Source organism: Globicephala melas, chromosome 14 (assembly GCF_963455315.2).
Source record: "Globicephala melas chromosome 14, mGloMel1.2, whole genome shotgun sequence".
NCBI lineage: Eukaryota > Metazoa > Chordata > Mammalia > Artiodactyla > Delphinidae > Globicephala > Globicephala melas.
In genome coordinates this window covers 27,419,931-27,564,109 of record NC_083327.1, presented here as the reverse complement: position 1 = coordinate 27,564,109, position 144,179 = coordinate 27,419,931, and the positions used below count along the sequence as shown (strand labels likewise).

Below are 144,179 nucleotides of genomic sequence, written 5' to 3'. Positions count from 1 at the left end.
ATTTTTAAATTACAAATTACTATTTACATATAAAAGTTGCCATTCTTCTTCTTTTTCTTATTACTGCTGCTGCTGCTATTACTACTCCTACTCCTACTCTTACTCCTACTACTACTATTCCTACCACCACAGTTAATATTTGGATTTTGTAAAGCCTTAAACGTTCTTCTGTCCATGACAGGAGGGTTAGTAAATCGTCCTTGTGTTACAGAGATTAATACTGAATTCTGGCTCTACATTCAATATCTGTGTAATTTAGGGCAAATTATTTTAATTATCTTTGCCTCAGGTTCTTCATCTGTGAAATGGGAATAAAAATTTTATCTGAGTAAATTCCACTTCTGGTCATGATGGAGTAACTGGTACCACACTTTCCTTCCGATGTAAAGAACTAGATAAATGTGTATGAACAACCTCCATGAGACAACTGTTTTCAGATATTAGGCAATAGCCGGAGTGGAATGGTTTGCGCTTAAAGAAGGGGAAAACCCTGCTGAGCCCTATAGTTGTCTCAGTTTTCTGCCTGGATGCGTGTTCCAGACTATGGAACAGGGGGAGGGAATCTATGTAAGGATGGCATTTTTGCTCAGTTGATGAGTTTGCAAGCAGAGATCGAGGAAGCTAAGGTAGCTGGAATTTGCAGTGTAGAACTGTAGGAGAGGGAGCAGCACAGAGTGCCAGAATTTACAGAGGGAGTTCCACTGAGTCTTTGTGAAACTGTCACATGTGATAAGATTCCGTGAGGATATGCAAAGGACAATTACTGGGACAGGACAGCTTCCAGGAACTATTCACTGAAAAATTACCACATGAAATTTTTCAAGGGTGAAATATATAGAGGTATTTTGTTGAACATTCTCAGTATTCAGTAGAGAATTTACTATATAGTAGATAGTCTTTAAGCAATCTAGCCCACATCCCTCCCTTCTTCCTTCTTGTTCCCTTTTTGTTTTCTAAAATTGGATATGGGATAAGGATAAACTTTTGCAGAAATGAAGTGGGGTTGTGACCCTCCTCTTACATGAGGAATAAATACAAAAAAGATACACCCTTACACGTACACATACATACACAAAGGGAAAGAAACACATTTTATAAAAGCAAGAGCTCTGAATCACTTTCATACTCACTGCAAAAGCTCCTACCCTTTAGCACCATGGTCTATTAATGTTCTCAACTGTGACCCCCATCAGTGCTTCTTTTCCTTGGAAGGAGAATACAGAGGACTTGAATTCAGTGTGAGAGATCAAAGTTTTCCATTAATAACCATGACCTAAACTCCAGTGATGGCACATGGAAAGGGAAGGAAATGAACTGAGAGATGCCACAGAGGAATAAATAAAGAATGGAGAGGCAAGGATTAAAAAGAAAGAAAATGACGACATCATTAATAGGACATGGGACATGGATATAATATGCAGGGATACAAAAAGGCAATAATTTGAACATGTGGAGGCAAGTCTAATTTTGTATTTGCTGAATCGGAAGTGCTGGTATAGGACTGAGGTGGAGCTGTGCAGATGATCACAGAAAAAAGAGACATGTTTCATGTGAGCTGCAACATGATTTTATATCTATATATATAATTTAAATATGTAGATATCTGCTTGGAGGTGCCTGTAGACACCTTAGGAAGTAATTAATGAAGATGTCAATATTGAAGGAAATACAAAGTTTAGGATAAAATTGTGAGGCAAATCTAACATCTCATTTGAGTGAAATGGATGAAGAGCCAGCAAAAAAAAATGAAGAGTGGTCAGAGAGCAGTGAGATTCCCAGGGTTCAGTGGGTATATTAGCTTGCTAGGGCTATGTGATACTGTGATTTATAGTAAGAAATGTGTATTTGGTCTTTGACCCATTCCTGGCACAGAGCCCCCAAAATCCTTGTAATTTCCTAAGTGGTGATAGAGATAAAGGTGTCTTTTGGTATGATAATGAGGTGACTTTGGAATACACCTAAGGAAGGGGGTAAGTGATTAGAGGATTGGAACTTTCAGCTCCACCCTCTGACCTGGGGATGGGGTGGGGTGCGGGGTGCTGCTGGAGATTGAGTTTAATCATCAATGGCCAATGATTTCATGACTATTTCCTATGTAATGAACCTTCATAAAATCCCCACAGGAGAGATTTTGGAGAGCTAGCTGCTTGGTGAACACATGGAGCTTCAGAGAGTGGCGCCCTTAGAGAGGGTATGAAAGTTCAGGCCCTCTTCCTGTACGTTGCCCTCTGCATCTCTTCCATCTGGCTGTTCGTGAGTTACATCCTTTCGTAATAAACTGATGACCTAGTAAGTAAAATGTTTCTCTGAGTCCTGTGAGCCACTCCAGCAGATTAATCAAACACCAGGGGGAGGTCCCGGAAATCTCCAGTCTCTAAGTGGATCAGAAGTAACAAGCTGGGTTTGCCTCTGGCATCTGAAGTGAGGAGGGAGGCAATCTTGTAGGCCTGAGCCCTTAACCTGTAGAATATGGTGCTATCTCTGGGTAGAGAGTGTCAGAATTAAGTTGAGTCGTACACCCTGCTGGTGTCAGAGAATTGGTGGTGGTGTGGGGAAACCCCTCCACACTGCAATTGGATGCAGCATTCTTAGAATGCCATAACAAAATACATAGGCTGAGTGGCTTAAACAACAGAAACTTATTTTCTCACTGTTCTGGAGGCTGGAAGTCCAAGATCATGACGTCAGCAGGTTTGGATTCTTCTGAGGCCTCTCTCTTGGTTTGCAGGTGGCTGCCTTTTTACTGTGTCCCTCAGGGTCGTTTCTCTGGGCACAAGGATCTCTAGGGTCTCTTTGTGTGTCCTCATATCTTCTTCTTATAAGGACATTGGTTGAATTGGATTAGGACTACCCTAATAGCCTCATTTTAACTTAATCACCTCTTTAATGGTACCTATCTCCAAATATAGCCACATATTGAGGTACTTGGGGTTTAGGGCTCAATATATGAATTTTGAGGGGACACAATTTGACATAACGGGAGAAAGAAAAACATTTAAAGCAAAGCATAATGGAACATATCTACAATTAATTTTAGAGCAATCAAAGAGAAAGGGATTTTAAAACATAAGCTATGGAATTCATAAACAAAATTGTTTATTAGTGTGACAGAGCAGACTGAATGTGAAAGGTTTAGATTGAGTAGTTGAATGGGAGAAGAAGGCATGTATGAAGTCATTTGATAGTATTACAAGACTGAAAGGGATTATTATTTTCTTTTTGAGTGCAAAGGTCAGAGTGTTCTAAGTTGAGTGGGAGAAGGTGCTAATGCAAAGACAAAATAGATATGGCTGATAGAAAAATCTGTGAAGGGCATTTTAAGGAAAAGGCTTAGGAAGAAAAGGGGATAAGGAGACTTAGTTTGCAGGGTTGTTTCTTTTTTTAAGTTGTGGGGAGGAGAAATTGAGTAAGATCATGCCAGTTGCTCTCAGCATTTATTGTACAGGAGGTTGCTAGGCCATTTTCAAAAAATGAAAAGAGTTTGTCCTTCTGTGACTGGCTTATTTCACTTAGCAACTTGTAGGAGGTATCTAAAATGGTCAAACACATAGATGAGAGTAGAATGGTGGTGTCAGTGGCTGGAGAGAGCCGGAAACTGGGAGTTGCTTTCAGTGGGTACAAAGTTTCAGTTTTGTAAGATGATTACTCTAGAGACCTGCTGTACCTGCTGTACACTGTGCCTATGGTTACAACAGTGTATTGTACACTTAAAATTTTAAGAGGGTAGATCTGGTGGTAACTGTTCTTACTACAAAAAACAAGCAGTGCAGTTCCAGCTAAGTGGTAAAGCAAATGAATGAGAAGAGGAGTGATGCGGGGAACAAAAAAGAGGTAAAAGTAATGCTGATGTGGAGAAGGTTAAATAGGAAGAAATGAATGGGAGGTTGAAAACAGGAAAATTGTATTCAGAGCAGCGTTGGGTGGAATGCTGGAAAAATAATAGGGATAGAATGTTCTTGTGTTTCAGAAGAAACAATGCTAATAACATTACAAATTTCAAAGATTTTATTTTTTATAAATTTATTTAATTTAGTTTTGGCTGTGTTGGGTCTTCCGTTGCTGCGCACGAGCTTTCTCTAGTTGCGGCGAGCGGGGGCTACTCTTCGTTTCTGTACGGGGGATTCTCATTGTGGTGGCTTCTCTTGTTGCAGAGCACAGGCTCTAGGCACGCGGGCTTCAGTAGTTGCAGCACGCAGGCTCAGTAGTTAGGGCTTGCAGGCTCTAGAGCGCAGGCTCAGTAGTTGTGGTGCAGGGGCTTAGTTGCTACGTGGCATGTGGGATCTTCCCGGATCAGGGCTCGAACCCGTGTCCCCCACATTGGCAGGCAGATTCTTAACCACCGTGCCATCAGGGAAGCTCCCTCAAAGATTTGGTAAATAAAAGAAAGTATATTAATTTCACTGAAAAACGAGTGAGAGAGGAACCAATATCAAGCAGCTGACATTAATAGACGTAATCACCTATTTTTTTTCCTGTCTCTCTAGTGCCCCTGCTCACATAATAAACAATAGTAGGAACTAAGGGGTTATTTTAATTCTATAACAATGCCTCATCTTTGAATGATCTGAGTGGTTTTCATTATAAACTTTTGATGTAAATTTTAATAGGCTGAACATACACAGCCTTAGGAAAGTTAATTTGTTTCTAAGGAATCCTTTAATAGCTATTACAAAAACTAAGAAAAAACGGACCTAAAGGAAAAGATTAAAGCTGATTTAACTATGTCTCAGAAAATGCAAGCTAACTGAAAATACAAAATGCCTCAATGCATGGAAATTGTCATAAAATTAAATTATTTTAGGGGATATGCATTCAGAGAGTGGTAAATAATGCTATTCACTCATAAGAATATACTTTAAACTGGAAAAAAAATTACAGACACCTCCCATTAAGAGAGATAGCCTCTTTGTTCCTGCAATATAGACACACTAAACGATAGAAAATCACAATACAGTCAGCAAGTCTGAAAACTCACAAGGTCATGTCTACATAATGATAGTAGTAGGATCTAGGTTCAAAAATTATATTGTGCCCATGTTGTCTATTCTCACTCTATTACAAAACAATGTAACTGAAACAGATAAACAGATTTTTATCTGTGGTTTCCTGGAATTAGAAGAGTTTGGTACCTTATCACACTCACAAGTAGATAAATTCAGCAGAAACACATGTTCACTTCCACTGCACTTCAGAGGCATAAAGAGCATGTCAACCCTGATTTCTCTCTCTGTGATCTGTTTTCCCTCAGAGGCCTCTACTCCCACGAGGCAGCTGAAAGAAAGAAAACTCAATTTACCCAATTCAGTATTCTTAACTTGAGTTAATAATGTTAAACCACTCTTTAAGTAATTCATGTCTTCGGAATACAAATATTTTTTTCCAGATTTCTATCTCTTCCCTTTCGAGAGAGGGCAATGACTTAGGCAATCTCTTGTCAGCAAAAGAGATTCAGGCTGAGACCCACATGGAATCCTTTGTGTCCTCCAGGATCTTGGCTGTGTAGGGCCTTGAACTCGTCAGCTCTCTGGTCTGGTGAGGTGTGACTGACAGTATTTCGCTCTCTGTGTGTCATGTGCTGGCAGCCACTGCTGAAGACTCTGGCTGCAGATATTTGTCCTGGGTCTTCACTTTCCTATCTGCAGTAGCTCCATCATGGACTTGCAGGTTTTACAAACTACCTACTGTCCCTCTTATCACATCTGCCTCCCTCACAGGGGATGCAGGGACTCCCAGAGCCTCTGACAAGTAAAGGCCTAGAGGAATGAACATGAATGTCTACCTGCCTCTGGCCACCACCTCGGAGCCACGTTTATACCACATTGGATCCAGAGAATTTTCCCAGGGGTTTGCAGCCTCAATGACACAGTTCCCATGGAATTATGCCACTTGCCACAGTGTTTCCCAGCTCTAACCTACAAGTATGGATGTTTCTCAAAACCCTCAGCTTAAAGTTTTGGTACTGAGTGGGAATAGAAGAAAGAAGTTTTGACCCTGAAACTACTTTATCTTGTCTACCTTAGGAGAATAAGACTTATGACCTAATCATCATAGGCAGATGGAATGTCTTCTCTGCAATATGAAAGGAAATCTATGGCTGGAGTCTATAAGGTTTATTTCTTCATGTACTAAAAGAATTTAGAAGATTCATATCTCTTTAAAAAAAAGCTTAGATATCTAGATAATTGTTTTTCATCAAAATACTATTTTAAACATCACAAACTGAGTACAGCCATTAATTCTTTTATTCTCTTTGCATTCCTGCTATGTCAACTCTTAGTCTCCACATACAAATCCAAAGGGACACCTTGCTTCTGACAGACTAGAGAGACAATCCTGAACACATTACAGAAAAAGAAAAAGAAATGCCTTAAAATATGTCAAAATATTAGATTCATTACATTGAAAAAGGAAATTGTAGGATTAGGGTGGAATTTATTTGAATTTGGAATCTATTATCTACCAATTTCTTCTGGACTTTCCACTAACTTCTTTTGAATTAAGAAAACCAAGCAAGCAGGGCTCACATCTTATCACTTCCCTATTATCTAGGCATTTCTCAGGCCAAATCTGGAATTGAGTCTCTATGTAACATGAGTTATTCTTGAGAACATGTGACTCTGGGATGATACACTAACGATACAGTGAAAATAAACAAATTTTAACACTTAGTTTTTTGATGTGCAGAAGGATTTTATTAAAGTCCATCTATTAATTGTCTACATTTCTTTGATACTGTTCTTATAGAAATCTAGTCTCCTTAGTTTCTCATATGTCTATATTTTCTTTATCCATCATCTTCACCCTAAATTTGTCCCTTGTAACCTATACTGGTCATACATGTTTTTCAGTCTGTTCAGTATGATTTCTGTATTAGTTATCAATAGCTCTATCACTTTCACCACATGCTGTTTGTCAGAAGCAGATTATTAAGTCCAGCCCACACTTAAGGGGGAAGGGAAGATTAAACTCTACCTCTTGAAGGGAAGAAAATCACATAATTTGTGGTTATATTGTAAACCACAACACCTTCCTACAGGGAACTACTCTTCTGCCATAATAATGCATCTGACTTTCATAGTCCTGTCCTGGACCCAGGGGTTAACATGTGATTGGACTAAGCCAATGACCTTCATGCACTGGACAATGGTGGTCCATTCCAGGGTCGACTACTGAAGATCTTTCGCTCTTCAACCCAAGAGATACATCCACTCTTATCTGTCATAATCCCTTTATAAGTACACTCTCTGCTCTCCCGAATCTGTATATTTGTTCACCAGATTTTCTTTGCCTGAAATACATTTTTAAATTATTTCCCCATCTTACTACATCTTCTTAATCTTTGTATATAAAATCCTGATACATCTTTGAGTTCTAGCTCAAAGCCTACCTCATGTGAAAGTTTTCTGTACTAAGAATATCTTGCTCCATTTTCCCATACTCTTAGCCTACCTTTTACTTCAGTCATTGCCTTAGCAACCAGCTTCACACAGGTATGACCTGATAGCACATTCCCTTAGCTGTAACAGTTATTTTTTACTTTCTGTCCCAAGCTTCTCTGATAAAGGACATCTATGGGAACCAATCTGGCCACTTCCTCATGTGTAATCTGGAAGTATTAGGGAGTTAATGTCCCAATGGACAACTATTGATCAGTGGAGAGAGGATAGTTGTTATTAAGTTCTGATCTTTTTTGTCCCTCAGGCAGGCAGTTCTGGGGCACAACCTTCATGGCTCCACAAAAGGTCCAGGTAGAATCAAGCCAAGTTTTTACCAGTGGTGACCAATTCAAGAATGTAGTCTAGATTTAGCTTTTCCTCAACTATTTCACTCTGCCTCATCTGCTGCTCCTCTTCCCTGGGATTATTTCTGCCTACTTGCGACAGTTGCAGCCTCTGTTTCCGGGTGGATACCTTGAGTATGACATTCTCCCTGACAATCGATAGAAAACAATCACTTCTTTCTTCTCTATCAGAGTAGGCCTTTTATGTTGCTCTTATTATGTCTCCTTGTACTTGTCTGTAAGATTCTTTAAAGTGGAAACTATGTGCAATTCATCTGCATAGCCGTGATGCCTACCCCAGGGTTTTCCACATCATAGGCTTTCAAACATTTCTTGAATGAAGACATAACTTTTAAATTTCTTAAAAGTAGATGATATAGCGGAATACATATGCCTGTTGTCTGCAAAACCAGATAAGTATCTTCCTTGTGAAATGTGCCCATAAACATTTGGTCAATGATACAAATCAAATTCAGATTTAAAATTAAATTCTCAAAGGAGATGCAAACTGTGCCAATTTGAGTTTTTGGAGGCCTCTCATCTGGAAGATTAGAGCCATAGATTTATGGGTAACTTTCAGGAACTTTATGGACTTATGAAGCCCAGAGCATCTTGGGAGGATCACCTGAGGCTGTATCTATATGACATCAGGAAAATAATAACTTAGCAAATAATCAGATTAATATAAAATGAAAAATATTATGTTAAAATAGAAAGCAGTCCCATCATTTCCCTTTGTCTTTACTTTATAATGTTCTGTAGTAGCGAGGGAGACTTCCTTGTAAAACATCCTGTTTATCTATTGGTTGATCTTTCCCTAAATTTCCACAAATTTAGCAGTTTTCATTTTAAAGGATTATAAGGTATAGTTCTCCCTGTTCCCACTTGACTTTGTTAAAATTAATTTCCCACACATAGCAACCAAAATATTTCTAAATGTACATCAAATCATATCATCACCCTGCTTAAAGCAGGGGATGTTAGAACAAATCCACCTTCTTGTCTTGACCTAAACAACCCTGCATGTTCTGACCCTTACTTGCCTATCCCACTTTCATACCATACTCGGTCTTGGTTACTGTGCTAGTCACAAGTCCTTTGCTCTCTAACATTCCACCTGTTTCTCATTTAGGGGTCTCCACCCTACTTCCCTCTATCTGGAGTGCTCTTTTATCTTTTTGTATGTCTGCGTCCTTATCATCTTCAGTTTCAGCTCAGTGTTACCTCCTTAGAATAATTCTTCCCTGACAACCACATCTAAAGAAACCAGACTTGACCACTTTTTTCACAGCACGTTTTACATGCTGACATTAAATTATATGTTCATTTGTTTATTATCAGCTTTTCTTGTCTCTCTCTGCCCCGACCAGGTCCATGTGAGCTAGGATCTGTCTTCTGCATGCATTACTATATCCCTAGTGACCTGACCATAGAAGGTCGTATTCAATAAACCTCTGTTGAATGAATGAATGAGAAGAAGTCTAGCATGGTAGGAAAAGCATGGGGCTTTGGAGACAGACTGACTCACTTTGAATATCAGCCTGACTGCCCACTAGCTATCTACCATGGGCAACTTACTTGACCTCGCTGTGCCTCAGTAAAATGCAAATGATAAAAGGACCAGTCTCATAAAATTGTTATGTTAAATGCTAAAAAAAAAAAAAAAAAAGATTAAATGCTTAGAACACAGTCCAGCATAATAAGCACTCAATAAGCATTAGTTATTATCAGGCAGGATGATTTTTCAAAAATGGAAAAAGAGCAGCATAGTCTTATTTAATGAGATGAAAGCTGCCTGAATCTCTACCACTCATTTTTAAAGTGAGGGACTCTAGTATTTGGAGGGGAGAGAGGAGGAGAGTCACAGTAGATATTCTTTGCTTTCTTATGTAGAAAGAGAAATTTTAAAACTTCTCCTTCATTTTGGTCCCTGAAAAAACTGGCCATGATCATGTGGTGACTTAGAAATGGCTAAGAAAAATGTCTAGGAGGCAGTGATTGACCTTCATGGAATACGGCACCATAATGACGTGAAAGATTCTCCGAAAGAAAGGGCAAGGTGGATAAATGCTAGAATTTCCTAACATTAACTCATGGAAAGATTGGGCAGTTTTTCAAAAGAGGCTCTGTACAGATGAAAAACACAATTTTAAACCAGAAACAATGGATAAGCTAAACAGCAAGTGTTGAACAGCAAGATGAAATGAGTACTAGAAAATGACAGATTCTATGAATCTGAGTTGTAGTGTATACATTTTGAAATTATACACACACACATACATACTCATTTAAAATGGTTGTGAATAGCATTTAAAAAAAAATACTGTGAAGAAATTCACCAAGTTATGCCATGTCTGATAGCAAGGAAGTGGTCCTTAAACTTGTGTGGACAAAAGAATTACATGGTGATATTACACAATTACAGACCTGGAGACTTTAAAGCCAAAGAGTCTGATTCAGTAGGGTTGAGTGGGCCTAGAATCTGCATTTTAAAATCTTGTTCGATGATTAATTATATGACAAGCTGTATGAGGACTAAATTTAAATAACACTCTATGTCCTAAAGATTTGTCAAACTGGTAGTTACGACAAATCAAGAAGGAGCCTTCATAGGGTCATTCCACAGGAGAGTAAGACTCCTAGATTTCAGACTGCATGGAAAGAAGGGAGTGAATCATTGAAAATACAAGTGCCATTAGTTATGATCTGAAAACCTGGTAAGCAACATTTGTTGTATTAACTGTTAACCAGAAAAAGTTGAAACATTTTAGAGAATGCAAGCTCTGTATAATCAAAAAGTTTAGGGAAAAGGAATCTTACAAAGAAAAGAAGACAACATTTCATATATTTTATTCTTCCATTCTCCCTAATTAATTCATTTCCAAATAGCTTAAATTATATCAAGTCAAATACCAGACTGTCCGAACTGCTGACAAGCACCTTAATTTTATACCGATAAATGCACATAATCAAGGGAAATACGTTCCTATAGGAGCCTCAAGTGGCTTGAGCCAATTTGACTTTTAAAAAAGAATCTTCTTCCTATTGTGTGATTCCATCTACATGTTAAGTTCAGTGCCGAGCACAACAAATCTATGTTTTAGAGCTCAGGATTGTCCTTGCCCTTGGTGGAGGGGCAATAGTGCCTGAGGATGGGGGTCTGGGGAGGATGAGGGGGCTTTGGTGGCACTGATAGTGATCTGGGAGCTGGATGTACAAAAGTTTAAATTCACTGAGCTATGTACTTAGGACATGTACTTTCTAAAATAATTTTTTGAAATTTTAGAATAGCTTTAGATTTACAGAAAGACTGTGGAGGTCATACAGAGATTTCCCACATACTTCACATCCAGTTTCCCCTATTATTAAGACCTTACATTTGCCACAGTTTACTCAGATTTCCTTAGTTTTTGCTTATTGCCCTTTTTCTGTTCCAGGACTACATCTAGGATTCCACATTACATTTAGATGTCATGTCTCCTTAGTGGTGACCGTTTCTCAGAGTTTTCTGAGTTTTGATAACCTTGACAGTTTTGAAGAATACTGGTCAGGTATTTTGCAGAATGTCTGTCAACTAGGATTTGTCTGATATTTTTCTCATGATTAGACTGGGTCATGGGTTATAGGGAGGGAGTGCCAGCATCACATCATATCAAGAGTATATACCATCAACATGACATGTCACTAGATGTTGACCTTCATCACCTGCCTAAGATAGTGATTGTCAGATTTCTCCTCTGAAAAGTTCCTTTTTTTCTCTCCCTTTCTATACTGTGCTCTATGAAAGGAGGTCACTGTGTGCAGCTCATACTTAATAAGTGGGAAGTTATTCACTACCTATCTGAGGTTGAAATACCTGAATAAAATATTTAGAATTCTTCTGCACAGGAGATTTGTCCATGTTCCTCTTTTTATTCTATCATTTAGTTATATCAACAAGAACTCGTAAATATACTTTGAATTAAACATAATATTACTTTATTATGTTGCTCAAATTCTTCCAACTTCAGCCTTTGCAAGCCATTTTAGTTGGTTTCTGTGCCTTTTTGGCACACTCTTACATTGTCTTTTTGCTGCATTTGTTCATTTGCTTGTTTGTTTTGGTAAGCATTTCCTTCCTTTCTGGCACTGCAAAATGCCCCAGGCTAATCTTATCTATTTTCTGCCCTTAGCCCAGAATCAGACATTCTGTTAAGGAGCAACTGGTTCTTTGTATAGGACAATGGTAACACCAAGGTCTGGGCGATGTGGTTATAGCTACTAGCATGTTGTAGATTCTAAGCCCTCTCAGCTGACAGACCAAGAAAATACATGGATGTGTATACTAAGCCCATGTATGTACATATATCTGTGCTTCTGTATGTCATCACCTATATCTATATTAAGCTGAATATGAATTAACACAGATGTAGCAAACTTGCATCCATTACTCCATGGATTCTTCTAGCATCTTCCCCTTGCTTATCTGTTATCTCCCACTCGAACAATGAGAAACCTGGTTCCCACGTATGCCATTCATTAATTTAAATGTTCAATTCCAGTAGACAGTTGGCCCTCCATATCCACGGGATTCACACCCATGAATTCAAAATATTTCTCAGGTGAAAATACTTGAAAAAAGATTCCAGAAAGTTCCAAAAACCCAAAACTTGAAATTGCCATGTGCCAGCAACTATTTATATAGTATTTACATTGTATTTATACCTATTTACATAGTGTTTACATTGTATTAAGTATTACAAGTAATACAAGATGATTTAAAGTATACAGGAGGTTGTCCATAGGTTATATGCAAATACTATGCCATTTTATATAAGGGACTAAAGCATTCACAGATTTTGGTATCCATAGGGGTTCTTGGAACCAAGTCCCCCATGGACAGGGAGGGACAACTGTACATGTAAAGCATTATGAGGATTGTTAACAAGTTCTGCTGTGTGAAACAATTTTATCAACTAGGGAACAGTGCTTATAAGCAATTTCTTTTGCCTTTAGTCATACAGACTCCCCCCATTTCCAGAATTACTTCAGTCAGCACCTTCTACTCCAACCCCTTCAGTGAGGTTGTTTGATAGATTTAGATAATTTTGGCCACACTCTGCATTCTATCCTGTGGTATCCTTTGAAATGATTTTTTTTTAAATTTGCATACATAAAGGTTCACTCTGTGCTGTAAATTTCTGTGAGTTCTAACAAATACATAGCTTCATTTGTCCATCATTGCAGTATCATAGTGAACAGTTTTGCCTTCTCAAAATTCCCATCCTCTGTACTTCAAAGATTCATCCTTCCCCTGCTACCACTGAACCCCCTGGAAGTCACTGATCTGCTTATTGTCTCTATAGTTTTGCCCTTTCCAGAATGTCCTATAATGGGAAGCATATGTATGTAGAGTTTTCAGACTGGCTTCTTTCATTTAGCAATATGCATTTGAGATGAATCCATGTGTTTGTATGGCTTGGTCCTTCATTGCTTTTTTAAATTGTTGTATAGTACTCCATTGTATGGATGTAAAACAGCTTGTCTAACCATTTACCTATTAAGGGACATCTTGGTTACTTCCAATCTTTGGTAATTGTGATTGAAGCTGCTATAAAAAATGTGTGTGTGGGCTTTTGTGTGGACATATGTTTTTAAGTCATTTGGGTAAATATCTAAGAGCTTGATGGCTGACTCACATGTTAAGATTATGTTCAGCTTTGTAAGAAACTGCCAAACTGTTTTCCAAAGTAGCTGTATCATTTTGCATTCCCTCCAGTAATGAATAAGAGTTCTTGTTGTTTAACATTCTCACCAGCATTTGTGAATGTCTCTGTTTGGATTTTAACGATTCTCATATGTATATAGTGGTATCTCATTGTAGTTTTAATTTGCATTTCCCTAATGACATATGATATTGAGCATCTTTTCATATACTTACTTGCTATCACTATATCTTCTCTGATGAGGTATTTGTTCAGCTCTTGTGCCCATTATTTACTGATTTAACTTCTTTTTGTATTTTAACAATTCTCTGTGTATTTTGGATATGTCCTTTATCATATATGTGTTTTGCAAATATTTTCTTACAGACTGTGTCTTGTTTTTCATTTTCTTAATATTATGTTTTGTGGAAAAGTTTTTAATTTTATTAAAGACCAACTTACCAATTTTTTTCTTTTATAGGTTAAGTTTTTTTTGTGAGAATGTATAATGGAGAGGAAAGGCAGAAGTTGGGGGTAGGTTGCACATGGCATACTCTCCAATTCTTAGGTGCCATAATGTTTGAGGCTCAATCCTGTAACATGGATTTTATGCTAAAGGAAAGACAAAGTAACTTGATTTGATTATATAAACTAAAGTTACTTTGTTCTTATGCAAATTTTACTTCAGCAATTGATACCAGGAGATTGCTGATGGCCAGATTCATAGATGGCTCCTTGGAAACCATAGCACAGTTATAAGCAAGGCAGACGGGTGGGCATGGCTGACATTTTAAAAACTAAATTCATTATACAGCTAATTCTAAAGTTGAAGTACTCTCCCTTGGGCTGGACTTCAGTTTTTGTTAATTAAAAACCCATTTATCTAAACTGTATTAGGTTTCCCTCAAACCTGAAACGTGAACACCAGCAAGTGATATTGATATGGTTCTAAAGCCCAGGCTGCATAGGAATTGGCGAGTTATTTTTCATTGTCAGAAATGCCCTTAATCCAGATCTCTCTATGAAGAAAATAAGTACATAATAGAGTAAAAAATAAAGCCCAACATTGTTCTCTGAGCATATGGATACTTTTTAGAGGCAATGAAACATCACTGTATTGATAAATCCTTATCGTAAATTATTTTGCAGTAGATATCTGGAAGCAGTAAAATAATATGATAAACGAAAGTTCTGATGCTAGAGTACATGGGCTTCTATCCCAGCTCCAAAACTAACTGGATAGCGATCTTGCACAAGTTATTTAATCTCAGTTTCTTAACCTGTATGTAATCATAGTGGGTCTAATGTCAGCTATGCTCACAAGGACATACCTCACTGGTTTAATTTAGCACTGCTTTGGCCAGTAGTGAGGTTTTTTTCTTCAGCCATATTTCTATCAGGATGCTCAAATTTCCTACCATGTCTTCAAGGGGGAGCTTATAAACTTCGAACTGTGGAACACCAGGTTGGTGGGGGATTCATGATCCACTGCAGTTCCATCTTGGATGACTCTCCAAACCACCCAGTCTCTCCTTTAGGTTTTAGATGTCATATCATTTTTTCCTCTCATTTCGACAGGTCTATTTTATTTATTTATTGTTTAATTTAATTTTTATTTTATATTATAGTTGATTTACAATGTTGTGTTAGTTTCAGGTGTATAGCAAAGTGATTCAGTTATACATATACATATATCCATTCTTTTTCAGATTCTTTTCCCATATAGGTTATTATAGAATATTGAGTAGAGTACCCTGTGCTATATAATAGGTCCTTGCTGATTTTCTATTTTATATATAGTAGTGTGTATATGTTAATCCCAAACTCCTAATTTATCAACACATTTCCCTTTTGGTAACCATAAGTTTGTTTTCAAAGTCTGTGAGTCTGTTTCTGTTTTGTAAATAAGTTCATTTGTATCATTTTTTTTAGATTCCACATATAAGTGATAATATGATATTTGTCTGACTTACTTCACTTAGTATGATCATCTCTAGGCCCATCCATGTTGCTACAAACGGCATTATTTCATTTTTTATGGCTGAGTAATATTCCATTGTATATATATACCACATCTTCTTTATCCATTCATCAATTGATGGACATTTAGGTTGCTTCCATGTCTTGGCTATTGCAAACAGTGCTGCAGTGAACATTGGGGTGCATGTACTTTTCAAATTATGGTTTTCTCTGGATATATGCCCAGTAGTGGGATTGCTGGATAATATGGTAGTTCTATTTTTAGTTTTTTAAGGAACCTCCATACTGTTCTCCATAGTGGCTACCAATTTACATTCCCACCAACAGTATAGAAGGGTTCCCTTTTCTCTACATGCTCTCTAGAATTTATTGTTTATAGAATTTCGATGATGGCCATTCTGACTGGTGTGAGGTGATGCTCATTTAGTTTTTTTTTTTTTTGCAGTACGTGGGCTTCTCACTGCCGTGGCCTCTCCCGTTGCGGAGCACAGGCTCCGGACGCACAGGCTCAGCGGCCATGGCTCACGGGCCCAGCCACTCCGCGGCATGTGGGATCTTCCCGGACCGGGGCACGAACCCGTGTCCCCTGCATCGGCAGGCGGACTCTCAACCACTGCGCCACCGGGGAAGCCCTCATTGTAGTTTTGATTTGCATTTCTCTAATAATTAGCAGTGTTGAGCATTTTTTCATGTGCTTTTTGGCCATCTGTATGTCTTCTTTGGAGAAATGTCTATTTCTATCTTCTGCCCATTTTTTGATTGGATTGTTTGTTTTTCTGATATTGAGCTGCACGAGCTATTTGTATATTTTGCAGCTTAATCCTTTGTCATTGCTTTGGTTGAAAATATTTTCTCCCATCCTGCGTCTTTTCATTTTGTTTATGGTTTCCTTTGCTGTGCAAAAGCTTTTAATTAGGTCCCATTTGTTCATTTTTGTTTTTATTTTCATTACTGTAGAAGCTGGATCAAAAAAGATATTGCTGCATTGTATGTCAAAGAGTGTTCTGCCTGTGTTTTCTTCTAAGAGTTTTTGTTTGCTGTTTGTTTTTGTGGTACGCGGGCCTCTCACTGCTGTGGCCTCTCCCGTCGTGGAGCACAGGCTCCAGACGCGCAGGGTCAGCAGCCATGGCTCACGGGCCCAGCTGCTCCACGGCATGTGGGATCTTACCGGACCGGGGCATGAACCTGTGTCCCCTGCATCGGCAGGCAGACTCTCAACCACTGCGCCATCAGGGAAGCCCCACCTCTAAGAGTTTTATAGTGTCTGGTCTTACATTTAGGTCTCTAATCTATCTTGAGTTTATTTTGTGTATGGTGTTAGAGAATGTTCTAATTTCTTTCTTTGACATGTAGTTGTCCAGTTTTCCCAGCACCACTTATTGATGACACTGTCTTTTCTCCATTGTACATTCTTGCCTCCTTTGTCATAGATTAATTGACCATAGGTTCATGGGTTTATGGTTCATAGGTTGCCTCCTTTGTCATAGATTAATTGACCATAGGTTCATTGGCTTTCTATCATGTTCCATTGATCTATGTTTCTGTTTCCGTACCAGTACCATAATGTTTTGCTTACTGTAGCTTTGTAGTGTAGTCTGAAGTTAGGGAGCCTGATTTCTCCAACTTTGTTTTTGTTTCTCAGGATTGCTTTGGCTATTCAGGGTCTTTTGTGTTTCCATACAAATTTTAAGATTTAAAGCCTGTCTCTGAAAAGAAAATCATTTTCTTCCCCTTAGGTTGGCTGTTTCTTTCAATTTTTTTTTTCCTTTAGTGTAAGATAGATGGAGGGAAAATAGCCCTTGGGGTACAAGTACAAGAAAAGAGCGATAGAGAATTAGAGAATTAACTAGATTAATTAATACTTCAGGATATAATTCCATCATACATATAATACCATAAGCCCAGTGCCTGGCATTAGTAAGAGGGTAGAAACAGACTTATGTTATTTTCTAATCATAATCACCAGTATTATGATGACTGTCTTAGTTCAAGCTGCTACAACAAAATATCACAGATTGGGTAGCTTATAAACAACAGAAGTTTATTTCTAGAGTTCTGGAAACTGGAAGTTGGAGATAAAAGAGCCAGCATGGTTGGTGAGGGCTCTCTTTTGGATCACAGACTCTCATGTGTCCTCACATGGCAGAAGTAGCAAGGGAGCTCGCTGAGAATTCTTATGAGAGCATTATCCCCTTCACAAGAGTTTCACCTGCATGACCCAAGCACCTCCCAAAGACCCCATCTCCTAATACCCTCATCTTTGGGCATTAGGTTTTCAACATATGAATTTGGGGAGACACAAACATTCAGACCATAGAAATGACTCAGAAAGTTTCACTAATTTGGAGTTTAGAAAAGATTACAAATAAGAATTTCTGACTAGAGAGACAAGAACAAAGTAAAAGGGAAAGCCATTTTGACCACTTGAAATAGCAACAAATAATAGAGACCTGAAGAAAGAGTGAACCAAGAGGTGAAGAAAAGGAATCAGAATTTTCCTGAATGCTTTCTTTGACTGGCTCGTACTTCACTCTCAATAGCAGCATCTTGATCTCAGATCAGATCAGTCCTGCTCAGGTACCAATATATTTTTTGGCAAGTGCCAACAGAATGTTTTTTAATGAACAGCACGATAGGTAACACACATCTCTCTTGCATCAGTCTCGACTCTACGTGTTGATCTCTTCACAGCCTCAGTGCTCCAGATGGGGCCAAGACAAGGGCTACCGCAGGAACCAGGCTGGGTGACCTCAAACTTGTTTCCTTTTCTGTTCAGCAGAAATGATTACCAAGTGACCTGGGGTAAACAAATTTAATAAATAGGCAGGAAACTCTCACACTATTAGCTAATGTTTATTAACCAGAAGAATAATGTATTTAAGATATTGATTTCAACTTAAGGATTTAATCAATTTGAGAAGTCGCTTTCTATTTCTTAAGCCATACTTGGGTCAGTTTTACATGTTGCATCCAGAAGCTAGAGTTTTCCTTTTATTAAAACAAGCCGTCAAGCCCACTCCTTTTCCTTCCATTTCTTTGAAATTCTAGGATATTTTCTGAAGCACTCTGAGGCTACAGTGACCTAATTATAATTTTTTAAATTTGTTTTCACTAAACATGCAGATGTTTAGCACTGAACCTTAGCTTGATTTTTTACATAATAGTCTGTTTGCATATGCTTCACATGTTAAGTATTGTACTGCTATTCTCTTTGCTATAATTAAAGTTAGCACTTCATTATAAAATCCTAGTTTTTAAGTTTTATAGCATGACAGTAAATATTCCATGAAGCTAATACTAACCTACCCAATTATTTGCATTTCCTTTTTATATATCGAGATATACATGTGTATGTGTTTCTGTATTTGCGTGTGTGTGTGTGTGTATTTTCGCTAAGCTTGGGAATGGTAAAAAGTTTGGAAAGTTCTGTATTTTGGTTTTGTTTTCATTTCTTAGCCTCAAGTTGAAGTTTACTCCAGTTTTACAATGATTGAACAGTTTCATTAACACTTGTTTTGTCATTGCTACAAGCAGTTTGGGTTACATATATTTGAAGCTACATTTTCTGTATCAAAACCTTTGATGTTAAATCATCTCTACTATCTCATGATTTGTGTGAGTTCTGAATAATCCAACTATTTCTGAGTGGTCTTCTTGCAATGGAAATGAACCTTACCAGAACTTTGCTAAGGGCTAACACCAGTATTGACTCAACCAATCTTACTAACTTTAGAGACTCAAGGGGAACTCCAAAGCACAGATACCATTTACTTTCTAAAACATAAACCATGTCTAGTTTCTCTTCCAAATCCATCTTTACTAACTTTGAAGAAAATATTCTAAAAAGCAGTTGTGACAATATGGATTGGTTGTCAAGAGACCCGAGTTCTACCTGGCAGTCTGTCCAGGTATAAGTCTCTTAGCTTTTCTGGTATTTGGTTTATAATGTAAGAGTTTGCATGAGATCATTTATAGGGTCTTCTTTTAAAATTATGAGATTCTGAGAGCTGAAATTTCAATGTCAAAAGACCCATGTCCAAATCCCAAATCTACTCTGACAGACTACCTACTGGCTATTAACCTCCTTCGGGTTAGGCTTTCCATCTGTGAAACAAGGGAGAGTATCTGATATCCATAGGCTTTTCCAGGTCACGTTAAGGATTATAGATTACTAGATTCATATATAGTAGCAGCAAAATAAAGAATAAAACCGCACATGATGACACATTGAATATATGCATTATGTTCTGCTCCTTCCTAAAATCCCATTAAATGACACCAAAATGATGTTTATAAGGTAGAAAATTACAGAAACAATGAGAACGGGCAACAAAATTTGGAAGCTGGAAAGCAGAGGCACAAGGAGGGACTGACTTGGTACACCCAAGAAAACTGAACCCAAAGCTAACAGTGGGGAAAGCAGAGGAACAATTATATTTATACCACGGAAACTTAAAAAGGCTCCAGAATTTAATAGTTGGCTCTGGGAATAGGGTGAAAATAGGGCTATCCAAGGCTGACTGAAAATCTCTTCAGGTACTGGTAGACCTCTGCATACCTTCCCACTCTTGCAACCGGGCAATGACTCTTCCTTTATCCAGATAGTGATTGAAGTTTTAAGTTTTTGGATTGGGTCAAACTGAGGGTTTCTGGACTGGGGGACAGCAGACCAAGGTGAAAGTTGGGATCCATATAGAAAAGAGGGAGGAAGTAAAAATGTACACACTGATCGTTGAGTCCTCCAACTTTCTTCACACTTGGCCCCTAGAATGCTAGCAGCTAGGCAGGTGGTTGAAAGAATCTTTTCCAAGTAGCCTGGATCATAGGAAAATCCAAATCATACTGACAGGAAGTTTCTCAATAAATGGTCCAGATGAACATCTCACATTAAAAATACACTCAATATGTCCTACTCAGATGTTCCTATCAGATTTTTATTGCCCATCTGTGATATGAGTGGACAGCCAAGGGTAATCTGACATTTGAGGAGTGCATTTAATATGAAAGACAAGGCCAAAAAGGAACACAAAAACTGAGTGAAAAAATAGCTTGGAGAAAACAGAGACTAGACAATGAGGAAAAAAATCAAGATAACTTCTTCATGCTCAACTCTATAAACATTAAAAAAATAAAATAAAACCAAATTAAAAAAAAAGCAAGGTGACAAAGAATGACCAAAAAGATTTGGAAAGATAAGGAGGAAGTGTAGGGATGGAAGAATGTGAAGGAGGAGAAGGAGGGGCATAGGGGAAGGAGAGAGGAGACTACTCTCTGGGTAACATAGTAAACGGAGCCAAATTTCAATCAACCAATGCCCAGAAAGAAAATTTTCTATGTTAATTGACCATTTCACTTCTTTCATTAATGCGAAGAAATCAAAAAACAGTATAACCAAGTAGGTACATTTCAGGCTCAAGGAATATTCAGAGAAACTCCTAAAGTAAGAACTGATAACGAACTTTTATTTAAAGACCTGTTTTTGTCATGGTTATTTGGACTCATGGTCTCAATTTGCCACTCAATTTTGCTAGCAGAATTCTGGCTACAGTGACACAATCATGCTGAATTCTTTCTTCTTTGCTTGTTTTGGAACTGATCCAGAAGAAGACCCCAAACAACCCTTTTGTATATCTAGAGGTCCTCTGGGGGACTTGCAGCAGAAATCCTAGAGGCTAGAGCTACACCTACGTTGGGGAAACCACCGATTTACCCCTTGTCCTTTCTAGAACTCTGTGGTGAAGGGCGTGTTGGAGGTGTGAAGCAGCATCTGATCTTGGCAGATCTGTCTGAGACAACAGTACGGTCATCAGATGGAGAGAAGAGGCTCACTCTGTGGTCTGGGACCCCATTGGGGAGCTTCTGACTGTGCTCCTGAAAGGAAATTCATGCGTACATGGATCCACGTGTTTGATCTTCCTCCTTGGGGCATCATTATCCAGGAGAAACAGGAGCCAGGCCCAGCTCATCACTTTCTGTCCTTTCTACAGAACAGGGCCCTGCTCAGTGTGTGCCATCCGCAGGCCCAGTTGCCCACTTTTCTCTCTGCTTTGTCAATGACCAGTTTCCATGTTTTAGCCCAGTGCTTGACCAGACTCAGGAGCCCCCAACTGGGGGAGGAGACCATGCTGTGTAAAGTAGCCCCTCTGCTTTGTGAAGTAGATTCGACAGCCAGTAGAAGAGGCAGGACACAGCTCTGCTAATATATTTTGTGGAAAAAGAAATCAATATGCTTCCTGTGTTTGTTTCTCTGGTACTGCTTTTTGACGAGTATGCAGGAGAGTAATTATTCATTTTTAGAACACCAGTTTTAATTGATGAGATTTTATCTTCTATTTTTAGTTGTGGAAATACTATTTAATCGTATAGTCGTCCCTAATATCCCTTCTTGTTCCAGTATTCCCTACTTACTTGACAAAGGTGGAAGAGATTGTCACACTTCAATGGAGGATCCTTCATAAGCTGAAAGTGCTAGTTTGAGAAAGCTGACAGTTGAGAAACCATGCTGCGTTTCCATGGAAATGACTTGCAGTTTTAAGAAAAACTCTTAGGTTTTAACCTCAAATTCAAGAAGCACAGCATTACACATTCTAAATGGAGAAGAGGAATGGAAGAAATGCTAATTTGAAGGCACAGAGTGATTGTTTTCTGCAAATTTAAAACTTTATCCTAAAGTTATATTTGTGTGTGTATAGTTTACCAATAGTGTGCACAAATTTGATTTTGTCAGCGGTCCAGGCGCATTGAAAATGAAGCATTTTTAGTAAGAGGCTCTCATCTTCATTTTTAGGGGGAATTTGAGAAAGCCATTTAAAAGGGAGAGTACAATGAAGCGATAGTTTTGTGATTATGTACAATGGGTTATGAAAGTTTGGCATAGACTCATCTCTGTGGAAGCATGACACTATTCCTAGGTACTAAATGGCAAATTGTGTGTTAAACCTATGAGGATGGGCAGGTGTGTGAGAAGTATGTTAAACAAAGACTCAGAATAAGTGAGTAGAAGTCTTTTGTAATATTTACAATGAAAAATAAATGAGAGGCAAAGGAAAAGCTTTGTGACAATTTCAAAAACATTCATGGGTACATTGGCACATATAAAGAGGAAATTGGAAGGAGGTAAGAGGTATTGCCAGTCAGGACAAAGAAAAAGTCTTTAAAAAGTTTTGAAAAATCTTTTTGATCTTTTCACCTTCTGGGGAAGGTCAAAGCTAACTAGAGGATTACTGATTAGGGAATGAATCTTACAAAATGTTCTAACCAATTATTTTGCCTCAGTGAAAATCCTGGAGAAGGAAAGGATCAATTGATGAGAATTTCTTAAACGCCTGGATAAATCGTGCTATGAAATTTAAATGAAGGGTTATTTTAAATGAATCATGGTAGTCAGGGACAAGGAGAATGGAGACAAAACCCCCTATTGCCCAGAAGGAAAGAAATGAACCTATCAGATATGTGATAAGGTCATTTATACATAAATAGCTACAAATAAATTATAGCACATAGGTGATGAATCTATTGTATAACAGCAAATTCTTCATCAAGATACAAACATTTTAATGGAAAACTGCCTTTTCTATAACTCAACCAGTGGTGATATTTTGATATTTTCATTTTCATGATTTGCTGATGTGCTCATGCTTCATTTCTCCCCGGTGAACCTGTCTGCATTGTGAAACAGCACTGAGTAAACAAAGGACCCACTAGGACACGGAACTTACATTCCAGAAAGGATGACAGACTCTAAATACAGCTACGGAACCTTGTCTCTTGTGAAAGAGCCTTGAAGAAAAATGAAGCCGTGCAAGGGAGGAGAAAGAGATATGGCTGCTATTTTACATAGTATTCTCGGGGAAGGAATTTTGAGGAATTTCTAAGGAAACTCCATACTTTTCTCCATGGCGGCTCTACCAACTTACACCACCCCACCCCCCAATACTGTAAGAGGTTCCCTTTTCTCCACGTTCCCTCTAGCATGTGTTGTTTGTAGACTTTAAATGATGGCCATTGTGACTGTTGGGAGGTGATAGATAACCTCGTTGTAGCTGTGATTGGCATTTCTCTAATAATTAGCGATGTTTTTATGTTCCTTTTTGGACAGAGGGGGCCCATGAAATGTACCTGTGGAAATTGGTGTCTTGAAAGTCGGCCCTCTTTTGAGTTCGTTTGCGATTACCCACCCCAGGACATTTCTTGAGGCCTTGTGAATATGAAGTGTCCATAAGCACCGTTTTTTGTTGTTTTTGTTTTGTTTTTCCATGCCCGTCTCTGGGGTACGCGCTGTTAGCCACGGCTCGCGCCCGTCTCTGGAGCTCCTTTTTTTTTTACATCTTTATTGGAGTATAATTGCTTTACAATGGTGTGTTAGTTTCTGTTTTATAACAAAGTGAATCAGTTATACATATACATATGTTCCCATATCTCCTCTTGTCATTATGGGATGTGGCCACAGGGCAGCAGCATTTCTTCATGCCCAGATTTGGTTCCTGGAGCAACCAGAGCCTTAGCCGAAGTGGTGTTCCTGGGTTGGAAATTAGGGTGGAATATGCCAGCACAGACATCCAAACGTTTGTGTCTCATTACTTCTCCCCCGTTACACTTCACCACCCCCAGACGCATCCCAACACCTGCAACACCTCGATCCTGAGGGTCCTGTCGGACATAGGTGGGGCGGCGACTCTAAGGAAAAAGGCTGCAGGTGGGAAGCCCACCATCAGGAGACGGGGACCCCAGGGGACTTTTCAGAGCTCTTCCAGCCCAGGGGGTCCACCATCCTTGGGTGTACTCGGCCTGCTTTAGCCATAGGAGGGCCCGCCTGGATCTGGAGATCGTGGTGCCCTCCACAGGGGACGAGGCACTCCAGGTCCAAGGGGGGTCTCGTGTGCTGGCACATCCTCCCCAGCTCCCTCAGCCCCACGACGGTCCAGCCTTGGGACCCAGCCTGCTCAGGCTCCAGGGATGTGACCACAGCCTAGGTCCCCGAGGCCTGAGGAGAACATAGAAGGCATTTCTTTTCTGTTTTTTTTTTTAATTCTATTTTCATTTTATATGGGAGTATAGTTTATTTTCAATGTTGTGTTTGTTTTAGGTGTACAGCAATGTGATTCGTTTACACATATACATATATCCATTCTTTTTCGGATTCCTTTCCCATATAGGTTATGACAGTGTTGAGTCGAGTTTCCTGTGCTCTACAGTGGGTCCTGGTTGATTATCTGTTATATGTATATATATATATATATATATATATACATACACACATACACATACACATATGTTAGTGTGTATATGTTAATCCCAAACTCCTAATTTACCCCTCCCCACCACATTTCCCGTTTGGTAACCATAAGTGTGTTTTCTATGTCTGTAGGTCTATTTCGGTTTTGGAAATACATTCATGTGCATCCATTTTTAAACTTTACACATCCGTGGTATCAGATGATATTTGTCTTTTAAAATGAGCGTAGCAGTGAGCCTTGCAGATGTCTTGTGGAGGCATCATTCAAGGAAGGGGAAAGAGCAGGGACCAAGGAAGGAGGAACCTGAGGCATGCACCAACTTACATTCCCACCAACAGTGTACAGAGTGCTCCAGAGACAGCGAGAGGTCTGTGTGCCTGGGGTGGAGTGCACAAGGGAAGAGTGAGGGAAGAATGCAGGGCAGAAGGGAGGGCTAGATCATGCAGGCTTACATGCCTACCGTGTATACTTCGGATTTTATTCCTAGTGTTGAAAGGAGCTACTGGATGGTTTTAAGAAATAAAATATCATAATGTACTTTAACATGTTATAGAGGATCACTCAGTCAGCTACAAAGGGGTGGATAAGCTGTAAGGTTCCAAAAATAAAAAAAAGGGTGTGAGAAGGTACTGCCAGGGAAGAAAAAGATGGTGGCTAGAGCCAAAGTGGTCTTAGTGAATGGAATGAGAAAGTTTCGTATTGAGAACACATTTTGAAGATAGAATTGGCAGATTCTCTGCAAAGGAATGAGTGTGGTATGGGAAATAAAGAGAGGAATCAAGATTGATTCCAAGGATTTTGGCATGAGGAACAGGAAGCATGCTGATTTCACTTCCTGGGAAAGCAAATGTTTGCAGGATGCAAGAAAGTAAGAGTTCAATTTTTTAAAAGTTAAACTTGAGTTACCTGTTAGAAATCCAAGTGCAGATTAGATATATGAGCCTAGAGTTCAGATGAAAAGTCAGGGCTATAGATATAGTTTGGGAAGTGATACACATGTCCATGAGACTTAGAGCCATGGAACTAGACAAGGTTGCCTAGGAAGGGGATGTGGATAGAGAAGAGAAGATGTGCAAGGACAAAGCTCAGAGAATTGTAAGATTTAGTGGTTAAGAAAGGCAGAAGGATACAGCAAGGTGTTGAAAAGGAACAGTCATTGTTAGAAGGAAAACCGGAAGTGGGGGATATCACCAAAACTAGAAGAAAGTGCTTCAAGGAGGAGGAAAATCAACTGGGTCACTGCAGAGGGTTTGAATAAGATGGAGACTGGGAATTACATCTGAAATTTGTCAATTTGGAGGTCATTGGGAACCCAAATAGGAGCACTTTTAGTGGAGTGGGAGAAAAGAAAGACTAATTGGATCCAAAAGAGAATAGCAGAAGAAGTAGGTAAGAGAGTATACACAACTCTTCTGAAATATTTTCTGTATCAGGGAACAAGGGTCTGTAACTAATGAGAGATGAAGTCCAGGGAAGTTTTTGTTGTGGTTTTATGATGGGAGTATCATACATGGACTTCTTTGCAAATGTGAACTATCCAGTAGAAAGGGGAAAAAATTAATGATGGTGAGGGGAAAATAATTAGAGGAGAAAAGTCTTTGAGATGGAGAGAGGGAATTGAATTAAATGCACGAGTCAGAAGATCTTAGGAGCATGGTAAGTTCATCCATTTTAATAGGAGAGTCAGCTGAATAATCAAGAAAGAAAGGTAGGTAGATTGGAATACTTGCTGATGGATGTAGAAATTCTCTTCTGATGGCCTCTATTTCCTCAGTGAATTCCAGAGGCCACAGACAAAGAGTTGGGAATTCAAGCATGTATTAGCGGCATATTGTTGGATAACATCACAATGTAGCAGCTTAAAGCAGTGATTTGTCATCTCCCAATTTCTGTGGGTCAGGAATCTAAACATGGTTAATCTGGCCCTCTGAAAGGTTGCAATCAAGCTGTCAGCCAAAGCTGTGTTCTTAAGACTTGACCGGGGAAGGATTCCCTTCCAAACTCATGTGATTGTTGGCAGAATTCAGACTTACAGACTGATGGATTCAGAGCCTTAGTTTCTTGCTGGCTGTTAGCTGGAGGTCACCCTCAGTTTTTTGCTACATATTCCAAATGAGGCAGCTTGCTTCATCAAAACCAGCAAGAGAGAGCGTCTTCTAGCAAAACAGACACTACAGTCTTGTATATCATAAGCACAGATGTGATGTCTAGGTCTAGTTGTTTTTGTAGTATTCTATTGGTTAGAATCAAGTCACAGTCCCCACCCACACTCAAGGGGAACAGATTACACAAGAACTTGAGTACCAGGAGGCTAGGAAAACTAGGGTTGTCTTAGAGTCTGCCAACTACAGGAAAGAATGGGAGCTTGAATAACAAAAGTTCAGTGCCATATGGAGCTAAATTGAGAAAGGATATGGGGTTTGGACTTCTTATCAGGGGGACCAACATAAACAGGAATATAGGACACAGTGTTAGTGGTAATGATGTTATCTTATGGAGAGATGGATGATTAAGTTGAAATGTAGACCCTTCTTGGATTTGGTTTAACGTAAAGTGGGGTGATTGGAGCACGGGAAGTCATAGTCATAGTGAAAGTAAGCCAAGCTCTGTCATCCTCCTCACAGTTCAGTTGAGAGGGAGCAGTACAGGAGCTAGGGGAAGGTGTTCTTTTCAGCAGCAGTTAGCTTTCAGTATGGCATTATAGCACAATTAAATACACAAGGTCTAAAGTTATACAGGTCTGGGTTGAAATCCTGGTCCTATTCCTAGTTAGCTTTGCAACCCTAAGTAGGTTACTGTGTATCACTTATTTCAACTAATAGCATATAACTCCAGGAGGTATGTGCTACTATTATTTGCATTTTATGGATGAGGAAACTAAAAATGGAGTTAAAGATAGCTCCCTTACCCCACAGGATGTTCTGAAGGTTAATGAGACAACAAAGTTAAAGTACAACCATAGATACTCAGAAAATTTTAGCTGGAAATGCTGTCCTTATCTATGATAAACTGACATGCTTTAATCAAAATATATGTAGGGAGTGATGCAATTTCAACTATTATCTTATTTAGAGTTTGTAATTCATGAAAATATGTAATAGACCATTCATAGCCCATAAAGTTCAAGGCAGATTATAAACTATAAAATGTAAAAATTATTTTGGTGTTTACAATTTAAGAATTGAAAAGAAAATTTTAAAAGATATGTCATCCTACTTTTTTATTGAAGCATAGTTGATTTACAGTGTTGTGTTAATATCTGCTGTGCAGCAAAGTGATTTAGTTATACACATATATACATTATTTTTTATATTCTTTTCCATTATGGTTTATCACAGGATATTGAATATAGTTCCCTGTGCTCTACAGTGGGACCTTGTTGTTCATCCATTCTGTATATAATAGTTTGCATCTGCTAATCCCAAACTCCCAATCCATCCCTCCCCTCCTCCCCCTCCCCCGTGGCAACCACAACTCTGTTCTGTCTGTGAGTCTGTTTCTGTTTTGTAGATAAGCTCATTTTATTTTATTTTTTTTAGATTCCACATATAAGTGATATCATATGATATTTGTCTTCCTCTTGCTGACTTAACTTCACTCAGTATGATAATCTCTAGGTCTATGCATGTTGCTGTAAATGGCATTATTACATTCTTTTTTATGGCTGAGTAGTATTCCATTGTATATGTACCACATCTTCTTTAACCATTCATATGTCAATAGACATTTAGGTTGCTTCCACGTCTTGGCTATTGTGAATAGTGCTGCTATGAACATAGGGGTGCAGGTATATTTTTGAATTATAGTTTTGTCCAGATATATGCCTGGGAGTGGTACTGCTAGATCATATGGCAACTCTGTTTTTAGTTTTTTGAGGAACCTCCATACTGTTTTCCATAGTAGCTGCACCAACTTAAATTCCCACCAACAGTATAGGAGGGTTCCCTTTTCTCCACAACCTCTGCAGCATTTGTTATTTGTAGACTTTTTAATGATGGCCATTCTAACCTGTGTGAGGTTGTACCTCACTGTAGTTCTGACGGCATCCTACTTTGGATCCTTATAGTTCTGTCTGTAAGAAATCTGATCTGGAGAAATGTCATTTGTAACACTAAGCTTTTTTTTTTTTTTTCCCTTTAATAAAGGAAGGAAGGAAACTAGGAAGGGAAGCAGAGGAAAGAAGGGGAAAAAGCAGAAAGCAAGGAAAGAATGAAGAGAAATAAAGTAAAAGATAAAAAGAGAAAGTTTTTAGAGTTTGAAAATGCATTTAAGCTTATTTCCAAAGTGCTTATCAATTTTTTTCGTGAAAGTGCCACTAACGAATTGTTAGCTCACTTGAAGCTAGTTGGGTAAAATAGGTTTTTCATATTCATAGTAGATAATAACTTATTTCCTAGAGCACAGTAATTACCATTAAGAAGGCATGATGCTTCTAAATGGTGAATAAAAACATATTTTCTAGACTTCTTGGAAATCTGTGCACAATAAAGAAGAAATATCTCAGCTTATAAATGCTTGGATTTATGCCTACAGAAGTTAAAAATTCAAAAAGACTGAAGTGTTACAGGGCATCATTAAAGAAAATCAGTATTTTCTCAGCTATCTTAATAAAGTATGATGCCAAAATGCTAAGCAACAAAAGAACGGTGTCAATTAGTGAGAGATATCTTAATTAAAGAAAAATTTTGGGTGTTTCATTAATGATAAAGAGATGACTGAGATCCATCTACATGGCACTATAATCACGTCTGCAGAAAAGCAGATATTATTTGAATAAAATGAATATTTTATAAGGGGTATTTATGAGGGGGAAAGTTTAAGAAGCTGTAGCATATAGAAAAAATCTATATCAATTGGTGTTAGATGTTACTAGATTTTGTGAGCAAATAAATCTGAAGTTCTCTTAAAACTGTCAGTTCATATAGGACTATTCATCCATCCTCAAAAATATTTACTTTCCCCCATAGAAATTAATATATATATATTTTTTGTAAAAATACCCTACTTCTACTCAGAAATAAAGCATTTGAAAAGCATCACACTAATGTGACTCAAAATTTTTTTTCTTTGCCTAAGTTGTATTCATGGAGAGGCCATCCACTAACCCATCCAAGAAGTTGTCACCAATACTATCTGATTCAATGTTTCAGCCACAGTAGGGGAAATACTTGATTCCCAGAAGAAATTGTACATAACTGTACGTACTCAGCAATCACTGCTCCACTCAGGAGTTAGCAGCCCACAGGTAGTAGACTTACAGTCTTATAAAATAAGATTTTATAAAAATAAACTCAGAGTTATTTTTATCTTCTTAAGCCACATTTCTGTTTTACCCATTGGTCTCTAGTATATTGTTAATCTTAACCAAAGTTAGATGATTTCAGGCCTCAAATTATACCCCTTTGTAAGGAAATCCAATCCACAATAAATAAATTGTGTATTAGTTTGAGTTCTCAGAACACATGGCAAACATTTCAAAACCTACATATAATGAAACTTGTTTTCCTAAAAAAAAAATGAAGAAAGGCATAGTGTGGAATTCAGCTGATGATTCAGTTATCAGATGTAAACTTGGGCAAGGTATTGATTTCTTCCTCTATTAGGAAACTGGTGACAATTTCATAATGTATGTAATGTATTTAAGATAATGCTTGGCACACAGTGAGAACTCAGATATTCAGTGAGGTGTTTCCCTTGTTTGCCCGTATGTTGAGCCCTTAGACTTTAAACCTTAAGAGTGACTCCTCTGTAAATGTTTCTGTAACCCTTCAGAGACGATTGACTTTTTCTTCCTAATGCCTTCTTCATATCTACCTCAATTTTGAAACTTATAACACTATATGCAGTTGTATTAAGCAGGACTCTCTCAGTTCCATGAAATAAATCCAACTAAAATTAACTTTATTCAAAAGGTTTACTGGCTAATGGAGTGGAGCCAAAAGGCTGGCATGGTTCAGGGTAGAATTTGAAGGTTCGAAATACACCATCAAGGCTCTGTTTCTTAACCTCTTGCTGTTTCCTTCCACGTGTTGCCTTTTTTTTTTTTTTTGTCAGAAGCTTTCCATGTTAGACAAAATATATCTATGAAGTGTTCCAAGTCTATATTATTAGAGCTCAGCTGAGCTTGGTTCACATGCCTAGCCCTGGAGCAAAGGGAGGAAAGTCATTTGCCGGTTGATACCATATGTCCAACCCCAAAATACAGAGATTAATAATGCCATGAGGGCCATACAGGGCGGATCTTTAAAGCATGGAATTTTTATCAGTGAGAGTTAAGGGACACTGGGCAATCAGAAACAACCGATATCTTGTGAAGAAATTATTCCTTTGCTTTTAATCTGTGAACTCCTTGTACATGGATATATTGCATTTAAATAATTTCCTCATTATCTAAAAGTAAGCATACTATATGTGTCTGTTAAATGGAAATAGGGAGTGTAATCTAAAATAAAATAGAGTAGTCAAAGAAGGCCTCACTGGGAAGATGATATTTGAGTAAAGACCTCAAGAAGGTGAGGAACCACCATGGTATATGTATTAAAGCTAAGAAGTAACATGGATTACTTCTGACTTCATTCAGATTTCAGCAGTTGTTCCCGTGATGTCCTTTTACCGTTCCAGGATCCAATCCCAGATACCATTTGCATTTCGTTTCTATGTTGTCTTAGTCTCCCCTGGTCTATGACAGTTTCTCAGTCTTCCCTTGTTTCATGTCCTTGACAGTTTTGTGGAGTTTTGGTTAGGTATTTTTCAGAATGCCCCTCAATTAGAGTGCATCTGATGTGTTTCCTCATGACTAGACTGGGGTTATATAGTTGGAAAGAATACCACAAAGGGAGCATGCTTTTGGAAGTCGGAAGAAAACAGATACTGTTTGCTGATAGGAATGATTCACTAGAAAGGGGTAGATTTAATGATGTAGGAGTGAAAGAGGACCATTGTCAGAGGAATGTCTTTGAGCAAACAAGAGGAAATAGGGTTTAGAACCCAGAGGGAGAGATTAGCCTTAGATGAAAACAAGGACAGTTTACACATAGTTAAAAGAAGGGCTGACAGAGCTTATGAGCACAGATGATACATGCAAGAGAGTGCAGTGTTAGAAGATTGGGCATGTTTTCTTTTGATTGTGTATTAGTTTTCTATTGTTGTGTAACAGATGATCACAAATTTAGCAACTTAAGACAACATATATTTTATTATCTCACAGTTTTCATGAGTTAGGATACCTGGCATGGCTTAACCTGCTTCTCTGCTCAGGGTCTCACAGGGCTATAATCGAGGTGTCAGCTGGTGCTGAAGACACATAAAGTTCAGAGTCTGCTTCTCAGCTCACTTGGTTGTTGGGGAATTTCATTTCCTAGAAGCTTTAGACTTACAGTGGTTTGCTTCTTCAGGCCAGCAAGAAAATATCTCTGTCTTCTATCTCTAACCTCTTGACCTCTCTTAAAGGGCTCACCTGAATAGGTCAGTCCACTGAGGATTGCCACCTTTCGATTAACTTAAAGTCAACTGATTAGGATTCTCAATTACATCCTCAAAATCCCTTCACCTTTGCCATTTAATAATCACAGGAATGATAGCCCATTAACTTTGCCTTATTCTGTTAGAGGTAAATTATAGATCTTGCCCATACACAAGGGAAAGGGATTTTATAAGGGCATGGCTCAGTGGGCATCGTCTTCAATGGCTCCTACTTTCTTAGTTAAGTAGGAAGCAAAATAACAAATTGTTTGGACAGAAGAGAAGGTAGTGGAAGTTTGAGGAAATGGGAAAGGATGAAATGTATCTAAGAATGAGTGTACATTTTGACTCTGAACAATCTCTTCAAAATTTGTAGGGTTTCTCCAGCATGTGGTCTCCTAGGAGAACTGCTAAACCCAATTCTCACACTGTAGACAATTACTAGATATTCCAAAAGATATTTGTGGGGCTTTGTCACAAATAGTAAGAATTAATTCTGCTGTCCTTCTTAAGATTTTTTGATCTATGAGGAATTATGATTAATGAAGAAATGAGGTTAATAGTCAACTCATGATCTTCTAAATCTGAATATTGATTGAAAAGCATGTCGATATTTTTAAAAATTTGTGGTTCATGCTCTGTTTTAATAGCTGTGTTAAATTTAGCAAAACATTTAGTGGAAAAAGCACAGGGATTATGCAAATAACTTAGAAGTTATGACTCACGCATTATACTGTGAGAATAAATGACTGATTAAAAGTCTGTTAAACTGGGACACGTCTAGAATTTCTGCCACTAATATGTTAAATCAACACAAGAGTCTATTATGTAAGCAATGGAGGGTTTTTTTTGTTTGTTTAGCGTTTTTGTTTGCTTTACAGAACTTCCCTAAACTTGACTTTGTATAAAAGGCTCATTAAAAATAACTTATGAAATAGAGCTACAGCTGTATTTTTTTTAACATCTTCATTGCAGTATAATTGCTTTACAATGGTGTGTTAATTTCTGCTGTATAACAAAGTGAATCAGCTATACAGATACGTACATCCCCATATCTCCTCCCTCTTGCGATTCCCTCCCACCCCTCTAGGTGGACACAAAGCATCGAGGTGATCTCCCTATCTGCTTCCCAATAGCTACCTATTTTACTTTTTAACCCATTCTTTTTTTTTTGTCTTACTGGAGAGTCTTTTTTTTTTTCATTTTATTCTTATTTTTTTAAACATCTTTATTGGAGTATAATTGCTTTACAATGGTGTGTTAGTTTCTGCTTTATAACAAAGTGAATCAGCTATACATATATCCCCATTATTGCCTCCCTCTTCCGTCTGCCTCCCACCCTCCCTATCCCACCCCTCTAGGTGGGATAGGGAGGGTGGGAGCACTGAGCTGATCTCCATGTGCTATGTGGTTGCTTCCCACTAGCTATCTATTTTATATTATTTAGTTATATATAAGTCCATGCCACTCTCTCACTTTGCCCCAGCTTACCCTTCCCCCTCCCCGTGCCCTCAAGTCCATTCTCTACATCTGCGTCTTTATTCCTATCCTGCCCCTAGGTTTTTCAGAACCTTTTTTTTTTAAATTCCATATATATGTGTTAGCATACAGTATTTTTCTCTTTCTGACTTACTTCACATTGTATGACAGTCTCTAGGTCCATACACCTCACTACAAATAACTCAATTTCTTTCTATGGCTGAGTAATATTCCATTGTATATATGTGCCACATCTTCTTTATCCATTGATCTGTCGATGGACACTTAGGTTGCTTCCATGTCCTGGCTTTTGTAAATAGAGCTGCAATGAACATTGCAGTACATGACTCTTTTCGAATTCTGATTTTCTCAGGGTATATGCCCAGTAGTGGGATTGCTGGATCATATGGTATTTCTATTTTTAGATTTTTAAGGAACCTCCATACTGTTCTCCATAGTGGCTGTATCAATTTACATTCCCACCAACAGTGCAAGAGGGTTCCCTTTTCTCCACACCCTCTCCAGCATTTATTGTTTGTAGACTGATGATGGCCATTCTGACCGACGGATGTGAGGTGATGCCTCATTGTAGTTTTGATTTGAATTTCTCTAATGATTAGTGATGTTGAGCATCCTTTCATGTGTTTGTTGGCAATCTGTATATCTTCTTTGGAGAAATGTCTATTTAGGTCTTCTGCCCATTTTTGGATTGGGCTGTTTGTTTTTTTGATATTGAGCTGCATGAGCTGCTTGTAAATTTTAGAGATTAATCCTTTGTCAGTTGCTTCATTTGCAAATATTTTCTCCCAGTATGAGGGTTGTCTTTTGGTCTTGTTTATGGTTTCCTTTCTGTGCAAAAGCTTTAAACTTTCATTAGGTCCCATTTGTTTATTATTGTTTTTATTTACATTTAAGAGGTGGGTCTATAAGGATCTTGCTGTGATTTATGTCATAGAGTGTTCTGCCTATGTTTTCCTCTAAGAGTTTTATAGTGTCTGGCCTTACATTTAGGTGTTTAATCCATGTTGAGTTTATTTTTGTGTATGGAGTTAGGGAGTGTTCTAATTTCATTCTTTTACAGGTAGCTATCCAGTTCTCCCAGCACCACTTATTGAAGAGGCTGTCATTTCTCTATTGTATATTCTTGCCTCCTTTATCAAAAATAAGGTGACCATATGTGCGTGGGTTTATCTCTGGGCTTTCTATTCTGTTCCATTGATCTATATTCTGTTTTTGTGCCAGTACCATACTGTCTTGATTACTGTAGCTTTGAGGTATAGTCTGAAGTCTGGGAGCCTGATTCCTCCAGCTCCGTTTTTCTTTGTCAAGATTGCTTTGGCTATTCGGGGTCTTTTGTGTTTCCATACAAATTGTGAAAAGTTTTGTACTAGTTCTGTGAAAAATGCCAGTGGTAGTTTGATAGGGATTGCATTGAATCTGTAGATTGCTTTGGGTAGTATAGTCATTTTCACAATGTTGATTCTTCCAATCTAAGAACATGGTATATCTTTCCATCTGTTTGTATCACCTTTAATTTCTTTCATCAGTGTCTTATAGTTTTCTGGATACAGGTCTATTGTCTCCTTAGGTAGGTTTATTCCTAGGTATTTTATTCTTTTTGTTGCAATGGTAAATGGGAGTGTTTCCTTAATTTCCCTTTCAGATTTTTTGGCATAGGTGTATAGGAATGCAAGAGATTTCTGTGAATTAATTTTGTATCCTGCTACTTTACCAAATTCATTGATTAGTTCTAGTCATTTTCTGGTGGCATCTTTAGGATTCTCTATGTATAATATGATGTTATCTGCAAACAGTGACAGCTTTACTTCTTTTCTGATTTGGATTCCTTTTATTTCTTTTTTTTCTCTGATTGCTGTGGCTAAAACTCCTGCAACTATGTTGAATAATACTGGTGAGAGAGGACATCATTGTCTTGTTCTTGATCTTAGAGAAAATGGTTTCAATTTTTCACCATTGAGAACAATGTTGGCTGTGGGTTTGTCATATATGGCTTTTATTATGTTGAGGTAAGTTCCCTCTTTGCCTACTTTCTGGAAGGTTTTTATCAGAAATGGGTGTTCAGTTTTGTCAAAAGTTTTTTCTGCATTTATTGAGATGATCATGTTTTTTCTCCTTCAGTTTGTTAATATGGTGTATCACATTGATTGATTTGAATATACTGAAGAATTCTTGCATTCCTGGGATAAACGCCACTTGAACATGGGGTATGATCCTTTTAATGTGCTGTTGGATTCTGTTTGCTAGTGTTTTTTTTGAGGATTTTTGCATCTATGTTCATCAGTGATATTGGGCTGTAATTTTCTTTCTTTGTGACATCTTTGGCTGGTTTTGGTATCATGGTGATGGTGGCCTCGTAGAATAAGTTTGGGAGTGTTCCTCCCTCTGCTATATCTTGGAAGAGTTTGAGAAGGATAGGTGTTATCTCTTCTCTAAATGTTTGTCTTTTCTAAATGTTTGATAGAATCGCCTTTGAAGCCATCTAGGCCTGGGCTTTTGTTTGTTGGAAGATTTTTAATCACAGTCTCAATTTTGGTGCTTGTGATTGGTCTGTTTATATTTTCTATTTCTTCCTGATTCAGTCTCAGAAGGTTGTGCTTTTCTAAGAATTTTTCCATTTCTTCCAGGTTGTCCATTTTATTGGCATATAGTTGCTTTTAGTAATCTCTCATGATCCTTTGTATTTCTGCAGTGTCAGTTGTTACTTCTCCTTTTTCATTTCTAATTCTATTGATTTGAGTCTTCTCCCTTTTTTTCTTGATGAGTCTGGCTAATGGTTTGTCAACTTTGTTTATCTTCTCAAAGAACCAGCTTTTAGTTTAATTGATTTTTTCTATTGTTTCCTTCATTTCTTTTCCCTTTATTTCTTATCTGTTCTTTATGATTTCTTTCCTTCTGCTAACTTTGGGGTTTTTTTGTTCTTTCTCTAATTGCTTTAAGTGTAAGGTTAGGTGGTTTATTTGAGATTTTTCTTGTTTCTTGAGGTAGGATTGTATTGCTATAAATTTCCCTCTTAGAACTGCTTTTGCTGCATCCCATAGGTTTTGGGTCATCGTGGTTTCATTGTTATTTGTTTCTAGGTATTTTTTGATTTCCTCTTTGATTTCTTCAATGATCTCTTGGTTATTAAGTAGTGTATTGTTTAGCCTCCATGTGTTTGTATTTTTTAGTTTTTTTCCTGTAATTGATATCTAGTCTCATAGCATGGTGGTCAGAAAATATACTTGATATGATTTGTTTGCTTAAATTTACCAGGACTTGATTTGTGACCCAAGATATGACCTATCCTGGAGAATGTTCCATGAGCACTTGAGAAGAAAGTGTATTCTGTTGTTTTTGGATGGAATGTCCTATAAATATCAATTAAGTCCGTCTTGTTTAATGTGTCATTTAAAGCTTGTGTTTCCTTATTTATTTTCATTTTGGATAATCTGTCCTTTGGTGAAAGTGGAGTGTTAACGTCCCCGACTATGATTGTGTTACTGTCAATTTCCCCTTTTATGCCTGTTAGCATTTGCCTTATGTATTGAGGTGCTCATATGTTGGGTGCAAATATATTTACAATTGTTATATCTTCTTCTTGGATTGATCCCTTGATCATTATGGAGTGTCTTTCTTTGTCTCTTGTAATAGTCTTTATTTTAAAGTCTATTTTGTCTGATATGAGAATTGCTACTCCAGCTTTCATTTGATTTCCATTTGCATGGAATATCCTTTTCCATCCCTCACTTTCAGTCTGTATGTGTGCCTAGGTCTGAAGTGGGTCTCTTGTAGACAGCATATATATGGATCTTATTTTTGTATACATTCAGCCAGTCTGTGTCTTTTGGTGGGAGCATTTCATCCATTTACATTTAAGGTAATTATTGATATGTATGTTCCTATTACAATTTTCTTAATTTTGAGGGATTTGTTATTGTAGGTCTTTTCCTTCTCCTATGCTTTCTTTCTAGAGAAGTTCCTTTAGCATTTGTTGTAAAGCTGTTTTGGTGTTGCTGAATTCTTTTAGCTTTTGCTTGTCTGTAAAGGTTTTAATTTCTCCGTCGAATCTCAATGAGATCCTCGCTGGGTAGAGTAATCTTGGTTGTAGGTTTTTCCCTTTCATCACTTTCAATATGTCCTGCCACTCCCTTCTGGCTTGCAGAGTTTCTGCTGAAAGATCAGCTGTTAACCTTATGGGGATTCCCTTGTATATTATTTGCTGCTTTTCCCTTGCTGCTTTTTCTTTGTATTTAATTTTTGATAGCTTGATTAGCATGTGTCTTTGTGTTTTTCTCCTTGGATTTATCTTGTATGGGACTCTGCACTTGCTGGACTTGACTATTTTCTTTCCCATATTATGGAAATTTTCAACTATAATCTCTTCAAATATTTTCTCAGTCCGTTTCTTTTTCTCTTCTTCTCTGACCCCTATAATTCGAATGTTGGTGTGTTTAATGTCTCAGAAGTCGCTAAGACTGTCTTCTATTGTTTTCATTCTTTTTTCTTTATTCTGCTCTGCAGTTGTTATTTCCACTATTTTATCTTCCAGGTCACTTATCTGTTCTTCTGCCTCATTCTGCTATTGATCCCTTCTAGAGTATTTTTAATTTCATTTATTGTGTTGTTCATCATTGTTTGTTTGCTCTTTAGTTCTTCTAGGTCCTTGTTAAAAGTTTCTTGTATTTTCTTCATTCTATTTCTAAGATTTTGGATCATCTTTACTACCATTATTCTGAATTCTTTTTCAGGTAGACTACCTATTTCCTCTTCATATTTTTGGTCTGGTGGGTTTTTACCTTGCTCCTTTATCTGCTGTGTATTTCTCTGTCTTCTCATTTTGCTTAACTTACTGTGTTTGTGGTCTCCTTTTCACAGGCTGCAGGTTCGTAGTTCCCATTATTTTTGTTGTCTGTCCCCAGTGAGTAAGTTTGGTTCAGTGGGTTGTGTAGGCTTCCTGGTGGAGGGGATTGGTGCCTGTGTTCTGGTGGATGAGGCTGGATGTTGTCTTTCTGTTGGGTAGGACCACATCCGGTGGTGTGTTTTGGGATGTCTGTGAACTTACTATGATTTTAGGCAGCCTTTCTGCTAATGGGTGTGGTTGTGTTCCTGTCTTGCTAGTTGTTTGGCATAGGGTGTCCATCACTGTAGCTTGCTGGTCATTGAGTGGAGCTGGGTCTTAGCGTTGAGATGGAGATCTCTGGGAGATCTTTCACCGTTTGATATTACGTGGAGCCAGGTGGTCTCTTGTGGACCAATGTCCTGAACTCACTCTCTCACCTCAGAGGCTCAGGCCTGACACCTGGCTGGAGCACCAAGACCCTGTCAGCCACACGGCCAGGTACATGGGGAGTTTCTTGACTTTTGGGAAGTCTGAGGTCTTCTGCCAGGGTTCAGAAGGTGTTCTGTAGGAGTTGTTCTGCATGTAGATGTATTTCTGATGTGTTTATGGGGAGGAAGGTCATCTCCACGTCTTACTCCTCCACCATCTTAAAAGTCTCCTACAGCTGCATTTTTAATGTTAGTTAATGCAGATAAAATGAAATTATATATGCCAATATTATTTGGCTACAACCATGAAATCATGGAAGACGTCTACAGTTTTCTTGCAAGTAGCCCAAGGGTAACAGAATAACAATAAGAAATGTTCATGAACAGAAATCTTGTGTAACACATTGTTTTATATATGCAAAGCTTCATATGAATCTATCTACAGTTCAACAAATGTTTAATTCACACCTGCTCTGTGCCGGGCACTGTGAATATAAAGGTGGAAAAGACACACTCACTAATTAGGGCCAGGCTTCAAAGTTCCAGGGAATGCTGCATTTCATTAAATTTAGTGTTGGATCTATGACTGTATTTTTTAAAGAAACTTCTATATTGTTCTCTTTTCTATTTGTATTTTATATTCTTAAAAGAAATTAAAACAAAGATGTTTCCTACCCTCAATGTGCTTATAGTAGAAAGAAAGATACTCATGTATGAAACTTATCTCAAAACAAAGTAGCAGGTGCTAGAATAGAAGTGTACTTTGCCTAACCTGTATGAGTGTAGGAAAAACCTTGGGTGTAGGGAAATATTACCACATAAGTTGACACTATAGTAGAATGGCATAGTTTTCTCAGCTCTATGTCTACTCAACTGTGGGACACTGGCAATTTTGGTACATATAGTTTTCTTAAGTATAAAATAAAAGCTACCTCAGAATGTTGGATGAGTATTGCGTGAAATAACATGGACAGCACTTAACAGTGTTTGATACACATTAGATTCTTGTTAGAAATATTTATATTTCCTTTTTTTCCTTTACCTTTCTGTCCCATTCTCATCCTCTTTCCAGTAGGAGTAAACTAAGTGAGGAACAATGGGAAAGACATCGCTTGAAAAAAAAAAAACCCACAAGAACCCAAGTCTTCATGAGGTTATAAGTCTTGGTTATCCCTCTGAAGTATAATCTGAGGGATAATATTACTGTAGCAGAAATTCTGAGGAAAAAAAAGAGGAGAGAAGACTGTTGTTGTAGGTATAGGACAGTAATGGGGCGTCTTGTATACCTTGTGAAGAAGTTTGTGCTTTCTTCTGTAGGCAGGCAATTTGGAGTCACTTACATAATTTGAAGCAAGAGAATGGCCTAGACTCTGAGTCTAGAGGTTGATTTGAGTTAGACAATACTGTAGGTATATAAACTAATTGAGAATATATAATAGGCCAAGTAAAAAATGATGATGTCCTGGATATGATCAGAAACAGTACACACAGAATAGCAAACGTATTTAGGAAATAGCTAGGGAAAAAAAGGAAGTAGTACTTAATGGTTGATGGGATTTAGAGCATGAGAAAGTGTGATAAGGCAAAGAATGACCTTAGGTTTCTGGTTGTGTGGCATGAATGACAGTGTCATGAATGGAGAGAATGAGGAGGGAAGATAAGAAAGTCTACTACTAGTGGAAGAGGAATTGTTGGTCATATGGTAAAGATAATGATTAACTTAACAAGAAAATGCCAAATGGTTTTTGAAAGTAGGTGAAGTGTTTTATACTAACACCAGAAAAGTATGAGAGCTTTAGCATTGTCAGTCCTTTTAATTTTAGCCATTTGTATCAGTGTGTAGTAATACCATATTGTGGGTTTTAAAAAATATTAATATACAAAAAGTTCATTTGTTGTTTTGGGTATGCTGGTGGGGGAGTTGTATAGCTTTGAATTTTGGCAGATGTACAGACTCAGGTAATCACTACCTCAGTCAGGATATAGAATAGTTCCCTCACTCCTAAACCTTAGTGGCTACTAATCTGTCTGTAGTTCTGTCTTTTCCAGAATGTCATATAAATAGAATCATAAAGTACATAATCCTTGGAGGCTGATTTCTTTTACTTAACATAATGCATTTGAGATTCATCCATGTGGTTGTATGTATCAGTGTTTTGTTACTTATTATTACCAAGCAATACTGTATGAATGTACCAGGTTAATTTATCCTTTTACCCACTGAAGGACATTTGGGTTGTTCCTCTTTTGAGTATAAAAATGACAGTAATGGCCAACATTTGTTGAACATTACCATGTTCCAGGGCTGTTTTAGGCACTTTATTTGTATTAACATATTTAATATTCACAACAATGTGATCTGAAAGGAAGATATTAGAGTAATAAAATATAGAGTGGATGACAAATGTTAATTTTAAGGTTGGTATAATCTTATAGAATTCTTCCCCCGACCCCTGGCAGATTTTTGTCTTAATTATAGAAATGCGGACTTTTTTTTTCTTTTGATGCTGTTAATAACATTAATATAAAAATAATTTTAGTGCTGATTAGCAATCTGAGCCATCATCCAATCCAATCCCCTCCTTTTAAAGATACGGAAACTGGACAGATCAATTTATAGTAAACGTTTTGGTTTATTTTTTGTTAATGAATGGTGAGCTATGGTTAATATACTACCAATTCAGCAAATGTAAATCTTTTTCTATATAAAATTCTGAGCTATATAGTTAATTTCATTTTCCTTTCTGGAACTATTTGACTCAGTTGCCTTTCATTTTGATTATTTATGAGAAAAGCTCTGTCATGGATATAGCTGATTAGACATAAGGAATCCAAAAAATGTAAACTGTATCACCTAAAACATAATGCTTTGTAAGTTAAAAAATGTAAGTATCTTAAAAGAAGCTAGCACCTGAGTTAAATGTATATCCCCTTCACCACTACACTCATTATTAAGATATATACAATGGAATATTACTCAGCCATAAAAAGATTAATATAATCTTTATTGCATTATATTATTAGTATCCTCTTTATGAGACTCCTCAGAAGAAATTCCTCTCTTAATAGCAAAGCAGCTATACTTTTCTTGAGAAATTAATTTCTATCTTATACTATGGACAATGCACAATGTGTACATGATGGGATGTTATTTTTCATACTGACTACTCAAAGCTTGGATTTTAAATTTGTGACCACCAGTATAGCAGTGTATTTACCACATTATTCAGTTTTTATTTAATGCTGGGCTCAATAAGTGTATTTTTATTCTTGCTCTCCTTTTAAGACGATATTGTTACATGTTATGTATTCTAACAAATCACTAACATCCTTTTTGAAACAGAGTAGATAAGAAAGGCAGGGGAGTTGAGACTAAGAAAGATAGGAAGGCTGAATAGTGGGTAGGTAGGCAGAGGCAGGCAGGCAGGCAGCAAAAGGACAGAAAGTAGGTTGCAGAAGTGGAGACTAGAATTAAACACAATTACCTACAGTTTTTTTCCTACCTACTTGCCAGGCTTCAACAATGGATCCATATCTAAAAAGCAACAGAATAAAAAGCATTCCAAGTCCCTCTCAGTGAGTATTAATTCAAATCAGCTATTCAAAAGTCAAATTAGGAGGAATAATAGAGAAGATTGGCTGAGAGATATGCACCTAACTCACTTTTTTGGTGCTTTATTTTCTGATATCTGATTCTGAGATAAGACCTGGGGAAAGCTATCACATCATCAGAGCCACATGGATTTACTTTCACTGACTTGTGTTTTATTGTTTTATACTTGGAATATATCCAATAATCATCACAATAACTAGTCATATGAAATCCCCTTGAGTATTATAAAACGTTCAGGACATTTTTCATAATCCAGTTTTACATTCTTTACATCAGCAGTCACAAACTAATGACCAATGAACTGAGCCAACCAGCGAGTATTTAAAAAATCTTTTGCAGTATCTGCCAGCATGTTATAATTAGAAAAATTTACAAACACACAGGCATACATACTTCCTCATTTTAGGGACCCACAGCTACAGAAGGGGCAACACTGACAGGAGCTGTTAGCAACTACTCTTATTAGAAGACAGTTGTCCACAGTCGCTATAACTCTATAGGGTTTAAACCTGATGCATTTACTTATATTGCCTGACAGTCTCCTACAGGTTTCTGCATTTTTGACCCTAGGTATAACACCTATTTGAGAAATGTATTTTAAAATGTATTGACAAGGTAAAGTTTGCCTTGCATAGGAAAGGAGGTGCTTCTTTTCTGGCAACAAGAGCCATATAACATCTTGCATTAGCTACTCAGAAGCTCTCAATACCGAATGTGTAGTCAACCATATATGCTAGTATCATATATGTATGTTCCTTTTTAAAATTCTGTCATTTGTTTATATATATTAATTTTGTAACAGTTTCTTATGAAAAATATGTCAAATCCTTTTTGCAAAGAATCAGCATGCACATGTTCTTATAGGAGGAAACACTACCTAAATTTTATTTAAGAATGACTCAAGTAAAAAAATGAAATGAGAAAATGTGCATTAATGGAATATTTTATTTGAGGATTAAATTAAGCCTTTAGCTACAAACACTCATGAGGAAAAATAAAACAGAATTTCAGGGCTTCCCTGGTGGCGCAGTGGTTGAGAATCTGCCTGCTAATGCAGGGGACACGGGTTCGAGCCCTGGTCTGGGAGGATCCCACATGCCGCGGAGCAACTAGGCCCGTGAGCTACAACTACTGAGCCTGCGCGTCTGTGCTCCGCAACAAGAGAGGCCGCGATAGTGAGAGGCCCGCGCACCACGATGAAGAATGGCCCCCTGCTTGCCACACTAGAGAAAGCCCTCGCACAGAAACTCAGACCCAACACAGCAAAAATAAATAAATTAATTAATAAACTCCTACCCTCCAACATCTAAAAAAAAAAAAAAAAAGAGTTCTCAGGCAACAAATGGCGGGTGAGAGAGGAGTGCTAAATTTGCTAGCCCCCTCCTTTCCTCTCACCCCATCCCCAGGCAAAAAAAAAACACAAAAAATTAAAAAAAAAAAAAAAAAACAGAATTTCAGCTCAACTACTGTTCATATAATGACTGTCACTAGATATTGTTCTTAAAAGATACCTAAAAAGCCAAGAGCATAATTTTCAAGAATGTACTTTAAATATAACAATGCAGCAAATTTTCAAGTAAGAATTTAGCTATCAGATTTGCAGTTGACTTTTTACATGAAGCCAGACTGGACTGCACAATTTTAATAGTAATGGCTTAATAGTCTGCCATATGGATAATATGTTTGGGTAATTAACGGCAGTACTCAAATATAAATTTAGTGTGTATAAACTAAAAAAAAGTGTGGTTGCTATTCTTAGGTGACTGTGTTCAAACATATACATTTCTAAAAGGTACTGCATGTATTACAAATGAATTTCTTCTAAGTATTTTTCTCTTTTGCATATGATATTTTCAAGATCCGTATAAAAGTCACATTGTTAGATACTATAATCAAATTAACATGGTGATATATACTGCTTTGAAAATGGCTTTTACAAAATGGACTGAAAAATACTTTTATGCATGGACATAATTAATGTATTTTAAATGCTACTGAGTAGCAGAAGACTGCCACTTTGTGTTGTTTATAATGATTGTTGTTTTGACTTTTTAAATAGGTTAAAAATCTAAAGTAGGAGATATCTCTATATGTATGGCTGATTCATTCTGTTGTGCAGCGGAGGCTAACACAACATTGTAAAGCAACCATACTCCAATAAAAATTAATTAAAAAAATCTAAAGTAAAACCATAAAAAGCATGACAATACAATCATATACTATAAGTTGAGTTGTATACAGAATTATCACTACCATGGTACATTATTATTTTGTTTCATGAAATAATTATTTCAATGAGATAGACTCTAAGGCTTTTTAATTTTATGGTTACATTTAAGGTTATATAAATGAGAAATCTGAACTTCAATATATAAGATGCTTTAAATGAAGTTTAGAACACACAATATAAAAAGTGCCACTATGTTTTGACTTCAGTAAATTTTAGATCTATGTTTATTTGCTTATTAGGTCTTAAATTATTTTTTCTTTTGATATAATAAATGGTAATTATAACAACAAAATCTAGTAACATTGAAAAATGTTCTCCCCTTCATTGATAGCTAGAATATAATAGCACTACCACTAAGTTCTTTGACTTGACTAAGGATGACTCTGTAAGTAAGCCAAAGTAGTACCTGCATTCTGAAGGATAATAATCCTGTATTAAGCATACTATAACATTTAGCCTTTATGTGGATATATAACAGTCAGTATATAATTTAAATTTAAAGTATATTTAAATTTACTTTTTTTAAAAAAAGGAATAGCTGAGCCAAAAAACTCTTTTTGGCTCAATTTTTCCTTTTAAAATTGTAAATATTTATAAAAATAAATTTTGCTGGTCGTAAATAAAGTATTGCTTCTACACTATAGGACATGAGAGTGTTCGACCTTAATTCAAAATTTAGATACAGACTTTTAAGGACTACTGTAGGCACTATAGAGTTTAGGAGCAGTCACTATGTTTAAATTGAATAACTGATCCGTTTCAAAAAGGGCTTGGTTATGAACTTGGTAGGTTCTCTAGTGGCTTGTTACTTTTGCTGTTTTAGGGTAAGATCAATTTTCTAACGGATGTTGCAGCTCATATATGATTATGCCCAAAGAATAAAAAAATAAGAAACCATCTTCCAAATTAAAAAAATTCATATTTTTGTGTGTATAACACAAATTCACAGATTTTAAAAGTACAGTTAAAAGATATCTACTTTTTAAATGCTGTATATTTCAAATAGAGAAGATAGAGTGGCGACTGAATACTACTTTTGAACTGTTAATCAGAAATTAAATAAAACATTTCATAAAAAAAAGAAACAGATTTTTATATCTAAGATACAATTTATTCCCTGTATGCTTTTATTAGGTGAAAGTTAACTACTTCATGTTACAAAATAGTCATTTTTAAACTACTCTTAAAACAAAAAAGTTAATATACAGCTGAGATCAACATCAATTACAGCAGTTTTTGACAATATCCGTCCTTAAAGAGAGTAGTAAAAGAAAGATTTGATTTCTATACAGTCAAAACAATTAGACTGATTAAACCATAAAATAATTCATTTTGATTCATGCATTGCATATATTATACTGTTTTTCTTTAACAGTTACTTTAGTCTATTAAATAAAAGCAAAGAATTGATTTCTTGTGATTATGCAATCTAAACTTGTTATAAGTCAAATGGTAAAGGCAGGTGTAATGAATACCTGAGGAAGATTTTGAAAGCATTCTTCCCTAAGAATAATAAAATTATTAGAGATAATTCCTTCTAATAACTGTTTTTTTAAGAACAGGAGGAAAGAAACATATTCAAATAGTTACAAATCAGTAAACTATCATTAGAGCTGATTCCAAACATTCTTCCCTTGAGAATTAATTAACTTTCTGCAATGAAGACAGAATCTATTTTATCTTACTTTGAAACCAACTGTCAGTGGCTGGTTGGGGTAGTGCATTAGAACAAAGCTCAGAGGGAAATTCTGCAGTCCTAGATGATCTATCTATATGTCTGCAATGGGAGCAAGAGAGAAATGGTGGTGTCCGTGTTGAGGATTTGCTGACCTTGTTTTTATACACTTTCTCTTAATCTCAGAACTATTTCATAAAATTGTCTGTCATTATGGGTTCAAACATACAACATAAGCAATGACAAAAATTCCTGTGTTAGAGATCTCTCTAACTAAACTTTAATAAAATATGGTATGTTATAAATATTATTAAGTATAACATATTTAGAGTTTATCCCTAAGATAACATATAGTGGCTAACTGGATGTAAGAAAAAAAAAATCCACAGGTTATATCTGTATGAGTGTTCCTATGAAGATACTTAGTTGTAACATTATAGTGATTTATTCTTGTAATTTCCTCTACAAGGTGAATTACAAATTACTATTATACTGGTTTCCCATGGTCTGAACATTCTGAGAAATGGCAAATTCTCAGTTATAAATAAGTTTAACATTAATCATGCTTCATAAGTTTAACATTAATCATGCTTCTTTTCAAAGACATGATAGTTAACTTCAAAAGCACTGCTTAAAATTAAATTTCATTGTCTAATGAGTTATTTTACGATAAATTCCACTGCTAATTTGTTTCTGAATGTCCATATAGTCAGAATATTTATATGTATTGTTTAGTATTTCCCTATTGCTTACATTTGATAAATATCTAAAAAAATTCATGTAATAGCATATAGATTAGATTTTTTACTATAGTTACAAATATTAACTATAATAATAGAGTGTATTTTATTCTGTAGTTTTTAAAGTAAAGAGATTCATTTTTACAGATGATTAATTTGTCACACTGACAATTGATCACAACTCTTTAACCTGTTAGGTAACATAAAAGTATAATGTTTTTAGATGGGGATGTTATATTATAGACAATAAAGTCTTAAATATTTCCATCATTAAGTGTTATACCTAATAAAAAGTCAAACTTAGTAATGAACTTTCATTTCCATATCCTTAAAATCTGAAATGGTAAGTAAATTTTCTCTATTAGTTTTAGTAAAAACAGTTTAAAATCTTAAAAGAAGGCAATCCAATGATAGTATCAACTTTTTCTTATCTAACAGTTGGTCTCTGATTAACATTAAATTGAACAATATGAATAAAATAAGTTAAAGATTGACAAGGTATCCTAAAATAACATTTGAGGCACTGTATTTTCATAATTGTAAAGCAGCTATTTTTTTTTTAATAACTGAGAAGCAATCCTTAACCTTTATGAAAAGATTTTCCTTCTAAAGCCTGAAATTCAGCATTATAATGTAGAAACATTAGACATGCAAAACACCTAGCAAGCTCTAGGAAACCAAAAATCTGCAAATGATGATACATATTGTACTATAGAAAGCAGACCTTCCTAACAAAATATGGTTCACAGTAAGGCTTAAGGCATATGATATTTTTCTGAAGAATTGTTATTGGAGAGTTATCCAGAGTCTGAATGCTAATATGATGAAGTTGACTGGATCATTAAAAAAATGAAAAAGGAACCATGTACATTATCTTTTAGGTCTTTGGTCTTCAATAGACATATCAGATATGTACACAGTCCTTTTTCTTTGGGCCCAGAATACAAGTAGGATTTAATTGTGTGCTAACTACTCTATATAACACAAGCAATTACCTATTGTGAAACAAAAATAGCTATAAAGCAGGATTTCAATTCCAGTCAGAAATTCACCAAATTATGCCACAAGGAATGTTATTTGCACAACTTTTCTCAGTGCAACATCGCCATCGTGAAAGGTGGCAATGATAGTATTACTACCTTTAAAAATGTACAAATTATTTTTATTAGAGATAATAGTACATACTGACTTTGATAGTTTTCTTTCCATAACGCAAAACAAAAGGAATGTATTGAAATTAGGTGATATCTATAATTATTAAACTTTAATCAATGCATTAAGAAACAGGTAGCTGGTGATTGAATGCGTAAGTTGCTCTTTCCTTACTGTATTTTTCAGACCACTTACGAGTTAGATCTAGATAAAGACTTGGTTTATGAGGCCGGTAATCCAGGTACACGGTATTACTGATTCTTTTGGGAACAGCTTTTTCAATCTGAGTTCCTTCATGCCACTCATTAAAAGAGGTGATGGAAATTATACTGGGGTGGGCTTGGAGTGCAGCACTCAGAGCATCCTCATAATATTTCCCATTGACTCGGTTGCGAGTGTTTTGAGTGTTCCACGGACGGATGCTGGTATCTATGTATCCTGGGCCCACACTTGGGATGAACATTAGGTCGAACTGATCACAAAAAAATTTTAGCTTAGCCCAGTTCTCATAGGATGAGCCGTAAGTAAAGCCATTTGTGGCAAAATACGTATAAATTCCATCAAAACCACCTCGAAGAATTTCATATCTATGTTTTTTTTCTACTAGAAGTGCAATAAACAATGCATCATAAGGAGAGTTGCGAATGCTCTGAGACCCTGAGCTGGTTAACAGATTAGCCCATTTTTCAGCTGTTGTGATATAGGAATCATAGACATAAAACAGTGGAAGAGCACTGCCATTCTTAGTCTTGTACCTGTAAAAGGCAGGATGATTTCCATATCTAGAATACAAACATATATGAAAGCAAAATGAATATTCATGACTCAGTTGCAATAGACAATAATTGTTTATGTATTGAAAATGAAGGTAATCAGTGCAGTTTAAGCACACTGTTCACCTTTGGGGAATTAGCTATATAAGTGTAAACATTAAAAATGCATTTTTAATTTTACACATTGAAAAATGAGATACCGGATACATTAAGACATTAACAAATAAGAAATTATACTGAGGTTTAGAAATGATGACTAACACAATAAAAAGCCCATTTTCTACATGAAAATACTGTTTTTTTTTGTATAAGTGATAAATGTCCCACTGTTGCCGACATGTGTTTTGTAAGAATATGGCAGCTGTCACAGACTATTATTAGTAAACCCTTAAACAAAATGAAACTGTATTAATAAATTCTTTCCTTGTAATCATACTAAATGAAAATATTAGATGTGGATCTACCATATCTAATAGCAATTCAAAATTGCAAAAGCAATTCACATTTCATACTCTGAACTTGCTTTTAAAAAGACAACTCTATATTCATAAGATTTGCAGAATACTAATTTAAATGTCAGATGACAGAAATCATAGTCTAATATACACATAAAACAGTAAAAACAGGAACCTGTAACTATTCATACAGAAAGTAAATTATAAGGAAATTCAGAAATGTTCTTTAAAATGATTGCAGTATTCATTACAAAATTAGTTTAAACTAATTTTAATATGTCATACTGTAAGTCATTCAAATCTCTCAAATATAAACATACTTTTCTTATAACAGTAATTATCATTGGATCATATAACAGTAATTTTAGGACAGAAGAAACTCACTTGTCTATAATGTATCTGATATTTTGGTACATGTTTTTATCATCTCGATTCTTATATGGTTCAATGTGAAAAGTGACCTAAAACAAAAAATATTGATTAGAGAAAAAATTATGATGTGAAAATAAAAAGGAAATCATATTCCATATTTTTAATAAACTTAACCTTAATTTAAGATGAATGCATTTTTTATTATAGTTGATTTACAATGTGTTAATTACTGCTGTACAGTGAAGTGATTCAGTTATACATATATACACATTCTTTTTTTATATTCATATTATTTTCCATTATGGTTTATCATAAGATATTGAATATAGTTCCCTGTGATACACAGTAATACTTTGTTGTTTATCCATTCTGTATATAAAAGCTTACATCTACCAACCCCCCTCCCCTGGCAACTACCAGTCTGTACTCTATGTCCATGATCCTGTTTCATAGATAGGTTCATCTGTGTCGTATTTTAGATTCCACATGTAAGTGATATCATATGATATTTGTCTTTCTCTTTCTGACTTCATTTAGTATGATAATCTCTAGTTGCATCCGTGTTGCTGTAACTGGCATTATTTCATTCTTTTTTTTAAAGGCTGAGTAGTATTCCATTGTATAAATGTACCACATCTTTATCCATTCGTCTGTTGATAGACATTTAGGTTGCTTCTATGTCTTGACTATTGTGAATAGTGCTGCTATGAACATTGGGGTGCGTGTATCTTTTTGAATTATAGTTTTGTTTGGATATATGCCCAGGAATGGGACTGCTGGATCATATGGTAATTCTATTTTTAGTTTTCTGAGGAACCTCCATAGTGTTTTCAACAGTGGCTGCACCAACTTACATTCCCACCAACAGTGTAGGAGGGTTCCCTTTTCTCCACACCCTCTCCAGCATTTGTTATTTGTAGCCTTTCTAATGATGGCCATTCTGACAGGTGTGAAGTGGTACCTCATTGTAGTTTTGATTTGCATTTCTCTAATAATTAGCGATGCTGAGCATCTTTTTCATGTGCCTACTGGCTATCTGTATTTCTTGTTTGGAGAAATGTCTATTTAGGTCTTCTGCCCATTTTTGGATTGGGTTGTCTTTTTTGTTGAGTTGTATGAGCTGTCTGTGTATTTTGGAAATAAAGCACTTGCCGGTTGCATTGTTTGCAAATATGTTCTCCCATTCTTTAGGTTGTCTTTTTTTTTTTATAAATTTATTTATTTATGGCTGCATTGGGTCTTTGTTGCTGTGTGCGGGCTTTCTCTAGTTGCGGCAAGCAGGGGCTACTCTTCGTTGCGGTGCGCAGGCTTCTCATTGTGGTGGCTTCTCTTGTTGTGGAGCACGGGCTTCAGTAGTTGTGGCTTGCAGGCTCTAGAGCCCAGGCTCAGTAGTTGTGGTGCACAGGCTTAGTTGCTCTGCATCATGTGGGATCTTCCTGGATCAGGGTTTGAACCCATGTCCCATGCATTGGCAGGTGGATTCCTAACCACTGTGCCACCAGGGAAGTCCTGTCTTTTCGTTTTGTTTATGGTTTCCTTTGCTGTGCAAAAATGACAGATTCTCCTATACCATTAAAATAGCATTCTACAAAATAATCTACATTTAATATGTACTCTTATTCAAATAATTTATAATAAAATTACTTTAAAAAATCAAAAACTAGTACTATAATGGACAATAGTTTTCAGATTGCTTGTTACTGATGTGGTTTATATATTTCTACCATGATAGCAGAAAGCAGTAACCAAGAAAGGTTATATATAAATCAAGAAAAACTAATACCATTTTGTATGTCATTTATAACTAGTGGAGTAGATTAATGGAAATATCATGTGTACTGTCTACTTAAGATCTGCAAAAACAACTATGAGAATTTTCACTTTTATTACTAATTTTACTGACTTACCATTAACCATTAAAATACTTTATGGCAATATAATAAACTAAAATATTGTCAACAAGAGTTCAGTTTCTATGAAGCATGTATGGAATTAGAGACTTCTATGCTACTGAAATATAAAATGCCTTTGTTTTCAACCACCTAATTAAAGTGAAATATATTTTACATTCATCAGTGCTACTAGTTTTCACATAAGTCAGACAGCATTTAGTGAAACTAATTCTCTTCTTTTAATAAGATTTCAGTAATATTATACAAAGAAAATTTTTATTAGTAACAAAGTAAGGTCAATTTCGTTTGTGCAGTATATTGTAAGTATGGCTAGGGCAGTTAGATTTTGCAGTAGCTCTGGTATGTATATGCTTTTTAACTTCAATTGAAAGAAAAGTGGCAAGGGTATAGGTATTTTCATACTCTCATATAATGTAACCTTGGGTAATCTCCCTTTAGCTGTAACATTTCCTAAGTAAGTTTCCATTTTATACATAAAGGACACCAAATTTAAGCAAATATCCTATATTATAATGAATTTGCATTTGAAGTTGCAAACTCTACATGGCTTCCTTCTTTTTTGTAAAGTGCAGATCAATACATTTATAGTAATTCAAAAAGCCACTATTTTATACAATACTTAATAAGTTAGAAATATGAGGGAAAATATTAATTGCAATAATATTACCTTGTAGGCTTAGTGAATAATGTGATGTATCACCATTCCACTGTTCCATTTGGAAAAATCTATTAGACCAATATACTATAATGACTTTAAAAATGATAGAATGCTATATACAAAATCAAATGTTTGCATTATCTTATAGGACTCTTACTTCCCCATCTAAAGTGTTCCCTCATTTCATGCTTCTAATTTTGACCATGTACTCAAAGTGTACTTCCTAAAGTGAAAGTATGATGATCCTGGAGAGTGATATTAGCAATATGATGACATAAAATGTTCCTACAATTTATTCCTTTTTACATCAACAAATTGGACATTCATACATGAGCAAAAGTGCCTTTGTGGTGTTCTGGGACCTAGTGTCTTATTCCAAGGAACACAGGAGTTGTCTCACTCACCACAAAGATGGTAAGAGACAAACGTCTGCTCAAGGTGGGGAACCAGAGGAGCCAGCCAAACTGCCTAGACCCCTTTTGTTCTTGCCAGGCAAAAAACTGTGTCAGTAAAAACCCAGGCAGGCACTCACATACAAGACAGAGAACTTGCAGAAGTCTAGACCTCCCAACGGGAAACTCCAGCACACAATGGGAAACTCCAGCACATAACTGGAGACAAAAAAAAAAAAATCTAGTTTGGTTGCAACAGAAGGCAGTAGAGAAGCTTTCCTGGCACCATGCCTCTGCCCAAAGAAACACTGAAAGGGGAAAAGGAAAGCAGTGAGTGAGTGCCCAGCTATCCCAGCTAGACTGGAAGTGGTTGGAAAAATCATTTCTCCACCAGCAACTGGAGTACTAAGATGGAAGCTTTAGAACCAGGGGTAGGGAGGATATTAGGAAAGATGCAAATTAGAACTTCAGTTGGTGGGAAAGGGATTGTTCTTAGCAGAAGTCCACCTAGGAGCCACTGGGATCACCCTACTGGATCTGCAGGTGCCCCCAATGTACCCAGTGGTAAACCCACACTTTCCCCCCACTCTATGTTTGCTCCTTGTGTGGGGTCCCAAGTGCCAATGCAAGAGAAAGCTCCAGTAGACTGAGAGCATGCTCAGAAACCATGAACTTGAGCTATAGCAACCTTTTAGAAAACAAGAGAGGTTTCCAATAGCCAGCCTGGTGAACTGTAAGAAACAGAGATGGCATAAATGTTTAAAAACTCACCCAAAAGAGGGAACAAGAAGACTGCAGCAGGTATAAATTCACAAAAACAGTAAAAACTTGGATAATATCAACACTATAGAATATAACATACCATCTGCTGAAGGCAACAAGAAAAGAGTTAAGAAGGTATCTACGACTTCATATGCAAAAACAACAATGCAAATCTAAAGGGATTATGAAACATCAAGGAAACATGGCATCACATAAAAATTATCTATTTCTAGCAATCAATCAAACTCAAAGGCACAGAATATTGCAACCTATCTGATAAAGAGTTGAAAATAGATGTTATAAAAAACTCAACAGGTTACAAGAAAACTCAGAAAGACAATTGAATAAAATCAGAAATAAAATATGTGAACAAAATGACCCTTTATTAAAGAGAAAGAGATTTTAAAAAAGAACCAAACAAAAATTCTGGCGCTAGATAGCATGCAATGCAGAGAATATGTAGCAAGGCAGAGCATATGAAGATAGAAAAACTGACTTGGAGGATAGAAATTTTGAAATAACACAAAAGAGAAGAGGGAACTTAGAAAAAGAGCAAAGAAAGCCTACATGATCTATGCATATCCATATATCCATCCATATATCCTGACAAATGTCAGGATAATCGGAATTCCAGACAGAGAAGGCAGCGGCAGGAAGTTAACTTAAAGAATAATCCAAAATCTGAGGAAAGACTTGGACATACAAGTCCACAAAGCTAGTAGATCATCCTAGTATCTCAATGCAAAAAGACATTCTCCAAGATATTAAAGGCAGGCAAGGGAAAAAAAAAGAAGAGAACTTACAAAGGACTGCCAATAGCACTATCAGCAGATTTCTCTGTAGAAATTCAATAGGCCAGAGGACAGTGGAATGACATATTTGACGAGTTGAAAGATAAAAATGGCCAGCCAAAACTACTTTATCTAGCAAAGTTATCCTTTAGATATGAAGAAGTAAAGCCTCTCCCAGACAAAATCTGAGGGAGTTCACCACTATTAGATCTGCCTTGCAAGAAATGCTGAAAGGAGTTCTCCAATCTGAAATGAAAACATAAAAAATTACAAAATACTCTGGTAAAGATGAGAAACATACAGCCAGACTTAGAAAACTATAATTCTGTAGGAGGATGGTGTGTTAACTACTCAACTATAGTATAAAGGTTAAATGAAAGTAGGAAAAATAACTATACCTACTATAAGTTAATAAATAATAAATATAAAAAAGAGGTAAACTGTGGCATCAATATGCAAAAGGGAGGAGCAAAATAATGGATACCTGAGGGGTTAAAGATAAGTGTCTATAAACCTAAAATGGACTGTTTTATCTAAGAGATGTTTTATGGAACCCCCCCCCCGATAACCACAAAGCACAAATCTAGAGCAGACGCACAAAAGAGGGGGGAAAAGAGCATACCACCATGAAAAATAACCAATTTACAAATGTAGGCAGACAGAGAGAAAAAGAAATAATGGAAATACAAAACCAGACTGCAGTTGATAAGATTACATATTAATAATTGCTCTGAATGTAAATGGATTGACTTCACCAATGAAAAGGCACATAGTGACTGGATGGATAAAGAAACAAGACCAAACTGCATGGTGTTCTTAAGAGATCCCATTAAACTTTAAGGATGCACACAGACTCAAAGTGAAGGGGTGGAAAAGATATTACATGCAGGTAGAAACTGCAGTGGAACATAAATTTCAGAATGTAAATTTACACAGGGATGAAAAATTAAATGACCAAGTAGAAGCTAACTTTTTATGGAAATGTTTCCATGTGCTATGACAATTATTTTTGTGTTTCTTCTGGTTATTTTCCTCCATATCAACAGATCTTTATAATTCACTGTACTTAAGATGATTACTGTTATCTTTCTTTACAAAATTGTGTCTCAGCAATTGTCAAATGTTTTTGTTTCTTTGTAGTTTTACTTTATAATTTTATTGACGTAAATATATCTCTGTTGTAGTAGGAAAAATAAATGGTTCTGGTGATGAGGGTGATGTAGGAAGATCTTGAACCTACCTCCTCCCATAGACACACCAAATCTACAGCTAAATATGGAACAATCTCCTCCAAAAAGAACCTGGTGGAGTGACCCCATCATCACATCTGGCAAACGAGAGGGAAACCACATCAAAGCAGGTAGGAAAGGCTGAGATACAATCTCACCATAAAGCCCATCCCAGCAGTGACATACAATCAGGAGAGAACTCAAAACCCAGAGCTTCTCCCTGAAGAACAAATAGCTTGTATCCCACATCTGGCATACCAGTTTCTAAGACAAGCCCCTGAAAGATGAGTCCCCAAAATATCTGGCTTTGAATAGCCAAAGGGATGTAGCTCTTAAAGAGTTTGCATGCAGACTCATCCATCCCAGGACCAGTGCAGAAGAAGCCCTTCAAAGAGCACCCAGATTTTACGTAAAATAAACTCATTTGCTAGTTTTAAAAGCATTGGTCTGAGAGGCAAGGGTCTGCTGGGATATTCTATGGGGAAAGAGGCTGGAGGGTTCTATCTTCCTGTTCACCCTCTGCTTGTTAAAGCCAGCAGGTGCCATTTTTTTACTTTCTTTTCCTTTTTATCTTTTTCTTCTTTCAGCAGGTGCTGTCCCTGTACTCTCCATCTGCCCCACTCCATGTAGTGGGTGTCACTGTTGAGTTCTTCCTCTGTCATGCTCTAGAGCACCAGTATTTCCCAGAGGGGAGCTTCTACCTGGTGACCCACATTTTGCAGCTGCCACAAAGGGACACCTCTTGATCACATGGACCTGGAGGCCAGGGGAGCTTGTGTCCTGGGTCCTATGGGACTGTAACAACACAGTTTTTGGTAGAGTACCACTCCCATGGCATTGCACAGATATCCAACTGAAACATACTCACAGTCTTTCTGAGAAACAGGCCTACTTCCTTCTGTAGCAGCTTTGGCCTGTGGGGCAGGCTTCTGGTTTTGCACACTTATAGGAGCCTACAGAGGTACTCTCAGGGAAGGGAGACAGTGGGCACAATCTTTGCACTCTCTCTCTGCCTTGCTCCAGATCACTGTTGTCTTCAGAAAAGGAGTTATATTCCTATATCCTTGGCTGGTGCCCTAATTTTTGTAGCTTGCCAGAGGATGCCTCTATATCACTTGGCTCTGGTGGTCAGGGGGAGCTTCAGGTTTGGCACAGTTCCAGAGTCGAGGCACTCAGGGTATGGAGGTCAGAGAATGCCATCTTTTTGCTCTCCCTCTGCCTCACTATAGCTCACTGGTATCTCCCAGAAAAGAACACTTAACTGGAGCCCCAATTTTTATGACTGCCACCCAGCAAACACCCCCAGATCACCTGGCTCTGGTGGCCAGCAGGGCTTACACTGTGGTCCTACAGTTCTGAATATATTTGCACTTGTTAAAATCTGCTGGCTGAGGGTCTAAATTCTAATCAGCCTGAATCTAGGTGCTACCTGAAATCCTCTCCTTAAGGACGGTGACTGGTCTCAGCACACTTCAACTACTAGAAGCTATTAAAAATAAAATAGGCTGCTTAGACAACTACAAAAGTTTGAGACAACCAAGAGCTAGGGAAGGGCTGAATGATAAAATTCATCTCATATGCAAGGCCAATGCTTTAAGACAGAGAGAGGTGAATGTATCATCAAATGTATAGAAACCAACACAGAGAGTCAAGCAAAATGAAGAAATAGAGGAATATATTCCAAATGAAAGAACAAGATAAAACCTCAGGGGGAAAAACCCTTAAAGAAACAGAGATAAGTAAGTAATCTGATAAGAGTTGAAAAGTAATGGTAATAAAAATGCTAACCAAATTCAAGGAGAGAATGGTTGAACACAGTGAAAACGTCAACAAAGAGAAAATGTAACAAAGAGGTCACAGAGCTGAAAAATACACTAGAGAGGTTCAACAGCAGACTAGAAGCAGAAGGATCACTGAACTTGAAGACAGGGCAAGAGGCACTCACCTAATCCGAGCAGCAAAAAGAATGAAAATCAGTGAAGATAAATTAAGGGACTTCTGGGACACTTGTGTGAAAGTTAGTTTGCTAGATGTTGTCCTATAAGGAGCAGAGAGAGAGAAAGGGGAAGTAAACTTATTGGGAGAAGTAGTGACTGAAAAATTCCCCAACCTGAGGAAAAAAATACATCCAGATCAAGGAAGCCCAGAGAGTGCCAAATAAAATGAACCCAAAGAGAACCACACCTAGACATATTATACTTAAAATGTCAAAATTAAACATAAGAACCCACACATAGTCAAGTAATCTATGATAAAGGAGCCAAAATATACAATGGGTAAAGGACAGCCTCTTCAATAAATGGTGTTAGGAAAACTGGATCACTACCTTACATCATATAGAAAAAATAACTAAAAGTGGGTTAACTTGAATGTAAGACTGGAAACCATAAAACTAGAAGAAAATATAGGCAGTAAGCTCAGTGACATAGGTCTTGGCTGCAAGTTTTTGGATTTGACAGCAAAACCAAAGGCAACAAAAGCAAAAATAAACAAGTGGGACTACATCAAACTAAAAAGTTTCTGTACAGCAAAGGAAAATATCAACAAATAGAAGCAACAGAAGAAAATATTTGCATATCATGTATCTGATAAGGGGTTATTATCCAAAATATATAAAGTTCTCCAACTCAGTAGCAGAAACCTATTAAAAAATGGGCAAAGGTTCTGAAAGGATATTTTTCCAAAGAAGACATACAGAGGGCCAACACACACACACAAAAAAACACTCGAAATCACTACTCATCAGGGAAATGCAAACTAAAACCACGATAAGATACCACTGCATGCATATCAGAATGACTATTATCAAAAAGAAATAAAAAGTGTTGGCATGCATGTAGAGAAAAGGAAACCCTTGTGCACTATTTTTGGGAATGCAAATTGGTACAGCCACTATGGAAAACAGTAGGGAGTTACTTAAAAAGTTAAAAATCAAACTATCATATGGTCAGGCAATTCCATTACTGGGTATATGTTTGAGGAAGACAAAAACACTATGTCAAAAAGATACATGCACCCTCATGGTCACTGCAGCATTATTTACATAGCCAAGATAAGAAAGGAAACAACCCAATGTCCATCAACGTATGAATGGATTAAAAAAATGATGTGTATCTATATAACACATATCCCACCATAAAAATGAATGAAATAGGCTGCCCTGGTGGCGCAGTGGTTGAGAGTCCACCTGCCGATGCAGGAGACACGGGTTCGTGCCCGGGTCCGGGAAGATCCCACATGCGGCTGGGCCCATGAGCCATGCGTCCAGAGCCTGTGCTTTGCAACAGGAGAGGCCACAACAGTGAGAGGCCCGCGTACCGCCAAAAAAAAAAGAATGAAATCTTGCTGTTTGCAACAACATGAATTAACCTTGAGGGCATTATGCTAACTGAAGTAAGTCAGACAGAGAAATACAAATACCATACGATCTCAATTACATGTGGAAAAGACAAAACAAAAAAACCAAGCTCATAGATACAAAGAACAGATTGGTGGTTGCCAGAGCATGGAGGAGGAATGTGGGCAAAACATACAAATTTCCAGATAAAAGATAAGTATAGCATAGGGATGTAATGTACTGAATAATGGCTATAATTCATAATACTGTATTGCATATTTGAAAGTCCTTGAGAGAGTAGATCTTAAAAGTTCTCATCACAAGAAAAAAAATTTTGGAACCATATATGGTGATGGATGTGAACTAGACTCATTGTAGTTAACCATTTCACAATATATTTAAATGTCATATCTTTACCTTGTACACCTGAAACTAATATGTTGCATGTCAATTATATTTTAATTTTTAAAAAAGTAAAAAAAATTAAAGAATATCTCAAATGAAAATGGAAACATAACACACAATCCTATGGTGTTGCAAAAGCAGTTCTGAGAGTGAAAAATGCATATATTAAGAAATGAAAAAGATCACAAATAAACAACCTAACTAGGCCCAAAGTTAGCAGAAGAAAGGGAATAATAAAGATCCTAGCAGAAATAAATGAAATAGAGACCAGAAAAACAATATAAAACATCAAGAGGTGGTTTTTCAGGAAAAAAAAAAAAGGAAAAGCCTCAAGCATAACTAAGAAAACAAAAGTAAAGACTGAAATAAAGTCAGAAATGAAAGAGAATAAATTACAACTGACACTACAGAAATATATGTTATGATAAGAGACTACTATGAACAACTATAAGCCAAAAAATTAGATAACCTAGAAGAAATGGATATTTTTCTAGAATCATTTAACCATCCAAGACTGAACCAGGAAATGGAAAGTATGAACAGACCAATAACACTTAAGGAGATTGAATCAGTAATCAAAAGCATCCCAACCCTGAAAACCCCAAGACCAGATGGTTTCACTGGTGAATTCTACCAAATATTTCAAGAAGAATTAATGCCAATCTTTTTCACTTTTCTAAAAAACTGGAGAGGAGGGAATACTTCTGAACTCATTCTATATGCCAGTATTACCCTGATACCAAAGCCAGAAAAGAACCCTACAAGAATAGAAAACTATAGACCAATATCCCTATAAAACATAGATGCAAAAATTCTCAACAAAATACTAGCAAATTCAAGAATTCAGTAAAAGGATTATGTACCATGACCAAGTTGGATTTATTACTGGGATTCAAGGATGGTTCAACATATGCAAATCAATAAATGATACAGCACATTAACAGAATGAAAGATTAAAATCATATGATCTCAATAAATGCAGAAACAGCGTCTGACAAAACACATTCTTTCTTGATAAAAACTCTTAACAGATTGTGTATAGAAGAAACACACCTAATTATATTGAAAGCAATATACACTAAACCCACTTCACCCACTCAGTGAAGAAAAAGTGAAAGTTTTTCCTCTAAGATCAGGAACAAGGTGCTCACTTTTACTACTCTTATTCAACCTAGTACTTAAGTATCCTATCTAGAACAATCAGGCCAAAGAAATAAAAGGCATCCAAACAGTAAAGGAAGTCACTATTGTCAGATGATATGATCTTATATATTGAACATCCCAAAGACTCAACATTGCAGGACATAAAATCAGTACACAGAAATCAGCTGCATTTCTATTACACTAAAAACGAAACATCTGAAAAATTAAAAAAAAAAAAACCACTATCACATTCACAGTAGCATCAAAAACAAAATACCTAGTAATAAATTTAACCAAGGAAATGAAAGACCTGTACAGTGAAAGCTACAAGACTTTGACTGAAGAAATCAAAGACAACACAATATAATGGAAAGACATGCCATATTCATGAATTGGAAGAGCTAATATTGTTAAAATTAACTGCCCAAAGCCAATTATAGATTCAACACAATCTCTATCAAAATCCAATGGCATTTTTCACAGAAATAGAAAAAACAATCCTCAGACTTGTATGGAACCACAAAAGACCTTGAATAGCCAAAGTAATCTTGAGACAAAAGAACAAAGCTGGAGGCATCACACTCCATTTTCAAACTATATTACAAATCTATTGTAATAAAAACCGTATGGTATTGACATAAAAGCAGACACAGGAATCAATGTAACGAAGTAGAGAGCCCAGAAATAAACCAACACAGATGGTCAATTACTCTGACAAAGGAACCAACAATATATAATGAGTAAAGGACAGTCTCTTCAATAAATGGTGTTGGGAAAACTGGATAACCACATGGAAAAAAAGAAAACTGGACCCCTACCCTTACACCACTCACAAAAATTGCCTCAAAATAGATTAAAGATTTAAACATTTAAACATAAAACCTGAAACTGCAAAACTCTTAGAAGAAAACAGCTCCATGACATTGGTCTTATTAATGATATTTTGCATATGACATCCAAAGCACAAACAGTGTACAAAATTTAAAAAACGTAAGTGGAACTAGATCAAACTCCAAAGTTTATGCAATGCTAACGAAACAACTAACAAAATGAAAAGGTAACTACAGAATGGTAGAAAATATTTGCAAACCATGTGTTGGATAGGGGTTAATGTCCAAAATTTATAAAGAACTCATACAACTCACTTTTTAAAAATCTGATTAAAAAATGGGCGGAGGACCTGTAGAGACTTTTTTTTCCAAAGAAGACAACAAAATGGCCAACAGTTACATGAAAAGGGGCTCAACATCACTAATCATAAGGGAAATGCAAATCAAAACTAAAATGACATAGTCATAAAAACAGATGTGAGGTGCTATCATCAAAAAGATAAGAAATAAGTGTTGGGTGAGGATATGGAGAAAAGGGAACCTCTTTTCTTGCCTTGGGTAGTTCCTTCAAAGAAATGAAATCACCTGCACCCCCATGTTCATTGCAGCATTATTTACAATAGCCAATACATGAAAACAATGTTAAGAGTCATCTATGGATAAATGGATAAAGAAAATGTGGCGCATACACACACACACAATGAAAAGTTATTCAGTCATGAGAAAAATGGAAATGCTGCCATTTGTTTACAACATGGATGGACCTTGAGGTCATTATGCCAAGTGAGATGGATTGGACAACGAAAGACAAATATTGTATGATATCTCTTATAGTGGAATCCAAAATAAAATAAACTTGAAAAAACAGAAAGGAATGGTGGTTACCAAAGGCTAGGATGTAGGGAAATGAAAGAGATGTTGTTTAAAAATATATACTTGGGGCCTCCCTGGTGGCGCAGTGGTTGAGAGTCCGCCTGCCGATGCAGGGGACATGGGTTCATGCCCCGGTTCGGGAAGATCCCACATGCCGCGGAGCGGCTGGGCCCGTGAGCCATGGCCGCTAAGCCTGCGCGTCTGAAGCCTGTGCTCCACAACAGGAGAGGCCACAACAATGAGAGGCCCGCATACCATAAAAAAAAAAAAAAAAATATATATATATATATATATATATACACTTGCAACTAGTAGATAAATAAGTTATGGAGATCTAGATCTAATCTAACAGTGATTAGAAACAACAAAACTGTATTACATTAAACTTGCTAATCAACTCTCTTAACTGTACCCATCACTAGAAGAAATGGTAATTGTGTATCATGATAGAGGTATTAGCTATCAATGACAGTAATATTGCAATATAAATGTATCCAATCAGTTATATACCTTAAACTTACATAATTTTATGTCAATTATACTTCAATAAAATGAAAACTTAAGCAAAAATCTGATGATGCTTTTCTCCTTCTCAAAGTCCTCCACTCACTCCTTCACTCCTGCACACCCTCCACTCCCCACTACAATTATACTGAGGTAGATCTTCCTACCTATGTGCCATCATACTCCTCCTGCAAATACTTGTGTTTGTCTCTGACCTCCAGTAGATTGCAAGGTCTCAAGTGCATAGAAAATATCTTATCCTTCTTAGTACTACCAGCATCTCCAACAGTACCTGCCACACAGCAGACCCTGAATGCATGAATGCATGCAGGAGTGAATGAATGATTTCCATGCAATAGGTAACAAATTAAACTCTAGGTCTGCCATTTATGTACCCCATTTAGGTAATATTCACCAAATTTTCACCATAAATTCATATTATTAAGAACAATAAGGCAAAAAGGAAAAAAAAAGCTCATAGACAGTAAAACATTTTTTCAAATGGAGCTGAAAAACCATTTAGAAAAGAACCACAGGGGGGACCTTGAAGATGGCGGAAGAGTAAGACGCGGAGATCACCTTCCTCCCCACAGATACACCAGAAATACATCTACACGTGGAACAACTCCTACAGAACACCTACTGAAGGCTGGCAGAAGACTTCAGACCTCCCAAAAGGCAAGAAGCCCCCCACGTACCTGGGTAGGGCAAAAGAAAAAAAAAACACCAAAAAACAGAGACAAAAGAATAGGGACGGCACCTGCACCAGTGGGAGGGAGCTGTGAAGGAGGAAAAGTTTCCACACACTAGGAAGCCCCTTCACGGGCGGAGACTGCGGGAGGCGGAGGGGGGAGCTTCGAAGCCGCGGAGGAGTGCACAGCAACGGGTGCGGAGGGCAAAGCGGGGAGATTCCCGCACAGAGGATCGGTGCCAACCGGCACTCACCAGCCCGAGAGGCTTGTCTGCTCAGCCGCCGGGGCGGGCGGGGCTGCGAGCTGAGGCTCTGAGGCTCGGGTTTCGGTTTCGGAAGGAGCGCACGGAGAGGACTGGGGTTGGCGGCTTGAACATAGCCTGAAGGGGTTAGTGCACCACGGCTAGCCGGGAGGGAGTCCGGGAAAAGTCTGCACCTGCCGAAGAGGCAAGAGGCTTTTTCTTCCCTCTTTGTTTCCTGGTGCGTGAGGAGAGGGGTTTAAGAACGCTGCTTAAAGGAGCTCCAGAGATGGGCGTGAGCCGCGGCTAAAAGCTCGAACCCCAGAGACGAGCGCGAGCCGCGGCTAAAAGCGCGGACCCCAGAGGCGGGCGGGAGACGTTAAGGCTGCTGCTGCTGCCACCAAGGGGCCTGTGTGCGAGCACAGGTCACTCTCCACACCCCTCCCGGGAGCCTGTCCATCCCGCCACTGCCAGGTTCCCGGGATCCAGGGACAACTTCCCCGGTAGAACGCACGGCGCGCCTCAGGCTGGTGCAGTCACTCTGGACTTTGCCGCCGCAGGCCCGCCCCGCATTCCGTGACCCTCCCTCCCCGCCGGCCTGAGTGCGCCAGAGCCCCCGAATCAGCGGCTCCTTTAACCCCGTCCTGTCTGAGCAAAAAACAGACGCCCTCCAGCGACTACACGCAGAGGCAGGGCCAAATCCAAAGCTGAGCCCCGGTGAGCTGTGAGAACAAAGAAGAGAAAGGGAAATCTCTCCCACCAGCCTCAGAAGCAGCGGATTAAAGCTCCACAATCAACTTGATATACCCTGCATCTGTGGAATACCTGAATAGACAACCAATCATCCCAAATTAAGGAAGTGGACTTTAGGAGCAAGATCTATGACTTTTTCCCTTTTCCTCTTTTTGTGAATGTGTATGTGTATGCTTCTGTGTGAGATCTTGTCTGTATAGTCTTGCTTCCACCATTTGTCCTAGGGTTCTATCCGTCCATGGTTTTTTAAAAAATTTTTTTAATAATCAATTTTAATAACGTTATTATACTTTACCTTTGTTCTTTCTTTCTTTCCTTCCTTCCTTCCCTCCTTTAGACAACGAATCATCCCAAATTGAGGAGGTGGTCTCTGATAGCAAGATTTATGATTTTTCCCCCTTTACCTCTTTTAGTGAGGGTGTATGTGTATGCTTCTGTGTAAGATTTTGTCTGTATAGCTTTGCTTCCAACATTTGTCCTAAGGTTCTATCCGTCCCTTTTTTCTGTTTTCTAAATAAGAATTTTTTAATTCAATAACTTTATTATACTTTATTTTATTTTTATTGTATCTTCTTTCTTTCTGTCTTTTTTCCTATTTTCCCTCCTTCTTTCCTTCCTCCCTCCCTCCCTCTCTCCTTTCTTTCCTTCTTGCCTTCTTTCCTTCTTTGCTTCTTTCTTTCTTTCTTCCTTCCTTCCTTCCCTCCTTTCCTTCTTTCTTTCCTCATACTTCTACTAATTCCCTCTACTTTTTCTCCCTTTTATTCTGAGCCATGTGGATGAAAGGCTGTTGGTGCTCCAGCCAGGAGTCAGGGCTGTGCCTCTGAGGTAGGAGAGCCAACTTCAGGACACTGGTCAACAAGAGACCTCCCAGCTCCACATAATATCAAACAGCGAAAATCTCCCAGAGACCTCCATCTTAACACCAGCACCCAGCTTCACTCAACGACCAGCAAGCCACAGTGCTGGACAACCTATGCCAAACAACTAGCAAAACAGGAACACAACCCCACCCATTAGCAGAGAGGCTGCCTAAAATCATAATAAGGCCACAGACACCCCAAAACACACCACCAGACGTGAACCTGCCCACTAGAGAGACAAGATCCAGCCTCATCCACCACAACACAGGCACTAGTCCCCTCCACCAGGAAGCCTACACAACCCACTGAACCAACCTTAGCCACTGGAGACAGACATCAAAAACAGCGGGAACTACGAACCTGCAGTCTGCAAAAAGGAGACCCCAAACACAGTAAGATAAGCAAAATGAGAAGACAGAAAAACACACAGCAGATAAAGGAGCAAGATAAAAATGCACCAGACCTAACAAATGAAGAGGAAATAGCCAGTCTACCTGAAAAAGAATTCAGAATAATGATAGTAAGGATGATCCGAAATCTTGGAAATAGAATGGACAAAATGCAAGAAACAGTTAACAAGGACCTAGAAGAAATAAAGATGAAACAAGCAACGATGAACAACACAATAAATGAAATTAAAAGTACTCTAGATGGGATCAATAGCAAAATAACTGAGGCAGAAGAACGCATAAGTGACCTGGAAGATAAAATAGTGGAAATAACTACTGCAGAGCAGAATAAAGAAAAAAGAATGAAAAGAACTGAGGACAGTCTCAGAGACCTCTGGGACAACATTAAACGTACCAACATTCGAATTATAGGGGTTCCAGAAGAGAAGAGAAAAAGAAAGGGACTGAGAAAATATTTGAAGAGATTATAGTTGAAAACTTCCCTAATATGGGAAAGGAAATAGTTAATCAAGTCCAGAAAGCACAGAGAGTCCCATACAGGATAAATCCAAGGAGAAATACACCAAGACACATATTAATCAAACTGTCAAAAATTAAATACAAAGAAAGCATATTAAAAGCAGCAAGGGAAAAACAACAAATAACACACAAGGGAATCCCCATAAGGTTAACAGCTGATCTCTCAGCAGAAACCCTACAAGCCAGAAGGGAGTGGCAGGACATACTGAAAGTGATGAAGGAGAAAAACCTGCAGCCAAGATTACTCTACCCAGCAAGGATCTCATTCAGATTTGATGGAGAAATTAAAACCTTTACAGACAAGCAAAAGCTGAGAGAGTTCAGCACCACCAAACCAGCTTTACAACAAATGCTAAAGGATCTTCTCTAGGCAAGAAACACAACAGAAGGAAAAGACCTATAATAACGAACCCAAAACAATTTAGAAAATGGGAATAGGAACATACATATCGATAATTACCTTCAATGTAAATGGACTAAATGCTCCCACCAAAAGACGCAGATTAGCTGAATGGATACAAAAACAAGACCCTTATATATGCTGTCTACAAGAGACCCACTTCAGACCTAGAGACACATACAGACTGAAAGTAAGGGGATGGAAAAAGATATTCCATGCAAATGGAAACCAAAAGAAAGCTGGAGTAGCAATTCTCATATCAGACAAAATAGACTTTAAAATAAGGACTATTAAAAGAGACAAAGAAGGACACTACATAATGATCAAGGGATCGATCCAAGAAAAAGATATAACAATTGTAAATATTTATGTACCCAACATAGGAGCACCTCAATACATAAGGCAAATACTAACAACCATAAAAGGGGAAATCGACAGTAACACATTCATAGTAGGGGACTTAAACAACCCACTTTCACCCATGGACAGATCATCCAAAATGAAAATAAATAAGGAAACACAAGCTTTAAATGATACATTAAACGAGATGGAGTTAATTGATATTTATAGGACATTCCATCCAAAAACAACAGAATACACATTTTTCTCAAGTGCTCATGGAACATTCTCCAGGATAGATCATATCTTGGGTCACAAATCAAGCCTTGGTAAATTTAAGAAAATTGAAATTGTATCAAGTATCTTTTCTGACCACAACGCCATGAGACTAGATATCAATTACAGGAAAAAATCTGTAAAAAATACAAACATATGGAGGCTAAACAATACACTACTTAATAATGAAGTGATCACTGAAGAAATCAAAGAGGAAATCAAAAAATACCTAGAAACAAATGAGGATGGAGACACAACGACCCAAAACCTATGGGATGCAGCAAAAGCATTTCTAAGGGGGAAGTTTATAGCAATACAAGCCCACCTTAAGAAGCAGGAAACATCTCAAATAAACAACCTAACCTTGCACCTCAAGCAATTAGAGAAAGAAGAACCAAAAAACCCCAAAGCTAGCAGAAGGAAAGAAATCATAAAAATCAGATCAGAAATAAATGAAAAAGAAATGAAGGAAACAATAGCAAAAATCAATAAAACTAAAAGCTGGTTCTTTGAGAAGATAAACAAAATAGATAAACCACTAGCCAGACTCATCAAGAAAAAAAGGGAGAACACTCAAATCAATAGAATTAGAAATGAAAAAGGAGAAGTAACAACTGACACTGCAGAAATAAAAGAGATCATGAGAGATTACTACAAGCAACTCTATGCCAATAAAATGGACAATCTGGAAGAAATGGACAAATTCTTAGAAATGCACAACCTGCCAAGACTGAATCAGGAAGAAATAGAAAATATGAACAGAACAATCACAACCACTGAAATTGAAACTGTGATTAAAAATCTTCCAACAAACAAAAGCCCAGGACCAGATGGCTTCACAGGCGAATTCTATCAAACATTTAGAGAAGAGCTAACACCTATCCTCCTCAAACTCTTCCAAAATATAGCAGAGAGAGGAACACTCCCAAACTCCTTCTACGAGACCACCATCACCTTGATACCAAAACCAGACAAGGATGTCACAAAGAAAGAAAACTACAGGCCAATACCACTGATGAACATAGATGCAAAAATCTTCAACAAAATACTAGCAAACAGAATCCAACAGCACATTAAAAGGATCATACACCACGATCAAGTGGGGTTTATTCCAGGAATGCAAGGATTCTTCAATATACGCAAATCTATCAATGTGATACACCATATTAACAAATTGAAGGAGATCATCTCAATAGATGCAGAGAAAGCTTTTGACAAAATTCAACACCCATTTATGATAAAAACCCTCCAGAAAGTAGGCATAGAGGGAACTTTCCTCAACATAATAAAGGCCATATATGACAAGCCCACAGCAAACATCATTCTCAATGGTGAAAAACTGAAAGCATTTCCACTAAGATCAGGAACAAGACAAGGTTGCCCACTCTCACCACTATTATTCAACATAGTTTTGGAAGTTTTAGCCACAGCAATCAGAGAAGAAAAGGAAATAAAAGGAATCCAAATCGGAAAAGAAGAAGTAAAGCTGTCACTGTTTGCAGATGACATGATCCTATACATAGAGAATCCTAAAGATGCTACCAGAAAACTACTAGAGCTAATCAATGAATTTGGTAAAGTGGCAGGATACAAAATTAATGCACAGAAATCTCTGGCATTCCTATATACTAATGATGAAAAATCTGAAAGTGAAATCAAGAAAACACTCCCATTTACCACTGCAACAAAAAGAATAAAATATCTAGGAATAAACCTACCTAAGGAGACTGATGACCTGTATGCAGAAAATTATAAGACACTGATGAAAGAAATTAAAGATGATACAAATAGATGGAGAGATATACCATGCTCTTGGATTGGAAGAATCAACATTGTGAAAATGACTCTACTACCCAAAGCAATCTATAGATTCAATGCAATCCCTATCAAACTACCACTGGCATTTTTCACAGAACTAGAACAAAAAATTTTGCAATTTGTATGGCACCACAAAAGACCCCGAATAGCCAAAGCAATCTTGAGAACGAAAAAAGGAACTGGAGGAATCATGCTACCTGACTTCAGACTATACTACAAAGCTACAGTTATCAAGACGGTATGGTACTGGCACAAAAACAGAAAGATAGATCAATGGAACAGGACAGAAAGCCCAGAGATAAACCCATGCACATATGGACACCTTATCTTTGATAAAGGTGGCAGGAATGTACAGTGGAGAAAGGACAGCCTCTTCAATAAGTGGTGCTGGGAAAACTGGACAGGTACTTTTAAAAGTATGAGATTAGATCACTCCCTAATACCATACACAAAAATAAGCTCAAAATGGATTAAAAACCTAAATGTAAGGCCAGAAACTATCAAACTCTTAGAGGAAAACATAGGCAGAACACTCTATGACATAAATCACAGCAAGATCCTTTCTGACCCACCTCCTAGAGTAATGGAAATAAAAACGAAAATAAACAAATGGGACCTAATGAAACTTCAAAGCTTTTGCACAGCAAATGAAACCTTAAACAAGACCAAAAGACAACCCTCAGAATGGGAGAAAATATTTGCAAATGAAGCAACCGACAAAGGATTAATCTCCAAAACTTACAAGCAGCTCATGCAGCTCAATAACAAAAAAACAAACAACCCAATCCAAAAATGGGCAGAAGACCTAAATAGACATTTCTCCAAAGAAGATATACAGATTGCCAACAAACACATGAAAGAATGCTCAACATCATTAATCATTAGAGAAATGCAAATCAAAACTACAATGAGATATCATCTCACACCAGTCAGAATGGCCATCATCAAAAAATCTAGAAACAATAAATGCTGGAGAGGGTGTGGAGAAAAGGGAACACTCTTGCACTGCTGGTGGGAATGTGAATTGGTTCAGCCACTATGGAGAACAGTATGGAGGTTCCTTAAAAAACTACAAATAGAACTACCATATGACCCAGCAATCCCACTACTGGGCATATACCCTGAGAAAACCATAATTCAAAAAGAGTCATGTACCAAAATGTTCATTGCAGCTCTATTTACAATAGCCCGGACATGGAAACAACCTAAGTGCCCATCATCGGATGAATGGATAAAGAAGATGTGGCACATATATACAATGGAATATTACTCAGCCATAAAAAGAAACGAAATTGAGCTATTTGTAATGAGGTGGATAGACCTAGAGTCTGTCATACAGAGTGAAGTAAGTCAGAAAGAAAAAGACAAATACCGTATGCTAACACATATATATGGAATTTAAGAAAAAAAAATGTCATGAAGAACCTAGGGGTAAGGCAGGAATAAAGACGCAGACCTCCTATGAACGGACTTGAGGTTATGGGGAGGGGGAAGGGTGAGCTGTGACAGGGCGAGAGAGAGTCATGGACATACACACACTAACAAACGTAGTAAGGTAGATAGCTAGTGGGAAGCAGCCGCATGGCACAGGGATATTGGCTCGGTGCCTTGTGACAGCCTGGAGGGGTGGGATAGGGAGGGAGGGAGGGAGACGCAAGAGGGAAGACATATGGGAACATATGTTTATGTATGACTGATTCACTTTGTTATAAAGCAGAAACTAACACACCATTGTAAAGCAATTATACTCCAGTAAAGATGTTAAAAAAAAAAAGAACCACAGACATACTACATGCAAATTTCACACGGTTGAAAATCTGCAGAAGCCTGAGAAGCAGATACTATGATGACTCTAGAGCAACAGGCCAAATAAATAATGGATGGTGAAATCAATACTATGAGAAATGTGATTTATATATAAAATAGGAAAAACTTGCTTTTAAAATATGATACGAAACTTATTAAAATGTAAGAATACCACCAGTGACTTAGTTCTTTCCCTTAAAATCCTGATTTTCTTTAACCTAGATGGATGGTTTAATTCAGTCAGGTTTGATGTCATGTTTTTTACAGTAATCCACAATCTGAGTGGCTTTCAAAGACAAACACTTGTTTATTGCACACAGGTCTATGGACTGGCTATGCTGGCTCTGCTTGACTGTGGATCAAGTTCAATTCTGCTCCACATGTCCGTCAATCTGGGTCCTAGACAGAAGGCGCACTGGGGCACGCTGTTCTCATGGAAGAGGAACACAACCATTGAAGCACATATAATACTTCTGCTCAGACATGGTTTTCTTACAGTTTTCATACATGACATCTTCTTACATCTCATTAGTCAAAGCAAGCCATGAGGCCAAGCCCGACAACAATGGAGCATGAGGTATACTTGCTCTTTCCATAGAGGGGAAGGAAAACAGGAATATTTGCTAAAATGATACATCTATCAAAACATATCTATCATGTTTCACACAAAAAATTATTTCTCTGTTATTAATGATATAGTGGTAAATATCCAGCTCTGATATTTATAGTCTCTACAAAACCAGCCTACTCAATTACAGTCAAAAGTGCTACAGTGTTTGCTCTAGTGAATATGCAGACAAGTATATGTATAAAAGAGCAAATATTTAAATATTTTTGAAAAATGACTTACATTTTAGTTTTACTTCCCCCCCCAAAAAAAATTACTCTACATTTGCTAAAGATAATGTAGAACAAGTAACTAAAGTGTCAAACATTTTTGTTATTCCTGCATGTTTGTTTATGACTTAAAAAGCACTCACCTAAATGACTTTTAGTTGAAGTTAATAAATCAAAATGACAATTACAACGTATTTAGTAATGAATATTATTTAAAACATTATGTAATCAAAACTAATGAGCTATGAAAAAAGCTTAACTGTAAGACAAATTAATTCCTTAAAAACTCTCTATTCCTAAACAACAAAGAAATGAAAATAAAAAAAATTTTCACCTCAAAAAGTAGAAAGAGAAAACAAACCCAAGCAAAGAATGAGAAATACATTAATCAAGAATGAAGAATTAATAATTATAATCATTAGAATATTTTAAAAGTAAAATCATCAATAAACTGAAGGGCTGTTTTGGGGGAAAGGGGCTAAGTAAATCTATACTAATCAAATTGGGGAAAAGCACAGATTATTTCCTTGGTTTGAAGATTAGCAAGCAAAAAGAGTTGTTAATAATGGACCCACTTATTTTACATTTAAGGTTTCAGGTGTGATCAGTTATGTACACTACAGACCCCAGTTTATCAGCATATAACTCACAATACTATTATTCATCTATTTATATTACACTGCCTTAAAAGTTTCACTAATTCTAGTAATTATCATTAATTAAACATTAACTTGTCCTTATATTAGGAAACAAAGTTTTCCATTCTTTACAAAACAGAATTTATTATACTTCATCTAATTATAAAAAAAATCGATGCAGAACATCAATACAACAGAAATCACACAAAAATACTATAAATAAAACCATCTTATGGTTTCGTCCTGTAATTCTACAAATGAAGCAGATAAGCCAAGAAGGTGAAGTAATTAATATAAGATTCCAGAGCTACTCAACTGGGACAAGAACTCCAGTCTCACGGTTCCTGGTCTATTTGTTTTAGCGCAAGGCCAAGAAATTGTTCTAAAAGTTTTGGAAACTATTACCCTGTCTGGTTCCAAATTTTTCTGATCATCATATATACAATCTGAAGCACAGAGAAATCAAGTAAGTTGGTGACTATACCTCTTGGCCACATTCTCCTTCTACACAGAAGTTTTAAGCAGAAAAACTAAGCTATCTTCATGCATCAGAACATTTTACTTTACCTTTAAAAAACCTCCTGAAAGTACTAAAATTGCCAGCTCTCCTGAGTTGTGAAGGCCTCTTATTTCCCATCTTCCAGGATTATAGTAGGCCCTGGACAAAAGAGTGGCCTTTGGACCTGTTCTGTGGAAAATAAATCGTATTTATCCAGTCTCAGACCTGATGCCAGAACCTGCAGGTCTGTCTACTTGAAGATTTCAAGTACCAATAAGAGTTCACTGAATGAAACTAAGGGACATGGCAGATGACAGCTCTTGCCAGTCAGATAATTTAAGAGATGCAGGATTGTAAAGTAGAAAGAGAAGTCTTCATTGACAGGAATAACAACAACAACAAATTCTTGCATATTCAGCTATTTCTCTTTCCCTAGAGTCCCATTTCTATTCCCCAATAACTAGAGTCTTTAAGCTGCAAAAGGAATATTAAGATAAAACTAATTTTTCATATTTTTATTTGGAAATAAATATTTCAGCTGTGATCCATATTATCTCTTAAAAAGCTTACTCAATTACCTGTACTGGACAAATCAGCCTGTGTTCCATTAGGCTATACAAACTGCAAGAAGTCTCAGAGTAAATGAAAAACTTTAAGCAATTTTTAAAAGTGATAGCAACCTGAGAACTCAGGGTAAATAGTCTCTAGTTAAAAGATACTCTAATTCATGTTTTCAATAAGATTTGCAAACACATTTGCATTGAAAAAGAATAAACTTGAAGAAGAATGAACAATCTGAGAAGTAGAATTATTAGACATGAAAATTAATGTGCAAGGACACAGAACAGCAGAGTGGATAATGCAAAAAACTAAGCCAGTATCATGAAGCTAAGATCATGAATAAACATTCCTTTTACACTTCACTCTAAATGATTCTTGTATTACATATTAGTTCTCATATAAAGTGCCTTGTTTCTAGACTCTGTATTATGTTTCACTGATCTCTTTGTGGATACTGATGCTAATGCCATACTCTTAATATCTGCCATTTTTAAATACATTTTAGTATCTGCGAAGACACATTTTGAATGTTTAATAAACATTTTTAAAAAGTCTATCGTTTTTCTTACACATTTATAAACTTTAGGGATAGCCTGTCAAATTCTTCATTTAAAATTTCACTGAAACTTTTAACTGGGATTGCATTAAATTTATAAAGTATATTGAAAATAAAATACAAATATTAGAGAATGGCCACTTTTACAATTTTGGATCTTCCCATAAAATTCATGTTTCTCCATTTATGTAAGTCTTTCATTTCCTTCAATAAAATGCCAAAGATATCCCTGTATCTACTGCTAATGTTATTTTCAATGTAGTTTTTCCCATATTTTCTCCTGTAATATAGGAAATCTTTTGGCTTATATATTGGGTTGGGCAAAAGGTTCGTTCAGTTTTTTCCAAAAGATGGCTCTAGTAGTGATTAGTTGTCTTCAACTTCATTCGAAACAGTTTTGTTAGATTGTGTTGTGACAGCTGTCATATCAATGTGAATTAAAAAAAAAAGTATCAAAATTGGTGAATTTTTGTGTAGCCATTTTAATATTGGAGATGGAAGAAAAAAAGCAACATTTTCAGCACATTATGCTTTACTATTTCAAGAAAGGTAAAAACACAACTGAAACGCAAAAAAAGACTTGTGCAGTGTATGGAGAAGGTGCGGTGACTGATCCAACATGTCAAAAGTGGTCTGTGAAGTTTCGTGCTGGAGATTTCTTGTTGGATGATGCTCCACAGTTGGGTAGATCAGTTGAAGTTGAAAACGATCAAAGCAAGACATTAATTGAGAACAATCAATGTTACACCATGTGGGAGACAGCTGACATACTCAAAATATCCAAATCAAGTGTTGAAAATCATTTGCACCAGCTTGGTTATGTTAATCGCTTTGATGTTTGGGTTCCACATAAGTTAAGCAAAAAAAAACCTTCTTGATAATATTTCCACATGCAATTCTCTACTTAAACATAACCAAAACATTCCGTTTTTAAAATCTATGGTGATGGGCAATGAAAAGTGGATACTGTACAATAATGTGGAATGGAAGAGATCGTGGGGGAAGTGAAATGAACCACCACCAACCACACCAAAGGCCAGTCTTCATCCAAAGAAGCTGATGTTGTGTATATGGTGGGATTTGAAGGGAGTCCTTATGAGCTTCTTCTGGAAAACCAAACAATTAATTCCAACAAGTACTGCTCCCAATTAGATCAACTGAAAGCACACTCAACGAAAAGTGTCCAGAATTAGGCAACAGAAAACACATAATCTTCCATCAGGATAACACAGGACCATATGTTTCTTTGATGACCAGGCAAAAACTGTTAGAGCTTGGCTGAGAAGTTCTGATTCACCTGCCATATTCACCAGACATTGTACCTTCAGATTTCCATTTATTTCAGTCTTTATAAAATTCTTTTTTTTAAATACATCTTTATTGGAGTATAATTGCTTCACAATGCTGTGTTAGTTTCTGTTGTACAACAAAGTAAATCAGCCATGTGCATACATATATCCCCATATCCCCTCCTTCCTAAGCCTCCCTACCCCCATCCCAACCTACACTTCTAGGTCGTCACAAAGCACCGAGCTGATCTCCCTATGCTATGCTGCTGCTCCCCACTAGCTATCTATTTTACATTTTGTAGTGTATATATGTCAACGTTACTCTCACTTCGCTCCATCTTCCCCTTCCCCCCACCCCTGTGTCCTCAAGTCCATTCTCTATTTCTGTGTCTTTATTCCTGCCCTGCCACTAGGTTCATCAGTACCATTTTTATTAGATTCCATATATATGCATTAGCATATGGTATTTTTCTTTTTCTGACTAACCTCACTCTGTATGATAGACTCTAGGTCCACCCACCTCACTACAAATAACTGAGTTTCGTTTGTTTCTTTTTATATTTGAGTAATATTCCATATGTGCCGCATCTTCTTTATCCATTCATCTGTTGATGGACGTTTAGGGTGCTTCCATGTCCTGGCTATTGTAAATAGTGCTCCAATGAACATTGTGGTACATGTCTCTTTTTGAATTATGGTTTTCTCAGGGTATATGCCCAGTAGTGGGATTGCTGGGTCATATGGTAGTTCTATTTTTAGTTTTTTAAGGAACCTCCATACTGTTCTCCATAGTGGCTATATTAGTTTACATTCCCACCAACAGTGCAGGAGGCTTCCCTTTTCAGCACACCCTCTCCAGCGTTTACTGTTTCTAGATTTTTTGATGATGGCCATTCTGACCAGTGTGAAGTGATACCTCATGCAAGTTTTGATTTGCATTTCTCTAATAATTAGTGATGTAGAGCAGATGTTCATATGCCTCTTGGCCACCTGTGTGTCTTCTTTGGTGAGATCCATTTAGGTTTTTGGCCCATTTTTTAATTGGTTTTTTTTTTTTTTTTTTGGATATTGAACTCCATGAGCTGTTTGTATATTCTGGAGATTAATCCTTTATCTGTTGTTTCATTTGCAAATATTTTCTCCCATTCTGAGGGTTGTCTTTTAGTCTTGATTATGATTTCCTTTGCTGTGCAAAAGCTTTCAGTTTAATTAGGTCCCATTTGTTTATTTTTCTTTTTATTTTCATTATTCTAGGAGGTGGATTGAAAGAGATCTTGCTGTGATTGATTTATGTCCAAGAGTGATCTGCCTATGTTTTCCTCTAAAGGTTTTTTTTTTTTTTTTAACATCTTTATTGGAGTATAATTGTTTTACAATGGTGTGTTAGTTTCTGTTTTATAACAAAGTGAATCAGCTATACATATATCCCCATATCTCCTCCCTCTTGCATCTCCCTCCCACCCTCTCTATCCCACCCCTCTAGGTATAGTGTCCAGTCTTACATTTAGGTCTTTAATCCATTTTGAGTTTATTTTTGTGTATGGTGTTAGGGAGTGTTCTAATTTCATTCTTTTACATGTAGCTGTCCAGTTTTCCCAGCACCACTTATTGAAGAGACTGTCTTTTCTCCATTGTATGTTCTTGCCTCCTCTGTTGTCAATTAGGTGACCATATGTGTGTGGGTTTGTCTCTGGGCTTTCTATCCTGTTCCACTGATCTATATTTCTGTTTTTGTGTCAGTGCCATATTGTCTTGATTACTGTAGCTTTTTAGTATAGTTTGAAGTAGGGTTGCAGGATACAAAATTAATGCACAGAAATCTCTGGCATTCCTATAACACTAACAATGAAAACTCAGAAAGAAAAATTAAGGAAACGATCCCATTTACCATCTCAACAAAAAGAATAAAATACCTAGGAATAAACCTACCTAAGGAGGAGAAAAACTTGTACTCAGAAAACTATAAAACACTGATGAAAAAAATCAAAGATGACATAAACAGATAGAGAAATATACCATGTTCTTGGATTGGAAGAATCAATATTGTGAAAATAACTATACTACCCAAAGCAATCTACAGATTCAATGCAATCCCTATGAAACTACCAATGGCATTCTTCACAGAATTAGAACAAAAAAATTTACAATTTGTATGGAAACACAAAAGATCCTGAATAGCCAAAGCAATCTTAAGAAAAATGGAGCTGGAGGAGGAATCAGGCTCCCCAACTTCAAACTATACTACAAACCTACAATAATAAAATTCTCTTAATGGAAAAAATTTTAATTCTCTGGAAGACTGTAAAAGGCACCTGAAACAGTTCTTTGCTCAAGAAGATAAAAAGACTTGGGAAGATGGAATTAAGAAGTTGCCTGAAAAACAGAAGGTAGTGGAACAAAACAGTGAATACACCTGTGCTGATGGCTTCCTAAATGCAGCACCTATGGAACATCCAAACAGACAAGTGCTCCTGCAACTGAGACAGGTCTGGCTTTAGCAGCTGTGGGCTTTATGGGCACATTCACATGAGGGTTGGGCCAGGCCAGAGTCTGAGCAGCCTCCATAGCTCCCACAGCAGGTCCAGGTGAACAACTATTGCATGTGCTGGGACCTGACCTCAGTGGATCTGCACCAGTGGTCTGGTGAAAACTACACCTGAGAGTCAACAGGGCCATTTGCTGGCATACCCACAGTTATGACGGGACTGACAGCAGTGCCAACAACAGTGTACTTTGTGAGCCCGCACAACAGGCAAAAGGTGACATAACAGAGCACACTCACAGGTGAACATCTCCAGAGGAGGAATACTCAAGAGGCTTCTCTCCCAGTGGAAGTGCTTCAATCCCACCTACCTCTCACTGCAGATCAGAAACACAGCTAAGAAACAGATCTGCGGGCCTATACTTCAACAACTAAGGAGAATACCATGCCCCTGACAGGGCAGTGACAACCACAGAGCAAAGGGGAGGCCCCACTCAATATCCACCTTACACACCAGGGGGAAGACATCAGAAGCAAGAGGAGCTATGATCCTGCAACATGCATAAAGGAGACCACAAACACAATAAGTTAGCCAAAATGAGATGACAGAGGAATCTGCTGCAGACGAAGGAGCAAGATAAAAACCTACAAGAACAACTAAATGAAGAAATAATGAAAAAGAATCAGAATAATGATAGTAAAGATGATCCGAGATGTCAGAAAAAGAATGGAGGCATGGATTGAGAACATGCAAGAGATGATTAATAAAGACCTAGAAGAACTAAAGAACTAACAGAGATGAACAATACAATAACTGAAATGAAATATACTCTAGAAGGAATCAGTAACAGAATAACTGAGGCAGAAGAACGGATAAATGAGCTGGAAGACAGAATGGTGGAAATCACTGCCGTGGAACAGAATAAAGAAAAAAGAATGAAAAGAAATGAAGACAGTCTCAGAGACTTCTGGGACTACATTAAACATACCAACATTCGAATTATAAGGGTCCCAGAAGAAGAAAGGAGAGAGAAAGGGCCTGTGAAAATATTTGACGAGATAACAGTCTCAAACTTTCCTACCATGGTAAAGGAAATAGTCATCTAGTCCAGGAAGTGCAGAGAGTCCCATATAGGATAAACACAAGGAGGAACACACTGAGACACATGTTAATCAAACTAACAAAAATTAAATACAAAGAAAAAATATTAAAAGCAACAAGGGAAAAACAACAAAAAACATACAAGGGAATCCACAGGTTATCAGCTGATTTTTTAGCAGAAACTTTGCAGGCAAGAAGGGAGTGGCATGATATACTTAAAGTAATAAAAGGGAAAAACCTACAACTAAGAATACTCTACCTAGCAAGGCTCTCATTTAGACTTGACGGAGAAATCAAAAGCTTTACAGTCAAGCAAAAGCTAAGAGGCTTTAGCACCACGAAACCAGCTTTATGACAAATGCTAAAGGAACTTCTCTAGGCAGGAAACACAAGAGAAAAAAAGAGGAAGGGAAGAAAAAAGACCTACCAAAACAAACCCAAAATAATTAATAAAATGACAATAGGAACATACATATCAATAATTACCTTAAATGTAAATGGATTAAATGCTCCAACCAAAAGACACAGACTGGCTGAATGGATTCTAAAACAAGACCCATATATATGCTGTCTATAAGAGAACCACTTCAGACCTAGGGACACATACAAACTGAAAGTGAGGGGATGGAAAGTAATATTCCATGCAAATGGAAATCAAAAGAAAGCTGGAGTGGCAATATTCAATCAGAAAAAATAGACTTTAAAATAAAGACTGTTACAAGAAACAAGGAAGGTCACTACATAATGATCAAGGGATCAGTATAAGAAGAAGATATAACAATTGTAAATATATATGCAGGCAGCATAGGAGCACCTCAATATATAAAGCAAATGCTGAGAGCCATAAAAGGGGAAATAATAGTGGGGGACTTTAACACCCCACTTACAACAACGGACAGATAAACCAGACAGAAAATTAATAAGGTAACACAAGCTTTAAAGGACACATTAGTCAAAACAGACTTAATTGATATTTATAGGGAATTCCATCGGAAAGCAGCAGAATACACTTTCTTCTCAAGTGCACACGGAACATTCTCCAGGATAGATCACATCTTGGGTCACAAATCAAGCCTCAACAAATTTAAGAAAATTGAAATCATATCAAGCATCTTTTCTGACCACAATCCTATGAGATTAGAAATCAATTACAGGAAAAACACTATAAAATACACATGGAGGCTAAACAATATGTTATTAAATAACCAAAAGGTCACTGAAGAAATCAAAGAGGAAATCAAAAATACCTAGACACAAATGAGAACAAAAACACGCTGACCCAAAAACTATGGGATGCAGCAAAAGCAGTTCTAAAAGGGAAGTTTACAGCAATACAATCTTACCTCAAGAAACAAGAAAAATCTCACATAACCTAAAGTTATACCTAAAACAACTAGAGAAAGAAGAAAACCCAGACTTAGTAGAAGGAAAGAAAAATCAGAGTAGAAATAAATGAACTAGAAACAAAGAAAATAGTAAAGATCAATGAAACTAAAAGCTGGTTCTTTGAGAGGATAAACAAAATTGATAAACCTTTAGCCAGACTCATCAAGAAATAAAGGGAGAGGACTTGAATCAATAAAATTAGAAATGAAAAAGGAGACGTTACAATGGACAAAACGGAAATACAAAGGATCATAAGAGACTACTAAAGTCAACTATATGCCAATAAAATGTACAACCTTGAAGAAATGGACAAATTCCTAGAAAGGTACAACCTTCCAAGACTGAACCAGGAAGAAATAGAAAATATGAACAGACCAATCACAAGTACTGAAATTGAATTAAAAAACTCCCCCAAAACAAAAGTCCAGGACCAGATGGCGTCACAGGTGAATTCTATCAAACATTTAGAGAAGAGCTGACACCTACCTTTATGAAACTCTTCCAAAAAATTGCAGAGGAAGGAACACTTCCAAGCTCATTCTATGAGGCCAACATCACCCTGATACCAAAGCCAGACAAAGATATCACAAAAAAAGAAAATTACAGGCCAATATCACTGATGAACATAGACACAAATGTTCTCAACAATATACTAGAAAACCGAATACAACAACACGTTAAGAGGATCATACATCCTGATCAAGTGGGATTTATCCCAGGGAGGCAAGGATTCTTCAATACAGTATATGCAAATCAATCAATGTGATACAGCACATTAACAAATTGAAGACTAAAAACCATATGATCATCTCAATAGATACAGAAAAAGCTTCTGAAAAAGTTCAACACATTTATGATAAAAACTCTCCAGAAAGTGGGCATAGAGAGAATCTACCTCAACATAATAAAGGCCATATCTGACAAACCTACAGCAAACATCATACTCAATGGTGAAGATCTGAAACATTTCCTCTAAGATCAGGTACAAGACAAGGATGTCTACTCTCGCCACTTTTATTCAACATACTATTGGAAGTTCTAGTCATGGCTGTCAGAGAAGAAAAAAAAATAAAAGGAATCCAAATTGGAAAAGAAGAAGTAAAACTGTCAATGTTTGCAGATGACATGATACTTATACACTGGGATTCCTAAAGATGCTACCAGAAAACCACTAGAGCTCATCAAGGAAATTGGTAAAGTTGCAGGATACAAAATCAATACATAGAAAGCTCTTGCATTCCTATATGCTAACAAAGAAAGATCAGAAAGAGATATTAAGGAAACAATCCCATTTACCATTGCATCAAAAAGAATGAAATACCTAGGAATAAACCTACCTAAGGAGGCAAAAGACCTGAACTCAGAAAACTATAAGATGCTGATAAAAGAAATCAAAGATGACACAAAGAGATGGAGAGATATACCATGTTCTTGGATCGGAAGAACCAATATTGTGAAAATGACTACACTACTCAAAGCAATCTACATATTCAATGCAATCCCTATCAAATTACCAAGGGCATTTTTCATAGAATTAGAACAAAAAAATTTTACAGTTTGTATGGGAACACAAAAGACAACACAAGCAATCTTGAGAAAGAAGAGCGGAGCTGAAGGACGAGGCTCCCTGACTTCAGAATAAGTACAAAGCTACAGTAACCAAAACAGTATGGTACTGGCACAAAAACAGAAATACAAATCAACGGATTAGGATACAAAGTCCAGAGATAAACCCACACACCTATGGCCACCTAATCTATGACAAAGGAGGCAAGAATATACAATGAAGAAAATACAGTCTCTTCAATAAGTGATGCTAGGAAAACTGGACAGGTACATGTAAAAGAATGAAATTACAACACTCCATAATACCATACACAAAAATATACTCAAAATGGATTAGAGACCTAAATGTAAGACCGGACAGTATAAAACTCTTAGAGGAAAACACAGGCAGAATACTCTTTGATATACATCTCAGCAATATCTTTTTTGATCCACCTCCTAGAGTAATGAAAATAAAAACAAAAATAAACAAATGGGACCTAATGAAACTTAAAAGCTTTTGCACAGCAAAGGAAACTATAAACAAAATGAAAAGACAACCCTCAGGATGGGAGAAAACATTTGTAAATGAAGCAACTGACAAGGGATTAATCTCCAAAACATATAAACAGCTCATGCAGCTCAGTAACAAAAAAACCAACAACCCAATGAAAAAATGGGCAGAAGATCTAAATAGACATTTCTCTAAAGAAGACATACAGATGAACAAAAAACACATGAAAAGATGCTCAACATCACTAATTATTAGAGAAATGTAAATCAAAACTACAATGAGGTATCACCTCACACTGGTCAGAATGGCCATCATCAGAAATCTACAAACAATAAATGCTGGATAGGGTGTGGAGACAAGGCAACCCTCCTGCACTGTTGGTGGGAATGTAAATTGGTACAGCCACTATGGAGAACAGTATGGAGATTCCTTAAAAAACTAAAAATAGAGCTACCATATGACCCAGCAATCCTACTACTGGGCATATACCCAGAGAAAACCATAATTAGAGAGGATGCATCTCGATGTTCACTGCAGCATTATTTACAATAGCCAGGAAATGTAAGCAATCCAAATGTCCATCAACAGAGGAATGGATAAAGAAGATGTTGTGTATACATACAATGGAATATTACTCAGCCATAAAAAGGAATGAAATAATGCCATTTGCAGAGACATGGATGGACCCAGAGATTGTCATACAGAGTGAAGTAAGTCAGAAAGAGAAAGACAAATATCGTATAATAGCACTTATATGTGAAATCTAGAAAAGTGGGATAGATGAACTTATTTGCAAAGCAGAAATAAAGTCAGAGATGTAGAAAACAAACTTATGGTTACCAAGGGGAAGGAAAGGGGTGGGATGAATTGGGAGATTGGGATTGAAATATATACACTACTGTATATAAAATAGATAAGTAACAAGAACCTACTGTATAGCACAGGGAATTCTACTCAATGCTCTGTGGTGACCTAAATGGCAAGGAAATCTAAAAGAGTGGATATATGTATCTGTATAACTGATTACTGTACAGCAGAAACTAACTCAACATTGTAAAGCAACTATACTCCAATAAAAATTAATAGAAAAATAAACAAAATAAAAGAAACCCTTTATCAAGTTAAAGAACAATTTTTATTAAGAGTTTTATTAGTAATGAGTTTTTATTTCCTCAGAAGTTTAGTATCAAGATGATCATGTTTTATCTCTTTTAAATAATCAATTAAGTCTTATTTACTTAACACTTACATAATGTTTACCATGTGCCAGACACTAAGGGCTTTACATATATTACCTCATGTAATCTTTATAACCATTCTGTAAGGTAGATTTTGTTACTTTTTCCAGTGAGAGATGAGGAAACTGAGGCATAAGAGTTAAATACACAGCTACTAAGTGCTTGAGCCAGGACTGAATGTGGGAGATTTGGACTCAGATTTCGTACTCTTGAATCCCCTCTTAGATTATTGCTAATAAACACTTCTCATATATAAGTTTTCTTCAGGAATTTTGCATATATTTTCATTAATGAGATCACTGTATGAATCTCTTTTTTGTGCTATCCTTTAATGTTTGAATCAGAACTGTGTTATCATTATAGAATAAAGTTGCAAGTCTTCTCTGGTAGCCAGTCTCCGAGATGGCCACCAATGCTCCCCATCTCCTGATATTCATAACCTGTGCAGTTGCCTCCCACATTGCACCAGGGTTGGTTTACCAGCAGATAAACCAATAAAATAGGGCATAAGTGACAGTCACTTTCTAAATTAGGTCAAAACACTGTACCTTCTGTACTGAACTCTCTCTTTCTCAAATCATTCATTATGGGGAAGCCAGCTGCCATGTATTAAGGAGACAGTCCTGTGGACAGGCTGCCCGCAAACTAAGTCCTGTATATCTGAAACACTGTAAATCAACCATACTTCAATCAAAAAAAAAAAAAGTACTAAGTCCCATTCCAACAGCTAAAAGAAACTGAGGTCTGTCAACCACCACATAAGAAAACTTAGAAGTAGATCCTCTAGGCCTCTGATGACTATAGTACCAGCCAACAACTTGATTATAACCTTCTGAGAAATCCTGAACCAGACTCACCAGGCTAAACCACTTCCAGATTCCTGACCTTTAGAACTTGCATGAGATATAAAATGTTTGTTGTGTTAAACTGCCAAGTTTTGGGGTAATATGTTATACAGCAATAGATAATGAGTAAACTTTCCACTGTATTTCACTATCACAAAAATCAACCAGTTCTCAAAGGTTGAACAGAACTGACAGGTAAGATCTGGTGCTTTGAGAAAGACATACACTCAATAAAACTTCAGAATTTTTTCTAGGATGTAAGTCAATTTAGATTTTTTAAACTTCTCTCTGTACAAAAAGTAAAATTTTTTTGTATTTTCCAAGAATGCTGTCTATTTTTTATATATTTTAAATATGGTGATATAAAACCTTAAGTGCTCTTCTATCCCTATAGATCTATTTCCTTTCAATTTTTGATATTATGTCTTCTCTGTGTTTTTCTTTTTTAATCTTGCCAGTGGTTTGTCTATTTTTTTCTTCCCCACAGTGGAAAAATAATTTTTCCAGGCTACTGATTTTGAAGGTTTTGTATTTTATTTAATTAAGTGCTTACTTCATCCTTATTAATCCCTCCTTCTAATTTTAGTTTATTTCATTATCCATGTCCTACTGGTATTGATAATCTCAGTGCTATTTATTTTTAATCATCCTAAATTTTCACTTTTGATCTTAAAAGAAGTGTTATTTTTAGTTATAATGTTATAATTAAAATTTTAGACAATTTTTTACTTTTTAAATGTTTATTTTGGCCTTATTTTTAATGTTCAGTTATACTGAATATGGTCAGAGAATACAGACCATATGGTTATATTTTTTGTGAATTTATTAAGATTAATGTTGCTAACTATCACGTAACCAATTTTTGAAAAGTATCCTTGGATTTTAAAAATGATTCTTATTCTCTTGCTATTCATTGTAAAATTTCCTTTGCGGTGCTATTCAAAATCCTTTTCATCATTACTTCTATTTGTTTCCATGATTCATTAATTTCTGAAAGAAATAAATAAAATTTTATACTTTGAGAAATTTCCCCACATTTGTAACATGCCTTACTATCTGGGTAGAATATACTTGGTCTTACAACTGTCTTCAGACTTTCGCCTGCATTTTTTATGTACCTGGGCGTGTATGTGTTTGTGTGTGTATGGGTTATACAAGGTTTAAATGAAATACAGATTTTGACAAATTTTTAAGCAGCAATTTGTCTTCTAACTACTTTAGAAATATTTAAATTCATATGGTTAACAAAACTTGTTTTTAGTAAATCTTTGACATCCAAGATACTTAGACATGTTAATCTCACTAATTACTGTATTATCTTCATAAAAACACTGCGATTTTCTTTCTTTCCTGCTAAAATAAACAGTAAGTATATGAATATAAAACATATACAGAATAATAGTAAGGAAACTTTAATAATAAGCTATGATCTAGATGAGGTTTAGAACTCAGAAATTTTTTATGAAAAAATGTATTATTAGAAAAGATTCTAGGGCTTCCCTGGTGGCGCAGTGGTTGACAGTCCGCCTGCCGATGCAGGGGACACGGGTTTGTGGCCCGGCCTGGGAAGATCCCACATGCCGTGGAGCGGCTAGGCCCGTGAGCCATGGCCACTGAGCCTGCGCGTCCGGAGCCTGTGCTCTGCAACGGGAGAGGCCACAACAGTGAGAGGCCCGCGTACCGCAAAAAAAAAAAAAAAAAAGATTCTAAGTCACTTTCACATCAAGTTTTAATTAAAACAACTACTCCAAAAATTATAATTACTATCCTCATATCCAAAAGGATAGTTCACAAGTATTTTATTTTATTATCAATAATACCTTTAGAGGTTCTAGTTCAAGATGGCCATGTAGGGGGAGCCTTAACTTACCTCCTCCCAGGGACACACCAAATCTACAACTATATAAGGAACAATTTTCTCTGAAATAAACTCCTACATACTGGGTAAACAAAAAAAGACTGATGTTGAAATGGGTAGGAGAGGCTGAGACACAATCTAACCATAAACTCCACTCCTGGCATGTAGACCCATAATCAGGAGGGAACCCACAACTCTGAGCTTCTTCCTGAGGAGCACAGGATGTGAAATCTACATCTGGCACCCCAACTTTTAAGACCTGCACCTGAGAGACAAGCACCCAAAACATTTACATTTGAAAGTTAACAGGGCTGTTGTCCATGAGACACACAAGGCTATAGTGAACTGAGAAACATACTTAAAAGGCTCATGAGGATTCGCTATGCCTACACCCCAGGGCCCAGCACAAAGGCAGCCAATTAAAATGCCTAGTCTTTCTGTAAAAGAGACTTATATGCTTATCTTAGAGCTTCGGCTTAAGTGGCAGGCACCTAATTTAAGGCATACCTAGAAGCTTACTGAATACTCTCCAAAGACCAAGGAGCCTCCCCCATCTCACTCCAGGTCACCTTATCTTCCAGAAAGAAGCTTGTATATGCATCTGATGGCCTGGTTTTTGCAGCTGCTGCTAAGTAAGGGGGCACTACCTCGATCACCTGGCTCTGGTGGCCAGAGTGGTGGACATTTATGAGTTCCATAGGACTGAAACAAAGAGAAAGAGTTCGTAACCAGCAACAACCCACAGGACAAAGCAGAGAGGCAATAGACAGGCACCTAATCTTTCTGTAAAAGAGGACTAAAATCCTATTTTCATAGCTTTGGCCTGAGGGGAAGACATCAAATTAAACACACATCTAGGGGCCAACTGCAATCTTGTGCAGAGACCAGGGAAAGAAGTGGGCACCTACTTTGCAAACACCCTCCACCCAGCCCCAGGTCGTGGTAATCTTTGAGAATGGAGCTTCTGCCCACATTTGGTGCACCAGCTTTTGTGGTTTCTGCCCACAAGAAATAACCCTTGATAGCCTGGCTCTGGTGGCTAGTGGGTATTGTATTCATGGGTCTAATGGGATGGCATAAAGGAAGAAACGGTTCTTAACTATCATGCAGGGCTCAGTACAGAGGAAGCAGAATGAAATATCCATCTCCCAGGCTTCCATGGAAAGAGGTATATATGTATAACTTAAAAGTTGCTGCCCGAAGTCTGGCTTCCAATCAGCCTGAATTTAGGTGCTGACTGAGATCCTCCCTTTTAGGACACTGGCAGGTCTTGGGAAACCCTCAACGGCTGGGAGCCACTAAGAACCAAGTAGGTGGTTTGGACAATCACAAGGATATGAGAGACAGCCAAGAAATAGGACAGGGTTAAACGTTAAGGTTCATCTCCTACATGAGGCAACGCCTTCAAGACTGGGAGAAGAGGTTTCATCTAATACATAGAACCAACACAAAATGTCAGGGAAACTGAAAAAACAAAGGAATATGTTCCGAATAAAAGGACAAGATAAAAACTTCAGGAAAATACTTAATGAAAAAGAGATACATTATTTACATGACAAAAAATTCAAAATAAGTAATAAATATGCTCACCAATGTCAGAACAAAACATGAAAGAAGTGAGAATTTTAAGAAACAGAAAATAAAGGAAAGTACTCTACAGAAATGATGAAGTTGAAGAATACAACAACTGTACTGACAAATATGAGGGTTCAAAAGCAGATTAAGAGCAAAACAAAAGATCAGTGAACTCAAAGACAGGACAGTTTAACTCCTCCAACTAGAGCAGCAAAAAGAAAAAGGAATAAAAAAGAGCAAAGATAGTTTATGGAATTTATGGGAAAACATCAAGAGGACCATTATTCGCACCAGGTTCCCGGAATGAGGAGAGAAAAAGGGCAGAAAATTTATGTGAAGAAATAGTGGCTGAACACTTCCCTAATTAGGGGAAGGAAACAGCATCCAGATTTATTTATATATATAATATAAATAAATCATCAAAAGTTAAAAGCAAGGACAGACTGTATGAAGAAGCAAGAGAAAAACAACTTCTTATACACAAGGGAATCCCCAAAAGACAATTAGCATATTTTCCAGCAGAAAAATTGTAGAAGGATGTGGCATGATATATTTAAAGCTCTGAAAAAATTAAACTGCCAACCAAGAATACTCTACATGGTAAAGTTATCCTTCAGAATTGAAGGAGATATAAAGAGTTTTCCAGAAAAATAAAACACAGAGTAATGACCAATAGCCCAGTCCTATAAGAAATGTTAAAGGGACTTTTTAAGCTGAAACAAAAGGGTGCTAGACAGTAACAGGAAAAAAATACAAATATATAAATCTCACTGGTAAAAATTAACATACAGTAAAATTTAGAAAAACCTAATGTTGTAAACGTGATAAATTAATCACTTATACAAACACTAGTATGAAGGTTAAAAGACAAACAGTAAAAATAACTATAACTGCAATAATTTGATAGTGAATATGCAAGATAAGATGATGTAAATGGTGACTTCAAAAATATAAAATGGGGGTAAGTAAAAATGTAGAGCTTTAGACTGTTACCAAATTTGTTATTGACTTAAAACAGACTATTATAAATATAAATTGTTTTATGTCAGCATTATGGTAACTACAGAGCAAAAACCTAGATTAAATATACAAAAGATAAAGAGAATGGAATCTAAGACTGCCACTACAGAAAATCATCAAATCACAAAGTAGGAGATCAAGAGAAGTAGAGAGGAAAAAAGAAATTACAAAACGGCTATAAAACAATAAACAAAATGGCAATAACTCCATACCTATCAATAATTAAGTGTACATGGACAAATTCTGGGAAAACAAACAAACAAGCAAAAAACCCAGAGAATAGCTAAACAGATTTTTTAAAAGTCATCTATATCTTACCCACAAGATGTACAAACACATGCAGTCTGAAAACGAAGGGATGGAAAAATATATCCCATGCTCTTGGAAACCAAAAGAAAGCTGGGGTGGCAATACTTACATAAAACAAAGAAGAACATAAAACACACTGTAATACGAGACAAAGAACAAAGTAGGTCATTACGTAATGATAAAGGGATCAATACAATAAGAGGATATGACATTTGTAAATATTTATGCACCCAACATAGGAGCATCCAAATATAAAAGCAAATATTAAGAGACCTAAAGGGTAAAACAGCCATACAATAATAATAAGGGACTTTAATACTCCACTGACAACGCAAATGGATATATTCTTAGAAACATACCACCTTCCAAGGCTGAATCATGAAGAAACAAAATCTGAGCAGACTGATTACTAGAAGGGAGATAATCAGTAATCAAAAACCTCCAACAAACAAATCCAGAATCAGACCGCTTCACTGGTGAGTTCTACCAAATATTCAAAGAAGAATTAATACGAATCTTCTCAAATTCTTCCAAAAATTAGAAAAGAAGGGAACACGTCCAAACTCATTTTATGGGACAAGCATTACCCTGACACCAAAACCAGTCAAGACACCACAGTAAAGAAAATTACAGGCCAATATTCGTGATGAACAGAAATGCAAAACTCCTCAACAAAATATTAATAAGCTGAATTCAACAATACAACAAAAGTATCATATGCTCTGATCAAGTGGAATTTATTCCAGGGGTGCAAGGATGGTTTAACACCCTCAAATCAATCAATGTGATACACACCATTCACAAAATAAAGGATAAAAAGTCATGTGATCATCTCAACAAAGCAGAAAAAAGCATTACAAAATTTACAAATTAACAAAATTTAACACCCATTCATGATACAAACTCTCAACAAAGTGAGTATAGAGAAAAAGTACTTCAACAAAATAATGGCGATATATCACAAGCCTCCAGCTAAAATCATACTCAAGGGAGAAGAGTCGACTGTTTTTCCTCCATGATCAGCAACAACTCAAGGATACCCACTCGCACCACTTTTATTCAATAAAGCATTGGAACTCCTAGCCAGAGCAATAATGCAACAACAATAACAAATGAAAGGCATCCAATTCAGAAAAGGAGGAGTAAAACTGTCTCTATTTGCAGATGACACTGTGTGACATAGAAAACTCTAAAGATTTTATCGAAAAACTGTTAAAATAAACAAATTCAATAAGCTTGCAGGATACAAAATCAATATACACAAATCACTTGCATTTCTATTCACTAATTATGAACTCAGAAAGATAAATTAAGGAAACAATCCTATTTATTGTACAACTGCATCAAAAAGAATAAGATACCTAGAAATAAGCTTAACCAAGAACATGAAAGATTTGTACACTGAAAATCATAAGATGTTAATAAACGACATTAAAGAAACAGAAATAAATGTTAAGATAGCCCACACTCATGGATTGGAAGAATTAATTTTGTTAAAATGTCCATACTATCAAAAGCAATCCATAGATTCAATGCAATCCCAAAGGCATTTTTCACAGAAATAAAACATACAATCCTAAAATTAGTATGGAACCACAAAAGACCCTAAAGCCAAAGCAATACTGAGAAAAAAGAACAATGCTGGAGGCATCACACTCCCTGATTTCAAACTATATTACAAAGCTATACTAATCAGAACATAAAAACAGACACATAGATCACTGGAACAGAATAGAGAGCCCAGAAATAAGCCCAGGCACCTATGGTCAATTAATAACAAAGGAGCTAAGAATATACAATGGGGAAAGGACAGTCTTTTCAATAAATGGTGTTGGAAAAACTGAGCAGCCACATGCAAAAGAATGAAACTGAACCACCATCTTACACCATACACAAAAATTACCTAAAAATGGATTAAATTCTTAAGCATAAGACCTGAAACCATAAAACTCTTAGAAGAAAATAAAGGTAGTAAGCACCTTGAAATTAGTGTTGGTAATGATGTTTTGGATTTGACACCAAAACCAAAACAACAAAAGCAAAAATAAACAAGTGGCACTACATCAAAAATGCTTCTATACAGCACATGAAACCACTAACAAATGAAAAGGTAACATAATAGATGGGAGAAAATATCTGCAAATCATGTATCTGACAAGGGGTTAATATGCAAAATATATAAAGGACTCCTACAACACATTAGCAAAAAAAAATCTGATTGAAAAATGGGCATAAGTTCTGGATAGACATTTTTCCTAGGAACACGTACAGATGGCCAACAGGTACTTGAAAAGGTGCTCAACATCACTAATCATCAGGGAAATGCCAATCAAAACCACAATGAGATATTACCTCATACCTGTTTGAATGGCTATTAACAGAAACACAAGAAATAAGAAGTGTTAGCATGTGGAGAAAAGGAAACCCTTGTGAACATAAATTGATGCAGCCACTATGAAAACAGTATGGAGTTTCTTAAAATAATTTAAAATAGTATTATATTTTCCTGCAATTCCCCCTCTGGGTACTTATCCAAAGGAAGCAAAAAGACAAATACCATATGATCTCACTTATATATGGAATCAAAAACAAAACAAAGCAACACCAAAAAACCCCACAAAAAGAAAACATAAACAACCAATTCATAGATACAGAGAACAGATCTGTAGTTGCCTGAGACAGGGGGTGGGTGAAGTGGGTGAAGATAGTTAAAAGGCACAAACTTCCAGTTATAAAATAAGTAAGCCTCCAGGATGTAAAGTACACCTTGATAACTACAGTTAATAATACTGTATCGTATATTTAAAAGATGCTAAAAGAACAGAACTTAAAAATTCTCATCATAGGAAAAAAAAATTGTAACTACATGTGGTGATGGAAGTTAACTAGACTAACTGAGATAATCATTTCACAATATATATATATATCAAATCATTATGTTGAACACAAACTAATCTAATGTTATATGCCAATTACATCTCAATAAAATAAATTAAATTAAATACCTTCAGATTATATTTATGAGCTTTATCCAAAATAGTTGGTACCAAGTTATCAGTAGGTTCTCCATTCTCATCATTTGAGTCAGGTGGGTACCAAGATAGGGCTAGTACACCTAATAGAAACAACCAAAAAGAAAAGAAAAATAAACACAGGAACAGAAATGAGGTATTGTTAAAAAAATAAAGGTATTGGTAAAAAATACAGGTATTGTTAAAAAAAAAATACGGCAGAATAAGGACCAAATTGTTAACAATAAAAAGAAACATATTCTCAAATAATGTTGTTTTGTTACTTTACTTAGATACCACTTAAGTTTATTTGATTACTTTGTATACTCAATACTTTAAACTTTTTATCAGGCATCGGTATCTTCTAATTAATTAGTAGATTTTACTTTCTAGAATAAGTTTTATATTTACAGAAAAATTATACAGAAAGTAGTTTCTATCTTCTCCTCTGCTACTCACTCTGCTACTCACATCCCCCCATGCCACACAGTTTCTGTTAGTATTAACATCTTACATTAGTACAGTAAACTTGTTACAACTGATGAACCAATGTAGGTATATCATTAACTAAAGCCCAGAGTTTACATTAGGGTTCCCTCTTTGTATTGTACAGTTCTATGGCTTTTGACAAATGTATAGTGTCATGAACTGACTATTACAGTAACACACAGAATAGTTTTACAGCCCTCAAAACCCTTTGTACTCCACTTATTAATCCCTCCTCCATGTCCTTCCTCAATCCCCCAGAAAATAACTGATCCTTTTACTATCTCTATATACTTTGCCTTTTCCAGAATGTTATGTAGGTGGAATCATAAAGTAACATTTTCAGACATTTCTTATACTCTGAAATATGCATTTAAGTTTCATGTCTTTTTAAGACTTGACAACTCATTCTTTTTTTTGCTGAATAATGTTCCATTGTATCAGTGTGCCACAGTTTGTCCACTTACCTATTGAAGACATCTTGGTTTCTTACAATTTTTGGCAATTATAAATAAAATGGCTATAAACATTTATGTGCAGATTTCTGTGTGGATCAATATCACTTAACAGAAGATTCAAGAAATTTTTTAAATTACAGTTTATCCCTGTAGTACCTACTTACTTTTGAACTGATAAACTACAAAAAGAAAGTTTTAGAAACAATAAGCCTGCAAAGAAATTACTAACTGGAGAGGGAAATCTTTGAAATCAACTAATCCAAAGCCTCATTACATATATAAAGAAGCAAGAGGCCACTAAAAGTATTGTACTAATTTCTAAATCATTTAACAGACTCTTTCAGACAAGGAGGAAAATGCAATGTTATCAAAAGACAAGCACGTGGAAATACAGAAAAGGCAAGGTTAGAAACTGGCATAGAACTAAATTTTAAGACTTAAATTTGCGTTAACTATGTCATGTATAAACAGCAGTCCCATCTAAAGACAAAACAGAACTTCTAGGTTAACAGAAAAAAAAAAAAGATACCTGTCCCCTATACAATCTGAAAATAAAAATAGCAATAAGAACACAAAGAGATAGAAAAAAGAATCTATAATATATGGGGCTTCAGGGGAGATTCTGGCTACCTAAGAAAGCAGTCATATGGAAAAACAATGTTGATGAGAAAAGTGTCGGAAGACAACTGATCAAACATTCAAGCTGCCTACTTCTCCAGCTTATAAGAAGGACATCACCAATGAAAAGTGACAATAAAGATTTTCTCAACATGGGACCTATGAAAAAATCTTGCAAAAAAAATGGTGAAAAAGAACATGGGAAAACATTATAAAGTAGAAACATACAAAAGAAATATTATGCCATAGAGCTCAGGAAAATTATGAACACAGCATGCTTTGATGAAATTAAAAACAAGATTCCTGTTTCTAATAGATTAGGTTACTTAGACCAACATTCCCAACAAAAACAAATTATTAAATAAGATATGGGAACAAAAAACTTCCAAAAGCCAAAGAGCTGAAGAGAGTAAAGAATTACCTGTCTAAAATAAAGTGAAAATGTGAAGTCAGAGAAGTAACTGAGAAAGGAAGTCAGTCTGCCCTAAGCATAATTAGGAGAAGTAAACCAGCCCTCAAAATCAGTGGATTAAATCCCGGGTGGACAATGCTTGGGAAGTCCTCTAGCTTGAAAGGGAATTTAAGGTGGTTAATATTTTCTACTGTACAGCACAGATATAGAATATTTTCTATATCTACAAGCACAGATATAGAATATTTTCATTATCACAGAAAGTTCTATTGTACAGCATTGCCAGTATTCTGATTCTCTAAACACCTTATCAACTTGTTCTTCTCCAATGATTTTTTTCTTCCTCCCTATCCTTGCTGAAGGTATACTCTAAGGCTTGGGGAGAATGTTCTCTGTTCTTCCTTATCCTCTTACTGTGTTTCAGTCAATTATCACTTCCACATGTTGAATTATACCCCCATATTGTGCTCTACAATCCAATTTATCTTTGTACGGTGTCTTCTGGGCTGTGTCACTCACTCATGAGCTTTGAATAAGTAATGGCCTGGGAACCAAGCCAATGATGGTCCTACTCCTGAGGAGAACTGGCCTATTTAAATGTTAATGAATCCTTCACAGTAACCCAAAAGGTTTCTCTAAAATATGTAAACCAAGTATCATTTATAAATAAAATCTTTTACTGTGTATTTCTACCACTCCAATTGCTAAGGGAAAAGGGATACTCTTTAAAGTCCATTCTTAGAATATTAGCATATTAAATGCAGACCACTTCATAATGATCACATCCTCCCTCCGCAGCACTTACCACTGGATCCTCAATATAACTGATACCCAAAAATATTTTTGTTAAGCAAAATGCTTCTAAACAGGGTAATAGTTAAAAACACAGGTAGGAAATCAGATAGACCTGGAGAATCCAGTCCCAATTCTGCCATTTGATAGATGTTTAGCTTCAGGTAAGTTTGTCTACTTAAGTTTTCACATTTGTAAAATGGGAATAAATTCAGTTCATAACCTAAAAGACTGTTTTAAAAAGTATACATGAGAGAATGAACTATGAAGAGTAAGACCTCCCCCAAAAAGTGATTAAAAAAAACATTTAATAACAAGAAGACAGTAAAACAGTATGTAAATTTGTTACCTCAACAGAGCTTGTGATAGCTTCTTTTACATATAGGGAACTTAGTGCTTCTTTCAAACATCTCAAACATTCTTTCAAACTAAAGATTTAATAGAAAGAAAGCAAGCCCATTTCCAGGCATACACACAATTATGCAGGATGACAGTTTCAAGAAAAATTATAAGACATAAAAAAGCAAGAAAAATAATGCACATTCAAAACAATCAATAGAGCCAGACTCAGATCTGAAATAGATGTTGAAATCACTAAACAAGGAATTTTAAATTATTATTATGATTAAATGTTAAAAGATCTAATGGGAAAGATAGTCAACATGTAAGGTCAGGTGGAAAATATTAGCAGAGAGATGAAAACTAAAAGAATCAAATAGAAATGCTGGAAATTATAAAAATATTAAAAGAGATGAAGAATGCTTTCAACAGACTCATGAACAGACACAGCAGAGCTGAGGAAAGAGTCAGGTAATTAAGCATGTCACAAGAAATTATCATAACAGAAATGTAATTAGAAAAAATGACTGGGGGCAAAAAACAATAAACAATGCATCCAATACCTCTGGGATAAATATCAAAGTTCTAACATACATGTAATTGAAAGCTCAGAAGTAAAAGGTATATATAGAGAAATAACAGCTAAGAATTTTGCAAAGTTAATGACAAAAAGCAAGAAATTCAAGAAGCTCAGAGAACACAGAGAAGGCTAAATACCAAAAAACAACAACTAAAGATATATTAAAACTGCTAAAAGTCAAAAACCAAGAAAAAACATTGCATAGAAAGTCAGAGAAAAAAGACAGATACATACAGAAAAATTAAGATATAAAAAGATGTTTAAAAATTACAGCATACTTCTCATCAGAAACCATGAAAGACAGAAGACAATGGCATAATATTTTTAAAGTTCCAAAAGAAAACAAATAAAATACCCCCAAATCTGCCCATTGAGAATTCTGTAGCAGATGAAGTATCATTCAGATAAAAGATACAAACAAGATGTAAAAAACTTCATTGCAAGCAGATTAGTATTACAAGAAACGGTAAAGGAAATTTTTGAGGGAGAATGAATGTGATACCAAACATCCACTTGGATTTACTCTAAAAAATGAGGAACACTGGAAATGTAATAAAGGTGAAATAAACACTCTTGTGTTTATTTATGTAATGAAGGTGAAATAAACACTCTTTTTTTGTCTTTTACTTTTAATTGCTTTATAAGATGACCAAATGTTTGAAGCTGTGGTCAGCAACACATTGCCCATGAACCAAATCTTGTGGCAGAACTGAGTAGTTACAAAAACAACGTGGTACATAAAAATCAAAAATATTTATTGTTACCTGGTCCTTCACAGAAAATGTTTGCCAAGCTCTGGTCTATAATAGGAGTAGTGTATAGTGCTTTTTCTAATAGAATAATTATAACAACATAAGCAAAAAGTATGGGAAGGAAAAACTGGGAATATACTGTGGTGAGGTCCTTATACTACATATGAAGCATGTATTATTTGCAAGTAGACTCATTACACATAAAGATATATTTTGTAAACCTTAGGTTATAAACTAAAAAAGAAAAAAATTAAATACTAAGCAAAGAGTAGACACTAAATGTAATCATAAAAAAGTATGAAATTCCTAAAAATCTTATATGTTCTGGTATAATGTTATAAGTCATAATTCTAGTTATTACTTTAAAATGTATATCTCAGAAATAACTAAATTTCCTTGTCAATTGCATTATGAACTTTCGTCAAAAAAAAGAAATAGGAAGAGACTGAAAAGATAGTAGATTTCAATCAATCCAACTATATAAATAAATCATATTAGGTGCAAACAGTCTAATCATACTGATTTAAACACAGAATTTTCAGATTGGATTTTAAAAAAGCAAAACCTAACCATATGTTGTGTCCAAGAAAACCACTTTAAGTATAAAGACAAAGATAAGTTAAAGGTAAAAGAATGAAAAAGGATACACGAGGCAAACATTAATCAAAGAGAGCTGGAGTTGTTATAGCAATGTGAAACAACGTAGACTTCAAAACAAAGAATATTACCAGCAATAAAGAAGGATTATTTCATAACAAAGGACTTAGTTATCCCCAAAGATATAATAGTCCTAAATGTTTATGTACTTAAAAAAAGACCTTCAAAATATATGAAGCAAAAACTGACAAACCTGAAAGGAGAAATAGATGAATCCACAATTCTACTTGGAGACTTCAAAACTGCTTTATCAGTAACTGATAAAACAAGCAGAAAATCAGAAAGGATAAAGAAGATCTGAACAATACTATCAAGAACTTGAACTAACTGACATTTATAAGATAGCCCATTCAACAGCAGCAGAACACACATTCTTTTTCCAGAGAATCAATGAAACCAAAAGTTGGTTCACTGAAAGAGTCAACAATAATAATCAAACTCTATAAATACTGACAGGAAAAAAGTGAGAAAAGAAGCAGAAATCTTTTGGCAACATCTATATAGACACCATATACTTTAAAAGCATAAGAGGGCTTCCCTGGTGGCGCAGTGGTTGAGAGTCCGCCTGCCAATGCAGGGGACACGGATTCGTGCCCCGGTCCGGGAAGATCCCACATGCCGCGGAGCAGCTGGGCTCATGAGCCATGGCCGCTGAGCCTGCGCGTCCGGAGCCTGTGCTCCGCAATGGGAGAGGCCACAACAGTGAGAGGCCCGCGTACAGCAAAAAAAAAAAAAAAAAAAAAAGCATAAGAAAAATAATACACACGGCTCTTTGCCCAAAAAACTAACAAATTAGATGAAATGGACCAGTTCTTTCAAACATAAAAGTACCCAAACTCACTCTAGAATAAATAGATAACATGAATAGTCCTATGTCTATTAATGAAATTTTGTAGTTAAAAAAAGAATGAAATCACCAGCCCAAGAAGATTTTGCAGGTGAATTCTATCAAATAGGTAAGAAAAAAAAACCCAACTCTACTCAGTCTCTTCCAGAAAATGAAAGAGGAAAGACTTCTTGACTAATTTTATGAGGTCATAACCTACTCTAATGGCAAAAGACAAAGACATCAAGAAAAGAAAAACCACAGACAAACATCTCATATGAAAAAGGACACAAAATCCTTTAAAAAGATGAGCAAACAGGATTTAGCAATATAGAAGCAGGATAATAAATCATCACCAAATGGGGTTTATTCTAGGAATAAAATATGAGATTCAACATTTGAAAATCAATCCATATAAGTAACTATATTAAACACTAAAGATTAAACAGTCAATGGATCAAAGAAAAAATCACAAGGGAAACTGGAAAACACTTAAAGAGATGAATAAAACAAAAACATGACATACCAAAACTTATGGGATGTGGCCAAAGTGATGCTAAAGGGTAAACAAATAGCTGTAAATGTTACAAACAAGGAAAATCTCAAATAAACAACTTTACAACTTAAGGAACTAGAAAAAGAACAAACTAATTCTAAAGCTAGCAGAGGAAGGAGATAATAAAAGATTAGCTCAGATATAAATGAAACACAAAACAGAAAAACAATAGAGAAAATCAATGAAACCAAAATTTGTTTTTTGGAAGAGATCACAAAATCAACAAAACTTTACCTGGATGAACTAAGAGGAAAAGAGAGAAGATACAAATTACTAAAATCAAAGATGAAAGTGAGGATATTACTACTGATTCTACAGAAGCAAAATGATGACTAAAGAGTACTAGGAACAATTTTACACCAGCAAATTTGATAGCCTAGATGAAATGGACAAATTCCTAGAAGCCCAAAACCTACCCAGACTGAATTATGAAGAAATAAACAATTTGAATAGACTTATCACTATTAAGAAAATTGAATCAATGAACAAACATCTCCTGACCATAAAAAAAGCCCTAGACCAGATGGCTTCATGGGTGAATTCTACCAAATATTTAAAGAACTGAAGCAATCCTTTTCAAACTGTTCCAAAAACCAAAGAGGAGAGAATATTTCCCAACTCATTCTATAAGGTCAGCATTACCTTAATACCAAAGCCAGACAAAGACACAAGAAAACTACAAACTACCATCCCTTATGAATACCGATGCAAAACTCCTCAAAAAAAATATTAGCAAATTGAATTTAGCAGCATACTAAAAGGGTTACACATCATGACTAGGTAGGGTTTATTCCTGGAATGTTAGGATGATACAACAAATGGACATTGATCAATGTAATATACCACATTAACAGAATGAAGGGAAAAATAAATAAATGGTCATCTCAATTGATGCAGAAAAAGCATCTGACAAAATTCAACACTCTTTCCTAAAAGCACTCAAGAACTAGGAATAGAAAAAAAAATACCACAACATAACAAAAGCTTTAGATGAAATAGCTACAGTGAACAGCATACTCAAAAGACTAAAAGTGAAAGACTAAAAGCTTTTCCTCTAAGATCAAGAACAAGGCAAGGATGTCTACTTTCACCACTTCCATTTAACACAGTACTGGAAGTTCTAGACAGCAATTAGGGAAAAAAAGAAATAAAAGGCATCCAAATTGGAAAGAAAGAAGTAAAATTTTCTCTGTTTGCAGATGACATGATCTTATATGTAGAAAACTCTAAAGATTCCACATACACAAAATAATTAGAATACGTGAATTAATCATAATTGCAGAATACAAAATTAACACACAGAAATTAGTTTCATTTCTATACAATAACAAACAATCTGAAAAGAAAATTTCACAAACAATTCAAACACAATAGCATCAAAAAAGAAAATATACTTATGAAGTAACTTAAGGAGGCAAAAGATTTGTACAATGAAAACTACAAAACATTGCTAAAAGAAATTAAACACAACACGAAAAATGAAAGCATGTCCCACGTTCATGGATTGAAAGAATTAATTTTGTTAAAATGTCACGACTATTCAAAGTGATCTACAGATTCAACGTGATCACTATCAAAGTCTCAATGACATTTTTTGCCTAAATAGAAAAACCCATCCTGAAATTCATATGGAATTTCATGTGATCCTGAAGAGCCAAAATAATCTTGAAAAAGGACAAAATTGGAGGATTCATACCTCTTGATTTCAAAACTTATTACAAAGCAACAGTAATCAACATAGTGTGTTGTGGTACTGGTATAAAGACAAACATACAGACTAATGGAATAGAATAAAGACCAGAAATATATCCTTGTATATTTGTTCAAAACTTTTTTGACAGAGATGCCAAGCCCATTCAATGGGGCAAGGATGGTCTTTTTAACAAATGGTGCTGGGAAAACTGGATGTTCACATGCAAAAGATTTAAGTTGGACCCTTATTTAACACCATACACAAAAATTAACTCAAAATGGACCACAGATCTAAATGTAAGACCTAAAACTATAAGACTCTTAGAAGAAAATAAGGGAAAAGCTTCCTGACATCAGATTTGGTAATGATTATTTGGATATGACACCAAAAGCACAGGTAACAAAATAAAGAATAAATAAACTGGACTTAATGAAGATTTAAAAATTTTGTGCATCAAAAGACACTATCAACAGAGTGAAAATGCAACCCACAGGATGGGAGAAAATATTTGCATATCATTTATCTGACAAGGGATTAATACATCCAGAGTATAGAGAGAACTCTTAAAACTCAACAATAAAAAAAAAATAAACCACCAGACTAAAAATGAGCAAAGGACTTAAATAGAAATTTCTCCAAAGAAAATATTCAATGACCAATGAGCACATGAAAAGATGTTCAACATCACTAATCATTAGGGAAATGCAAATCAAAATTAAAATGAGATACTACCTCAAACCCATAAGGCTCGCTCCTATTTAAAAAAAAAAAAAAATACCAGAAAACAATTGTTGGCAAGGATGTGGAAGGATTGAGATCCTTGTGCACTGTTGCTAAGTATGTAAAAAAGTACAGTTGCTGTGGAACACAGCAGAGCAGTTCCTCAAAAAATTAAAAACAGGATTACCACATAATCTAGTAATTCCAATCTAAGTATATAACTAAAAAAATTGAAGTTGAAGTCTGGTTATTGAAGAGACATTTATATTTGTACACATGTTCATAATAGCATTATTCACATGCCTAAAATGTGGGAGCAACCCAAGTGTCCATCAACAGATGAATATATAAGCAAAATGTGGTATCTACATACCATGGAATATTATTCAATCTTTAAAAAGAATGAAATTCTGCAATATGCTACAACATGGATGAACCCATATGATGCTAAGTGAAATAAAACAGTCACAGAAAGATAAATACTGCATGATTCTACTTATATGAGGTGCTTAGATACAAAATAATAGAGACAGAAAGTATAATGATTGTTGCCAAAGGTGAGGTGAGGGGAATAGGGAGTTATCATTTAATAGGTAAAGTTTCAGTTATGAACATGAGTTATGAAGATGGATGGGGGTGATGATATACAGTGTTATGTATGTATTTAATATCACTGAACTGTACACTTAAATATGGTTAAAATGGTAAATTTTATGTTATGTGTATTTTACCAGAATAAAAAGAATTTGAAAAAAATTTTTTAAAGATCTTATCAATGGGTACAGAAAAAAAGCATTTGATAAAACTCAGCATGGTAAAACTCTCAGCACTAGTAATAGAAGTGAACTTCTTTGACTTGATAAATGACATTTAAAAAAACCCTGGAACTCATATAATACTTAATGAAGAAAGACTTCTTTTCCCCTAAGATCAAAATCAAGTATATCCTCTTCTCTTACCACTTACATCCACATAACATCGGAAGTCCAAACCAGTGCAATAAGGCAAGAGAAAGAAACAAAGGTATACAGATTAGAAAGGAAGATACAAACATGTCTTTATTTGCATTCAACTCTCTATAAACACAAAGAATCCACAAAAATGTTCCTAGAGTTAATAAACTGAGTTTATCAAAATCACAAGATACAAGATATAGATATAAATATATAGTATTTCTACACACTTTTGATGGGCAAAAAAATAAAAATTTAAGAAAACAGTATCATTTATAATAGCACCCCCCCCAAAAAAATACTTAAAATAAATGTAAAAATATATGTACAGAATCTGTACACTGAAAATTATAAAAATCTAAAGAAAGTTAAAAAAATTTAAAGTCCTGTATAAATGGAAAAATACATCACGTTTATGGAATGGAATATTTAACTTGTTATTGTTCAACAGTGGTAACTTAATTTATTATTTTAAAAATGTCAACTTTCCTCAAATTGATCTATACATTTAAGCCAATCCCACTCTAAATTCCACCAGGATATTTTAAAGATACGGACTAGTTGATATGGATAGGCAAAGGAATTAAATAGCCAATGCAATTTTGAAAGAGAACAAAGAGGAATCATACTACCTGACTTCAGGAAGCTAAAGCAATCAAGACAGGGTGGTACTGATGAAAGGACAGACATATTAAATCAACAGATCAGAATAGAGTCCTGAAATAAACCCAAACAAATATACACAGTCATTGGATTTTTGATAAAAGTAGAACATTCAATGGAGATAGTACAGTCTTCTTAACAAATGAAGTGAGAAATGCCCATATTACATTCTTAGCAGAAAGAGAGGCATGTCCATTTTCCAGAGATGAAAGCTACATACTACAGTTCTATGGATCTACAGAAGACAACATGCTTTCAAGAAAAAAATTACAAGGCATATGTAAAAACAAGAAAAACCCAGCACACTCCCAAGAGATAAAGCAATCAGTAGAACTAAACTCAGTCATCTATAGCAATATGAAACCATCACCAATCTGCATTTATAAATATGCATTTTAAACTTAATACAATTACTCTAAAAGGAAAATTTATGACATTGTGTTAGATGTTAATTTAAACGTCAAAAATCTAATTCATTTTACTGTAAGTTCTATTTCTTCTACTTATATGTACAAATTTTAAAGGCAGGAGATACAGAGATAATTGTGGCCTTGTAAAAACTGATAATTTCCACCTTCAGAAAATATTCTAATATTAGTTTCCATCTAGTGCTTTTGAAGTACCAATGAAGGAAACAAAGGGAAGTACGAGATATGTGACTTACTCTTCTTCTTGTCCCTAGAATCTAACATAAGGTTGGGACATGGTAGAAACTCAGTAAGTATTTAGTGCTAAACTGAAGGAAAGGGAAGATAATTTTAAAGACACAGAATGAATTATGTTTTGCTAAGTGTATTAGTTTTCTATTACTACCACAACGAATTAACACAAATTTAATGGCTTAACACAATGAAAATTTATTATCTTACAGTTTTATAGGTCAGAATTTGACATGGGTCTCACTAGGCTAATATCAAGGGGTTGCACTGAACTACATTCCTTTCTAGAGGCTCCAAGGAAGAAGCGGTTTCCTTGCTGTTGTGAGCTTGTGGAAGACACCACATTGTGTGGCTCATGACTTTTCTAACCCCATTTCAAAAGCAGGCAGAGCAAGCTGAGTCCTTTTAAGATCACTTATCTCTGACTCTCTCTTTTCCCTCTTCTACATTTAGGGACTCCAATGATTAGATTAGTCCCACCTCAAGGTGAACTGATTAGCAACCTTAATTATGCATCTGCATCCTTAATTCCTTTTGCCTTGTAAGGCAATATATTCAGAGATTCTGGGCATTAGAATGTGTACATCTTTAGGGCCATTATTCTGAATACTACACTATGTTTTTTGAAAATTTTATAAAAAAAAGGTACTCATCTGTGATACTTTAAAGACTTGAAAAGGATACATATCTATCAGTGGCTTCTATCTGCTATCTGAGACATTATTATAATATAATGGTTGGAATTTAAATATAACATTAATACTTCATTTTAATTTCATCATTCTTTTCTAGAAAAAAAAAGGTTAAACCGCTAATATTTATACACATAACACTTTAATTGTAAAGCAAATAATTAACCAGCTTGTACTGTGAGATACAAAAGTATCATTACCTCACAGAGCAATTCAATAAAAATAAAAATGAGGCCATTTATATCAAAGGAAAAATATGAATGTTAAAGAAGTCAAAGCACATTCAACCATATAGCAATTTAAATAGCCTTCACTGACTGTTTTCTTCAATTAAAAAAATGCCAGGGTCAGCATGATAATTCCATGGACCAAAATAGTGTTTTGTGTGCACTATTTTTATAGTTAAATTATTCTTTGCCTAATAATGATAAGTATAATAGGAAGTGACATCAGCAACATGGTGGCATAAGATGGTCCTCCTTTATATCTCCCTTTTTAATTAGATATCCTTACATAAATGAATCTCCTCTGTGGGTATTTTGGGACCTAGCACCTCACTCCGAAGGACCTGTGAGGAATCTCCGCCAACAGTGTAGCAAGAAACAGACAAATCTCTCTAAGGGCTGCCAAACCAGCAGGGTCAGCAAATCTGCCTAGACCCCCACTGGCTGCTATCAGGCAAAAATTGAGTGAGTGCTATCCCTGGCAGGCACTCATGCATGAAAGAAAACTTGCAGAAGTCCAGCCTTCACAAAAGGACTTGAATTTGGTCACAGAGAAGGAATTATGAGAAACTTTACTGGTGCTGCCCCTCCCCCAAGGAAACACTGAACAAGGTTGATTTATCCAGTGGAGGTAACCTCTCCTTCATGGGGAAAAGAAAGCACTGGGTAACAGGCTACCCCAGCTGGGCAGGATATGGCTGGAGAAACCCATTTCTCTTCACCAGCACCTGGAGTACTAAGGTGGGAGCTTCACAACTGAGGGAAGGGAGGATGATGGCAAAGAGGAGAAAAGAATTTCGAATAGCATTAAAGGGGTAGCACGCCAGCCATGAGCCTGTTGGAACACCACCCACTGAGATTGCACAACTAGGTCTGTGGGCACTCTCAATACACCTCAGTGCTGTCACCCACACCTCCTCCCACTTTGCTGCGGCTCCTTGTGCTCACTCCAGAGTGAACCTCCGGAAATGTGTGCTGGTAAACAGGGAGCCCACTAAGAAAACAAGACACCACAGTCAGTGGTTTCTCACAGTAAGTGGGAAACCACAAATCTGAGCTATAGTGGCTACATTCTGAGAAACAAAAGAGGTTTCCAACAGCCAACCTGGTGAAACGTTAAAAGCCAAGTAGACATAAAAGCTTAAAAGTCTGCCCACAGGGGATAAGAAGTATACTGGAGCAGATATAGCTTCACAGGGGAAAAAACTCAAATATCAACACTATAAAGATAATATGTCATATGCAGAGGGCACGAGCAGAGTTAAGGAGGTATCTACTCCTTCAAATGTGACAGCGTCAAACCATATCCACAAGAACTATAAATAAAACCAAGGAAATACAGCATCACAAAAAGAAAATAGTATTTTCCAGCAACCAAGCTACAAGGTGCAGAACATATGATCTAACTAATAAAGAATTCAAATTAGCTATTCCGAAGGAACTCAACAAGTTACAAGAAAACTCAGAAAGACAACTCAATGAAATCAGGAATAAAATGATTTCTTTATTTCCTTTTCTTTATTAAAGAGAAGGAAATTATTAATATTATTATAAAGAACCAAACAAAATTCTGAAACTGAAAATTCAATGAATGACCTGAAGAATTATGCAATACAGAAAATCTGCAGCAGGCCTGACTATATGGAAGAAAAAAAAAATGTAACTTGGAGGATAGGAATTTTGAAATGACAGAAGAGGGAATTTAGATTAAAAAAGAGCAAAGAAAGCCTACGTGATCTATGAATATCCATCAAAAAGGCAAATATCAGAATCATCAGGGTTCCAGCCAGAGAAGGGGGAGGGCAGGGAGTTAATTTAAAGAAATAATAGCTGAGAACTTCCAAAATCTGAGGAAATACTTGGATATACAAGTCTACAAGGCTAACAGACAATCCTATTATCTTAATGCAAAATGACATTCTCTGAGACTTTAAAGGCAGGCAGGGAAAAAATAAAAAAAGAATTAAATCTACAATGGACTGCCATTAGGCTATCAGCAGATTTCTTTGCAGAAACTCTTCAGGCCAGGGGACAGCAGAATGACATATCTGAAGAGCTGAAAGATAAAAATGGTCAGCCAAGAATGCTTTATCTAGCAAAATTATTCTTCATATATGAAGAAGTAAAGTAAAGGCTTTCCCAGACAAACAAAATCTAAGGGAGTTCACCACGACTACACCTGCCTTGCAAGAAATGCTTAAAGGAGTTCTTCAAGCTGAAATGAAAACAGGCTAATCAGCCAAATGAAAACATACAAAATTACACAATACACTGGACAAATTGAGAAATATACAGTCAGACTTAGAAAACTATAACTCTGTAGTAGTATGGTGTGTTAACTATTCAACTATAGTATAAAGGCTAAATGAAAGAGTAGGAAAAGTAACTATAGCTGCTATAAGTTGTTAATAAATATACAACAAAAAAGAGGTAAATTGTGACATCAATAATACAAAGGGAGGAGCAAAATGGTAGACACATTAGGGAGTAAAAATAAGTTGCTTTCAGCCTGAATTGGACTTTTTTATGTGTAAGATGTTTTACACATAACCCCCTTGGTAACAATAAAACAAAAATCTGGAGGAGATCCACAAAAGACAAAAAAGGGGGAAAAAGAGCATACCACCATGGAAAATAACCAATATACAAATGCAGGCAGAAAGGGAGAAATAATGGAAATACAAAACCAAAATGCAATTAATAAAGTGGCATTAATAAGTCCTCACATATTAATAATTACTTAAATGTAAATGGATTGAATTCACCAATCAAAAGGCACATAAGTGGCTGGATGGATGAAAAACAAGACCCAACTGTATGGTGCCAACAAGAAAACTTTAAGGATGCACATAAACTCAAAGTGAAAGGATGAAAAGATATTCCATGCAAGTGGAAACCAAAAGGAAGCTGGGACAGCTATACTTATAACAATCAAGAGCTGGAAAATCTACAAATGTATGGAAACTAAACAACAAACTTATGAACAATCAATGGGTGAACGAAGAAATCAAAATGGGTATCAAAGATTATCTTAAAACAAATGAAAATAAAAACACATCATCTGTAAACCTATGGGATGCTGCAAAAGCAGATCTGAGAGGAAAGTTTACAGTGATAAATGCAGATATTAAGAAATGGGAAAAATTGCAAAGAAACAATCTAATTTTACACCTTGAGGAATCAATACATGACAAGAGAACCAAGAACAGCCTACGGGGAAAGGACAGTCTCTTCAACAAGTGATGCTGGGAAAACTAAATAACCATACGTAGAAAAGAAAGTTGGGCCTATCCTACACTACTCACAAAAATCACCTTGAAAAGGATCAAAGAGTAAACATAAGACCTGATATAAAACACCCTGAAGTAAACATAGGATGGAAGATCTTTGATATTGGTCTTGGCACTGATATTTTGCATATGACACCAAAAGCACAAATAACAAAAGAAAAAATCAGCAAGTGGAACTATATCAATCTTAAAAGCTTCTACAGAGCAAAAGCAACAACAGCACAATTAAAAGGCACCGACAGAATGGGAGAAATTATTTGCAAACCATGTAATGAATAAGGGATTAATATCCATCAGTTACAAAAACTTCATATAACTCAGTAACAAAAACCAAACAAACAAGCAAACAATCCAATTTTCAAATGGGCAGAGGAACCGAAGAGGCATTTTTCCAAGGAAGACATGCAAATGGCCAACAGGTACGTGAAAAAATTACGAATCACCTGGAAAATACAAATCAAAACCACAGCGAGGAGACTCTGGGAGGGCTCACGCCAAGGAGTACTTCCCAGAACTTCTGCTGCCAGTGTCCCTGTCCCCACGGTGAGCCACAGCCACCCCCCGCCTCTGCAGGAGACCCTCCAACACTAGAGGCCTTGTGGCTGACAGGGTCTTGGTGCTCCAGCTGGGTGTCAGGCCTGTGTCTCTGAGGTGGGAGAGCCAAGTTCAGGACATCGGTCCACCAGAGACCTCCCAGCTCCATGTAAAATCAAAAGGCGAAAGCTCTCCCAGAGATCTCCATCTTAATGATAAGACCCAGCTCCACTCAACGATCAGCAAAATACAGTGCTGGACACCCTATGCCAAACAACTAGCAAGACAGGAACACAACCACACCCATTACCAGAGAGACTGACTAAAATCATAGTAAGGTCACAGACACCACAAAACACACCACTGGACGTGGTCCTGCCACCAGAAAGACAAAATGCAGTCTTATCCACCAGAACACAGGCACTAGTCCCCTGCACCAGGAAGCCTACACAACCCACTGAATCAGTCTTAGCCACTGGGGACAGATACCAAAAACAATGGGAACTATGTACCTGCAGCCTGTGAAAAGGAGACCCCAAACACTGTAAGTGAAGCAAAATGAGAAGACAGAGAAACACGCAGCAGATGAAGGAGCAAGGTAAAAACCCACCAGACCTAACAAATGAAGAGGATATAGGCAGTCTACCTGAAAAAGAATTCAGAATAATGATAGTAAAGATGATCCAAAACCTTGGAAATAGAATGGAAAAAATACAAGAATCATTTAACAAGGACCTAAAAGAACTAAAGAGCAAACAAACAATGATGAACAACACAATAAATAAAATTAAAAATTCTCTAGAAGGAATCAATAGCAGAATAACTAAGGCAGAAGAACAGATAAGTGACCTGGAAGATAACATAGTGGAAATAACTACTGCAGAGCAGAATAAAGAAAAAAAAGAATGAAAAGAATTTAAGGCAGTCTTAGAGATCTCTGGGACAACATTAAATGCACCAACATTCGAATTATAGGGGTCCCAGAAGAAGAAAAGAAAAAGAAAGGGACTGAGAAAATATTTGAAGAGATTATAGTTGAAAACTTCCCTAATATGGAAAAGGAAATAGTCAATCAAGACCAGGAAGCACAGAGAGTCCCATACAGGATAAATCCAAGGAGAAACACGCCAAGACACATATTAATCAAACTATCAAAAATTAAATACAAAGAAAAAATATTAAAAGCAGCAAGGGAAAAACAACAAATAACATACAAGGGAATCCCCATAAGGTTAACAGCTGATCTTTCAGCAGAAACTCTGCAAGCCAGAAGGGAGTGGCAGGACATATTTAAAGTGATGAAAGGGAAAAACCTACAACCGAGATTACCCAGAAAGGATCTCATTCAGATTCGACAGAGAAATTAAAACCTTTACAGACAAGCAAAAACTAAGAGAATTCAGCACCACCAAACCAGCTTTACAACAGATGCTAAAGGAACTTCTCTAGGCAGGAAACACTAGAGAAGGAAAAGACCTACAATAACAAACCCAAAACAATTAAGAAAATGGTAATACATTATCGATACATACATATCAATAATTATCTTAAATGTAAATGGATTAATTGCTCCAACCAAAAGACACAGACTGGCTGAATGGATACAAAAACAAGACTGGCATATATGCTGTCTACAAGAGACCTACTTCAGACCTAGGGACACATACAGACTGAAAGTGAGGGGATGGAAAAAGATATTCCATGCAAATGGAAATCAAAATATATCTGGAGTAGCAATTCTTCTATCAGACAAAATAAACTTTAAAGTAAAGACTATTACAAGAGACAAAGAAGGACACTACATAATAATCAAGGGATCGATCCAAGAAGAAGATATAACAATTGTAAATATTTATGAACCCAACACAGAAGCACCTCAATACATAAGGCAAATGCTAACAGCCATAAAAGGGGAAATCGACAGTAACACAATAATAGTAGGGGACTTTTAACACCCCACTTTCACCAATGGTCAGATCATCCAAAATGAAAATAAGGAAACACAAGCTGTAAATGATACATTAAACAAATGGACTTAATTGATATTTATAGGACATTCCATCCAAAAACAACAGAATACACATTTTTCTCAAGTGCTCATGGGACATTCTCCAGGATAGATCATATCTTGGGTCACAAATCAAGCCTTGTTAAATGTAAGAAAATTGAAATTGTATCAAGTATCTTTTCCGACCACAATGCTATGAGACTAGATATCAACTATAGGAAAAAATACAAACACATGGAGGCTAAACAATACACTACTTAATAACCAAGAGATCACTGAAGAAATCAAAGAGAACATCAAAAAATACCTAGAAACAAATGACAATGAAACCACGATGACCCAAAACCTATGGGATGCAGTAAAAGCAGTTCTAAGAGGGAAGTTTATAGCAATACAATCCTACTTCAAGAAACAAGAAACATCGCAAATAAACCTTACACCTAAAGCAACTAGAGAAAGAAGAACAAAAAAACCCCAAAGTTAGCAGAAGGAAAGAAATCATAAAGATCAGATCAAAACCACAGTGAGATATCCTTTCACAGCTGTATCAATAGCTATCACCAAGAAAACAAGAGTGACAAGTGTTGGTGAAGATGTGGGGGAAAAAGGGAACTCTTGTGCACAGCTGTTGGGACTATAAACAGTTTAGTCACTATGGAGAAGAGTACAGGAATTCCTCAAAAAATTACAAACAGAACTACCACTGCTACCATTGATGTAGCAATCTGACTTCTGGGAATATATCCAAAGGAAATGAAAACAGGTTAGTAAAGTGATACGTGCACTACCAAGTTTAATGCAGCATTATTCACAATAACCAATGTACAAAAACAACCTAAGTGTCCACCAATGAGTAAATGTGGTGTGTGTATATATATTCCATTATATATATATGGAAATGGATATTTTGCTACAAGCAAAAAGGAAATCCTACCATTTGCAACAACATGATGGATAGTGAGGATTTATGCTAAGTGAGATAAGTCAGACACAGAAAGACAAATATTACAAATTATCTCTTATATGTGGAATATAAAAAAAATATTGAACACAAGGAAACAGAATGGAAGGGTGGTTACTAGGGGATCAGAAGTGGGGAAATGGGAGATATACTGTTTAAGGTACACACTTGCAACTAGTATATAAATTAAGACGTGGAGATACAATACACAGTACAATGATTATAGACAACAAAACTGAATCATAAACATGAAACTTACTAAAAGTCTATGTGTTAATTATTCCCATCACTAAAGAAATGATAATTAGGGGATGTGATAGAGGTTTTAGCTAACGCTATAATGGCAATCATACTGAAATATAAATATATAAAATCAATATCCTACACATCTTAAACCTATATAACATTATATGTCAGTTATTTCTCAATAAAATGAGTATAATTCAATATTTAACTGATAAGGAAATAATTTATTTACAGATAGACTGTAATATCACTTTTATTATTCACAAGTGTTAGGTGTTCCCCAGTGGAAAATCAACCAAAGAAATAAAATATTTGCATCAATAGTGTGACTGTCAACACTTAAAATTAAAATTGTACTGTTGACAATGTTTTAAAACATTTCATGTTCAAAAAATTATATAGCAGTAAATAATATATGGGGGAAGATCTTTATAAATGTTAGGCATAAGTCTAAATATGAACTGAAACTCTTCCTAATCACAATTAAAATTATAAAATATGCAGTATGTCATTTATATATTTATATATAATAGTTATATGTGTTATGAGTATGTGTACATGTAAGCTATACATCTGAGATTTAAAAAAACCCTCATTGTATACTTTCATAGCCATAAACAAATCAATCTTGAAATAATAAAAATGACTTGAATGTGAAACAAATACTTTGTAGAAAATAGGAAAAAAGTCTTTTGAAAGATCCTCCAGGGGCTTCCCTGGTGGCGCAGCGGTTGGGAGTCTGCCTGCCGATGCTGGGGACGCGGGTTCATGCCCCGGTCCGGGAGGATCCCACGTGCCGCGGAGCGGCTGGGCCCGTGAGCCATGGCTGCTGGGCTTGTGCGTCCGGAGCCTATGCTCCGCAATGCGAGAGACCACAACAGTGAGAGGCCTGCGTACCGCAAAAAAAAAAAAAAAAAAAAGAAAGATCCTCCAAAAGTAAATTGTAAATAGAGGCAGATACATACACACAGAGCAGTCAATGCTCTCTCAATTTACCAATCCTATTTTATGTCATATTTTGTCATACAACATAGAAACTAGAGCTATAAATATATACTAGAATGTTAGATTTTCAAAAAATAGTTGAAAAGTAACCAATTACTCCACAAAAGAAAAACAAGTCACCTTGCACATAGTTGATGTAGATTCACAGGACTTTATATTGTTTTGTTCATGAAAAAGTCTTGCATGTCTCTATACCCATATCAGCTCAACGGTGAGTTGGCACCTTCTGAAGAGTCAGAAAAATGTTAGAATACCCAATTTCTTCTTGTGGCCCTAGTGCTAGAGACACTAACAAGACAGAGGGAACCAAAACAGGGAGAGTTTTATAAAGGGTATATTAATAAATTGAAGAATTTTCAGACACCCAATTACACATTTTTTTCATATTATTTACTTGTGGGACAACATGTAAATATGTGTAATTGGAGTGCCAGAAGTTAGCGGGAAGAGAAAGTTGAGAGGAAGGGGGGGACAACAATAAGAATAATTTGTGACTTCCCAACAATTAAGTTAAAGAGGCATGTTGTAAACGTCAGAGCAATCATAAAATAAATAAAATGAAGGAATATATCTAATAAGCCAGAAGAGAATATAAGATGGAATAAACATTTTCAATACAAGTAAAGGCAGAAAAAAGCAGGAAAAGGAATAGAACAGAGAGAAACAGAAAACAAATAGCAAAATGAAACATTTAAAATCAACCATATCAGTATTACATTAAATATAAATGAAATAAACAGGAGTTAAAATATAAGAGTTTGTCAGACTAGTTTAAAAAACAAACAAAAAAAGACCAAATTCTATGCTACATGCCTAAAGTATGAAATATCACAAATGTGCATCAAGATGAATGCAGAAACAACTTGCTATAATCATACAATGGAATACTATTAAGCAATAATAATGACTAAACTACTGATAGAGTCAACAACATGGGTAAATTTCAAAACAGCATACTGAGCAAAAGACTCCCCCCCACGCCACACACACACATAACTGTTTGATGATTCTATTTTTATATAATAATAGAACATTTACAACTACTACTCTACAGTGATAAAAATAAGATACATAGTTTCCTGGAATGTAGGGAGGGCTGAATAAGGGAAGCTATAGAATATTTTACTTCATGATTGGGGTGATATTTATACAGATGTACCTCAAAGTGAGAGAATTCATTGAAGCTTATGTCAATCATAATTTAATGAAATTCAGAAGGAGTATTAAATTAGAAATAAAATTAGTATTAAATTAGAATAAAAATATTATATCCAGAAATGTTAGTGTTAACATGTTAAAAGATGCTTAACAACACTTTAATTTATGGTATGTAAGTTTAAAATTATAATTAACAACCATGTGAAGACTAATTAGTAATTAATGTTCTATAAAAAATTTATACAAACTCACATACATATACATACACACTCACATACATACACACACATATTTAAACACACAGGTAAAATAATTACCAATTGAAGCTGAGTACATTTGTTTCATGTGCGTTTCAATGACATAAGGATCCCGAGAGCTGTAACTTCCCAACTCAGGGTAAAAGCTGGAGCCAATGTCATCTGGGGGGTTGTGTTTCCCTTGTGGATATTTCTTGGCTATTCTAAGGTCCCAATGCGAGAGGATTGGATGGTTCCAATGTATATATTTACCATCAAATTGTGGATTTCCATACCAGCTGTAATAAAATACATGTAAAAAATAATTCCGAGGTGGCAGTTCTTCTGGGTAAGGTTCAGAGGCTTTGGAAGGTTTCATAGTGATTTCAACACTTTTTAAATTCTTGACGTTTGTATCACTGTCGATTCTGTCACTCTTTTGGGAATCAAAAGTTTTTACCAAATGAGGAGTTTGTTGCCGAATTTCTGGAAGAAGGTCAAGTCCAAAAGGATCTCCAAAAGCAGCTTTATGTGGTCTCAGCATTTTTAAACCCATCATCAGAGAGAAAATAAATAGAATAAAAAGTGACAAAGTGATGCAAGTCCTTCTTCGAAACTTTGCCATGATGTCATACTTTAAATTCCAAAATGGTAAATGTTTAGCTGTAATTTATTGAAAACCGGTAATTAATAAGTGGCATTAACAATACTTTCCAATATATTCAAAAGGAAAACTAAACTCCATAAACTGTTACACTGCAAAATTTTAAAGTGCATTATGACATTAACTATATAATCAAATCTTTATACAAAAGAATCTACATATGGCTAGACTGAACAGCAGTATGTATTCAGAAATATCACAATTGCATTTTTGTCAGACCAAGATTTTAAGAATTTAAGAAAATGAATATATTCTTCATCATTTGGACAGATTTTACATATACTGACTATAGAAAGGAAACACTCCATATAGAGAGACTAAAATTTTCTAAATATAAATATAAAATGAAGAGTTCATATTTAAAAAGGAAATATTTGAGTATATTAAAGACCTAGTCATTAAATGGAATTTCAAAAACTTATTCTTTGACTACCTCACTTCTAATGACCTGTTCTTCCACCGCATTTCACCAACTCAGGTGTCATACTCATAATCTTGATCTCGTCATTTTCAATCAAAACCATTATTTCATTTTTTTCCATTTTCTACACATACCCTTCCATGCTTTGAGCCTCTCTACTTCAGTACTCCCACGCAGTCAATTCCTTTACCTTTTTGAGATGTCTAATCCACTGATTCTACCACTTTTTCACTATCACTTTTTTTTTTTTTTTTTTGCGGTATGCTGGCCTCTCACTGCTGTGGCCTCTCCCGTTGCGGAGCACAGGCTCCGGAGGAGCAGGCTCAGCGGCCATGGCTCACGGGCCCAGCCGCTCCGCAGCATGTGGGATCCTCCTGGACCGGGGCAAGAACCCATGTCCCCTGCATCGGCAGGCAGATTCCCAACCACTGCGCCACCAGGGAAGCCCAGTACCACTTTTTTCTTCATGTTTTGTCTCTAGTGAAGCAGTTTATAGGCCATAGTTCAGCACTGAAATTCCTCATTTGCAAAACAGTAGGTCCTCCATATCCACAGGTTGTTTGAATCCACAGAAGAGGAACCCACAGATACAGAGGGCAAACTGTACTATGCCACTTTACATAAGGAATTTGAGCATCCACAGATTTTGGTATCCACGTGGGTCCTGGAACCAATCCCAGCCCCCTCACGGATACTAAAGGACAACTGTACCCTTAACTTCCTTTACTTCTCTCCTTCCTTAATACTTATCTGGTAGAACCTCAAATAAATGATGCCTGGCTTGACCTTGATCCAGAATTACATAATGATATTGGAGAAAAACACACACCATGTTGACTTTTCACTCTGAATTTATGACCATAAATTTCGGACATTCAAGATGGCTTAACAAGCCTATTACTATACCCCAGTACTTTCACTTTTCTAACCTCAAAGAATTATTTCATTCCTTCTCATTTTTCATCAAACGTGCTACTAAATCACCAATTTCCTTTATTCTCTTCAGATAGACATGTCCTATACTTTGTAGAGAAAACAGAATCAATCACATAAGAAATCCTTTATCTTCCTATTAAGAAATTAACCTAGTAACATCTACTGTTTCATGTCAGCAAATATTTCCAATTTTAACTTTAGTATTGTTTCACTGCTTTGCTTTACTTCTTCAAGAAGTGCTATTACTTTTATTGAATCTTTGCTGAATTTTTACAACTGCACCTTCTTTTTTTCACCTCTTTCTTCATTTAATTTTGATTTTTTAAGTGTCTTGTTACCCTCTATTTCTCATATGGCATTATCTGTTATGTTTGTCTTCTAGTCTTCAGATAGGAATATGAATTTTGTCGATTTTAATTATCTTAATATTCTCTCATTTCTGAGTTTTCATAATTGTAATTTACTTGTTCATTCATATCTCACATAATTACTTTGTTTACTTGTATTTAAATATTAAGTTACAGTTGTTATATATTTATGAACATGGTTTTCTGGCATGCTTCAAGTATTTACAAGTTTAACTTTTTTGCCCATAATGACTTTGCATGGAATTTGACTCAAATTATTTTTTTTGTTGCTAAATATTACATGAAATAATTTTCCTTAATGTTTGAAATGAATGTTCAATCATGATAGTTTTTCTAGCTTCACAACTCTAGCAATCATTCTTCTGTTGTTTTTGCGAAGTTTTAATGTGGCCTTGAATTTTTTTCCGAGATCAGTTGGGGTTTACTCCATTCCCACATTTACCTGGAATTTTTTATTTCCCTCACTTTTATTTTGTTCCTACCCTGCTCAATTTGAAAGTTATTTCCAGAAGTTCCTCTTCAATATGAGGCTTTGTCCTGAAAATGAGCTTCAGCTACTTAGATTTATTTTAAAATTTTATAAATAAATAAATTTATATCTTTTTGTTATTGATTTCTAGTGTGAGTTAACTGAAAATCTTTCCAGTGTGATTTCAACCCTTTGAAATATGTTGAGACTTGCTTTAAGGCTCAACCTATGAACAATTTTGTTAAGTATCCCATATGCACCAGAAAGGAATATATATTAGGCAGCTAGTGGTTACTGAGTTCTACATATGTCTACCAAACCAAATACACTAAGCATGTGCGTTATATTTTTCATATTCTCACTCATCTTTCTTCTACTTGTGTTAAAAATCCCCCACTATCATTATGCCATGTCTATAACTGCTTACATTATATAATTGTCACTGATGTTATTATGTGGAGACAAATTTAGGAGTTATATTTTCCTGAAGTATTAAATCTTGTTTTATAATGAAATGTTCCTTCCCTTCTCTACTGATAGGTTTTGACTTAAATTCCACTCTAATATTAATATAGCTATAACATATTTTATTGGGTTCATGTTGGCACAAAATACATTTTTATCACCTGTCACCTTAAAGACTAGTTTTTTTTTTAAATATGACATTGCTTTATTGTTATTGTTGGTTTTAATCTAATCTGATAGTCTCTGTCCAATAATTATAGTATTCAGCACATTTACAATTCTACAAATATGGATACTATAGCTTTAAATCTACTTCCTACTTTTATCCTTAAATCTACCCTTACCCTTCTACTTGCTTTCCTTTTGGATTCCTTCTTACTGGCCCTAATTTCTCTCTTACCTTTTTTTTTTTTTTTGTGGTACGCGGGCCTCTCACCGCCGTGCCCCTCCCGTTGCAGAGCACAGGCTCCAGACATGCAGGCCCAGCGGCCACGGCCCACAGGCCCAGCCACTCCGTGGCACGCGGGATCCTCCTGGACTGGAGCACGAACTCGCGTCCCCTGCATCGGCAGGCGGACTCTCAACCACTGCGCCACCAGGGAAGCCCTCTTATCTTCTTTTTAATTGTTACATTCTTCCCTATTTCCTTGTTAATCATACAATCTCTTTGCTATTAATTTAGTTATCTTAGTGATTACAAGCATGTACTCTCACTTGTCAAAATCCAGTATGAATTAGAACTTTACCGTTTCTTAAACAATGAAAGCACTCTTAGAAGATTTTGTTTCCTTTATCCCTGCCCCAACTTTTGGCTCCTATTTTGGTATATTTTATTTTTTTACATATACCTTATACCCCTCCAGATATTATATTGTTCTGTACAGTCAATGTTCATTATATTCACCCTTTCCTTTGTTCTTCACTTGCTCCATATTTCCATTTAAAATATTCTCCCTTAGGATGAAGAAATAATTCCCTTTAATAGGGTCTTTGGTGTTGGTCTGCTGATACTCTTTTCATATTACTTTGTTTGAAAGTATCTTTATTTTGCCTTCACTTGGACTTTTTATGTATACACTTCTATATTCGTAATTATTTTCTTTCAGCACCACCCTTATCTTGTCTTTGATTGTTTATGATGAAAATCCAACTATTATTTTTTCTCTTTATTCCTTTAAGGATAATGTATTTTCTTTTTCTCTGGTTGCTTTTAATATTTTTTCTCTTCATCTTTGGTTTTCAGCTGTTTTCCTATGGAATATATAGTAGTACGGTTCTCTTAACTTTTATCTTGCTTGAGGTTCAAAGTGCCTCTTCAATCTCTGGGTTGGTATCTTTCCTTAGTTTTGTAAAACTCTTGAACATTATCTCTTCAAATACTGCTTTTGCTCAATTATTGCTCTCTTGCTCTCTCATCTCTCATTATGGAATACATTACACACATCACAATTTTATGTCCCATGTGTTTCTTCAATATTTTTTAAAATTTTCCTCCTTTTGTCTCTCCATGGTTGTCTGAATATTTACTTCTGAACTATTTTCAGTTTCCTGATTCTCTCCAGCAGTGATTAATTAATTTAAGTTATAATTTTAGTCATAGAATTTTCATTTGACTCTTCTTAGAGATATCAGTTCTCTGCTAAAATTTTCCATCTTCTTTTTTAACTCCTTGAATTTTTTAATCCCATTTATTTAAAGTCCACCTCTAATAACCTGAATCTGAAATCTTAGGATTCTGTTTCTATTGCCTGTTTGGTTTTTTCCTCTTAATATCTGTACAGTAACTCTTTTTTTTATAGGCTAGGTTATTTTTTTACTGAATTCCAGACATCATATATGAAAATTTTCAGAGACAATGTGAGGCTCTATATATTATTTTCCTTCCGAGAAAGCTTATTTTTGCTTCTTGAAGACTTCTAGGGTAGAGGAAGATTATCTTAATATAATCAGAGATTGAAATCTTCAAAACTAGGTATAAGTCCTTCCGAAGATTGGTGTATTTCTGATTCATCTTTACTCCTTTATACTCATGGGTTCTGATATCAAAGTCACAGGTATTTATCAAGATCCCTCCTCTAGGATGGGCTTTGGAAGGGCCCTGAATTCCAATTTTGGTCCCCAAAGAGCCATGAAACTACCAAAAGCTCTATTCATTTTCTCAGCTGCCGCTTTCTACTTAATTCTCAGCTTCTCTGCAGCTACTTTTGAATCAGAGGTTTTAAATAACCGCCCCCCCCATTTCCTACCCTAATCTCCCAAAGAAAAATTAAGTTTTAGGGCTAGAATCATTCAAATACTTATATAATCCCACCTGAATTCCCTTATATCCTTAGTATAGTGAAAGGTTTTCTATACTTATGACTCAAAATTCAGATGCAATAAATAAAAAACAGATTAATTTAACTACATTAATTTTTAAATATATATATCAAAAGCACTATAAAATAAAGTGAAAGGACAACTGACAAACTGAATGAAAATATTTGCAAGATCTTCTGTGTCACTCAAAACTAGAAAAATGTAAATTAAAACCTCACAAAGGTATCATTTCTTATCTATGAGATTGGCAAAAAATAAAAAGTATGAAACTACATCCTGTTGGCAAGACAGTGAGAAGCACTCCTATGCATTGCTAATGAATGCAAATTTGTACAACATTTTTTGGGGATTGGCAATATCTAAAAAAATTACACATCCATTTTCCTTTTGACTCAGCAATGCTACTTCATGGAATTTACCTTGAAAATACACAACCAATAGTAAGTACATAAGTTCATATACAGCATTGTTTGTAATTGTAAAATGTTGAGTATTCAGAAAAAAATGAGGAAGAGCTCTTTGAGATGACGGAAAGTGTTTTTCTGGATATACTGGCTAAATGAAAAAAGCAAAATGCAAGTAAGAAAAAATACATTTTCTCAAGTGAGCAAAATAAACATAGAAAAACAAGATTCTAATAAGGTTGATTATCTACAGAGTTAGAAACTGGGTGGAAAATAAGGGGAGATGAAAATGGGGTAGAGGGTGGGGAATGGACGTAACTCTTCTCAGAGTATAACATTTTATGCAGTTTTGTCTTTTTGAGCCACACTATATGTCACATATTCAAAACAAACAAAAAATATTTAATGTTAAACTCCAGTTAGTAAGTGGGTTATTTTTTGCTATGAAACAGATTAGCAATTCTTAAAATACTTAACGTATATTGTAAAAATAAGCAATATATGCTGTGAAATGGGGCCCAGGTTTTTCACTGACAAAAAAAAAAGTGAGTTACAAATGTAGGAAGTGGGAGGCTAAAACAAAACTTGTGTTGTCAGATTGCAACTGGCAGTATCAGTATGGATGTATGGCTTTTAAAAGATTAATAAATAGGAGTGTGTGTGTGGGTAGGTGGATGTGTACACATATAAATACATGCAATCTATTTCCTAGCTCTGTCCACTGAGAGAGTACAGAACCAAAGAAATCCTGGCAGCAATAAACACATCTGATGACAAGACTCTGAATTGTATGTAGCCCTGTCTACTTGATAGAACCAGGTTGATTCCAAGAATGTGGCCGAGAAAGTACAAGATGAGCTTGGAACATCTTGCCAGAAAATCAGGAAGTAGTCAAAAACTGTAGAGACATGTCCATAGGACACAGGAGTCAGCTTGAAGGGGCAACTACCGACTAAATCTGGGACAGTTTCAGCATCAAAATAATGACGAAGAATAATAAATTATAGACATTAAAATAAGAATTCATGAATCTATACTGACATTTTTAAAATGTAAAAATAAATAAATGGAATAAAGAAGACATTTTAGAATACCAACTAATAAATTTAGATGGAATAATGTAATTGGACTATCACTATTTGGCTACTACCATAACTGTATCAAGGAAGAATCATTAATGGATATTAAATGAGGGGTTAAAAGAAGCAGGGTTTATGAGAAACAGGGTATCTACATATTGGCAAAGCATCTCCCCCCCAAAAGATATCCAATTAACTACAAAGAGAGACATAGTAACTTAACAGTGCAGAACCTAGCAGACACCACCTTAAACAAGTGATCAAAATTAACTTCAGCAGTTAATTTTGAATAAGTAGATATCTTGAGTCTACAGAGTGGATGCTCTAAGAAGAACACAGAATCACTGCTGTGGTATTTCTGTTAGTATTAATACAGATCTAATCACAAAGATACATCAGACAACATATTAAGATACTCACATACACAGATACGTACCTACATATATATATGTATACATATATACATATATATGCATATGTACACATATTACATATAATATGTATGTAAAATTATATACAATGTAATATATGAGTGTGTGTGTGTGTGTGTGTAATGATAAAGCAAATGTGGCAAAATATTACCATTTGGTGAAGCTGCAGGAAAAATATACAGGGATTGTCGAGTTGTCTGTATTACTTTTGAATCTTTAAGTCTAAAATTATTTGAAAATGGAAAAGAAAAAAGAAAGACTATCACCAGCAAACTGGAGGACATGAACTCTTAACATAATACCTGCTTATTTCGGGGAAGGACCAACTCATACAGTCCTTAAGCTTTGCACTGCAGGACTCCAGGGAGTGATATTCCTATGTATGGAACGTGACAGCGTTGTGCATAGGAATAAAGGATGAGATAACCATTTTGACCTGCTTCTATGATTTGCTGTCCTAAAATTTCCAAGTTGTCAAGATAAAAACAAATCCTTCCCTTTACTTAAAGAAGGTAAGAATTTTGACAAGCCATTAAGTAGAAAAAAAATTATGGATATAATATAATCTCAACTACAGAGAGGAAGGAAGTGTACTTAAACATGTATAATGATTACCTCTGGGTAACCATTTACTCAGTGATATTTTCTTATGCTGTCTTCTAAAATTAGAACATAATATTTCATAAGGAAGAAAAGTTTGTTTGGAGTAGGTATTTTATGAGGAAATAATCAATGGTAATGAATATTGACAAATCATAGAGAATGGGAGGAATGACTACTAGATTCAGAAATTAGTAAGACATTGATTTTTGAAATGTTGATCAGCTGAATGGGTGAAATGCATGGAAGAGTCAGGATACATAATGGAAAGAATACTGATTTTGAAATCTGAAGATCTAAGTTCAAATCAGCTTTGTTGACCTAATTGTGTGACCCTGAGTTTTTTTAATCATCTTAAAAGAAAAAAATTAACTGTTCTGTTTTCTGACAAAGTTGTTCTGTAAATCATGCAAGATAACGTATGTGAAATAAAATGTAAAAGGGTAATGTTTTAATCAAATGTAAATACTGATCGGATTTTAAAAAAAGAAAAGTGAAGAAATATATGAAACAAATAGTTCTGAGACATTTTTCTATTTGTTAGATTCATTTCTCAGAGCTATGGATGAACACAAAACACAAAATATCTATTTATAAAAGCCGCATTTCCCCCCCTTTTGCCTCTAAATCTAATTTCTCTTTTCTTTTTATTTAATTCATTCATTTAAAATGTTTATCACATCATTATAGGTGATCCACTGGCTCTACCCCAACCTCCTGATCTCAGTGAACAATAAGGCATCTCAACCTAAATAAAGGCAGCAAACCACTGTGATTAGAAGCATGGGCTCTGCAGTTCAAATGCCTGGGTTCAAATTCTAGCTGTGCCTTTTTTTAGCCATTTCACCTATACAAGTGGCTTGATCTTTTCCCGGCTTCTTTTCTCATCTTCACGAGTTATTACCTCACTCAGAGGATTTTTGTGAAGATGAAATAAGTTAATGTTATAAAACCCTTAGAATCATTTCTGGCTTAGTGTAACACTGAATAAATATGAACAATTATTTATTCTCATGATGATTATTATTAAAGATGGGTGTCTGGCAAGCAATCAATAACCAACACATAGTTTACTCTCTCTAAATACCTATTCTCCATATAGCTAACTTCTGAAATACTACTCTAATCCTTCAAGACAAGGCTGAACTGTTGCCTCTTCCTGATACCTCTCCCAATGATTCCAGGGTGAAAAGTACTCACTTTCCCATACAGTCTCTTACACCATTACCTACTTTTTAAATTGGCTTTTTTAATGTATTGCTTCATGCTATTTAATGTATTATACCCCCTACTAGATTGTTCCATAAGGTCCAGAAATAGAGTCCTTACCTTTACACTCTAGTAGAACCCAATATGTCTTACATTTAGTCAGTGGCCATTAAGTGTTCAACTTAAAGAATTTAATTTCTGGCCCTTTTGTTTTTGACATTGGTATTTATTTGGGCAGTATGTGTATAAACAGATTCTACTGACTATACATATAGTTAACATGTTCAGTCTATACTAAACATATTATATAGGAAGAATCATAGATAGATAGATCTAATAATTTCAAAAATCCATTTTAATAAAAATTATCATGTCCAACTTAGCAAAACGATGAAACTTGAGATGCCTAGCAAGTCTAACGATTTTTAGTAGAAAAGGAGTGGTAGAACTACTTATTTGGTTTCAACAAAAGAAAGAAGTTTCAGAAGTCACCTCAGAGGAAAAAAATCCAAGTTAATTGCAGATGTAAAGGTTCCCAAAGTAGTAATGTACTCAATACTCAAGGTACTGGGTAATGAAAATCTAGTATCTTCAAAGGCAGTTTACATGACATAATAATACATAGAAATAATACGTTCTTTTGAAACTCGATGGCTTCTGTTTTTGTGTTTGGTGATTTGGAGGTCTTTTCATCTTTTAAATGATTGTTTTTGACTTGGAGGTCTAGTGAGATATAAGAGATTCAGAATTAGTGTGATATCAATTATGATTTCGAAAAGGATTAGCTCCTACCCTGTTACTCAGAAAAGCCAAAAAGATTTCACTTTTTAATTATTTATTATTATACAGATTTCTGGTTGCTTTTTTCTTTTTCTAGCTGTTTCCTAATATTATTTTCTAAGAAGCCATTGTAGAAAAATATAACTAACACTAGAAGACACACCTGGAACTTTCAAAATCCATTTCTGTACCACGAGTTCCTTGCTTAGGTCGGTTTTAATGTAAACACTTGTACCCTTTCGTTAACAGAAATTCAGTTAAGCATAATCTCATCTTTCCATTTTAATCTTCCCAACAACCTATGATGTAGAACTTCTTTTAAATACCATTTTACAGATGACTGAACTAAGGTACAAAGCATTTGGTAACTTTTTCCAAGTCTCTGGGCTAACAAATGGCTAAGTAACCTGTCTGAGTTTAAGCAACTAGCAAGGAGCTGAGAAGTATGGCTCTAGAATTCAAGCTCTTGTCCTCATCTTATTCCACCTTCCTACAACATTTTAGACAAATCAAGTTTAGAGAATACAACACCATAAATTTTGTGACAGATGAAAACTGCTGACATGTGGTCATGTTTTCATTTAAAGATTATGGATTTAGAAAACAACGATTATCTGTTACTCATAAACTGTAGTCCAAATTTAATCTGAAGAAAGCTTATTATCTTATCATACACTTACTATTCATTGTGTGACTAAAAGCCAGCAGCTCTGGTAATGTTTTATGCATAAAGCCTGAAAATCCACAAGATTCACTACACAACACTATTTTTTCATGATTTACATATAGCTCAACATGAAGGAAGTAACACATTGTCATGAAAACGATGTGCAAACAACGTAACTTAATATTACCAATACCTAGATTTTATTTTGTATTTTTCTTTCAAACTATTGTCTAAATACTTTACCATAATCAAACCATTCCAGTCCAATTTGCCTTTTTTTAAGGTCATATAATTAATATTTTCCTCCCTTGTTTTATTTATTTTTTTAAGCACTTCCTCATTTTCCCTTAACTCTCATCCGCAGGGTCTTGCAACATTGAAGCGAAAACAAACTATCCTAACTGACTAAATTTCAATTTGCTCCTTTAGAAAATGGGAAAAGATACTATTCCAGCAGAGTTGCACCCTGCGATTTAGCAAACGAGAACAGTCTAAGATGATAGCGCCAAACGTGTGAACAGGTGAACGGAAAACCCATTTCTGCCTCGGCCTCCCCCCCCTCGCTCTCCTCTCCGGACGGCCGGGCGGCTGGAGACCGGAGCCCGCCACCTTCCTGCTATAGCCCAAGCCCGGTAGGCCTCGACCTTCCCACTTGCCCGCAAGGCTCAAGGCCGAGTTTGGGGACAAAAGGACACGGCTCTGAAAGGCTTCCATCACTCCCGAAATACCCAGCTTGCTGGGGAGGGAAGGGAAAACCGAGGCGACAGGACGTTCCGCTCCAAAGAAGTGGCAGAGACGACGCCAGCAGGGTCGAGATAAAGTAGTAATATAGAAGGCAATAAAACTAACCCAAAGTAAGGGGTAACAGTGACAGAGTAGGGTGTCCCAAGGTCCCACAGCTCGCAGCTTGAAGCCCCCAGCCGCCAGCCGGAGGGGCGCAAGGTCAAAGGCCGTCTGCAGGCGAGCAGATTGGCTGGCGGGTGAGCGCGCAGGCGCTGGGGGGTGGCCCCGGTACCGGCCAAAACCTCATCTGCAGAGCCCAGAATCCTCCAGCCACTCACCAGGGTCTAGGAATTCAGCCACCAGTAGAGACTCGGCCGCCCGAGACGTTGAAGCTGGGAGTACAGAGAGCCCACAGCGGCCCTGCTGCGAGCCCAAGCAGCCCTGCCTCCCGAAGAGCGCTCGCAGAGCTTTCCGGGAGCCCCGAGGGGCGGGGCCGGGATGGGGCGGGGCTCACTGAGTGGGCGGGTCTCTGGTTTCCAGGCAGAAACCCCTGGGGTCTGTGAGGGACTGGAAGGGGTGTGGGTGAGAAGGGAGAGCATTTTCTGGGCGTCTCGTACGAGTGGAGAAAAGGCGCAGAGTAGAGTTGGGCTGGACTCGCATACTCTTTTCCCAACTAGAGATGACTCATTCCTCTGTTAGAAACTGGTTTTCTAAGGTTCTGCTGGGAAGCTTTCACTAATAAAGGACAGCTGTATTTGATGTGAGGGGTCCAAAAGTTGCTTTTAACTGGAGGACACTGGCTGTTTTCAAATTTTTTAAATTAAGGAACCGCTTGCCCTTTAAAAAAAAATGAAACTTTACTTGAAAGCTAAAAAGTAAACAGATGACATTTTTAATTTGCAAACATATTTATAAAATCACGTTTGTGTTGGAATACTTATAGAAATAATTGAGAACAATGAGGCAGCTGCGAAGAGCAAGAACCTTTGAAATAGGGGTTACAGCTGAAGGTTTTTCACCTTTCATCAGCCTCAGAAGCCAAGAGAATTCTCTATTTTGTTTGGTTACATAGTAACAAGGAAATCCTCACAGCCTAGAAGTTGCTAATGCGAACGATTTTGTAAGGGCTCTCCTTAAAATCTCACTGGATCTTTTAAACAAATTTTAATTGTGAAATATACATATGTGAATGTATCCCATATGTGCACATTTTAAAGAGTAATAAAAGGAATACCCAGGTACCCACTACATACCTGAAGATTCAGAAAAGTACCAGCATTTTTGAAGCCTTTTAAGAGGCCTCTTTAAAAGTATCTCTTTCCCTCCCAGCCAGACATAATTATTACTTTAAGTTTTATATCACTCCTTTACTTGCTTTTTTGAAAAGTTATATATGTATAAGTCCCTAAAAATATAGCTATCCTGGTGTTGTATTTTTATGTAAGTTATACGACATCTTTTCCTCTAACTTCTTTTTTCACTGCACATTCAGGTTTTGAGATTCAGCTACACACAAATCCATTTCACGTGGACTAGGCTGGCACAGCATTATCCATAACACCCACGCTATTGTTAGATTTTAAAACTTTTGCCTGGTGGTAGCATCTGATTGATCTTTTAATTTGCATTTTCCCCCTTGCTAATAGGATTGTGCATCTTTATATGCTTAGTGGCTATTTGGGTTTCTGTGAAATGCCTGTTCTCAATTTTGGCTCATTTTGTTGGCTTGATTGTTTTTTTTTTTTTTTTGCGGTACGCGGGCCTCTTACTGTTGTGGCCTCTCCCGTTGCGGAGCACAGGCTCCGGAAGCGCAGGCTCAGCGGCCATGGCTCATCGGGCCCAGCTGCTCTGTGGCATGTGGGATCTTCCCGAACCGGGGCACGAACCCATGTCCCCTGCCTCAGCAGGCGGACTCTCAACCACTGCGCCACCAGGGAAGCCCGGCTTGATTGTTTTTGAAAATTAATTTGTTGATAATCTTTGTATATTTTTAAAGCTTAAGTACTCCCTCTTGTCAGTTATACGTGTTACGAATAGCTTCTCTTAGCTTGTGGATTGTCTCTCAACTTTTTACGGTATCTTTTGTTGACCAAAAGCTGTATATTTTAAGGTTCTGCTAGTTGAATTTAACAATTTTTTAGATTATAATTTTGTGCTTTTTGCTTTCTTGTTTACAAGGGTCTTCCCAACCAGAGGCCATAAGCTATTCTCTTTTATTTTCTTCTAAAAGTTTTAACGCTTAATTACAAAATATTTTAAACACAGGAAAGTACAGATAACTTAATGAACGACCATGCACTCAACTCTATGTATCCAAACATTTTGCGAGCCCCTCTTCCTTACGTTTCTTCTCTAAAATTTCCTAAGCTATTCTTGTCTCTTTATTTTTTCATATAAACTTTAAGATGAGTCAGCCAAGATCCATAAAAATCCCTACTTGGATTTAATTGGAATGGAATTGGCAGAGGTCTACTGAGGTTCAATGTATATACTGACTGAATTGTGTCCCCAGACTTTCCCAGACTTACTGGTTTAGACAGGCTAGTGAGTGGTGGTTCTGCCTAGTGCTTTCCATCCTTGTTCACATTTTGTCAAACAGAGAAAATCATATTTTCATGAAACATTGAGGCAAACAGCCTACTCGCAGTGAACATGGTGGATCTGCGACTCTGACTATCCCAGACCCTATGTGGTAAATCCTAGGGTCCAAAAGAGTGATATATTGGCATACCTGTAACACATTAATGGCACCCTAGATGAGAAGCTCTTCCCTAGCTAATTAATTTCAATTCACCACAACACAACACTATATAGAGTCTTCAGGAAACTGGGGCTCCTGCAGTTATGCTGGGAGATGACTGAAAACCACAGTGTATGCCACTGTGGCTTGTGGACAGATTGGGAAACCACACATTTGTGGCATCCATCTATGAGTGAGGACTAGGTTTGGACAATCTCATCAGTGCTCTATATAAGCAAGCCCCTGTTTGTCTTCCATGCACTAGTGTTATTTCCCAGCTCTGCATCATGCAGTTTTGTTTCATAACTTAGTGCATGTCTTTGTAGTTCTTTTCTTCTCTTGCAGTAATAGGGGATTTGGAAAAAGGTGAGCTATCAGTGTCCTTTTGGTCATGAGAGATACATTTTGTCATGTTCCTTTTCTGATTGGCTAGTGAGTTTATACCACTTCAGGCTTTAAGCTCCCTATTCTATTTGATTACAGTTTCAAGAGGAATATTAGAATCGTAGCAGTAGAATTTTAATGCAGGCCTGTGTATTCCAGGAAGAAGGGTTTTCTGAGAGTCCAAGTTGATAATGCACCTAGGGACAGCTGGGTCAAGTGGTAACTAGCAAGGCAGATTTTGGTAGCACCAGCCTTTCTGTTATCATATATGGATTTTCAACCCCCTCTTTTCTGTATTATATTTTTTCACAGTAAACTTATAAATTTATAATAACTAGCAAATAGGTATGTGTTCTTAAAATAGAGAATACAACCCTCAGGACCCACACTCCCTTACTTTCATTCTTCTAGGATTCTATGAGATTGGAAACATTACTCAATTTCTATTTCTATCAATTTTTAAAACTGATAAATGGGTGACAATAATTTGCCCTAGAGAGAGAGAGTTATCTAAATGGTCAAATTAAAAGCTGAAAGGAGGTTGTGTCCTGAAATTCCCTACTGCACTGGAAAAGACTAGTGTCTCCTTGACAACATAGATTTTGCCATTTTTATCTTTATGTGTCCGGAGCCAACAAAAATTGTTGTCATGTAACCAGAATTCAACAAACAATTTTTGGGGGTGATAATAGAGTGAAAAATTAGGTTACTTAGTCATTATTATTTAACCCTACTTCCCAATATGTTTTCTCTAGTCCCCAAACTGTCCTACTATCTGTCTCCTTAATACAGTTGCCCCTCAGTATCTGCAGGGGATTCATTGGTTCCAGAACCAACATCCCATACTGAGATCTGTGGAGGCTCAAGAACCTTATATAAAATGGCATACTATTTGCATATAACCCAGGAACATCCTCCCTTATACTTTAAATCATGTCTAGATTATTTATAATACCTAATTCAATGTAAACACTATATAAATAGTTGTAAATACAATGTAAGTGCTATCTAAATAGTTGTTGGAGTGCAGCAAATTCAAGTTCTGCTTTTTGGAACTTTCTGGAATTTTAATTATTTTAAAATAATTTTCAACCTGAGTGTGAATTTGCAGATGTGGAACCTGCAGATACAGAGGGCCAGCTGTATTTCAAGTCTTTTTTTCCCCTCCAGTCTTGGAGGTTTTATTAGAGTCTCCGAGGCAATCATGCCATTCTCTCTCCACTCACCTGAGATGTCTTCTCAGTTCCTGTCCACATCCTCTCCACTCCCATCAGTCAGAGTTATTTTTTGCAGGGAATAGAAACTGAATCTGGCAGCTAAAACACAGATAGGCTTTATGTGAAAAGCTACAGAGTACAGCATGAAGGTGAAGGCTAGTCCTTTAGGCAATGGCAATGGATAGGAACCCAGAAGGGCTGGGAATTGGGAGCACAGCTTCATACAACAGTACAGATTAGGACACTGATACTTTCAGGGATGTACTGAACCCTCAAAGTTGTTGATATCACCATGAATAATTTCTCAATTCTGCCTGCATTATTTGTCTCATTTCTTCAAGATTCAAGTTTTGGGCTGGAATAATCTGCTTAGCTACGCCCAGTTTATATGTCTGTAGCTCCTTAGCTTCCCCAGGTGATGCTATTAGAAGGTGGGGCCATGAGAGCAGAGGTCTCATGAATGAGATTAGTGCCTTCATAAAAGAGGCTTCAGAGAGATCACTTGCCCATTTCTGCCATATGAGTATAAAACTAGAAGTCTACGACCCAGAAGAGGATCCTCACCTCTCCATACTGGCACCTTAATCTTGGACTTCCAGCCTCCAGAACTGTGAAAAATAAATGATGTTTATAAGCCATCTGGTCCATGGTATTTGGTTATAGCATCCCTGGACAAACTAAGACAGCAACTAGACTGGTCAAATGTCTTGACAAAGGCTCTTTTCATTCTCTGATTCAAGCACTTGCCCGGATCACAGCACTCCTGCGTGATGGAGATGGGAGAGAGCTCCAGTGTCATACCTTCCCATACAGAAGTGGCAGGATGTTCACCTCTGGTTGACTGGTGCTGCTAGATGTAAATGCACCAGTGACTGGGTATGGGCCATCTCTCATGAGGGACACCCTGTTCCTTTCACAGGCATGGTGGCAGTTGAGACAGATGCATGCCTTTAGTTGAAAGCTGGGCCAGCAGGGATATGCGACACTTCCTGAGTGGGGAAACTACTTCACAGGTTGATCCAGAGCCTCTTGGTGTTTTGGGGGAAGAAAGTGTCATGTATTGTGATAGTGTGTTAGTTTCATACCCTAATCAGCCAAACTGAAAATTTTACACCACTTAAACCCAAGCTTTACAGATTCATTTCCTAAGGCATCAGTGTTTGACTTTCTTCCTTTCCAGGATGCTTTAGGTTCCTTAACCAAATTGACCCAACCTTTCTTCTGCCATAACACCACCCTCTCCTGGCATAAAAAAGGAACAGTTTGCAAAGTCACTGGAAAAAAAAAAAAAAAAAGGCTGCTATTTCCTAAGATAGATGAGCCCACTCATCCTCTGTTTATATATGAGAGTCCACAAGTAATTCTTCTCAACAGTATCTGCCATAAGGTGATCCTTCTGTGCCTGCTTATTCTAAGTAGCTGGGGATTTTCTGTGCCTGCTTATTATAAGAAGTAGCTGGCAATTTCTCTTAAAAGAAAAGAAGAAAAGACATGCATTTATTCTCTGATAAAAAATTTTTGTTAGAAAACCCAATTAAAAAGCAGGTCTGTGCCTTGTACATCTTTTCTTCCTTCCATCATATCAAGCTCCATGAGTGGAGGTACAGAGATGTCTGACTCACAGCTGTGTCTCCTACATGCAACACATAGTAGGTGCTTGTAGTAGGATGAATGGCCCCCAAAGATATTTAGGTCCTAATCTCCCCTGAACCTATGAATATTACTTCATATGGCAAAGGGGACTTTGCAGATGTGATTAAGGATCTGGAGCTAAGGATTACCTGGGTGGGTCCTGTCATCACAACTGTCCTTATAGGGGGCAGACAGAAGGAGATTTGACAGAGAAAAAGGCAGTGTGTTCATTGAAACAAAATGCTATGCTGATGACTTTGAAGACTGAGGAAGGGGCCACAAGTAAAGAGATGCAAGGAATGCAGCTCTGGACACTGGAAAAGGCAAGAAAACAGATTCTCCCCTAAGTCTCCGAAGGGAGAGTGACCATGCCAACACCCTGATTTCAGCCCAGTGAAATTGACTTCAGACTTCTGACTTCCAGAACGGCAAAAAAATACAGGTATGTTTTTAAGCTACCAAGTTGGTAGTAATTTGTTCCAGCAGTCATAGGAAACTAATAGAGTGTTCAATGAATGTGTTGGATAACTGAAGCAATGAACAGGAGGGATTCAGTAAACATTACATTAATTATAAGATGCCCAGGTTGGTCTAAAAATAGTGTGTGAAGAGAAAGACAGTAGATATATTGTATATTCTTTTTTAATATAGACCTGAAAAGGTTCTTGGGATGTGAAACAGCGTTCTTCAAATATATCCACAGAGTTAAAACTAATTACATTGACTTAACCAGGTGTTTTTATTTACCAACTCTCATTCTGGTTGTTTTGGTTGGTTTTGGTTTGTTGAGATTGCTCCATATGTTAGTTTTATGATGATTGGCTTTATTTGATTATGCATTTATTCAAAATTTGGGGTGGGGGTGACTTCTACAGACTACTTCAATTCATAAGAAATGTCTGTCTCCTAGGAGCTTGCCATCTACCAAGAGATATAGAGCTATACGCTGTCAGTAATTATATTAATTATCTACCTAACACTGCTTGGGTTACTCAATAATATTTTATGGTCCATATGTTCAAAAGAGTTTGTGCTCCTGTAAGGGAGGCTTTTTTTCCACTCACTTGTGTATTTTTATAGCACCTAGTTCAACGCATTTCATGTAGTAAGTCTTCAAATATATTTAATTGAATTATCTAGTGGCCAAAAATTCATCCTTTTTTGACTGAATAAGAAACAAAGCACTGTGTGTGTGTGTTTATTCATGTGTGTGGTAACTTGGTGGTAATATTTTTTTACTCCTGCTTCTTTCAGAATAAACTCTCTGAGTATGTTTAATCATCTTTTGAAATGAGAAAAGTGCAATAAAAGCAGAACTTATCAAATTGCCATTTATGATTTCACAGAGGAGAAAATACATATATATGCTGTAAAGTACTATCTCTCAATGATATTTTATGATTCATTAGAAAAATATAATGTGCTTCCAAAAGGATGTATTAAAAACATAGCTTTATACATACATTTTAAGTGCTTTTATAGATTTAGAATGTGTTGCAAGATATGAAGTATTTTCATTCTGCAACATTAACTTTTATATTCCCTGCAATTTGCTCATGAAAAGTACAGAAAGAGGTATCAAAAGAATGAGAAAGTATTGACTTCAAAAGTATTTTTCAGATGGGTATCAGTGATATTTATTGCATTAAAAAAGGAAAATGAGGAAATTTTAGGTTGGATTTACCAAGGAATAGAAGATTTTGGCTTCTCTCAAACTTCTCTCCAAAATTTCTTTTGATTTTGATTTCTTCCTACATATATTCAAAGCCCCCATACAATTCCTCTTCCTACTTCTATCTCTGCCTCCTGACCTGAGATTTCTTTTCCCTCCAGCTTCTACTGTAAACAGCTCAGCAATAACCCCTACTTATACTCATCTGCAGGTCTGAATATGCTAACTGACTGGAGGTACCTGGTTTAGGCTCATTAACTCTCCCTTTGATTATATCAGGTTTGCATCTACTGGGGCTTTGTTGGGGTTATGGCCACTCAGGATTTTAGCATGTGGCTGGACAAGATTTCTCTTAGTAGAACAATCTCTTCTTCCACTCCAGACATGTGGTTGCTAGACTTTCCTCTGAAACAGCCAAGAATAGGCAAATGATTCTCATAAAGTCAGGACAAATTGATGCAAAGCTTTCCCAAACTGTACCCAAATGAGTTTCCCTATTCTTCTGTACACTGGTCCTAACTCTCGGTGGAGCTCCAGAAAACACTATAACCCCATTTCTACAAGAAAGCCCTAAAAAGAAATATGTTTCTAATTTTCATTCCAAGTTTTTAGAAAGGAGTATTTTGACCTCTTTAAAAATTCTCTGTCTGACTTAGCATCCAAAATACACGACTGAGTTGCCAGTGCAGAATACATTCTATTTTTGAAAGTGTTCTGTCAGTGTAGCCTGAGATGCCATTATCAGGAGGAAAGGAAAAGCACCAATTCTTCACATGAACCTTACTTTAAATTTCAAGAGAAAACTTCTGGTGAACGTAACACTGGGTGCACTAATCAATGTGGATAGCCCCCCTTGCCCCACACAGAGATGCTGAGTAAAATGTAATTGCAAACTGTTTGGTTTTAATATGCAACACAGCTGAAAGAGAGAACTTTAAGTATCAAAAGCAAGGAGAGAATTTAAAGCCAAATAACAAAGGCAACAATATGAATAATAGCAACAACTCATTAAGTACAGACAGTTTTAGAAGAGGTACCAAAAAATATTCACATAAACAAGAAAAAAAGTCTCAGGCAAATATGACTAAATTTTAAGTGGATTGTAGGTACCTGTATTTCATATTTTAAAGTATATTTCAAAAGTAAATTTTAATGTAGATTTCAAAATATTTCATAATTTTAAAAATCTAAGAAGAATCTAGGAGAGATTTGGGGATACCTGGTAAGCAAATGTAATTTTAAATAAATTCCCCATGAAAGGCTTCTCTCATAAAGTTTACCTACTCTTTGTGAAAGCTATTCTATTTTGTGAGTCCTCTATTGACTGTGGACTTAACTCACTGCATATTAGCTGTTATGTGTTCATAAAATATACCAAGGCCCCTTTTATGTTTTTATTTAAGTTACTTATGAACTAATACTATCAGAACTTGGGGTGGGAAGGGTAGTGGTGGTAGGAAGAGGCTGGAGAGTGGAATGGGAATCAGGGCAAGTGTAGGTAACATCATCAACTGTGGTACATGAAGTATCCAATTGCATGTGGACAGTTAGCTGTCCCATCAATTGACTCCTACAGAAAGCTTTGGGATTCAGAAATATGGACCTTTTATTCAAAATTGTATTTAAATATTTTCTGAGTGAATAACTAATATTCTACTGCTAATTCATCATAGACACCAAGAAAATCTACTAGGTCAAGAGGATATTCTCATAAAATCATGTGTGGCCCTCTAACACAGGGGTCCCCAACCCCCAGGCCACACAGATCAGTACCAGTCCACAGCCTGTTAGGAGCTGGGCCGCACAGCAGGAAGTAAGCAGCAGGTGAGTGAGCGAAGCTTCATCTGTATTTATAGCTGCTCCCCATCGCTCGCATTACCATCTGACCTCCACCCCTGTCAACATTATGGTGAGTTTTATAATTATTTCATTATATATTACAATGTAATAATAATAAAAATAAAGTGCACAATAAATATAATGTGCTTGAATCATCCCCAAACCATTCCCCCACTCCGGTCAGTGGAAAAATTGTCTTCCATGAAACTGGTCCCTGGTGCCAAAAAGGTTGGGGACCACTGCTCTAATGTGTCACATTAGAATACATGTGAGATTCAAAGAATGAATAATGACACTCAGTAGTCATAAAAGCAGTTTTGATTCCTGGAAAAGGTAAAGGCCATGGCATTAAAATAACTGATAATATCCAGTTTGGGCTAAGATGTGGAAATATGGACACTCTCATATATTATTGGTGGAAATGTTAGTTGAAAGAACGTTTTTGAAGGGCAAATTGGCTGCATCTGATAAAGTGGTATATCCACTCTTTGTGTGAGCTATTCTATGTTTAGCAATTTCTTCTACAAAATTACACCCATAACGAGCAAAGCTGTGCATATAAGTGAGCCCTTTTTGTAAATGACATGAAAAGGTGTCCATGTATATTTTTTAAGAAAAATTAGGTTGCAAAACTATGTAAATAGCTACAGAAATACATTTATATCTGTGTGTCATCCATCACTATCATATCAAATTATCACAAATTTAGTGTCTTGAACAACACAAATCTATTATCTGACAGTTCTGTAGAAGTCATACTTAAGTCTCTTTAGGCTAGGGTCAAAGTATCAGCAGGGCTGCCTTTCTTGCTGGAGGCTCTAGGGGAGATTCCCTTTCCCTGCTTATTCAATTTGTTGGCAGAATTCAGTGCCTCATATTTGCATGACTGAGATCTGCATTTTCCTGCTATAAACTGAGGGCAGGGTCCAGTTTCTAGAGGCCACGGCATTATTAGGCTCATGGCCCCCTTCCTCCATCGTTGAAGCCAGCAATGGCAGGTCAAGTCCTTCTCATGTCGCATTCACCTGACTCACTTTTTTTTTTTTTCTATTGAAGTATAGTTGATTTATAAGATTGTGTTAGTTTCAGGTGTGCAGCAAAGTGATTCAGTTATATACATATATATTTTTTTCAGATTCTTTTCCATTATAGGTTATTAAAATATATTGAATATAGTTCCCTGTGCTATACAGTAAACACTTATTGTTTATCTATTTTATATAGTGGTGTGTATCTGTTAATCTCACACTTCTAATTTACCCTCCTTCCTTTCCCCTTTGATAACCATAAGTTTATTTTCTATATTTGTGAGTCTGTTTCTGTTTTGTAATAAATTCATTCATATTATTTTTTAGATTCCACAGACCCACTTTTCAGCTTTCCTCTTCTACTTTTAAAGACTCATGAGATTGTATTGGGCCCAAATAAATAATTCAGGATAATCTTCCCATCTCAAGATCCTTAACCTTAATTGCATGTGCAAAATCCCTTTTGTCATGTAAGGTAACATAATCACATGTTCTGAGGAATAGGGTGTGGACATCATTGGGGGCTCTTTATTATGCCTACCACAAAATCTATATGTACACTTTATATATATATATATATATATATATATATATATATATATACACACACACACACACAAACACATATATATATACCTTTGTGTGTATATACATACATATGCACATACATACATATATACAAGCACAGGGGTGAGGAAAGAGAGAGATATAGAGAGAATAACATTGACAATAATAAAAATATGTGTGCATGTAGAACAAATTTCTAGAAATAAACATACCAAATATTTTTAACAGTGGTTATTTCCGGGAATTGGAGTTTTAGTTTTTATGTATACTCTTAAGAATGGTTTGCATTTGAATAATAAGCACACATTAATTTTGCACTTAAAAAAGTAAAAGAGCAATAAATTGATGAATGGGGCTTAAGACACGATTAAAATCACCAGCGCTATCTCCTAATATAAACACCTAGGGGAAAAAATGGTCTCTGAGTAAATATTCGTTTCTTGAATTATTCATCAAAGTAAGTTGGCAGACACTTCACCCCAGGTGTTATATGCCATGAATTGAAGAAATTAAACTTTAAACTACTAATTGGCTGAATTGCTGCATAACTAAATAGACTAGCAATTTTTAACATAGAACAATCATATTAGCATCACTACTATAATAAAAACACTATTACACTGCATTGGTAATAACAGTGTAAATAATAAATTGTTTATATCTTAATGGTATATATGCTACCATTTTCAAAGCATTTTCAAAAACATTAATTTTTTTAAATTCTGAAAATCATTCTATAATATTAAATAGGCAGAACAGATAATATTATCATCATTTTTTGGAAGGAATAATATTCAGAAGAACTAGATGGGAGTTGCCCAAGGTCCAAAAGCTCAAAATCATGCAGAAACAAAATAAGTACTTAGATGTTGTTTTAAGAGCTATGTATGAAGTAAAAATAAATATGACTTCTGCTCTAATGAAGTTAACATGTAGGAAGGAAGATAAGACAATTATGTGGGTGGTCACACTCAAGGCAGAAAGTTATAAATATTATAAAAGCGTACCTATGAAGTGTTATAAGAGTTTAGAGAAAAGTAGATTGCTTGAGTATGAAATTATTGGGAGATTTAATCAAATAAGCAGCAATTGAACTGGGCCTTAAATAATAGGTATAGTATGATTTTCCCTAAATAGGAACTGGATTTGAGGTGCAGGAGTATGAGCCCAGGATTGAACAAGAGTGTCTCTCTTAGAGGCAATGACAAAGAGAAGCAAGAGAGAAGCAAAAGTCCTTGTGCAATTAGAATTCACATCAGAAGACGAAAGAAACAGATCCAAGATGAAGTCAAGTTTTCAATTCTGGATGCTTGGAATAATGGGGTTCCTAGCAATAGTCATGAGAAACATTTCCTTGCCTTCCATTATTACTTCCTAGACCTATTGTAATATGGTTATTGCTCCCAATACTCCTCAGAAATTGCTTTTCTCAAGTTTTCCATGACTTCCTTGCACTAAATACAATAAACACACTTCAGTCTCTACCATAGTTAATGTCTTGGTTGCATTCAGCTCTATAGTTTGATTCATCTGTGTTGAACACTTTCTTCTTGTGACTTTCTTGACTCCACACTCTCTGGTTTTATATAAAACCAACCCATACAAAGTGCTAACTGCACTCAATGCTCAGTGAACACACACGCTCAAAATATGTTAGCTTAGTCCCGTGATTCTTCCTGTTACTCTTCTGATAATCCCACCATCTTCTTTGTAGGTTTCCCTTTCTTGGTTGAGCCCTTAAATACACATCTGGATCCTCTCTCTTCTCATGAAGTGTACTCACTGTTGGCATTCTCCATTCAGTCTCATGGCTTCAATAACCATTACTGTGCTAAGGATCACTAAGGCAAAGTTTCCAGTTCAGATTTTTCTCTTAAACACTAGACCCATTAACTTTCTACTGATTGTTTATGCTTACAAATGCATTAGGAAACTCAAATGTAATATGTCTAAGATTGAACTCAAAATTTCCTCCCTAACCTGCTCCTCTTCTTCTGTTCCATTTCTCAGGAGAAGGTTGTAGTATAACAAAAAATAAATATTTGGTCTTTGTTCCCCATTCCTGACACACAGCTCCTTAAATCGTTGAAATTTCCTGAGTGATAAGGGTTATAGGAGCATCTTTTATTCTAATGAGGTGACTGATGAAACCTCAGGAAACCCCCTCATCAAAGGGTTTGGAGAGCTACTGGGCTGGTGAACGTGTCAAGGGGCTAGGAGGGTGGTACACCTGGAGAGGTCGTGTGTCCCTTCCCCTAAAGCTTGCCTTATGCCTTATGCCTTTCTTCCATTGGCTATTCCTGAGTCTCATCCTTTATAATAAAGCAGTAATAGTGAGTAAAGTGTTTACCTGATCTTCGTGAGTTATTCTAGGAAATTATTGAGCCTGGAAAATGGAAGGGGGCATATTGTGGAAACCCCTGACTTTCTGCTTAATGGGAAAGAAGTGTGGATAATCTGGTGACTCAGTACTTGCAACTGGAATCTGAAGTGAGGGCAGATTTGTGGACTGAGCCCTTAAACCTGTGGAGTCTGATTCTACCTCCGGGGTAGTTAGTATTAAGAATTTAACTGAATTGTAGGACACCCAGCTGGTCAGAAGAAGTGTCAGAAGAAGACACACACACACAAAGATATCCTTATACATCCCATTACTCAAGCCAGAAATCTTTGTTTTCTCCCCCTAAAGCCCCAATTAATGAAATCACCATGTCCTTCAAAATATATTTTAAGATCCTTAACTTTTCTCCATCTCTATTGTTGCTACTTCAATCAAAGATTTAATCTCCTCTCATTTGATTCTAACTGTTCTTTCCTCTGCCTTTGGCCTTTCAATGTAACCTTCACACTGCAGTCAAAATGATATTTCTAAGTTCAAATTTGATCATATAACTCTCTTCTTTTTAATCCTCCAATATTTTCTCTGTCCTTCAGGATAAAGTATAAATTGTTTAACACAACTTAAAGAGCCCTTAAGGATTTGGCTCCTGATTACCTTTCCAGTGTGAAAACTCATTACTTCATACCCCGTGCAGTCCAGCTATAACAAACTATTTTCTATTTCTAGGCTTGCTCGTGTGCCACTACCATTCTTACTTTTATATTTACTGTCCTCTTTACCCGGAACACTCTCTTCTTCTCTCTTTTACATGGCTAAAGTACTATTCAAGCTTTAGCACTTAACTTAGATATTAACTTCTTTAAGAAGCTTTGCCTGACACCCAAGTCAAGATTAGGTGCTCCCTTGTTCTTTCATTCTATTCCAAACTCATTGTGACTTGGTACTTATCATGCCATCCCACACTTACCTGCTAACTTGTGTGCTGCTGTGTGCATGTCTCTTGATTCTGTGAAAACGTCCTCAGAGGAGTGAGCTTGTCTGCCATTTTCACTAACGTACATCCAGCAACAGGACCTGATACAAAGAAAGTATTCAATAAATACAACAATGAATGAATGTATAAATGAACAGGTGAATGAACAAATAGAGAAGTAGATTTGGGAAGGTAAAAGATAATAAGCTCAGTTTGGGACATGTTGCTTTGACTTAAAAGCATCATCATGAACCAGAGCCTATAGCAAATGCAAAAGTAGATAGTAAGATCTGGGAGTTATACACAAAGCAGAGATGACTGAAGCCACAAAACGAGATGAAATTGTGTATAGGAAATACAGAGAAAGAGACGAGAACTAAAAATAAAACATTAGGGAATGTCTGTATCTATTTTTAGGTGAAAGCACAGTGCTCCTGAAATAAGGTGAGTAAAAAGTCCATTAAGGACTCCAGACAAATAAAAATTGATGAGGGTTATGTTTGTCAATGAGAAGCTATTCACGAAAGTTCTCACCACAAGAAAAAGAAATTCTGTTTTAATTTTTTTGTGTGTGACAGATGTTAACTGGACTTGTGGTGATAACTTTGTAATATATACAAATATCAAATCATTATGTTATACACCTGAAACTGATATAATATGATACATCAATTATACCTCAGTAAAGTAAATAAATAGATAAATAAATATAAATACATTCACAAATAGAACCCGTTAATACACTAAAAAAATACACTACAATACATTTAGATTCATCTTCACAGTGGAATAATAGTTTGACATTAGGGAATTAATTAAAATAGTATGCCCTATTTGTTGGTCAAATGAAGTTTAAAAATAAAAGTGTCTGTCTTATGCTATCAAAAAATTCAGATGGACTCTTGAAGTAAAAAACTATAAGACAAAATGATAATCAAAATAGTAATTTCAAATCCTATAATACTCTCTTTACTATCCCTTAGTTTCAAGGATTTAGGGCTGAAGATGTGTGTCATAATTGAGGCATCACTCCCTGCCACAGGTCAATAACAAGAGACTACTGATCTAAGACAGTTAAGAGTAGCTAGACAGGAAAGTACCCAAAGGGACACTCTTTGTCATGCTTCTCTGATCTGGCAGTTGGCTAATAGCAAGGAGTTTCATTAGAAGAGGGATATAAAGCCTCAGTGCAAGAGTACAGCCAAATTGCTTAGACCAGAGTCCATAAATGAAGGCCTACGGATAAAAAGGTACAAGTGCAGAGAAAATATGCATCCATGCAACAAAGAGAGAGCCAGCAGAGAGGCTTTTGTTTTTTGTTTTTAATCTTTTCAAAATTCTTACCAATATGGCAAGTTCACAACAAAATGAAAGAGTAACCTATATTAAACATTTCTGCTGTAGGTAGTGGATACAGTACCAGATGAAGTAATATTAAAAATAAAATTCCCTAGGCTCTGGTGGTCTTTGAGTGTAGCTCTCCTCCTCTCTCTTCAGGCAGTTAAACACCTGAAGAGGTAATAAAACCTTACACACTGCCAATCCCTTAAATTTAGGTTCTGAGTGAATGATCAAATGCAGCCCACTAAATAGAAGAAGATTTAAGGAGAATTCAACCAAATTCTTGTAGCAGATAAGTCACTCATCTGCAAATTGTAAATGACATTCTCTCTGGGCTGTCAAAGTACTGGAAGCTATCCTTTCCTTATGAACTCAATTGGCAGCCGAAATACAAGGGAACGTGATTTGGTCCACAGTGGACTTTCCCGTTTGGCATAGTGTGGGTAAAGGTGAAAAACAGACCTCCAGAAGCAAACATCATGGTGACCACTGACAAAATTAAAAGGCAAAACAACCTGGGTTTTTTTCCCCCCTTTGAAAAGATCAAATCTAAAAGCAGAATAAACTTAAGAGTGTGCCAGGCCCATAAGAAAAAAGATACATTTTACTGAAGTACATGAATAAAGACTTAAATAAATGGAGGTTTATACCTTGTTTCATGTGTGAAAAGTTAACGTTTAAAAACATTGATTTATTCAGTTGGATCAACATATTCATTGTTTTTGTAATCAGAATCCCAAGGGTTCCATTTACCAACTTGATGAAACAATTAAAAAATACAGGTTAGAAAATTAACCAGTAAGAAAATAAGAGAAAATTTTTGAAGGAAGACAAATGAAAAGAATCATAGAGCCACAGTAATTAAAATGGTGTGGTTTGGAGGAAAGTACAGTATGTTAGATCAATGAAACTGAATAGAAAATCTAGAAATTTGTTCCTATATTCCTATTGGCACGTGAAAAATGTGGCATGTCTAATCACTGGGTAAAAAATCGATTAAAAGATAAATGATATCAACTCAATTAAATAACCAGTTTGGTGAAAAGAAAATAGTTAAAATCTAACCCGAAGTAGGACATATTATAAGAAGATTAAATATTTAAATGTAATTTAAATGTTAACAAAAAGTCATAAACACATAAGAAAAATTAGATAATGCTTCAACAATTTGGGCATGGGGCTATATAAAAATTCTTATAAATCACTAAAAAGATATACTAGAATTTTAAAAACTAGGTGAAAACCACTCATAAATAGTAGTCAAAAATCAAATTAAAAGGGCTAACATGCATTTATAAAGCTAAGGCTGGGACCAGATTCATAAGTCTGAATCACACAGACCCCCAAGCTTATAAAGGCACCATGCTTGGTATAATATTCTGCTGTCAAAATCTTGAAATTCTTAATATTTTTTTCAACAAAGTCCCTGGACTTTCATTCTGCACCAAGTCCTGCATATTATGTAGTCTATCCCAATTAATCTTCACATATAATCGACAAAATACAAATCAAACTCCAAATTAAAAAATTGTTTTCAGATTTTAAAAGATAAAAAACTTTATATCATACAACATCCATAGTGTAGACAAAGCAGCACTCTCCTACATTTTTTTTCAACCATTTGCAAACATTCTAGAGCCATATACCACAATTTAAAATGAATAACTTTGGTCCAATTTTTCCTCCAGAATTAAAGGTTAAGGAATTAATTGAACCAATATGTAAAACTAAGGCTGTTTATCACAGTATTGGTTATAATAGCAAAAACCATCAGCAAATCTAAATGTGCATAAAATTACTGATTATAAACAGAAAGATATATTTATATAATTGCATATTATGCTTTAATTGAATGTTAGATATATTGTATGTACATATAAAGACACTTGTATGCTATGTAAGGATATATAATGATCTGGAAAGATAGCCTTGATTCATTGCTAAGTGAAAAGCAGGCTATGTAACTACAAAGGGAGTGAAATGCTGCAGTTAACTCTAGAAAGCTTTTTACATATATAGTAAAAAAAAAAAAAAAAGTCTGAAAACAAAAACACAAATATTTGTCTCTGGATTACAGAAAATTTTCATTTTTTTATTACATCTTTTGATTTCTTTTTAACAATGAGCTTTTAGTTCTATTAAAGTCAAGAAAAAACATTTTATTTTAAATGAATAAGAATTAGGCCATTTAATTGTGTCTGGGATCATTAAGCATTTAAATATATAACTGCAAAAATAATTCTAATTTGGTGTAAAACAAGGAAAATGACATAAAACATTTTGAAAGAAAAGATAGACAATGTTTAAAAGTTATAAGTTGTTCCAAACATGCAGATTATACAATTAAAAATTGGAAGGTAGAGCCAAAACTGTATTTATTTCCTCATCTTGAAAGGAAGTAAATAAATATACACTGCTTTAGTTTTGACATAGATAATTAAATTAAATAAATATAGGTTGAATTTTGTTTTTGCAAAGCATAAATGTAGAATAATTTATAAGGATTTTTAGAAGTATGAAAAATTGTACCAGACAGTACATGATTATGAGATAGAACATAAGGTTATATGTCTTGAATTGGAGTAAAGAATAGTACTTAATGTGAAAAATAATAATTGATTTAGATTCAATTTAATTAAAAACAGAATAAAACATACGACATAATGAATTGCCAAAAATTTCAGTCTTTCATCTACAAAGAAAACACACAGAATGTAGCTGAATCCAGATGTTGTATTACAGTCATTGAGTTAATTCTCTATGTTGATTAAAATAAAGACATAATCTCCAACAAATTGCTTCCTGATATTCCTTTAAGTTGTTCTGCTTGAAAGAGATTTCAAATGGAGAATAGTAGCAGACATCTAAAGTAAATTCAGGACCACCTGCAGTTTGGCTCTCAGAAGACTGATGAGTAAAGATATTTTAGTCAAGTGGCTGATGTAAAACCACATTTCTATCATCATTTTTGATTGGAAAGGGGATTCTTGGAGGTAATCCAGCACAATATGGCCATGAAACTCTAACATAATGCCAATTTTATCTGTATATTTGAACTATTAAAACAATTTTAAAGAACAAATTAATGGACATTTACTTTTCTTGCCAAATTCATTTAAAGTTTATTAAGTCATGTTTTCTTTTCATTCTTTGGAAGCATTTTAACTTGTACTATCAAAGTGGTAGAATAAAAAATTTATATGAAAATCCAAAAATTGAATCCATATTGTCTATATTCATTAAATTAACAGCTAAATAAATTAAAGAATTTAAGCCTTTTT

The 144,179-nt window shown here is 36.1% G+C and overlaps 1 protein-coding gene across 2 annotated transcripts; it reads right to left on the bottom strand.

Moving 5' to 3' along the window:
* Nucleotides 1–46,778: 46,778 nt before the first annotated feature.
* MANEA (mannosidase endo-alpha) lies at nucleotides 46,779–125,648 on the bottom strand. Of its 2 annotated transcripts, none has more exons than XM_030859513.2 (5): nucleotides 125,503–125,648; nucleotides 113,711–114,292; nucleotides 92,106–92,215; nucleotides 49,911–49,987; nucleotides 46,779–49,080 (listed from the first exon to the last, which is right to left on the bottom strand). In XM_030859513.2, the coding sequence occupies exons 2-5, from the start codon at nucleotides 114,252–114,254 to the stop codon at nucleotides 48,423–48,425; spliced, it is 1,389 nt and encodes a 462-aa protein (XP_030715373.2). In that variant the 5' UTR covers nucleotides 114,255–114,292; nucleotides 125,503–125,648; the 3' UTR covers nucleotides 46,779–48,422. The 2 variants fall into 2 exon arrangements, with proteins under 2 accessions (XP_030715373.2, XP_060139835.1); XM_060283852.2 differs by lacking the exon at nucleotides 125,503–125,648 and adding an exon at nucleotides 125,291–125,439.
* Nucleotides 125,649–144,179: the final 18,531 nt, after the last annotated feature.

Excerpts from the sequence above, each read along its gene's own strand:
- MANEA (XM_030859513.2), bottom strand. The coding sequence starts at position 114,254 with ATGGCAAAGTTTCGAAGAAGGACTTGCATCACTTTGTCACTTTTTATT. Across the intron at positions 92,216-113,710 it reads AATGTACTCAGCTTCAATTG|GTGTACTAGCCCTATCTTGG; the intron begins GTAATTATTTTA and ends TGTTTCTATTAG. Across the intron at positions 49,988-92,105 it reads CTCATAAATATAATCTGAAG|GTCACTTTTCACATTGAACC; the intron begins GTATTTAATTTA and ends TTTTTGTTTTAG.